The following is a 144,179-nucleotide window of genomic DNA, read 5'->3' as shown; positions in this document are numbered from 1 at the left end:
GCCAAATAAAAAGGCAAATTTAGCTTCCCCAAAAAAATTGGAATTCAGAATCTATTAAAAATAAAAATATTCAATAAATGATATCATCTAACCATCTCCTGCAGCAAAAAATAAAATTAAAAAGTAAGTACAAAGAGAAAAAACAAGTTAATAGATGATATAGGAGCACTGAGATCAAGAACTTGTAATTGACGAATCAATAAACCCAAACCCTGGAATTTAAACCTCTTAGATGCTCAAAATTGCAGGGTAGAAATTCAAAACCAGCAGAGGCAAGAAGTAAAATCAATTGATTCAAATACTAAAGCCATTTTCTCTGAGATCACAAATCAATGGGAGAAGGATAAGTGAAAGATAAAACTAAATGCAAATTAAAGAGCAAAAGGGAACCTCAGAAGCTTTAATGGCATGGAGGAGGCTCTGTAAATTGCTTCCACCTTCCTCCCCCTCCATTGTTGCCCTACTTTCCCGCTCTTTTCACCGGAGCCTCAACTTAAACCACGACCATGGTTAAGTGGACTCAAAATGCCCAATCATTTTCCTATTGACACGATAGTTCACTGGAAAAAGTTAAAAGTTTATATGAGGTTACAACTTTATTGGCACAAATAACGTTCAAGTAATCTAGACAGTCTAAGTAGACGGTATTTTTTTTAAAAGATGTGTCCAATCCATGTGGTCCAAATATGACCACAACAACAGTATATAAGTTGTATGTGACCCACTTCGTAGCCGTTCTCTTCGACTACAGTTCATACCACAATGTCATGTGAAAATTTATTTTTCGTTTTTTTTATAAAACATTGTTTGAATGAAATTTTGGGTATCCTATCATAGAATTAGGGCGAACATGGAAAAAATAAAAAACAAATATTTATTTTTAAAATAAATCATCAAAATTCTCCATGGATTCCCACTCATCGGCCCCTCGACCCAAAACTTGGAAATATTTGGTCGGTATTTCTACATGAAAATATTTTAATGTGAAAATTATGTTACACTAGTTTGATATTCGACAAAAACGAAAAACTATATCAAATTTTAGAAAAAGCAAAAAATTTAAAGAGAAAAACTATCTCATATGTTAAGTTTTAAGGAGAGAAAGTATATTAAAATTTAAGAGAAAAAACTAAATCTAAATTTTAAAGTGAGAAAGTACATAAATGTTTTTAGAGAGATAAACTATCTTAAAATTTATAGAGAGAAGTTTTAAAGAGTGGAACTATATTCAAGTTTTAGAGAGAGTAACTGCTCAAATTTTAGAGAAAGAAAGTACTTAAAACTTTTTAAAGAGAAAAAATATCTCAAATTTTTAGAGAAAAAAATTAACTCAAATTTAAAGTTTTAGAGAGAGCATCTTATAGAGAGAGAAACTATATCAAATTTTAGAAAAAGTCTTCAAAAGTTTTAGAGATAGAAACTATTTCAAAAATTTTAGAGAGAGAAATTATCTCAAATCGTAAGTTTTAGAGAGAGAAAGTATCTTAAAATTTTAGAAAGAGAAACTATATTAAATCTTAGAGAGAGAAACTATATTAAATTTTAAAGAGAGAAATAGACTAAAAATTTTTAGAGAGAGACTTTTAGGTATTTTAAGAGAGAAACTATATCAAATTTTAAGTTTTAGTGAAAGAAAGTATATTAACATTTTAGAGATAGAAACTATATCAAATTTTAGATAGAAAACCTAGAAAATTTTAGAGATAAATTATCACAAATTTTTTAGAGAGAAACTGTATAGATTTTAAGTTTTAGAAAAATAAAATATCTTAAAATTTTAGAGAAAGAAACTACATCAAATTTTAGATAGAAAAGGTACCTGAAATTTTTAGAGGGAGAAATTATCTCATATTTAAAGTTTTATAGAGAGAAAGTATATTAAAATTTTCGATAGAGAAACTATATCAAATTTTAGATCGAAAAATTAACTAAATTTTTTACAGAGAAACTTTCTCAAATTTTAAGTTTTAGAGAGAGAATATATATTAAAATTTTAGAGAGAGAAATTATATCTAAATCTTAAAAAGTGAAACTCTATCAAATTTTAACTTTTGGAGAGATAAAGCATCTTAAAATTTTAGAAAGAGTGACTATATCAAATTTTAGATAGAGAAAGTACTTGAAACTTTTTACAGAGAAGCAATCTCAAAACTTTTAGAGAAAAACTATATCAAATTTTAAGGTTTAGAGAGCGAAAGTATCTTAAAATTTTAGAGAGAAAAATTATATCAAATTTTAGAGAGATAAACTATTTGAAAATATTTAGAGGGAGAAACTATAAAAAAAAAAATTAGAAATAAAATCTATCTCAAAATTTAAGTTTGTGAGAGATAGTATCTTAAAATTTTAGAGAAAGAAACTATATCAAATTTTAAAGAGAGAAACTACTTGAAAAATTTTAGAGAGAGAAATTATCTCAAAATTTTTAAAGAGAGAAACTATCTCAAATTTTTAACTTTTAGAGAAAGTGTATTAAAATTATAGAGAGAAACTATATCAAATTTTAGATTGCCAAAGTACCAAAGAAATTGAGAGAGAGAAAGATCTCAAGTTTTAGAGAGAGAGTATATTAAGATTTTAGAGAGATAAACTATATCAAATTTTAAAGAGAGAGTAATTAAAATTTTTTAGAGAAAATTATATTAAATTTTGTTACCAATAGAAATGAAAATGCTTGTAAAGAATCAATCAATTTTATATTGTATATACAAGAGATTTGAAAAATCCACGACAATAATCCTTGATATTTGAAATCCATAGACTTTTTTGGATTTCAAATAACCAAACAATTTTGTTTTGTCACAATCATTTTCGAACAACTTTGGATAAAAACTCCAAAGTTTAAAGGCGTTATGATCAAATTTATGGATTTGATATTAAAACTTGAGAAAATCCCATGCTTCGTTCAAAGTCTTTCAGATTTCACCTTTTATTGGCTGCTATTTGGCGATTTGTCAGTATGAATTGTGGGAGTCATCCTTAAAGTATTTAGGAAGAAACCTGGGCAAAAAACTTTTAAGAATCGATGAGTTATGATCATTTTATTGGCCTTTTTTATAAAATTCAGCTCTCTCTATTTTTTGCGCAATTTCTCTCTACAATATAACCCCCAGTTAGGTTTTAAACCCCACAACAAACTCTATAAATGTTTAGAGGACAGAGTGAAGATCTTATCTGCCAAAATTTCAGCATGAAATGCTTCATGGATGTGAGATATGAATCATAAAGTGGATCAAGGTCACAGGGACTACTAAGCATAAATCCACTTTTGATCATACTTTTTGTTTTGATATACCTATTGATCTGTGTATTCGGAACACCATCAATATTTACACGGATGGACAACTCTTCGAATGAAGATCAACAAATCAAAATTTGAGCTTATTTGACCGTGAGGATTATGAGATCCTTAGGAGTACAAAAACTCACTAGTTGCTATAAATTGCACATGATCTGCTAAACCACAGCTACAGTGGTCCCTTGAGGTCTGCCAAGGAACACTTAAAAAATAGCACTTCTCTATGTTGTATTAAGCTCAAGTTTGCAATTTATGCTTTCCAAGAGAGTATCTTTCTTTCATAAAAATTGTAGTTCATTCGACCATAAATTTATAGGGGGTTTCTTTGTAAATTTGAGGTCATTTTGGTTCCAGACTGCGATCCCTCAATGGTATTTAATTTTTTGGGCTCATTTGATGTGGTTTGAACTGATTTTTGGATGACACCTTCAAAACTTATTAGATTGGAGTTTGGAACCCTTGATGCCTGTTCAGAGCATGTTTCACCAAACTTTTCAACCATCCATTCAGCAGTATGACCCTGCAGCTTGCTCTGATCATCTTAGATTTTTCTTATGAGTCATTTTGCATCATTTCATTTCAGGGGGTTGCAAGTTTAGACCGGATCCCAAATTAATTTCACTCATTGTATCCACTTTCAATGATTCATGCAATTTTTCGGCAGTTACTGTGCCGAAGGATTGTTTAGCCAGTCTACCTAATGCCTCACCTTGCGATTGCTGAGCCACTTTTTAGACTTATCATCATATTTTCTTCACTTATATGAAAAGATGGGTTTCCTTAAAGGTCTTAAATTCTTGGTTTCACCTGCTAGGGACCATATTCTAGTTCTGTCCTCCACACTCAAAGTGGCTGCCTCTTAGATGATTTTAAATGCAGCAAAACACCCCCAAGACAATAAGCTCGAGAAGCCTTGTTGCAACTGAAAAAATTTCAAAATACAATCTTTGTTATGTTCCTAGATATCAAAGAGATCAAAACCAGAAAATTGAAGTGCAAAATTAGAAGCACTCTAGAAAGATAGTCGCAGTTCGGACTCCCTCGCATCCATACACAAGGCATACAGGGTTTATATCAATTCTAGAGTCTCATATCTATACACATGGTTTCTAATTTGAGTTCTTTACTGCCTTTATAACCATCGGTCAAAGGTGGTGCTTTCTACAAAGATTGGGTGTAACTGAAACAAATTGCCCACAAGCTCTGGTCTGTGTGTTTGGAGTCATGATCTCTTCTCAAACTTTCTATCATATCTCTTCTCAAATTTTCATTAGTACATATTTTAGCAAATCAAAGAGAGAGAGAGAGTCAGGATTATATATATATATATATATATAAGTGTTGTGTTACTATCATCAATGACTGCCCCATTATGTGAAGTACTTCTTTTGACTTGAGTACTTCGCTTGTGATTAGCCTATTGATAATTGTTGTGACACTTCTTAGGTTCCAGGTCCTCATTGACCTGCCCATAGTAAACATGTCATTTCCCAATCATTTAGCCACATAAAAAAACTTTACTATTTTCAAAATGACCCAATATTACTCATGTCATTTTTCTTCATGTTCCTCAATTTCTTTTGATTAGCAAACCTATATTTCCAAAAGTCAAATCTAGTTCTCTATTTTCTCTCTTCATCTTCCTATGAATTATTCTTTTTCTAAGAACCTCTCTCTCTCTCTCAATGTTCTTCTGCCTTTGTCTCCTGGATGCCCGTTTTTTTTAGCCTTTTTGCCTTTTATATCTTCGCCTTCGCGGCTTTTCTTTTTCCAAAAAAAGAAAAAATAAAGATTTGTATGCCTTGTCAGTAATTATCCTCCTCACGGTAAAATAAATTCGGTGCCCTATGCATGCACCACTTAAAACTAACAATGGAATTGAAAATATATAGGGTTGCCCTATTCATCCCCTTCAGAACTATCGCCATCATACCTCTCCTCGAACCGTCCTGACCATCTCTGTCATGGTTATGATTCTATCTCCTACTCTATGGTTCTCTTGCTCCGCCGGATTCCAACATCTACCATACTAGGTAAGTGCTTTGTGTGTGTGTGTGTGTTTGAATTCTTTTTACATAAAAATTCCCCAAAAAAAGCCTATTTTCCACATTTGTTTATGTATGTGTGTTTGAGCTTGATACAATACTTTTGTTCATCGCACATGTACTATTCCTATAAAACTTTACTGTGGAAACCTCACTTAATCTTCTTATCAAAGAAATTGAACTTTATAATTCTTGTCTTCAATTCAAATAACCCTAGTTAGATTTCTTTGCAAGCGTGCATCATGTGGTATGCCTGGGGTTGAAGATTGAGATGCAAATGGTAGTAAAAATTTTGGATTTCCCTTTTGTCTGCAAGATATATGTTATCGAGGAGATGTTTAGAGTAGTATAAAAATTCATATATTTTAATTTTTTTAGAATTAATATTTGAAATATAATATATTTTAGCTTTTCTAGAATTAATATATGAAATATAATATATTTTAACTTTTCTAGAATTAGTAAATGAAATATACCATTTTCAAATTTGAATACGGTCTCCATTTTTAGAATGATGTGAGGCCTAAAAACGTGTTAATGCATTGTACCTCGGTTATTGGGGGTTTCAAATTTCAAATTTTTCATATAAAAATTACACGATTACTTTTCAACTAAATTACAGAGGTCAAAATGGTAAATAAAATACTAACCATTTTTGGCTAATTTTCTTATATCACCTCCATGGAAATCCTTACCAATAAAAGGGAGAGTATATACCATGGGGAAATTGGGTATAGTAAGCTATTTATCTCCATCGTCTACTTCAATGATGGACAGTAAAGATGAATTGTTCCTCCACATTCAATCCTTACTTGTGTCCATCAAGCGGAAGGCATGGTTCATGTCCACCATTTTAATGTGCCCTGTATGTACTGGTTACGTAGGGAAAAAGTTCACATAAGGTATCAATTTTATATGTACAAGTAAGATGCACCTAAAAAACCCATTAGAGAAAGGTTGTTTTTATGTTGGAAAACCCTCAAATTGATCATCTCAACCTCGATATTCATAGACATAGACTTTAAAAAAAAAAAAGAATTTTTAGTCCTAAAATTAATTCATTTTCTAACACATTATTTGGACCATCCATTCTCAATATTTTCAAGTGTTTATAGATATGCTTGATCGTCACTATTTCTAGATCTTTAAATTTGTTAATTGGGGGCAACAATAGATTTTCATGTCATCACAATACTTTGTGGTACCAAAACTCCATTTTTGGCATAGTTTTGAGGTACACCTTACTTCAATAGTATAAAGTTGTCACCTTATACAACCCTCACCTTTTACATAAAGTAGTTTGGCACTGTTTCCCATCAATAAATAGTAAATAAGGTACGTCAAATGGCTAACCAATTTCATTGATTTTTCTTTGGATGGTTCTGTAGGAAATCTATAGAACACAATTTCGAAAGAAGATTTAGCAGGGAAAATAACATTAAAGAGTGCAATTATTTCGCAAAATCATTAAATATCTTCTAAGATTTTATTTACTACAGTGTACATTTTTTAAGTTTCATTTCATAAGGGTACCTCATCAAAAAATTACAAAATCACCCCTCTTCAGGATTGAGAACTGAGCAACCAATGGCATTTTGTTATTCTGGCCTACTTAAGTTTCTAGTGCCAAATTACAAAAATATGCCTTGTTGTTTAGGTTTGGAAAAATAGACTAAGATACGCCTGGTTGTTTGCGTTCAGAATATGGGACTAACATAAATTTTTTTTTTTTTGGGGGGGTGGGGGGGGGGGGGGGAGTACTTCAATGGGGAAGACATGCTCCTACCCATTTTTTTAAGTAGATTAGAAGTTTAGATTTTTGAAGGTGTTAGTGGGGTGGTGTTAGTGGTCGGAATGGAACATACAATGTGGTGACTAGGTGAATGTGCTTTCCCTAACCTGTATTTCTGAACAATTTTTTGAGGAAACTTAAAAAACAAACATGGCAGTTGGATATGAGATCTTTGGGCTTTCTTAATGACTTTGTAAAATAATTTTAGTTTAACGATATTTTTGCTATTTCATAAAACATACATAATTTAATCAACAGAATAGCCTCATAGCAGATCAGAAAGCATGGGGTAGTTATGAGTCAGAAAAAATTATCCCAACATGTTCATTTTTTAAAATAATTTACTGCATTATAGTTTATTGTTTAAATAAACAAAAATTAAGAAACCTTTCACAGGTGATCCACTCAATGGAAATCTTGTTGGAAAATACCCATTATCAGAAGCATAGAACTCTTTAATCTTCTGTGTTGGCATCAAGGTTTCCAATTTGTGAAAAATGAAAATATATTATGATCCATATGATCATGATTACAATCCGATCATAATGACCACAATCGGAAGGTATGATTTTTGGCATGATTGTTCCAACTTCGCTCTTTCGACCATCATCGAAAGTTATTGATGGGTAGTGATAACCCCTACAACCATTTGCTTGAAATGAACAAATAAATTATTGTATATTTGGGAATAAACTATACATCCACACTTCTAACTTCATTTTCAAAAATGTTAAGGTGTACGGCCCTATGTAGTATTTAAAGAGAGAGGCATATCCCCCTCTCTATTATTATAATTGCAAATAAATATTCAAGTTTATGGAAAGCCTATGGACCCCTTCCAAGTTAAAAAGAAATAATCTCTAACTTCTTTATATTTTTCTACTGCTTAAATTATAATATTTGTCATTTTTTATTTTTCTAATGTATCCAAACTCTAGAAAAACTCCCCCTATTTTTTTCTCTTCCTCATCCAAATTCTATTTATATAATGTAATTATTTGGTGGAAAAAGAGAGTCAATATTGTAATATGGACAATAAATAGAATAAGAAGATTGTTAAATGTCAGTTTCTTATAACTTGGAGCAATTCACGAAGTATCTGTATTTTTCGGTTTTTTTTTCATCTCAACCAAAGCAATGGAGAACAATGTAGACCAAAATCAAACACAAAATAGCTTGTAATACCATGTATCAAACTATGTTTTCATATGGATTACTATAAATTTGAGGACAATAAATAGAATAAGAAGATGGTTAAATGTCAGTTTCTTATAACTTACAGCAGTTCACAAAGTATCTGTATTTTTCGATTTTTTTTTCATCCCAACCAAAGCAATGGAGAACAATGTAGACCAAAATCAAACACAAAATAGCTTGTAATACCATGTATCAAACTATGTTTTCATATGGATTACTATAAATTTGAATGTCAAAACTAGTCCCTTATAAAATTATAATATGAAAAGGAACCTCTTTTTTCTTGGTTTGGATTACTAGTGAAAGGAAGCATTTTTCTCCTTGATATGGAGGTCTAAATCCTGATACCCTTCAAATTTATTCCAACACTGAGTTTTTTCAACATTCTAAAATTAAATAAAAAAGCATGGTAGGGGTGAAAATGTATATTTCCATACCTTTATTTTGTAAACTTGCTATTTACAATTATAATGTCTCTTAGAATTGTCTTGGAATTTCTTGAAATTTGGATTTATTTATTTTCTTATCTTGTTTTCAAAACAAAGGAATTTACTTTCTTAGAAAGTGAGCATACTATTGTTTTACGAAATTCTGTCATATATATGGTGGAAGCATAACTTGATAACCTTTACTCTCTTTGTTTGGTAAATAGAGTCCTCATTGAAGTCCATCAAAGCAATTTAGCAGCTTGATGAACAGTTCATTTCAACCTTACTTTTTAATGATTAGTGGTTGAAGAAGCATTTAGCATATTGTTTGTGTGGTAAATGCTAATTATATTTTACAAAGTATAAAACCAAGATTTTAAAAACTTATTTATTTGTTTAAGTTATAGTGACCATGATAATGTAGTACCCTTTATATAAGATGACAATCTCCACCCACAGATGTCTACCATGACGGTGGAGATGATACATAGCTCTGTCTGATGGACACTATCTATAACTCTGCATGGCTGAAAATGGTAGGCTTTGTAACAAACTTCGCAATGTATTAAAGGTAATGGTGGATCAAGATCCAAAATAACTCAATCTTTTGAATCATAAGAAGTCCTCGTGTTCTCTTGAAGATTTGGATCATAGGATTTTTATTGAATCTATTATCAAAGTTCTCTTAAAAAAGGTACCCCTTCTCTATGTCTGATATATCACATGATATTTTTTGATGTTTTACTTTCCAACATCCAGAAATTATCTCTCAAGCCTAGTATCTTTTTCCTCTTTGTGCAATTCATCTCACTCTATCTCTCCAAGGCTTTACAAAGTCATATCTCGCCCCTTCATCACCATTCCTTCTGATTGAGGATTCTCTCTTTTAGTCTTCAGAGCCCATGAATTACCCATTGCCAGGTAAGCAAGAGTGTGCACACACGCACGTGTATTTGTATGCACACAAACACACGAGCGTGTGTGCACGTCTTCCTCTCTCTCTCTATCTAAGCTTTTACTTTCTTCAATTTTACTTGTTTTTGCTTGTTGATCTGCTCCATTTCTATCACTCTAAACTTGCAAATAGTACTAATTAGTCCACAAAACAATACAACTTGCGGTTCAAGTACATCGCCCGTTAAAAACTATTGAAAGTCGTCGCATTAACTAAGAGATCAAATATTTAGTATTTCATCCATATTTACAAGGGAATATACACTACAATATCATATATCTTTTGTTATAAGGAGGTCAATATTATTTTTAGACATTAGATGTCGCTTGGGGTATGTTACAAAGTTTGAATTTTTGTTAAAGTTTTGAAGCTAGTCAACAACACACTCACGACCACCATGGAGTGATTGTGACTTCCTCATACTAAAACCAAATGGTCTCTTTGTATACCTTTCTTTTGGAACAGTTGGCAAAGGTAAATTGTTAAATTCTTGAAAACTTAGATATATTTAGATAAATTTCCATAAAAGTTATGCGCAATCATAGAGTTTATTTAAACTGGAGTATTCAATTCAAGTGCTGCCTCATATTCAAATTTAAGTTTCATGCAATGAGGGAGAGCATCTTGAAAATGAAATGGTTTGATTACCTTGCTCAGAGCATGGAAAACAACTGAAATCATGAGTACAAAGGAATGTAGTAGATGATGACCATTTTGGTTATGGCCAAATAAAAGATATGCGTTGAGAGTATTCGAAAGCTCTAGGCAGAGGAGATTATTGGGATTTGAGCAATTGTTTCATGCGGGCTGGATCGTATTTCTACAATATACGGTCCACAGGTATAAAGCATCCATCTTAAAAAAGGATACAAATAGATGGTCCGTTTAAAACAATTGTAATTAACGGTCCAAATGTTTTTAATATAATTATTATTTCTATTTTTCAAATTTTATAATTTTTTTTTCATATCCATAATCTCCATTTTAAAAATTGTATATTCTCTAAAAATTATCTATTTATATTTTAAAAAATATATTTATTGTCAGCATTTTTACATGTGCTTTGGCCGCATACTAACCGTATCCTTTGAGATTTTGGGTCGATGTGGCCAAGAGGGGGTTAAAGAGATTTACCAAATAAAGTGTGTACGACATTGATGGCAGAGTTTCGATTGAAATGAAGCTTGTTCCTATGGAGCACATTGTAAACTTACGTCCTCGGGTAATAGACGTAAACTCTAGTTCTAATATTTTGGGTCTGCTTTCAAATCACCGTATGCGCATTTAAAAATAGAACGGATTTTTAAGTTTCCAAAAATTGGATGCTCTCAATTCAATCTTGGCACGTTCATTTATTTCTTCAAACAAGAGTATGATCCATTTTTTCACTTATAAGGTTGGTTGCCGGGTTAAAAAAATTAAATCCACAAAATTCAATATCATTAAAATATTCTTGGTAAGTGCTACATGTGTGTATTTTGTATGTAAGTTTGAACTCTTTTTACATAGGAAAATTGTTTAGTGTGTCCAATCCGGCACTTGTTAATATGTGGGCTTGGAGATCTACATCGTCCACCAAAACCGGGTCCCATAAATAATAGCCCTCCAAAGAAAAATTAAAATCAATGTCTCAAATATTTTCTCTAAAAAATATCATTTTCTAAATATTTAAAATTTACTTATTTTTACATATTAATAATCTCCAATTTGAAGATTATATATTCCCTAAAAATTAGGACCAAATTCTAAAAAGGAAAAATTATTAAGAGGCCTGTATTTCTACATGTGAGAGTCCGTAGGCTCATAGAAACCGTATCTTTTTACGTATAAGTTCCCAAAAAGAAATTATTTTCCATACTAGGTTTTCTCTCTCTAGTTTCTCTAAATAAAGTTCTAACCTTTTTGAAAATGAAAGTTTATGGGCTTACAAAACATCGGTGAAAATAAACACTAGGCCTCATTGATGGGTGGATTTATAAAAAATTAGCTAGAGTTACCTCAAAATGATTATTTTCGTAGGGCCAAGTCGGGAAATTTCTTTCATTTGCCCTTGACTATGTCCAAACCCCATTTATTTGATGCTCTTTTAATAGATTTTTGCTCGATTCTCTTCCACAATTTAATAGAGTATCTTGTGATAATTTTCGAATAACTTTGGACAAAAATACTTTTGAGGAAGTTATGATCAAATTTGTGGATTTGATATTCAAACTTGAGAAAATCCCATGCTTCTTTTAGAGTCTTTCAGAATTCACCCTTTATTGGCTGCTATTTAGCGATCTGTCACTATGAATTAGGTAGAAACCTGGGAAAAAAACCTTAAGAATCAAGGAGTTATGATCATTTTATTGGCCTTTTTTATAAAATTCAGTGGTATCTATATTTTGGCCAATTTCTCTCAACAATCTAACCCCTAGTCACCACAACAAACTCTATAAATGCTTAGAGAACAGAGTGAAGATCTTATCTGCAACAAGAAATGCTTCATGGATTGTGACATATGAGTCAAAAAGTAGATCAAGGTCACGGAAACTACTACGTATGAATCCACTTTTGATCTCATACTTTTTGCTTTGGTATACCTATGAATCATGTTAGGAACACCATCAATATTTACATGGATGGACAACTCTTTGGATGGATAACAACATGTCAAATTTTTAGCTTATTTGACCATGGGGATCATGAAATATGATCAAAGCTTTAGGAAAAAAAAAACCTCATTACTCGCTGCAAAATGCTTATGAACTGCTAAATCACAACTATAGTATATAGTTTTTGGCTTGAGTATGGTGATCCCTTGAGGTCTGCCAAAGAACACTTAAAAAAGTAGCACTTTTCTATGTTGGATTAGATTGAAGTTTACAATTTAAGCTTTTCAAGCGAGTGCCCTTCTTTCATAAAAATTATGGTTTATTGTGAAAGTTGAACAAGGTGATCTAGCACGGTGTATATAATTTTAAATTTTTCTTTTTCTTACCGATTAGAAGACTTACAATACTCCAAATACAATAAAATTGATTTTGAAATAAACAAATAAATGAAAGTGAATTCCTCTTGCTGCCACTAATTACAGCTTCTTTTATGGAATAAACAAAAAGTAATAGAATGTTATGGTAATAGGAAAGGTACAAGAAAGAAAATACTGCAAAGTACAAAGTAAAAGATGCCGGTGATTACCTCAACCAGGCTTAGTACACCCCTCATTGGGTCTCTTCCTTCAATAACGCACGGGATCAATGGTCTTTCTCGGATTTATAAAGTGTGTGAAAGCTTAAGGCTCAACTATTACTATATGAGAGTATAAGACATCTAGAGTTTAAGGCCCCAATGCTTTAACCAAATGAGTAGGATGTGCCCCCTCTTAATTGCCTACGTAGGGCATGGTCCCCTTTTTTACTACCAACCCTTTTAGAAATATCTTGAGATGAGAGGAGAGAAATGAACCTTAAGTGTGGCGCGTCACCCTTCTATAGACAGAGTTGAGAAGTGTAGAGAATTATGGGAAAAGATGCCTCTATTTATAGATTTTTCTTGGAATTAGTCATCTTTAGTGAGATAAGATCCAGACCATTGATCATAGGAGACCTGTGGGATGAGATATATAAGCCATATATTCTTTAGATCAGCCGTCATGATTAAAAAGAAGATGCTAGCACATTTTTCCTTTAGATTCCTAAACCTAATCCCATCAAATATTGAAATACAAAAAATAATGTCATATTTTCTTATCTTATGAATAATGTCTCTTTTTTATACCATCTTTGAATAGTCAAAGTTCTTAAAACTCAAAACATTACATTTCGAATATTCAAACAATCTTTCAATTTCAATTTTTCCATAAGATGATATTTAATTAAGGGTGCAGTTGGCATATGGATGTTAGAGATTGTCGGAACATAGAAAGGAGAGAGAATATGTATGTGATTCAGGCCGAACCCTTACTTCCATGGATTCAAAGCCCCAACCGGTTATATCTTCATTATATTGGATGAATGTTTACATTAATAAGTTCCTCTATATATAGAGGACAATCACACAATTACATGAGATAAATATGGTATGATAACTTCATAGCCACGGAGCTTTTCATCGATGAGAGGCACTACGGATTTATAGAGAGGATCATGGAGAGGTTGAGCATGGGCCACTCATGGTCAGGTCAGTTCCCCTTTAAGAAAAGGTGTTTACAGCCATAGTAACCAAAACCCCATTATACGAAGATGGTGAGATCATTGGAGTTATCACTGCTTCCACCGATGCTACCCCTTTTAATAGCTTAAACCCACAAAATTTAGGCGCAAATAACCAGAGCAAGGAACAAGTTGACCGTGTCCCTAGAATTCACTCATGAGCAATAAGCTAGAGAGGCCGTCGCTCATTAGAGGGAGAGGGTATTGAAATTTTCAGATAATGCAGATAGGCTGGGTAGAGAGGCTACGGCGACGTCAGATATGAAGTTGAAGAACATTGCTCTGATACCATGTTAGAGACTGTGGGAACATTGAAGGGAGAGAGAATATTTACGTGGTTCAGGCCGAACCCTTACTTCCACGGATCCAAAGCCCCAACCGGTTATATCTTCATTATATTGGATGAATGTTTACATCAATAAGTTCCTTTATATATAGAGGACAATCACGCAATTACATGAGATAAATATGGTATAATAACTTGATGACCAAATAACTTGGTCTTTATCTTCTAGATACCTAACCTTATCAAGAGGTATATACATATATATCCATAATGATATATATCAGTATGAACCCAAAATATCTATATCACAACACTCCTCCTCAAACTCAATATGCACACAAAGCAGCAGGAGTTTGAATAAGACTAAGTTGCCAAAAAAAATCACATGTTACCATGGTCTTCCAAGAAACAACCTTTTTTGGGCTCTCTATTTTCTTCTAAAGACTTTCTCTCTCTAGGGTCTTCCAAGAAACAACCTTTCTTGAGCTCTTTAGGGTCTTCCAAGAAACAACTTTTTTTAGGCTCTCTACTTTCTTCTCTGAAGATCTCTCTCTTCAGAGGCTTCTCTGAATATCTCTCTCTTCAGAGGCTCTCTGAAGATCTCTCTCTTCAGAGGCTTCTCTTCTTTCTTCTTTCTAGAGGTTTTCTCTCTCTAAAAGAAAAGGGTTTTTCTCTCTCTTTTCGAAACATCCCTCTGAAGATCTCTCTCTTCAAAGACTTCTCTTCTTTTTTCTTTCTAGAGGCTTTATCTCTCTAAAATAAAAGGATTTTTCTTTCTCTCTTTTCGAAAGATCTGAGATCAAGTAACGAAAAACTCGACGATCATCACATAGGATGGAGCAACAGACAACTCCATCATCAAACAAGATCAAGGAACGAAAAACTTTGATCATCAACCAGGATCGAGAAATTCGATCATCCTCATCTCCTCATCTGGAGACGGAACTCTTGATCAACAACCAGGACAGTGAAATTCTATCATCTTCATTTCCTCATCTCATCTCCATATCTCCTATTCTCCCCCTCAAGTTTGGTGTGGATGCGAAGAAACACCCAACTTGCAAAATATAATTTTTTTCTTTTGAGTCCAACCATATCAAAAAAAAAATAGCAATGAAATTGGGCTTTTAGACAATTAAAAAAAATACCACCTTTTTTTTTTTTTCTCTTCTCTACTTCTTTTTTTTTTTTTACAAGATCACAACTGATCAGCGGCGTGCAAGAGCATATTCTCTTGACGTCGTATTTGCTAAAACCCCCACCCGATGCCGCCTCTCACATGCAGCAATTCCAACCAAATGGCCGACTTGCCGCAGGAAAGCCGACAGTACCAAACAGAAAACCGCTTTCCGGCGAGAGGCAATGGTTTTCTGGCGTCGGCCCACTACCCGAGGCACTACTAGGAGCTTCTGAAGCGGTTGTGGGAGCTGGAGAGGAGCCACTCCGAGTTGAAGGAGTAGTTTCAGAGCTTAAAGACGGAGAGGGAGTCAGGAGAAGACGGGATTCCGGTGGACTGCGAAGCCATCGGGCAGAGGGCCACGGAGCTTCTCATCAATGGTAGGCACTACAGATTTGTAGTGAGGATCATGGAAAGGTTGAGCATGGACCACTCATGGTCAGGTCAGTTCCCCGTTAAGAAAAGGTGTTTACTACCATAGTAATCGAAACCCTATTTTACGAAGATGGTGAGATCACTGATGTTATCACTGTTTCCACCGATGCTGCTCCTTTTAATAGCTTAAACCCACAAAATTTGGGCCCAAATAACCAGAGCAGGGAACAAGTTGACCCTGTCCCTAGAATTCGCTCATGAGCAATAGGCTAGAGAGACTGTCGCTCATCAAGGGGAGAAGGTATTGAAATTTTCGGATAATGCAGATAGGCTGGGTAGAGAGGCTACGACGACGTCAGATATGAAGTTGAAAAACGTTGCTCTGATACCATGTTAGAGATTGTGGGAACATAGAAAGGAGAGAGAATATTTACGTGGTTCAGGCCGAACCGTTACTTCCACGGATCCAAAGCCCCAACCGGCTATATCTTCATTATATTGAATGAATGTTTATATTAATAAGTTCCTCTATATATAGAGGAAAATCACACATTTACATGAGATAAATATGATATGATAACTTGATAACCAAGTAACTTGGTCTCTATCTTCTAGATACCTAACCTTATCAAGAGGTATATACATATATATCCATAATGACATATATCAATATGAACCCAAGATATCCATATCCCAACAACGGATGCATCCGTAACTGTAAAGGTAAGGTGCATCTTCAAATTTTATCATGGTATATAATTTTGATGTAAAATATTATTAGGATTATCTCAAAATAATTGTAAAATTCAAATATGGTTAAAATTAAGTAGATCTATAAACATATGAAAATCTTGAAAATGAACAGTATAGATAATATGTTGTAAAATGCATTATTTCTGAGACTTAAAAATCTTTTTATTTTTCATGGTCATACATCTTGATGTCGAGATAATCAATCAAAGGGTTTTTCAACATTAAAACTGTATTTTCCAATGGATTTTTGAGGTGCATCCGTAATTCTATGTTATAAGGTTGCATCCTTATATAAACTTTTTCCTTTAATTAGATGCCTTGAACTCAAGGCTATTGACATATGAAAGTAAAGCCCCATTCGAGTGAGGCGTGCCACCATCTCCCTTATGGGCTTAACACGGTGGGGCCCTCATATGAAAGGTGTTTCATAAAAAAATTAATAATAAGTTTTAGCAAATAAAAATCTTTTTTTTAGAAATAAAGATTATTCTCTTGAATATTTAAACATTAAAACAATGAATATATTTGGATTTATACATCCAATTTCTAAAAATAAAATATCCAAATATTCACAAAAGCTCAAATAATCAATCCAAATATTATATATCATCAAAATAATTACAAATAAAATAATTTTGATAGAAATCAGATCTACATAGATCTAGAAATTATAAAATCGATGAAGAACTTCATATTCTACTGTAGATTATAATCCACACTTGTTTTCTCAAACTGACCCAGGAGTTCTTATGACCTACAGACCACTGTAGGGTTTTATGTAGGGTACCTAATCCCTGTCTATAGACTATAGGTTCTCCCCTAGAGATGAACTCGAGCTCACCTAGATCAAATGCAATTACTTCTCTATGATGTAAATGGGTAATCTCTCACACATGTACGCGCTTCACCTTTAAAGGTGGTTCGCTTTCCCGATACGTCTATCACATGTTCATGCCATGTGATGGTTCAGTGATGAAGCTTTGACTATCGTCTTTAAGACCAACCATCACACACAAAGGTCACATTGTCCTTCCGCTCACTCATCTAGACAACTCCGACTTCATCAACGGATGACCTACAAAACCCTCATTGGATTACTTCCATGCCGAGGTGCCATGGATTTTCCAACTTGACTAGTCTAGCACGTCAAAGTGTCGACAAATGGTAACATTTGCCTATAATGGTTCACAAAAGACGACACTCCCATTGAGTTTATGTCTCACTATACTAGGATGTTAGTTACAAGCTCTCATAAAGCCTTTAATGACGACAGAAACCCAACACATTTGACCATAGATTTATAGGGGGTTCTTTTGTAAATTTGGGGTCATTTTGGTTCTAGACTGCACTCCCTCAATGGTCTGTAATTTTGTAAGCTTATATATTGGTCATTTGATATCAGCTTGAACTGATTTTTGGAGGAGACCTATAAGACTTCTTATGTTGGAGTTTGGAATGCTTGATGCCTGTTTAGAGCAGGTTTCACCAAACTTTTAGACCATCCATTTAGTAGTACTGCCCTACAGCTTGCTTTGATCCTCTTAGATTTGCTTGAGAGTCATTTTTCCTTATTTTTTGGGGTTTGCAAGTTTAGACTGGATCCCAAACTAATTTCTCTTCAATGATTGATGCAATTTTTCAACTGTTACTGCACTAGGGGCCCATTCAGGCACTTGACCCTATGCCTCGCCTTGAGATTGCTGGGCCACTATTTGGACTTATCATCATATTTCCCTGCTTATATGGAAAGATGGGGCTCCTTATAAAGGTCTTAAATTTATGGTTTCACTTGCCAGGGACTGTAGTCTAGTTCTGTGCTACACATTCACAGTGGCTACCTCTTGGGTGATTTTATATGCATCAAAACACATCCAAAACAATAAGCCTTGGAAGTCTTGCTCCAACTAATACAAAATTTGGAAATACAAACTTTTTGATATTCCTAGATATCAAAGAGAGAAAAACCAAAAAATTGCAGAGCAAAGTTAGAAGCATTCTAGAAAGATAGTCACAGTTTTGACTCCCTCACATCCAAACACAAGGCATATTGGTTTATATCAATCCAAGTGTCTCATATCTATACATTTTTTTCAATTTGAGTTTTTTAAGGTGATGCTTTCTACAAAGATTGGGTGTAACTGAAACAAATTGCTCACAAGCTCTGGTCTGTGTTTAGAGTCATACCTGTTCTCGAACTATCTTTCATATCTCTTCTCAAATTTTTATTAGTACACATTTTAGCAAAACAGAGACAGAGAAAGCAGGAGAGTTGTGCTGAGAGAGAGAGAACTTGTCTATTCGGGCGTCAAACTTTTTGGGTCTGGATAAAATTTCTGGTGGGTCCGAATGAGGGATTAATTACCCAACATAGACCAGAATCCATCTTTACCATTTTGGATAGAAGTTGGATTTCACAATTTTGGGGATGTTTAAGTAGATTATTACAGTGATCTACATAAAAATGTGAATTTCTGTTGGCTTTGTACTTGCTTAAGTTGTTGAAGACGGCAACAACACATCCTAATTCGACATCCAAGAAAGCCCAAAACAAAAAATCCTTTAAACGTCATAAGATAGATAATATATCACTAAGTATTATGTTACTATCATCAAAGATTGCCCTACTAAGTAAAGTACTTTCCTATTTGATTTGAATACTTCGCTTGGTAATTAGTCTATTGATAATTGTAGTAGCACTTATTAGGTTCCAACTCCTCATTGACCTGCCCATAGTCAACGTCTCATTTCCCAATCAATTTCCCACATAAAAAGATTTTCCTATTTCTAAAATAACCCCAATATTACTCACGTTATTTTTCCTCATGTTGCTCAATTTCTCTTGATTTGCAAACCTATATTTCCAAAAATCAAACTCTATTTTCTCTCTTCATCTTCCTCAACATTTTTCTTTATGTAAGAACCTCTCTTTACCTCTCTTTCTCTCTTTCGCGATGAAATAAATTCAGTGCCCTATGCATGCACCACCTAAAAATAACAATGGCATTGAAAATATATAGGGTTGCCCTCTTCATCCCCTTCACAACTATCACCATCATACTTCTCCTTGGACCGCCCCGCCCCACCTCTCTCTGTCATGGTTATGATTCTATCTCTTAATCTGTGGCTCTCTCACTCCGCTTGATTCCAACATCTACCATACAAGGTAAGTGTTATGTGTGTATCCGTGTGTGTTTAAACTCTTTTTACATAGAAGTTCCCAAAAAAAAAAAGCCCATTTCCACATTTGTTTGTGTGTATGTATGTACGTGCTTGATACAATACTTTGCTCATCCCATATGTACTATTGCTATGAAACCTTACTATAGAAACCTTACTTGATCTTCTTATCAAAGAAATGGAACTTTCTAATTGTTGTCCTCAATTGAAATGACCCGTTAGATTTGCATGGGCTTGAAGAGTGAGATACATATGATAATAACATTTTGTAATTCTCTTTTTGTAGATGTTTAGAGTAGTATAAAAATTAGTATGGAGGGAGCTTTTTATGGGACCCCACCCACATATATAATATATGTGACCCCTGGTCTTAGCCGTCAGATCTGAGTAGATGGCTAAGATGGCAAGAGCCACAACATCGCAAGTTAGATGTTGATCAAACGGCTCATAGTTTTTTATTTTTTATTTTTTTCTAAATAAATTTTCCATGATAAAAGCAATAAAAAAATATTTCTCTTGGTAAAAAATTACCAAAATACCCTTGAAAATTGCAATGGCATTTCAATCATTTATTTTTATAGAAAATACTTGTTTCTTATTTTTCCCAAATCGCCCTAATTTTATGATTCGAAGCCCAAAATTTCATCTAAAAATATTTTGCAGAAAAAGAAAAGAAAAAGAAAATAATGTTAGACGTCACATTGTGGTATGAACAATCATAGCCGTTAGATTCAGATCAAACGGCTAAGAAGTGGGGCCACATATAAAGTATATGTTGTTGGGGTCACATAGAGACATTTCCCATATATATGCAAGATAATATATTTTAAATTTTCTAGGATTAATATATGAAATATAATTTCTTCAAATTTGAATACATTTTCTATTTTCAGAACGATGTGAGGCTTAGAAATGGGTTAATACATTGTACCTCGGTTATTGGGGGTTTCAAAATTCAATTTTAATAGAAAAATTACATGATTACTAGTCAACTACTTAATTACTGAGGGCAAAATGATGAATAAAACATTTTCCATTTTCAGACTAATTTTCTTATATCAACTCCATGGAAATCCTTATCGATAGAAGGGAGAGTATATACCATAGGGAAAATGGGTACAGTAAGATATTTATCTCCATCGTCTACCTCAATAATGGATGGTAGAGATAAAGTGTTCCTCCAAATTCAGTCCTTTCTTGTCCCATCAAGTGAAAGGCATGGTTCCTATTCACCATGCTTACTGTGCCATGTATATACTATTTACATAAAGTAGTTCGGCTCTTTTTCCCACCTAAATAAAGTAGGTCAAATGGCTAACCAATTTCATTGATTTTTCCTTGGATTGGTTTCTGGCAAAATCTACACTACAAGATTTCGAAAGAAGATTTAGTGGAGAAAATAACAGTGAAGAATTCAATTTTTTACAAAATCATTGCAGAGTTCAGAGGATTTTATTTACTACTGTAATGCTCATTTTTGAAGTTTTTGTAATATAGATCACAAATTAAATCTGCTTTCCCTCACCTGAAGAGTAATTTCTGAACAACTTTTTGAAGAAACATAAGAAACAAATATCGCAAAGATCTTTGAACCTCTTAACGACTTTGTAAAATAATTTTGAGTTTAATGATATGGTTTTGTTATTTTATAAAACATAAATACTTCAACCAACAAAATAGCCACACATCTGATCAGACAATATGGGTTGTATGAGTTAGAATAATTTATCCCAACATGTTCATTTTTTAAAAGAATTTATTGCACTATAGCTTATTATTCAAATAAACAAAAGTTAAGAAGCCTTTCATAGGCGATCCACTCAACGTATGTTGCTGGAAAACACCCACTATCTGAAGCATATAGCTCTTTAATCTTCTATATGAACATTGGGACTTCAAGTTTACCAATTTGTGAAAAATGAAATTATATTATGATCCATATGAACAGAGTTACAATACGATCCTAAGGACCGCTATAGGAAGATATGATCACAAAGGTTGAACGGTGATGGAGGGAAAAAGTGTGACAAGTAGCTGAAGTTTTGGCCTGATTGTTCTGATTCTCACTCTTTCGATCATCATCGAAATTTATTGATGGATAGTAATATCCCCTATAACTATTTGCTTGGAACGAACAAATGAATTATAATATATTTGGGAATAAACTATTACATACACATTTCTAACTTCATTTTCAAAAAAGTTAAGGTGTAAGGCCACCTATGTATTATTTAGAGAAAAAGGGATATATCCCTCTTTATTACTATAATCCTAAATAAGTATTCAAGTTTATAAAAAGCTCATGGACCCCTTCCAAGTTAGAAGAAAAAGATGTTCAATTCCCTCCACAACATTTTCTATTATCCAAATCATAATATTTATGTTTTTTATTTTTCTAATAACCCAATAATCCAAACCCTAGAAAAATTCCCCCTCTTTCTCTCTCTTCCTCATCCAAATTCCATTCATATAATGGGATTATTGGAAGAAAAAAGAAGAAGTCAATGTTATAATCTGGACAGTAAAAAGAGTAAGAATACAATTAAATGTCATTTTCTTCTAACTTAAGAGGGGCCCATGGGCTATCTGTATTTTTTGAATTCTTTTTTTCCATCCCAAACCAAACCATACCATAGGCCAAAATAAAAAACACCGTGGCTTGTAATACCATGTGTTGAACTATGTTTTCATATGGATCACTACTACTTTGAGTGTCGAAAGTAGTCCCCTATAAAATTATCCTGTGAAAAGGAACCTCTTTTTTCTTGGTTTGGATTACTTGTGAAAGGAAGCCTTTTTCTCCTTGGTATGGAGGTCTGAAACCCAATACCTTTCAAATTTATTCCAACATTGAGCTTTTTCAACATTCTAAAATCAAATAAAAAAGCATGATAGGGGTGAAAACGCATTTTGCCATGCCTTTATCATGTAAACTTGCTATATACAATTATCTCTTAGAAGGAAAAAGTTTAAACAAGGTTGCAACCTTACAATATAGAAAAAGTTGAACTTTAATAATCCATCATAAGAGGTTGTTTGGATGTTGAAAAATTCTCTAATTGATCATTTCAGCATCGAGATGTATGAATATGAAAAGAAAAAAAAAAAGATTTTGAATCCCAAAATAGTGTATCTTGCAACACATTATCTAGATCGTCTATTTCCAGGATTTTCATGTATTTATAGATCTACTTGATTTAAACTATTTTTGGAATTTAAAATTTTATAATTAGAGATAAACATAGATTCTCGAGTCATCCTAAAAAAAATTGACTCCAAAATACTATTTATAATAAAATTTAGATGTGCCTTAATTTGATTGTTTAAGGTTGCCCCTCTTAGAATTATCTTGAACTTTTTTGAAACTTGGATTTATTTATTTATATTATATTTATTTGAAAACAAAGGAATTTGTTTTCTTAGAAAATGAGCATACTATTGTTTTACCAAAATTATGTCATTATAATATATGGTGTAAGCATAACTTGATAACGTTTACACTCTTTGTTCGGTAAATAGACGTCCTCATTGAAGTCCATCAAAGCAATTTAGCAGTTCGATAAACAATTCATTTCAACCTTGCTTTTTAATGATGGTGGTTGAGAAAGCATTTGGCATATATTGTTTTGGTGGTAAATGCTAATTATATTTTACCAAGTATAAAACCATGATTTGAAAACTTATTTATTTATTAAAATGTGTTGGCCATGATAATGTAGTACCCTTTATATAAGACGAGAACCTCCACCCTAGGATGTCTACCATGTACGGTGGAGATGATACATAGCTCTGTTTGATGGGCACTATCTATAACTCTACATGGCTGAAAATGGTAGGCTTTGTACCAAACTGCAAATGAACTTCATCATATGTTAAAGGCTTTGAACGGTGGATCAGAATCGAAAATAAGTCGATCACTTGAATCATGAGAAGCCCTTATGTTCTCTTGAAAATGTTAGATCATAGGATTTTTATTGCATCTATTCACAAAGTTATTTTAAAAAAGGTAACCCCTTCTCTATGTCTGATATCTCACATGATTTTCTTTTGATGTTTTGCTTTCCAACATCCAGAATTTCTCCCTCAAGCCTTGTATCTTTATCCTCTTTGCGTAATTCATCTCTCTATCCCTTCCTAGGCTTCACAAAGCCATATCTCGCCCTTTCATCACCATTCCTTCTGATTGAAGACTTTATCTTTTAGTCATGGGAGCCCATGAATTCACCATTACTAAGTAAGCAATAGTGTGCAGACATGAACGCGTGTTTGTGTGTGCGTGTGTGTGAGGTAGGTTTGCGCTCTCAAATGAAAAAATTATGCATTAGTTTTATATTTGGTCACCAGAATGCAATTGGAGTTGGATGGAGTTCTTCTATTGTTTATTTATGACCTATGTTTTGAGGCACTGTAATGTTTTGAATTCCTACTAACTCTTATGTTGCAGGTCATTCCTCATATGTTACATGGATGAGGCTCCATTCTCCTCCGCCCTGTTCTTATATTTTTAACACATTTATGTGAATAGTCCAAAGACGTACTGAGACATTATCACATCACTTCGTTTCTCACACAAAAGTAGCATGCAAAATGCGTAGAGCAAAGAAGAAGCAAAAGATATCCTCAAAGGAAGAAGAAAGCGTATCAACAATAATAGAGGGGTGTAATTCTGATCGCTTAAGTGGATTACCACAACCAGTAATTCATTTAATTCTCTCATTCTTACCCATTAAGGATGCGGCAAGAACAACAATTTTATCAACAAAATGGAAGCATGTTTGGTGTTCGATGCCTTATTTAGATGTCGATTTGAAATCCACGTTGCCAAAAAACTTCCCTTATGGTAAACCTTCTAAGAAACATGACAGATTCATCAATGGCATAAGTCACATTGTTTCTCATCGTTGCGAACCAATTCAAAGGTTTAGGATAGAGGGCAACTTGTTTCACTGCCAAGCCCTAGTAGATTTATGGATAAAAGGGGGTATAACTGAAGTTATTCTTTCCAACAATCAGTACCAGGGCAACCTTAACAAACTTTACGATGTTCCTTTTTGCTTACTTTCTTGTAATTCATTGAGATTGTTGGAATTAGTTAATTGCAAACTTTTACCTCCCTCCAATTTTAAAGGTTTCAGCAACATTACGACGCTCAAGCTCAAAGGGTGCATATGTGATGATAAGTTGCTTCTAGATATTGCTTCGAACTCTCCATTTCTTGAGACCTTGGAAATCTGTGATAGAGTGTTACCACCCTTTTCTACATTTGCTGAATTTTGTAGAGTCAAATATCTTTATCTTAGAAATTGTGAACTACCAAAGACCTTCATTCAAAGTATAGCCACAAAGTCTATTCTCCTTGAGCATTTATCAGTCGATGGTTGCTACGGTTTCCAGCATCTTGAGGTTTGTCTTCCGAATCTTGTAGTGTTACATGTTACCTCTAAGGTCACAATTCACATTATGAACACTCCACGCCTTGAAGAGATTAAGCTTTCACCTAATTTTAGCGGACTACAACATCAAGCGAATTACAATTGGCAACTTTTTAAGTATGATATCTTTCGGGGTGATGCGGTGCGCGTTAAAACCCTTTCCCTCGGATCTCGCGTTCTGATGGTAAGTGCTTGTTTCTTGAGATTCTTATCTTAGTTTCTTATTGATCATAAAATTACACTGGTACTGACTTGATATTTTGATTTCTTGGTTTTAGGGCTTGAGTTCAGTTGGTCTTTTCCAGTTTTATAATTTGAGCAAGTTGGTGGTGGGTGTTTACCCAAGTGGGGGAATGGAGAGAAACATAGTTTCTAAATTGCTTAGCAGATCTCCACATCTAAAGATACTCATAATTGATGTTAGTTTTCTTGCTCTCTAAATGCCCCAATTTGTATCTTTAATTGTCTAAACTTGGTGGTCTTCTATGATTAGTCATTGTATTTGTAATGTGATTGTCACATATAAAAGAGAAAGAGAGAGAGAGAGAGAGAAGAAATGATGGCAATCCACAGGGATTTTCCATATTCATTAAGGGTTTAGGTTGCTCAAGTTCTGAAAACTTTGCTCTAAGATGTTTATTTCTCACTTACTTTATTTTTTTGATTTGTGTAGGATGACCCTATCAAGTATTCATATTGTTACTATGAATCAGACAGCTTTTGGGAGACCGAAGGACCTTTCGATTGCCTCAACGGTCATCTCGAGACCATACATATATCGCTACCAAGAATCTACCCCCTACATGAAGCATCGACAAGGCATTTTTATGATACAGACTTTGTAAAATTTTTGCTCGTCAATTCACTTGTGTTAAAGAAAATGAAAATCAGTTTGGCTCCAATAAAATATATGAAGGAAGAAAAGAATGTCATCAAGAGGGATCTGAGGCAAGTCGAATGGGCATCTTCTCAACTAAAGTTAGTTATTTCTTGAAGTTGTGGATGATTTTGTTTATTGATATGCTTGGGCATGCTTATTTTTCCCGTGTCACATTACATCACTCTAGTTGTATAGTTTTCTTTTGCATGACAAACAGAGAACAAAGTCATCAATCTTTATGTAATGATATGCCTTGACGAGGTGATTCCTTTTTTGCTATCTTTATGAAACCGTCTTAAGTCCTTTATACTGTTTTTTTGGCCATTAGTCCTTCATTGAACTTAGAATTATCTCTATAGGCCTCCAACCCATTCATTGGGATCATGATATTATGATGTGAAGTTTGTAAGACCATGTGAATGCATAACGTGTTGGCTTTCTTTTAAGGGTTTAAGTGGGCCGGGCCTTAGCAGAATCTGGCCTAGCCTATGAAGTTATTTGGCCCTAATTATGAAGAACCGATCCAACCTGGTAGGCTGATAAAGGGGCCCAGACCAGCAATGGGCATTTAAGGTCCACAACCCCAATTACAAACTAAACTCATTATATAACTAGTGCCCATTGATATATGTACTAAGGCCTGGGCCTGACCTGTTAAGCTGACGGGCCTTAATTGAAGACCCGACCGGACACAATGGGCCCTATAAAGGGACCAAGACCCAGCACATGATGAGTAGAACGGGCTCGCTGGCACCTCTACTTTCTTTAAAGGAAAGTGTTTATAAGCAACCAAGATATATTGCAATATTTATGGGTAGTTTTAGAAAAAAATCCCAAGTATGCTATTAAAGAATTTTGGTCTGATTTTAACTACTGAGAACTAGAGAGTAATGTTCAAATATAAAATACATTTTCTCATTTATGTTTATAGAACAAAAGGGAGAGGTTTTGTAGAATGCTGGACAGAAAAACCCTTCTCTCTCTCATCAAGCTAAAAGAAAAAGAAATATTTTTTAGTGTAAAGTGCATCTCAAATGCCCTTGCATTAGTCCTTGACTTTGATAATCCATTTGATAGATATTTCTTTAATGTCTTGTTCATTAATATCTCGTCTCCAACTAAGTAGGGATGCCCTAGACATTTGGCATCGTTGCGGACTCAAAAATGGTAGTTAGATTTCTATTTAGGCATCGGCCTCTTCATCATGGAGCCTTAGGGATGGGGGCTTTGTGCTCTCAAATAAAAAATGCCCAAATGAGCTTTATATGCCTTGATTGATGTGAAGGTTCCTTCGTTCTCTAAAATACTTGTTAAATCTAGTAGACAACCCAATCCCGACTAAAAGAAATGTAGGAAACCGAAGAACTCCAGGACAACCATCGCGAGCCTTAAACCAAAAAACCTAGGAATCAGTATCCCTAAACCCCAACCCTTACTTCAAAATTCAATACGAACCCTTAAACGGTCAGAAACTACCGTACAGAAGTTCGGAATTTAAATGGAACTCCCCATGATGGTTCATGGGGCCGCTAAGGTCCAACAAACCACCGAGCAGCACTAACAACAGAGGTGGAATCGCTGTCTGCACAATCTACCAACATCACCTATAATGTGAAAGAGGGCAGAGGCATTGTTGAGAAAATGGTGGCTCAAGTTATGAGCTTACAACCGAATCATGCTTTGGAATGCTACGGCAGAAGCTCATAAGCACTTCAACAATGCGGGTGACGTTGCCAACGACCACCAGCAACATTGTATTTTCATTGGCCCAAACCACCGCCAACCGACTGGTCTCAGAAAGCACAAGTCGTGGCTAAAAGGTAATATTACGTAGAAGGTCATTTTTTTTTTGTGGTTTTTTTATTTTTTCTAGTTTGCCTTTCGCTTCAATGTTACCAATAACATATTGGTTCTCTTTATTTTGTATTTATTTATTACTAAAATAGGGCTGTGTTCTAGGTCACTTCGGGCCCAATAATGTTTGAAATATTAGAAAACCCTAAAATTGGCAATCCTATGTTGAGAACATGTCACCACTCACTGCTACGGGCAAATTCAAATCCACTGAGCTGTCCGAGGTCCATAACGTCGGGCAGCTAGTTTTGTGGCCTAATGCCACAGATGTGGCGATCCAAGGTTGCTCATTGGACTTGGAAAATGAAAGTTCCAGCCCAGTCCAAGGTCCATGACATCAGATTGTCATTTTAGTGCTGTTTAATGTTTCAAGCATCGGACTGGCCCAAAATGATATCAATTGTAAGGCAAATCCCAATGTTTGTGAAAATTTAGGAAATTCTACGTAAAAAATCGGTTTGATGTTATCGAGGAGCAAACTGAGAAAAATAAAGAAACATGGGTTCCACATAATTGTTGCCAAACAAAAAAAGAAAAGAAAATTAGTTTTTTGTATTCTACTATTTATGTACGTAATTTTTCCAAAGTAAAATCCTGCATTTGAATACATGTTGGTGTAAAACCACGTTTTTATTTCTCTCTCCATTTTCTGTTCCGACATTTTTGTGTTCTTTCTCTCTACGTTTTATGGTGGTCTCACTCAACCTCGTTTCTTGTAGTCTCTATCTAGAACTCTGACTTCTCTGGAGCTCCCTTGTTTGAATAAAATCACCAAACAACGTGCCTCATTTGTATGGGACTGTATAGAATGAGAGTATTTTACCTTTGGTATAAGAATATCACAATTATGTATAATCATCCGATGTAAAATCTAATAGTTTTGGTGTATCATAAAGTTCAAAAAAAATTCTTTTGAACTTTAAGCTTGGTCAATGAAATAAATGCAGCCACCAAATTTCATATACAATAGTCAAGTTTAAATATGACCATCTTGTACCAAAGGTAAAATGGTCTCATATATATATATATATATATATATTTTATATATTTTATCGCTTTTTCCCTTTCTATGGATAGGTGATTTTCTTAAGAGATTGGCAAAAGCTCTTATCAAGTAATTAGGATTGTATATAATGAGATCATTTATGTTTGATACAAGGTGGTCACAATTCTTTACAATCATTTGATGTGAAATTTGATAGCTTGGATGTGTCACAAAATTCAAAAAAATTCTTTTGAAGTTTGAACTTGGTCAATGGAATAATTGCAACCACTCAATTTCACATCCAATGGTCATGATTATTGTGACCAACTTGTATCAAAGGTAAACAGTCTCATTCTATACTTTCAAAAAAAATAAGGGAATAGGGTTAGGGCCGGGTCCATGTAACCTGTAAATTGGTCTAATCGGATAGGTCCCAACCTGTTTAAAAAGTATTAAATAACTAAAAAATATAAAGCAATTTTAAAAAATACGAAACGTATATTTAAAGCATGATCAAACAAGTCACATCCTAACCAAGTTGAAAAGTAGTGTGAAAAAAAATGAATTTAAAAAAAAATCGACTTGTGCCAAAGGTATTTTTGAAGTTTTCTAAAAAGACAACAATGTATAAAGAAGTATTCATTGCCAAAGTACTTCTCAATCTTTATAAAAATGATAAAAAAGAAAATTAAAAAATAACTCATTTTTTGGATTTTTATATTTATAGGTATTAAATTTTTTAAAAATACTCGGCGAGACCATCAAAATCAGCCAGAATCAAATCGGCCGGTGCCCGGTTCCAATTAACTAGCCGGTTCCAAGTTGGAACAATTCCCATATTCATCAAAAAACATAATTTTACCAAAAAAAAATTATTAAGCAAAAAACAAAACTTTCCATATTTATCAAAAAATATCATTTTATTAATAATTATAATTTTATGAAAAATAATTTTATTAAGAAAAATAGAAAACCACTTCCCATATTTATCAAAAAACATAATTTTACTGAGCAAAATAAATTTTTTTTAGAAAAATCGATTTCTCAAAACCTCTGAAATCGAGCAACATTTTGAGTAAGAAACAACCATCAATGTTTGGATAATTGAACAAATAAACACACATGCATTGTAAAAGCTTCGATCATCTTTGAAACACACCAAATCTCATTAAAAAATATTCGGTATTTTGGATTTAATTGCTAAAATGGCGGAAATTTCATATCTATGCAATTTTCATGACATCGTGCAACAAAAAAATTCGTATAAAAAAATTTACTCAATCATAAATAAACATACTATTTTATTTGAAATGAAGCCTTGATGATCGAAATCCACAGCTTAATCTGATAAAAAACGACTAATAAGTAGATAAAAAATATGCTTTTTTGGATTGACACAGGTTCTCTAAGCACTTGCTTTTCGGGCCCAAATCAACCCATGATGGTGTTTTGAACAATTTAAAACATGAATCCAGTACATACTTCGAATAGCCATAAAAACCCTCAAATTATTTCAAAAACTATTAGGTATTGAAGATATTATTGAAAGCATGGCGGAAATTTTCAAAAACCTAAAAAATCTGCCATTTCAATTCAAGAAACTCTTCTTTCTTTCTTTTTTATGTTTAAATCCAAATTCATTGTTATTCATTAGATAGGGATTTAAAGCATTAAAGAATGAAAAAAAAGCCAAAATTGGCTGGAAAACCAATAAAAAAAGTGAAATTTTGGATTCATGGTTTTCCTGCTACATATAACGGCCCCTGTTTTAAAATAACTCACGTTATTAATATTGTACTGTTATATCCTAAAAAACACCGTTATATCAGCCAACAGGTTTGGTTAAGAGAAAACCAGCCATTTATGCAAAAACACAGTCACTTCAACCCCTAATCGTCCAGTTTTGGGCCGGAAAATTTAGAGGGGCTAGACACACAAATTGGCCTTAACCGGTCTCGAAACCCTAGCGGTTCCAAGCTAACCGACTGGTTTTTCGAACAATGCTTTGCGAACTCTGCTTAAACAGATTGTAATGCGAAAGATGTTTCTCTCTCCTCTTATCGCAACCCACACTAAACTCGAGAAGTTCATTGCTCTTCTCTCTTATGCAACAATTCGCCATCCAAAGCAGCCTAAGGAAAATTACAAATAACCCTCCTCCAGATGAATTTTTTTTTTATGCAAGTTATGCCCAACCGAACTTTTTTCTCTAAAATACACCATTTTAGCAAATAACCTCGAGTAAAAATAAAAGTACATTTTTTTTTTATTTATGAAAATACCCTTTTTTGTATGCAAAAATTTAATTTTGGCCGGACATTCACCTGGACTTACATGGGTTGTCGGACTGCTCTTTGATATTGCTGGACCCCGTTAAACTAAAAAAAGTGACGGCCTGCATTTTGGGTATGTTGCTGGACCGCATGGGCCTATTACTGGATCGTTCGTTATCAGTGTCGGACTTCCACTTATACTGCCAGACCGCCACTGTTAATTACTGGACCGACATTACACTGCCGGACCGCCCTAAAAATATGCCGGAAGGCCTTTTTATAAGAAAGAGGAGAGAGACGTAGGTATAAGTAAGACAGGGTAGTTCAGAATATTTTTTTATTTATTTATAGTTGGGGGTTATTTGTTAAGACATTCTATTTTGAGGTAAAAAGTGAAAAAAATAAATTGTTGGGCTAGTCTTGAGGGTTATTTGTAATTTTCCTCGAGATCCTGAGGGAGCCTCCCCCTTTTCCCATCTTCATTGTCTCCAGTTTGATGCTCTCCATTTTCCTCAGCTTCTGCTTGCTCCGCTACTATGAGCTCAGATCTCATCGCTTCCTGTTTTTTTTTGTTTTTTTTTGTTGTTATGGGATGATGAATTGAGAAAGGAAGATAGCCCCTTCATACATGTGTTTTGTAATATGAACATTCCAACTTCAGTCATGGGTATCCTCATTTCTATCTTCTTCTCATCTTTTCCTTTCTTCAATTTTACTTGTTTTTGCTTATTCATGCTGTGTTTCTATCACTCAAGTCCTGCAAACGACACTAATTAGTCCACTAGAAAGTACAACTTGTGGTCCAAGTACCTCGCCTATTTAAAACTATTGAAATCTATTGAATTAATATAAGAGATCAAATATTCAGTATTTCATCTATATTTTTGAAGAAGGAAGTGTATGCAATGAGACCATTTATCATTGTTATGAAGATGCGACATTTACTCTTGGCCATTCTATCTCAAATTGCATGGCTTGGAGTGTATCACAAAGTTTGAGATTTTTTTTTTTTTCAAATTTTTAAGCTAATCAACAATACACACAACCACTCGATTTGAAATCTTACAAACAAGAGTGATTATCACTTCTTTGTACTGAAACTAGATGGTTTGTTTGCATACCTTTGTCTTTTTAAAAATATGCATGACCATGAGGAGGAGGAGGTGTTGACAAAGACAAATTGTTAAATCGTTGAAAAATGTATTTTGATGAATTTCCCTAAAAATTATTATTTCAAATAGTGGGAATATTCAATTCAAGTGCTGCCTCGTCTTCAAATCTAAGAGCAATTGAGGGAGAGCATCTTGAAAACAAAAACAACTCAAATTACGAGTAGAAAGAGTTAATACATGTTACCAAATAAACGATGTGCCTTGAGAGTAGTAGGAGGGTTTAGGGTGAGGCGATTATGGGGATTTTGGTTACCGTATGATAAAGAGGTGTTGAAGAGATACCAAATAAAGGGTGTACTGCATTTATGGCAGATGATCACTATCTAGTTTGGAAGTGACGAATTTTGAGTGCATGAAGCTTGTTCCTATGGTAAAAGACTTAAAAACTCCACGTCTAATATTTTGGGTCTACCTTCAAATCACCATATGAGCATTTAAAAATACAAGGGATTTTGAGTTTCCAAAAAATAGAATGTTATCAATTCAATCTGAGCACATTTATTTATTTCTTCAAACAAATATATGATCATTTTTTTTTTGCTTGTAACGTTGGTTGCCGGGTTAAGGAAATTATATCCCCAAAATTTAGGATCATTAAAATACTCTTAAGTGCATGTGCGTATTTTGTGTGTAAGTTTGACCTTTTTTTTACATAGAAGTTCCCAAAAAAAAAAAAACTATTTTCATACTATAATTTCACTAACTAAAGTTTCTAACCTTTTGAAAATGAAAGTTTATAGTTTTAAGTAAGCTTGAGAACATAAGTGAAAATTAATAATACACGTTGTTGATGGGTAGTTGTATAAAAAATTGGTTGGACCTATCCCAAAATGTGTTGGATTTCGTGATATCCAAAATCCCCCGCATAAGGAAATCCCATATCAGGTGGGATTGAGATTGATATTGATAAGCTTTGTAAAAGAAATAAAAATCCGATAATATTAGGACTCTTGGGTATATTTCTTGGTTTTTTAGATATATGTAATATCTATTGGAAGTTTCTTATTTAGTGTGGATTCATAACCTTATAGATATGAGATGAAAGTGGGGAGAATTCGTGTGCCCTATTTGGGCCACTGTATGGGAAAAGTAGCTTCCTCTAGAGAGAGAAGGGCAGAAGGGCCTCTTGTAAATAAGATGCAAGGCCTCTTTTTAGAGTGAAGAAACCTTCTTATGGAGAGAAACATTGTGATGGTGCGTCATGTTGACTCCTAAATATTGATATGCTTGTTTCTTATAGAGAAGCAGTTCTCATAGATATTTTGGGTGACTTTCTTTTTTGTCAGAGAGAAAGTCGACTTCTCGTTGCTTCTCTATCTGGTATTGTCGGTAATGGTTGCTAGAAGTAAAGAGAATATCTGGTATTGTCGATAATGGTTGCTAGAAGTAAAGAGAAAATAATGGTTATTTCTCTATCTGGTATTGTCGAGTGGGTTTTGTCGAGGATTGGAAAGGTAACTCTATGTCCCATAAGCTTTGTAACTTTCATTGGTATAAGTGGACATTTGGTGTCAATCGGGAGAGTAGTTTAAAAGAGTTTGCTTGACTCCATTTTGTCGAGGGTTAGAGAGATAACTGTATGTCTCAAATTCTATTGTGTTATTTTCATTGATATTGTGGATTTCAGTTTGCTATGCCCGTGGATGTAGTTACATATGTGGTGAACCAGGTAAATTCTAATATTCTTTTTTACGTTATTTCATTCCTTCTTTATTTTTTTGTTTTTGTCGATTCTTTTTTTTCATGCTTTATTTGCTAAAATTCAACCCACCGGGTTTAAAGCTTCCACGCACAACAAATGATGATTCTGGAAGGGCCAACTTGGGAAATTTCTTTCATTTGCCCTTGAATAGCTTATCTCTCATGATTCTACTCAATCCTCATTTATTTGATGCTCTTTTATTTGATTTTTGCTTGATTCTATTCCATTAATTTGTAGAGCGTCTTGTCATGATCATTTTTGAATAATTTTGGATAAAAATACTCCAAAGTTTGAAGAAGTTATGATCACATTTGTGAATTTGAAATTAAAAGTTGAGGAAATCGCGTGCTTCTTGTAGAGTCTCAAATTTCACCCTTTATTGGTTGTTATTGGGTGATCCATCACGGTGAATTGTGGGATTCATCCTTCAAGTATCTAGGAAGAAATCTTTATAAAAAACATTAACAATCAAGGAGTTATGATCATTTTATTGGCAAGTTTTATAAAATTAGGCCGTCTCTATTTTTTAGGCAATTTATCTATGCAATCAAACTCCTAGTATGGTTTAAACCCCACAACAAATTATATAAATGTTTAGGGGGATGAGTGAAGATCTTATCTGCAAAATTTAACTGAAAATACTTCATGGATTGTGATGGGTTGATATACAAGGCAATGTTTTTTGTAGATTGAGATGGATTGATCTTCGCTATCGTGCCTCTTCCTTGTACCGATTGATGTTGCAGCAATGCCTAATATGAATTTTCTCCTGCTCCAGACAGCTTCGAGGTCCCCATCGATTATGGAAGTTTCAACCATTGAACTTGTTTATGCTTCCTGTTGATCGAGTGCTATTTCTATAAAAAAGATTAGTAGGTACTCTTGCTTGAATTGGATTCAATCGAGATTACCTCGACTTCTTAGGCACATGAGGAAACGGCCTAACATCTTTTCAATCGAAATCCCAATCAAAGACAAGTTCTACGAAGGCTAAGATATGAAAGAGAATATTCACTTTCCGGAATTCCAAGTGACATGATTCCTTCAGAAGCTAAAGTTGAATGATCAAAGTCTCCTTCAAGTTCAGTTGAATAGATCGAAGCTTTCTCATCAATTCAACCATTCGCATGGTCTCCCCTAAGACTAACCGCTTTTCCAAATAAAACGAACCTCGATGCCACATTCATCACAGAGATACAACTATCTATCTAGGGTGCATACCTCGATTAGATCGTTCTATTGGTGCTTGAAAAACGACCCCGTCGGTCCTCTCCTTTTAATCTACAGTCAAACTCCTGGAATGGTTTAAAGCCCACAACAAACTATATAAATCTTTAGAGGGAAGAGTGAAGATCTTATCTGCAAAATTTTAACTCAAAATACCTCATGGATTACGAGAAATGAGTCATAAAGTGGATTAAAGTCATTGGGACAAATACGATTAATTCACTTTTGTTCTCATCCATTTTTCTTCGATATACCTATGATCCGTATTAGGAACCCCATCAATATTTACATGGATGGATAGCTCTTTAGATGAAGAACAACATATGAAAATTTTGGCTTATTTGACCATTGGGAACATGAATAGGATCGAAGCTTTAGGAGTAAAAAAACTCATTACTTACTGTAAATTGCTCATGAACTTGTAAACCACAGCTATAGTGTGCAGTTTTTGCTTGAGTATGATGGTCCCTTGAGGTCTACCAAAGAAGGCTTAAAAAATAGCATTTCTCTATGTTGGATTAGGCTCAAGTTTGCAATCTAAGTTTTTCAAGAGAATGCCTTTCTAGTTCATTTGACGATAGATTTATAGGGGTTTCCTTTGTAATTTTGGGGTCATTTTGGTTCCAGACTGCGCTCCCACAATGGTCTTTAATTTTGTGAGCTTATATTTTGGTCATTCAAAATCAGCTTGAACTGATTTTTGGAGGACACCTTCAAGACTTCTTATATTGGAGTTTTGATCCCTTGATGCCTGTTCAGAGCAGGTTGCACCATATTTTTAGATCATCCATTCAGCAGTATGACGCTGCAGCTTGCTCTGATCCTCTTAGAATTTTCTTGAGAGTCATTTTTCCTCATTACATGGGATTTCCACGTTTAGGCCAAATCCCAAACTAATTTGACCAACTGTTTCCAGTTTCAATGATGGAGGCAATTTTTCGACTGTTACTGTTACGGAGTCTTTTTCAGCCAGTCAACCCTATGCCTTGCCTTGTGATTGCTGGGCCACTATTTGGACTTTTCATCATATTTCCCCCACATATATGGCAAGATGGGGCTCCTTAATGGTCTTAAATTCATGGTTTCACTTTCCAGGGATTGTAGTCTAGTTCTGTGCTCCACACTTGCAGTGGCAACCTCTCGGTTGCTTCTATATGCATCAAAACACACCCAAAGCTAAGCTTTGGAAGTCTTGCTGCAACTGATAAAAAATACATATTTTGTGATATTCCGAGATACCAAAGAGAGCAAAAACCACAAAATTGCTCAGCAAAGTTAGAAAAACTCTAGAAAGATACTCACAGTTTTGACTCCCTTGCATCTATACACAAGGCATACGAAATTTATATCAACCATAGACTCTTATATCTATACAATTTTTTCTAATTTCAGTTCTTTACTGCCTTTATAACCACTGGTCAAAGGCAATGCTTTCTATAAAGATCAGGTGTAAATGAAACATATTGCTCACAAGTTTATGTGCTTGGAGTCATATCTCTTCTCAAACATTTTGTCATATCTCTTCTCAAATTTTCATTAAGTACACATCTAAGCCAAAGTGAGAGAGAGAGAGAGAAAGAGTTTTTTTTATGTAGGACAGATGAGCTTGGAAGAGAGAGAGAAAGGGAAAGTCCAAATGAAGTCTTACAGTAGGGAGAGAAGATGTCTATTCGGGAATCAAATTTATTGAGTCTCAATAAAACTTTCTGGTGGGTCCGAAAGAGGGATGTATTACCCATCATACACCAAAATCCATCTTTACTATTTTGGATAAAAGATGGATTTCGCAATTTTGGATCTTTTTTTAGGTAAATTATGGTAGTGATCTACATACAATGTGAATTTTACCGGATTGTACTCTCTTAAGTTGTTGAAGATTGCAACAGTACATCGTATTTCGACATACAAGAAAGCCAAAAAAAAAAGAAAACATTTTAAATGCCACAAACAATATAATATATCACTAAATGTTGCGTTAATATCATCAAAGATTGCTCTATTAAGTAAAGTACATCTTTCCAATTTGATTTGGGTACTTCGCTTGGTGATTAGTCTATTGATAATTGTAGCAACACTTCTTAGTTTCCAAGTCCGCATTGACCTGCCCATTGTAAACATATCATTTCCCAATCAATTAGCCACTTAAAAAGACTTTCCTATTTCCAAAATGACCCCAATGTTATTGTCATTTTTCTTTTACGTTCATCAATTTCTCTTTAGTAGCAAACCTATATTTCCAAAAATAAAATCCGGTCACTTTTCCTTCATCGTCTTCCCCAGCATTTTTCTTTTTTTAAGAATATCTGTCTCTCTCTCTCAAAATTTTCTTCCATTTTTGTCTCCTGGATGCCCGTTTTTTGTAGCCTTTTCACCATAAATATATTTGCCTTCTCGGCTTTTCTCTTTTCATAAAAAGGAAAAAAAAAGCTTGTCCGTCTTTTCAGTAATTATCGTCCACGCGACGAAATAAATTTGATGCCCTATGCTTGCACCACCCAAAAATAACAATGGCATTGAAAATATATAGGGTTTCTCTCTTCAGAACTATCACCATCAAACATCTCCTTGGACCGCCCCGCGGACCGCCCCGCCCCTCTCCGTCATGGTTATGATTCCATCTCCTAATCTGTGGCTCTCTCGCTCTGCAAGATTCCAAAATCTACCATACTAGGTAAGTGCTTTTGGTGTGTTTGTGTGTTTTTTTGAGTGTGTTTGAACTCTTTTTACATATAGTTCCCGAAAAAAACCCTATTTTCCACATTTGTTTGTGTGAATATATGTGAGCGCTTAGTACAATATTTTGATTCATCACACATGTTCTATTGCTATGAAATCTTACTATGGATACCTTACATGATCTTCTTATCAAAGAAATGGAACTTTCTTATTGTTTTCTTCAATTCAAATAACTCTGGTTACATTTATTTACCAGCAAACATCATGTGTCGTGCATGCGCTTGAAGAGTGAGATATATATACTACTAAAATTTTGGAGTTCTCTTTTGTTTGCAACATAAAAGTTCTCGAGTCGATGTTTAGAGTAGTATAAACATTCATATATTTTAACTTTTTCTAGAATTAATATATGAAATATAATATATTTTAACTTTTTTAGAATTAATATATGACATAATATATTTTAACTTTTTTGGAATTAATATATGAAATATAACATTTTCAAATTTGAATACAATTTCCATTTTTAGAATGATGTGAGGCCTAAAAATGGGTCATTGCATTGTACCTCGGTTATTGGGGTTCAAATTTCAATTTTCATAGAAAAATTACAATATTACCTTTCAACAAAATTACGGATGACAAAATTATAAATAAAACACTATTCATTTTCAGGCAAAATCATTAACGTGCTAAGAAAATTTTTTTACCACTACAACACTCACATTTTAAGTTTCATTTCATATGGGTACTTCATCAAAAAATATTTAAAAGCACCCCCTTTCAGGATTAGGAATTGAATAACCAATGGCGTTTTGTTATTATGGCCTACATAAGTGTCTAGTGCCAAATTCCAAAAATACGTCTGGTTGTTTAGGTTTGGGAAAGTATACAAAGATAACCCTGGTTGTTTGGGTTTAGAATATGGAACCAAGAGTAACTTTATAACATAGCTCACAAGTTAATGTGCTTTCCCTAACCTGTATTTCTGAACAATTTTTTGAGGAAACGTAAAAGACAAACATTGTAGTTGGATATAAGATATTTGGGCTTCTTAACGACTTCGCAAAATAATTTGATTTTAATAATATTTTTTCTATTTCATAAAACATACAAAATTTAATCAACAGAATAGCCACGCATCTGATCAAAAAGCATGGGGTAGGTATGAGTTAGAATAATTTATCCCAACATGTTCTTTTTTTAAAACAATTTACTACATTATCGTTTATTGTTTAAATAAACAAAAATGAAAAAACCAGTCAAAGGTGTTCCACTCGATCGAAATCTTGAGGGAAAATACCCATTATTAGAAGTATCGAGCTCTTTAATCCTATGTGTCGGCTTCAAGGTTTCCAATTTGTGAAAAATGACAATATATTATGATCTATCTGATCATGGTTACAATGCGATCATAAGGACAACAATAGGAAGGTATGATCACTGAGGTTGAACGGTGATGGGGAAAAAGTGCGACAAGCATGTGAACTTTTGACATGATTGTTCCAACCATCACTCGATGGATAGTGATAACCCCTACAACCATTTGCTTGGAATGAACAAATGAATTATTGTATATTTAGGAATAAATTATACATCCGCACTGCTAATTTAATATTAAAAAAGTTAAAGTGTATGGCCCATGTGTAATATCTAGAAAAAAAGGAACATACCCCCCCCCCCCCCCCCCCCCCCCCCCCCGCTTTATATCTCAAATAAATATTCAAGTTAGAAAGCCCACGAACCCCTCCAAGTTAGAAGGAATGGCTGTTTAACTCCTTCTATATTTTTTTTGTCTAAATTACAATAATTATTTTATTTTTTCTAATCATCGCATCATTCGAGAAAAACTCCCCCTCTTTCTCTCTCTTTCTCATCCAAATTTCATTATATAAGGATTATTTAGGAAAAAAGAAAGCTTCAATATTGTAATCTGGACTATAAATAGATTAGACGATGGCTAACTTAGAGAGGTTATGGGAGAGAGAGAGGTGTGTGGAGGTGGGAGGAGAGCACCTCTATTTATAGTAAAATTTAGATTTAGGGTTTCTTATAGTTTGCCTCTTTCTTGATATTGATGGGCCATCAACATTATGGAAGTTGCATGAACCATTATCCTCCTTTCCTTAAACCATTTTCTCATCAATATATTTAAATAAATTAAATTCATTAAAGATATCATGCATTCCATAAAATTACATTATCCATCTCATATATTTCATAAGAATATATCAAGTTAGCATTTACTATCTTAAATAGATAAGATATGGACAATATTTACTATATTACAAATTGACCATATGTCACAAGATACACTTTCTATATTTAAATAACTTGAACACAAAGCTGTCAAAAAGGAATCCAAAGGGGTGGGGCATGCCACCCCTATGTGGCACATGTGGGCCCCCAGCCACATGCCACATGGTGGGCCCATGTGCACTATAGCCATAGAATTTTTTTTAAAAAAATTAATATATATTTGAATTTTTTATAACTTTGTAAAATCAATAACTGCATTTTTGTAAGTAAAAAAATCATAAATAAAATACTGAGAGATTCATAAAAATTCAAATAAAAACTAAAATCATTTTAATAATAAAATAAACACAATTAAATTACTATAATGGGACAATGATCTATATGGTTTTAGGAATTCAATCTGTAATTATGGGGTACTCCACCTTCAACTACGGACCACACTTGTTTTATCGAGCCGACCTAGTGTTTTCCATGACCTACAGTCCAAGCAAGAGCTCATTAGCGGGTCACCAAAGTCTGCTCGATGAGTCAAAGGGTTGCAATCCCAGTCTATGGATTACAGGTCCTTCCCTAGAGATGAGTCAAGGTCACCACGACCTGATGCCACCACAGCTCTATGGTGCATAGGGGTATCTCTTGCACATGCATACATTTCACCCAAAAGGTGGATAATTGGCTTTCCCGAACAATCTATCGATATGCATGCCATGTGATGGATCATGGATGAGGTTTTGGTTCTTGTCTCTGTAGGCCACCATCACACACAAGGGTCACACAGTCCCTCGGCGCACTCATCTAGGCATAAGCTCCGACCTCATCAAAGGCTAACCTAAAAACCCTTCTCGGTTTATTCTTTATGCTCAGGAAAACCCTTCTCGGTTTATTCTTTATGCTCAGGTATCTTGCGTTTTCCAATCAACTGGCCTAGATTGTCAAGCTCAGTCCGGTATCAGCAAACATCATTTGCTTAGTATGGTCCTCGAGGGACCACACTCCTACTGAGTTTTATGTTCCATTATAATAAATGTTTTTCATTACACACTCGTAAGGCCTTTAATGGCCACATATACCCAACATTTCCCATTGGGCCTTTAAAAACCTTACATTATCTCTTCCTCAAAAAACATTAGGGACAACTCCCTTAGTCAGAGGGTCTGCTATCATCAAATCTGTAGATATGTAGCTGATCTCGATCTTTTTCAATCTCAGATCATTCTTCAAGTGATAGAAGTATGGCTTGATATGCTTAGAATTCTTGTGAAATCAAGGCTCCTTAGAGACACAAATAGCCGCCGTGTTGTCGCAGAAAATTCGCACTGCTTCACAATGTTCAGGATGGAAATTAAGTTGATTAAGAAACTTCTTAATCCACACGGCCTCTTTGGCTGCTAGATGGCATGCCACATACTCGGATTCCATGGTGGACAAAGCCACAATATCTTGTTTCTTTAACTTCTAAGAAATCGCACCCCCTCCTAGCATAAACACATACCCAGATGTAGATTTCGCATCATCTGGATCCGCAAGATAGCTTGCATCTGAATATCCCTCTATTGTTATTTCAGTTCTCCCCTTATATGTGAGCGCATAGTTCATGGTCCTCTTTAAATATCTGAGAATTCTGTTTACAGCATTTCAATGCTCCTCTCCTTGATTACTTTAGAAACGGCTCACCAGACTCATGACGAATGACCAGTCAGGCCTTGTTCCCGTCATGACATACATAAGGGACCCAATTGCGCTGTTGTATGACACTCACTTCATAGCTCTTATATCCATATCTTCGATAGGACACATCTTATTACTAAGCTTCGTCTTTTTGTCAATTGGGGTAGACATGGGTTTACACATACTCATATCAAACTTTTCCAGAATCCTCTTACAGTATGTTGCTTGAAAAACTTGGATAGTCTTCTCTCTCATGTTTCTTATTATCTTGATGCCCAACACATATGAAGCTTTTTCAAAATCCTTCATATCGAAGTGTTGTGCAAGAAATTTTTTTGTCTCTACTATTAGGACAATTGAGTTACTAACAATTAGCATATCATCCACATATAACGATATAAAGACCACATCACTCCCACTGACCTTTTGAATTTTGTAGAAAACATTGCAAGTGCAAAGGTCTCTTAGAATTTTATGTATCATTGTCGCGATGCTTGTTTCAGGTCATAAAGGGATTTATTAAGTTTGCATACTAGGTTCTCTTTTCCTTTCTCCTCAAATCCCTCAGGTTAAGTCATGTAAATTTTTTCTTCTAAATCTCATTTAAAAAGGCTGTTTTGACATCCATTTGATAAACCTCAAAGTCAAATTGGGCTTCTATAGCTATAAGCAGTGTTTAAAAAAACGTCTCGAATCGGCGAAAAAAACGGGAATCGTCCGGTTCTAGAGAGAACCGGACGATTCTGTACAGTGACTCGCCGATTCACTGTACAAATCGGCGAGTCCATACAGTGAATCAGCGAGTCCCGTACGAAATTTTTTTTTTGTAATCCATGATAGATTTTTTTGTAATGCTTGATCGATTTTTTTGTCATACTTTATCGATTTTTTTGTAATCCATGATCAAATTGTTTTTTTTTTTTTGTAATCCATGATCGAATTTTTTGTTTTTTGTTTTTGTGTAACCCATGATAGAATTTTTTGTAATCCATGATCGAATTTTTTGTAATCCATGATCGAAATGTTTGTTTTTTTTTCTTGTAATCCATGATCGAAATTTTTTTTTTTTTTTTTGTAACCCATGATAGAATTTTTTGTAATCCATGATCGAATGTTTTGTAATCATGATCGAAATATTTGTTTTTTTTTTGTAATCCATGATCGAAATGTTTGTTTTTTTTTTTGTAATCCATGATCGAATTTTTTGTTTTTTGCTTTTTTTGTAACCCATGATAGAGTTTTTTGTAATCCATGATTGAATTTTTTGTAATCCATGATCGAATTGTTTTTTTTTTTTTATGTAATCCACGATTGAATTTTTTGTTTTTTTTTGTTTGTTTTTTTTTGTAATCTATGATCGAATTTTATGTAATCCATGATCGAATTTTTTGTAATCCATGATTGAATTTTTTGAAAATTTGTGATTTTTCTTTTTAATCCATGATCGAATTTTTTTTTGTAATCCATGATAGAATTTTTTGAAAATTTGTGATTTTTTTTTTTTAATCAATGATCGAATTTTTTTTTGTAAATCCATGATAGAATTTTTTGAAAATTTGTGATTTTTTTTTTTTAATCCATGATCGATTTTTTTGAAAATTTGTTATTTTTGTTTTTTAATCCATATTATTCAAAGAGAAAATGAGAGAGATGATGATTCTGAGGCCACCCTATCCCAGCCATATTATTCATATATCGAGTCCCAACAGCGACAGTGTAGGGATGAGCACGACAGTGCAGGTGAGCATGAAGGATGGACAATCTTCGGGGATTTTAGATTGGGAACACAACAAAACACTAACACTCAAAGATTTGGGAATAGTCAGACGCCTGTTAATATCGATGATTCGTTTTTAGATCGAATCAATGAATTGTTAAATGAATTCAATCAATGGCACCAGCGTGACCAAGAAGAACAATAACGTCGTCTATCATTTTATTTTTAGATCATATGTTACTAATTTTATGCTTTATTGTAGTCCATGTATGTTGATATACTTATTCCATGATAATTATATGTTTATCCTTTTGTGTGATGTAAATTAAACGCTGAATGGCGGTTCATGCAGGGAAAGAACATATCAATATTCGCATATTCATTCAAAAACATGAAATTATTAATGGAGTACCCTCATTTCTTATTGAATTCCTAAAAAAATATATTTATAATGAATTTTTTTGGATTTTTTTTAAGCTTTATTCTGACCGATTCACCCGATTCCCGATCCGAATCGTCGATTCGCCAATCCGGATCGGTTTTTTGGAAGCCCGATCCGGGACACCGATCCGTTTTTTAAACCATTGGCTATAAGGATTCGGATGGATGGAAATTTGACAATAGGAAAAAGTTTCATCATAATCTATCCCTTCTTTCTGGGTGAAACCCCTTTGCAACCAACCTAGCTTTGTAGTTTTCTATTTTCCCTTCAGAGTTCAACTTTTTCTTGAAAATCTACTTACAACCAATGGCGTTATGTTTTTCAGGTAAGGATACTAATTTTCATACATGGTTTTAGTTAATGGAAGCATACTTATCTTTCATAGCTTCTACCCAGTATTCCCTTTCAGGACAGGTCAAGGTTTCACGGTTAGTTTTAGGTTCTGAATCTGAATCTTCCCCAACCTTATCAAAATGTTCTCCTAGGTAGACAAAATGTGCTAAGTAAAGAGGTGGTCTACTGACTCGGTTACTTCGTCTTGGTTAGGGTAAAGGTTCACTTTTTTTAGGGAGTTCAGAAACAGGTTGGGTTGATTTAGAAGTTTCAAGTTCAAGATCTCGAACTACATCCTTGTTTTTGGCCTCCTCATAAAAGTCAACTTGTTTTCTACTCACCGTTGCTAACTCTCCTCGAAGAAGTGAGAATCGTGGCTTTCAATAACCTCACATGTTTCAAGGTTGTAGAATCGATAGCCCTTACCATTATATGGGTAACCAATGAAAATGGTTTTGACTATTTTGAGTTGCAATTTGGTTCTATTTTGATGTGGGATAAAGACATGGGTTGAGCAACCCCAAACTCTCAAGTGTTCAAGGAAAAGAGTACGACCTGTGAAAATTTCGTGAGGAGTAAGTGGGACAGTTTTTGTGGGAGTCAGGTTAAGGATGTAACATGTTGTTAATACAGCTTCTCCCCAAAACTCCAAAGAGAGATTTGCATGCTCCATCATACGCCTTCCTATTTTTACCAAGGTCATATTCTTTCTCTCAGCTACACCATTTTGCTCAGGAGTATAAGGCATGACGTATTGATGGATGATCTCATTTTCAATGCACAATTCTTTGAAAATGTCAGATGAATATTTTCCCCCTCTATTAGTTCTAAGGACTTTAATTTTCATGTTGGTTTGATTCTCTACCTAGGCCTTATATTCTTTGAATTTTTCTAGAGCTTCTGATTTTGCATGAATAAAGTACACATGGCCATATCGTGAGTAATCATCTAAAAAAGAGATAAAATATCTTTTTCTACTTTTAATGGTCACATTCATAGATCCATTATGAATGATTTCCAATACGCTAGTAGTTCTTTTTGCCCTGGTGATATTTTTCCTTACTAATTTTTCTTGCACACAAGACTCGCATACTTTCAATAAATCTCCCTTATAATTTTGAAGAATCCCATCCTTTTTTAATCTTTCCATTCGTTTGATATTAATGTGTCCTAATCTCATATGTCATAGGGTAGCATCCAATTCATTAGGGGACGCGACATAAACAACATTCTCTTTTATTTCAATAATAAATAGCCCATCTACAAGTCGTCCAGTCATGATTACATCTTTCCCCTTTTTTACCATCACTTTCTCCGCAATAAAAGTGGTTATGAATCCAGTCATGGACATCTTAGAAACCAAAACCAAACACTTCATCATATCAGGAGCATAAAGTGTTTGTTTTAGGATCAAGGTGCTCCCACTCTTCAATTTCAGCTCAAAATCTCCAACTCCAAGAATATCGGTCTTCTGATTTCCTCCCATGTAAATATGTTGTTGTCCTGGCTTCATGGGAGTGAAAGAACGGAAACCATCCTGGGTGTTCGTGACATGGGTCGTAACACCCTAGTCAATACACCAAGAGACTCCCTTTGGGTCAGCCAGCATAGACTCAAAAACCATACATGCCAATTTCTTGTTGGTCCCTCCAGATTTATTGAACCGACAACTATTGGCTATGTGGCCCATCTTCTTGCAAATAAAGCAAGTTCGAGTCTCTCTCCTTGCTCTCTTATTTCTAAAACCCCTCCCTTTGAAATTTCTTTTTTTTCCAAAATAATATCTTCCATTTCCTTTCTTAAATTTAAAAGCGGGAGGAGATTTTACCATATGTGCAACATCTCTTGGAGTTTGCTTTGAATTCCTCATCTCTTCTTCAGATTTAATTGTCGTGATGAGCTCCTCCACTTTTAGTGTCTTTCTTCTAGCAAAGAGAGAAGATATAAAAGTCTCCCATGAATTAGGAAGTGAATTCATAAGATGAATCACTTGCATAGATTCATTATGTTTCATGTCTGTGTCTTATAGCTCTCTGACTAACGTGCCAAAGACGTGCATATGATCTGCAAATTTGGTACCTTATGTCATCTTTAACTCATTATACCTCCTTACCATATAGATTGACTCATACTCGGAAGCATATGAGTCACTCATGGCAAACAAAAGAATGTGTTTGCATCTCAAATTCGTACTCATTTTTGATTTCTTGATATGAGTTGTCAGTTGGACGATAAGGTCGGTCATCAAAGAGTACCTCGTGCAAGTTTTCCGCATAAAGCACAAATTTGATTTTTCTTTTCTATAAAGCAAAGTTAGTCTCATCAAACTTTTCAGCTTTCGGAATCTCTGAGATGAAAGTACGAGCGGCCATACCTTTCTATTCTCAAGCAAAGAAAAATAAGAAAAGACTGCTAATGGCAATCAAGTAAAACCATCTCTAATACCAATGAAAGAAAGACCTATGTGATATTTTGCCAGGGAATACAAATTTTTTTTTTAATGATAATAATTACCCATTTTTTATTTTGGCAAAAAGATCACTTACAGATGGTCTTATTACAATCAATAAATATTTCAAAATAAAACAGCACAACAATAAAATAAAATTCAACCACTTGATGTCATTTATTCAACCTAAAACTATGCTTGAGAATATAAAATAAAAGAGCAAGAAAGTAAAAGAGAAGATGTTGGAGATTACCTCACCCGGGCTTATTACACCCCACACCGAGTCACCACATCTAATGGCACAAGATCAGCAGTCTAGCTTCAATCTCGAACCGAAAACGCTAATTTCAGCCAAACTAGGTAATCACTCTTAAATATCTACAAAACCCTCCAAAATAATTAGGCTCAAATTCTAATTTTCTAAAGCCTGAGAGGAGAGAGAGGGGTGTGGCCCCAAGGGAGAGAGAGAGAGAGGTTATGGGGGAGAGAGAAGTGTGTGGAGATGGGGGAGAGCATTCCTATTTATAGTGAAATTTAGGTTTAGGGTTTCTTTAAGGTTTCCCATAGTTTGCTTCTTTCTTGATATTGAATATTGACCGTTGATCAAGGTGACTTGTGGAGTGAGAGATCTAAGTCATCCATTTCATAGATAGGTCATTAACATTATGGAATGTGCATGAACCATTATCTCCATTTCCTTAAACTATTTTCCCATCAATATATTTAAATAAATTAAATCTATTAAATATATCATGCATTCTATAAAATTGCATTATCCATCTCATATATTTCATAAGAATATATCAAGAAATATCAAGTTAATATTTACTATCTTAAATGGATAAGATATGGACAATATTTACTATATTACAAATTAACCATATGTCATAAGATACACTTTCCATATTTAAATAACTTGAACACAAAGCTATCAAAAAGGAATCCAAAGGGGTGTGGCGTGCCACCCTTATGTGGCACATGTGGGCCCCCACCCACATGCCACATGGTAGGCCTATATGCATTATGGGCCCTCATGGAATTTTTTTAAAAAAATTTAATATATATTTGAATTTTTTATAACTTTTTAAAATCAATAACTGCATTTTTATAAGTAAAAAAATCATAAATAAAATATTGAGAGATTCATAAAAATTCAAATAATAAAATTAAAATCATTTTAATAATAAAATGACTACAATTAAATTAATATGCTGAGAAAATGATCCATATGGTTTTAGAAATTCAATATGGAATTATGTGGTACTCCACCTTCAACTGCGGACTACAGACCACACTTATTTTATCGAACCGACCCAGTGTTTCCCATGACCCACAGTCCAAGAAGGGGCTCATTAGCGGGTCACCAAAGTCTACCCGATGAGTCAAGGGGTTGCAATCCCAGTCTGTGGATTACAGGTCTTCCTCTAGAGACGAGTCACGGTCACCACGACCTGATGCGACCACAGCTTTATGGTTCACAGGGGTATCTCTCGCACATGCATACGCTTCACCCAAAAGGTGGATAACTGGCTTTCCTGAACAATCTATCGATATGCACACCATGTGATGGCTCATGGATGAGGTTTGGGTTCTTGTCTCTGTAGGCCTACCATCACACACAAGGGTCATACAGTCCCTCGGTTCACTCATCTAGGCATAAGGTCCGACCTCATCAAGGGCTAACCCAGAGACCCTTCTCGGTTTATTCTTTATGCCCAGGTACCTTAAGTTTTTCAACCGACTGGATTAGATCGTCAAGCACAGTCCGGTATCAACAAACATCATTTGCTTAGTATGGTCATCGAGGGACCACACTCCTACTGAATTTTTATATGCCACTATAATAAATGTTTTTCATTAGACACTTATAAAGCCTTTAATGGCTAAACAAAAGTGTATTGCCCCTGTGTAGTATCTAGAGAAAAAGGAACATACCCCCGCTCTATATCTCAAATAAATATTCAAGTTAGAAAGTCCACGAACCCTCTCCAAGTTAGAAGGAATGGATGTTTAACTCCCTCTAAATATTTTTTTATTGTCTAAATTACAATATTTATTTTATTTTTTCTAATAAGCGCATCATCCCAGCAAAACGCCCCCTCTTTCTCTCTCTTTCTCATCCAAATTTCATTATATAATAGGATTATTTAGGAAAAAAGAGAGAGTCAATATTGTAATCTAGACTATAAATAGATTAGACGATAGCTAAATGTCATTTTTTTATAACTTAGAGCGGTTATGGAGTATCTGTATTTTTCGACATTTTTTTAGCCCAACCAAAGCAATTGAAAATAGTGTAGACCAACATCAAACACAACTTAGCTTGTAATACCAGGTATCAAAGTATGTTTTTATATGGATTACTACAAATTTAAGTGTCAAAACTGGTCCCTTTTAAAATTATAACATGAAGAGGAACCTCTTTTTTCTCGGATTGGATTACCTGTGAAAGGAAGCATTTTTCTCCTTGGTATGGAGATCTGAATCCCGATACCCTTCAAATTTATTCCAACACTGAGTCTTTTCAATATTCTAAGATTAAATAAAAATAATAGGGGTGAAAATGTATTTTGCCATACCTTTATTTTGTAAACTTGCTATATACAATTATCATGTCTCTTAGAATTGTCTTGGACTTTCTCGAAATTTGGATTTATTGATTTTTTTCTTATATTGTTTTCAAAACAAAAGAATTTACTTTCTTAGAAAATGAGCATACAATTGTTTTACCAAATTATGCCATCAAAATATATGGTGGAAGCATAAATTGATAACATTTACACTCTTTGTTTGGTAAATAGACGTCCTCATTGAAGTCCATCAAAGCCATTTAGCAGCTGATGAACAGTTGGTTTCATCTTGGCTTTTTAATGATTAGTGGTTGAGAAAACATTTAGCATATTGTTTGTGTGGTAAATGCTAACTATATTTTACAAAATATAAAGCCATAATTTAAAAAATATTTATTTATTTAAGTTATGTTGGCCACGATAATGTGATACCCTCTATATAAGACGACAATCTCCAACCACAGAAGTCTACCATATACGGTGGAGATGATATATAGCTCTGTTTGATTGACACTATCTGACTCTGCATGGCTGAAAATGATAGGCTTTGTACCAAACTACAAATGAACTTCACCAATATGTTAAAGGCAAGGCCTTGAATGGTGAATCAGGATCCAAAATAACTCAATCCTTTGAATCTTGAGAAGCCCCTATCTTCCTTTGAATATCTTGGATCATAGGATTTCTATTGAATTTATTCTCAAATTTCTCTTAAAAAAGGAACCCCTTCTCTATGTTTGATATCTCACATGATTTTATTATGACGTTTTACTTTCCAACATCCAAAATTTCTCTTTCAGTCCTAGCATCTTTCTGCTCTTTTCGTAATTCATCTCACTATATCTCTCCCCAGGCTTTATAAGTCGTATCTCGCCCCTTCGTCACCATTCTTTCTGATTGAGGAATTTCTCTTTTAATCTTGGGAGCCCATGAATTGCCCGTTACTAGGTAAGAAAGAGTGTGCACACGGGCACGCATGTAAGTGTGCACATCTGTGTGTGTATGTTGCATGTATGTGTGTGTGAATGTGTGCGTCTGTATCTGTGTGTGAGGTAGGTTTGGGCTCTCAAATGAGAAAATTACGCATAAGTTCTATATTTTTCTCCAGAGTTCGATTGGATTGGATGGAGTTCTTTTATTATTTATTTGTGACCTATTTTTTGAGGCATCGTAATGCTGAATTCCTACTAACTCTTATTTTGCAGGTCATTCCACACATTCATATTTATGTGAATAGTACAAGACATACAGAGACATTCTTACGTCACTTCCTTACTCGCACAAAAGTAGTATGCAAAATGCCTAGAGCAATGATAAAGCCGAAGAGATCCTCAAAGAAAGGAAAAAGCACATCAGCTATAATAGAGAGGTGTAATTCTGATCGTTTAAGTGGATTACCACAACCAATAATTCATTTAATTCTCTCATTCTTACCCATTAAGGAGGCGGTAAGAACAACAATTTTATCAACAAAATGGAAACATGTTTGGTGTTCGATGCCTTATTTAGATGTCAATTTGAAATCCATGTAACCAAAAAACTTCCCTTATCGTAAACCTTCTGAGAAACATGACAGATTCATCAATGGCATAGATCATATTGTTTCTCATCGTTGCGAAACAATCCAAAGGTTTAGGATAGAGGGCGACTTGTACCACTGCAAAGACTTTGTAGATTTATGGATAAACGGGGGTATAGCTGAAGTTATTCTTTCCAACAATCAGTCTCAAGACGACCTTAACCAACTTTATGATGTGCCTTTTTGCTTACTTTCTTGTAATTCATTGAGATTGTTGGAATTAGTTAATTGCAATCTTACTCCTCCATCCAATTTTAAGGGTTTCAGCAACATTCGGACTCTCAAGCTCAAAGGTTGCATAGGTGATATCAAGTTGCTTCAAGATATTGCTTCAAACTCTCCATTTCTTGAGACCTTGGAAATCTGTGATAGTGTGTTACCACCCTTTTCCACATTTGGTGAATTTTGTAGAGTCAAATATCTTTACCTTAGAAATTGTAAACTACCAAAGACCTTCATTCAGAGTATAGCCACAAAGTCTACTCTCCTTGAGCATTTATTGATTGATGGTTGCTACGGTTTCGAGCATCTTGAGGTTTGTCTTCCGAATCTTGTAGTATTACATGTTACCTCTAAGGTCACAATTCATCTTATGAATACTCCACGCCCTGAGGAGATTACGCTTTCACCTTATTTTAGTGGACTACAATATCAAACGAATTACAATTGGCAACTTTTTAAGCATGATGTCTTTCGGGGTGATGTGGTGCGCGTTAAAACCCTTTCCCTCGGATCTCGCGTTATGTTGGTACGTGCTTGTTTCTTGATATTCTTATCTTAGTTTCTTATTGATTATATAACTATACCATTACTGACTAAATATTTTGATTTCTTGATTCTAGGGCTTGAGTTCAGTTGGTCTTTTCCAGTTTTATAATTTGAGCAAGTTGGTGGTTGGTGTTTACCCAAGTGGGGGAATGGAGAGAAACATAGTTTCTAAATTGCTCAGCAGATCTCCACATCTAAAGATACTCATAATTGCTGTTAGTTTTCTTGCTCTCTAAATGCCCACTTTGTATTTTTAATTGTCTTTACTTTGGTCTTCTATGATTAGTCATTGTATTTGCAATGTGATTATCACATAAAAGAGAGAGAGAGAGAGAGAGAACAAATGAGGGCAATCCATAGGGATTTTCGATATTGATCAAGGGTTTAGGACTTTAGGCTATTCAAGTTCTGAAAACTTTGGTCTATAGTGTTTATTTCTCACTTACTTTATTTTCATGATTTGTGTAGGATGACCCTATCAAGTATTCATATTGTTACTATGAATCAGACAGCTTTTGGGAGACTGAAGGACCTTTCGATTGCCTCAACGATCATCTTGAGACCATACATATATCGCTACCAAGAATCTACCCCTTAGATGAAGCATCTACAAGGCATTTTTATGATACAGACTTTGTGAAATTTTTGCTCGTCAATTCACTTGTGTTAAAGAAAATGAAAATCAGTGTGACTCCAACAAAATATATGAAGGAAGAAAGGAAAGTGATCATGAGGGATCTGAGGCAAGTCGAATGGGCATCTTCCCAAGTAGAGTTAATTATTTCTTGAAGTTATGGATGATTTTGATTTATTGAAATGCTTGGACATTATTATTTTTCTAGTGTCACATTACATCACTCAGTGTTAGTAGTTTTCTTTTGGATGACAAACAGTGAAGAAAGTCATCAATCTTTATGTAAGGAAAAGCCTCGACAAGGTGACTCCTTTTTTCTATCTTTATGAAACCGTCTTAAGTCCTTTATACTGTTTTCGTTTTTGCCATTAGTCCTTCATTTAACCCACTGAATTTAGAATTATATCCATAGGCCTCCAACCCATTCATTGGGATGATGATATTCTAATATGAAGTTCGTAAAACTTACATGTGAATGCATAATGTGTAGACTATCTTTTAAGGGTTTAAGTCGGCTGGGCTTAGGCAGAATTAGCCCTAGTTCCCGAAGTTATTTGGCCCTAATTATGAAGAACCGATCCAACCTGGTGGGCCATAAAGGGGACCAGACCAGCAATGGGAATTTAAGGTCCACAACTAGCCGACCTTATTACAAATTAAATAGTTGAATATTGTAACAAAATCATTGAAAGGAATCAAATGATCATAATTAACATTAGAGGAGTTACCTTTATTTTTTTTTATTTTTTTTCACTTTTCTTAAGAGGCTGCTCAAAAAATGAGAAAAATACCCTGTTCAGGATGGGGAAGGATGAACACATGTCAATAATTTTACCCCCCTAAGATGCCCCAACTAGAGTGTTGTGCAAGCAAAATCTTCATGGGAGAAAACCTGGTTTGGACATTCCCAAACATTTGATTAGAGATTAATGTTGCTTGCTTTTGGGGTTGCATAGGCACCGGAAGGTCTTGTCGAAAGGCAGGCAATGCTCAAGACCTTATTGGTTAGTCCCTTCAAAAGTGGCTTCATAAGGATAAAATGAACCCCACTTTTAAATTCTGTAATCCATTTAAACCACAATACAATGTTTTCAACGGCTTCCCTCAATCAGTTGCAAAAATTGCAATATCCTTTGAAAAGTTTCCAAGGCACGTACTAAATCACATCCTGCCAAAGATCACAAGTCCGTGATTGCTGAACGTTTTTCACACCAAAGGGTATGGCCCCAAGCCATAAAATGGTTGCAGAGGTCCCATGTCATAAGCAACAATACATATTCTCAAATTGCAGAGGCATATCCTCTGTCTAAAAGGTGTGAGCAAGAAGCATAAAATGCCATTCAAATAATTGATGTTTATGAAAAGTTACAACCACATGAGGCTTCTCAATATACAACTGAAAAAGAAATAAGCATGTCATTGTTATTGATTATTATGACGAATCTGGGAAGACCATCCACAAATTAATTAAGAAAGAGAAGAAAGGAATGTATAACATACCGTCTGCTACCATGAACAGATGGTGAGGATGAACCATATTCTGATTTGATAAACAAGGTCAATATTTAACAAGCCTACTGTTCGTATCCACCAATAGTTGACAAGGACTGATGATATAAGTATTATTTTCCCAAAAAAGAATACTACAAGTCCGATATCCTAACATGTGATAAAAAAGTGGAGCGATCCAGCACATGCAATGAATCAATCAAGTGATTGCGCAGAGAGGAGGGTCCATTTGCCTTGCTCATCCCAAGCTCCCCTGCCACCCCAAAAACAGCAAGGGCAGAGGCTGTGGCCTCAAATGGATGCTCTACGTTTGATGCAATGAATGCTGAGATGAGAGCTGTGACTGCACAACCAGTTGCAGTGATACGCTGCATCATAGGCACACCATTGTGCACACCTACCACTTGCGTACCATTGGTGATGATGTCTATGGCTCCAGAGACAGCCACGATGGTTCCTTTGGTTTGAGCTAAGGATTTAGCTGCTTCTACTGCATCCATTGATGAGTGGTTGCTGTCCACTCCCTATGGATCCAAGAAAAAGATGAAGAATGGCATCACTCAGGTCTAAGTAGGCTAAATAAAATGCATGTAAATTTACATTTAATGGACCTAGATGGCATCTAGATGACCAGACTAACCTACAAAATGGCCATTCAGTATCAAATGAGTAAAACAGGAGTAAATTTCTGTTGAACTGATCCAAATGATTTAAAACAATCAAATAGGCTGCCACCCCGGCATTGACCAACCAAAGTTATGACGTCCAGTTAAAGGTTTAACGTTTGCGAATTATTTAATTTGGGAGACCTATTTCCTGTTTTCCTTATATAATATAGGAACTTCACAAAGCAATTACATGCATAATTAGAAAAACTAAATATGAAAAAAATACATATATATGTGTTTTTTTAATGAAAAATACATATGCATGCGTTCAACATTGACTCATAAAAATAACAAAACCGAGAAACGACTACATGAATTTAGAGCTAAATTGATACTTTCTTAACTCCAAATTTACTGATTTTATCACTACAAGGTGGAATGCAAAACATGGCGAAGAACTTATTGCCAACCTGATAAATCTTTTCTGTTGGTAACTGTATTTCATGTTTTCCTCATAAGAAGGCTGAACCATTCAAGTGTACCTCTACATTCTACCCTAGTAAAAAAGAATAAGCCAAGATATCCCCAATTTCTAGTAAAATCCATTGACAAAAAAATGTACAGATTATCAAAATCATATTAGATTAGCCACATGTACTTTGTGGTTGGGACCCACAATTGTGAATATCTATCTGCTAACAGGTTATTTCAACACATGACCTGACTACTTGACATTTCCTTTATCTTTAATTCTTTTGTCCATCTGGTTGGAATGGAAGTAAACCAGATTGGACCTAATCAGCCTGTCAAGGTTTTAAAGGCTGTGTTCGTTACGAGTTAAGGAGGCTGCTCAAATAAATTTTGAGATCCTACACATTTGGCCATCTATAGGACATCATACAACCATAGTTTTAAAGATCATAAAGGCCCTAATCCTTTCTATTGGCGCTTTCCCATTTTTTACAATGGGAAAATAGAGAAGTTGCAGATCTATTGCATAAATTACCTCGAACAAATGCAGCCTAAAACATCAGTTCCTCACCTGGATTTTAATGAAGCATGTCAATGGGAGACCATAGGCATTTGAGATAGGTACATACATATGAATATTGAATAGTAAATTTCTGAAGTTCATTTCGTTGGTTTCTGTAGAAAAATTTCACTCCTCCTACAACTCCTTAATATCCTTTTGTTGTACACTTAAAACCCTTAATAAGGCTAAGATATGTTGCAATTTTTTTTTTTTAAAGAAAAAAGGACTAAGATATGTCGCAAGGATTCGTAGTCCACTAATCATTTCCAACATCCAAGTAAAAACTTAGGGGACGTTCCCCACTTAATATGCAGAAATCCTTAAGTATCCTCTGCCATATCATCCATAATTGAGAAAGAATCCATTGAGATTAATACATGAATCCATTGAATGCCAAAACAAAGATGGGGAGAGGAATGTGGCAGAAATCCATTGAATCCAGACATCCCTAAGTATCCTCTGCCATATCATCAATAATGGAGAAAGACTCCATTGAGATTAATACATGAATCCATTGAATGCCAACCAAAAGATGGGGAGAGGAATGTGGGGCAGTTGATGCTCTAAGGAAGCAAGATTCTTACTAAAGACCAAAGTTGGCTGCCCTTGACCAGAATCATTTTGAAAATATGGACATCACTTGGTTGCCAGGAAACAAAGTTGCTTTTCTATGGTTTCATTTAGGTCTTTCGGTTTCCTAAACATACCTGTATGTACAAAAATAATGAGAGAAATAGGATTGCATATGGAAAAGTTAAGAAAATTGAGAAATATAGTAACATCTTAAACTTTTAAAATTTTTGTATTGGTAACGTCATAAAACATTCTAGTAATATATAAGTGCAATTTAACCACTTAATTCTTCATATTTATCTACAGATTAGTGGATGTCATTTAAACACCAGTTAACAATTTGACATAATTCACAAACTTAACAATTATAAAGAAAATAGAAACCACATAACCAAAACAGCATATATTTTAGTTTGAAATGCCTGTCTAAAATTTAAAAAGTTCCACTCCTAATAGAGAGGTACCATAAATATTAAAGGTATCAGCTATGTATGCTGATAGGTTATCGTAACAAAGACTGACACAACCATCTCATGGTTACTTATCAGGAAAAGAAAATATGTCTCTAAATTCTTATTATAAGGAATTTGAACTAAGACAACCATCAAAGCTCCTGAATAGGCTTTAGTTCTTTCAATTCTCAAAGTAAATCTTAAAGTTATAGCTAGCCAGGTAATACTCCTTGCTTATTTCCATAAAGAAATATCAACCATTCCAAAGCTATCAACAAGTTTTGAAAAGCATCGGTATCCTAGAGGAATTGTACTTTCACCTTCCTTGCTTACGGGAACCATGTATAATGTTTGAAACTTCATAAGCACAAAGTATCCTCACCCATACTGCCCACGATCTACAACAATTCATGATGGTTCAGATCATATTTTGGAAGGACAATAGGATCAAGGAATAGTCACCCAAATAATCCTTCCCCAACCATTTTGTCACATTATGAAGAAAAGCCTCATTCTTGAGAGCAATGCCTAAGAAACTGGTGACATGGGCTCGGATTCACCCAAGTCACTCAGATCATGCAGGGTACCAAGTATAGATGGAAAAGGTCAATAGGCAGGTGAGTCTCACCTAGAGTCCCAGCCAGCATTTGTAGTTTTATAAAGACTCAGCCTAGTCGGACAGCTGACTCCGCCAAGTTGGTCGACAATTCGGGCTTGGGACCATGGCGAGTCTGAGCCCAAGTCCTTTTCTTAAACACTGCTTCAGAGTCACTTAAATTCAGGATAAGGCATTTTGTAGTAGCATCCATGGAGAAGTAATGACAAGTAATAGATTCGAAACTTAACATGGTACAACGATTCTAGAAAAGGTAATTTCTGAGCACATCAGTGGCCAGTCACAAAAGGTCACCAAAAAAGATAGAATAGAAATAAGCAAGAGGCTAATAGCATGAAGCTCCAATTAAGCTCAGCATGTAGTTAGAGCCTAATATAACTCAAAGTCTCAAACCAGTTTTCTAAACTCGCTCAGCTTACTCAACCCAAATTCTTCTAAACATCTGTTAAGCTTTATTAATCGACAATCATCAATCCATCATCGATTATTATATGAATCCCTTAATTTATGAGCTCTAAAAAGAATTATTCCCCACTAAAAGCATGTAAGGCATGCAGGTTTCAAACGAGAGAGAGAGAGAGAGAGAAATACATAAAAATCAAGACAGAAAGAGTCCAAATTACCTTGTTGGGGCCTGAAAAACCGTTAGAAAGAGCAAGAATTTCTGAAGCATTGCCTCGAATAACAGTGGGTTTGAGGTCCACAAGTTCATTACAGGCTTGCAATCGAAAAGGAGAAGCGGAAACAGCAACAGGGTCCAAAACCCATGGCTTGGCCGATCGAGAAGCTTCAATGGCAGCCGCCTTCATGGAAGGCAACCACTGAGGAGTGAGAGTACCAATGTTTATGCAGAGGCCATGGACATGTGGGGTGAAGTCGGGTATCTCTTCAAGGGCATGAATCATTGCAGGAGAAGCACCTGCGGCCAAAAGGGTGTTGGCCATCAGGTCCATGGACACAAAGTTGGTTATGCACTGAATTAGAGGAGACCCACTTCTTAAATTGCAGAGAAAATCCCATGCCTTTGCACCCCATTCTTCTTTTTCACAAGGAGAACTCGGCATCGGCTTCTTCCTCTCCCACTGCTTCCTTTCTTTTGCAGTCTGAGGAAAAGAAGAAGATTCCAAATGATAGAGAGAGGAATACGGCTCAAGAATATGGAAGAGAGAGAGGAATACGGCTCAAGAATATGGAAGAGAGAGAGGAATTCGGTTGAAGAATAAGGAGCAGAAAGAGAGGAAAAAGGTTGACGAATATGGATTGTTTCAAAAACACAAGATTTTTACAGGGCAAAAAATCTCATCAAAGGGGTAAAAGGAGATATTAAATAAGGGTGCAGTTGGCATATGGATGCATCCGCAGGTGTAAAGGTCAGGTGCACCTTCAAATTTTATGATGGTATATAATTTTGATGTAAAATGTTAAATTTTATTTTTATATTTAATTATAAAATTTAAAATTTAAAAAATGGTTAAAATCAAGTACAACTATAAACATAATAAAATCTTGAAAATGGATAGTATAGATAATATGTTGTAAAATGTACTATTTTTTAGACTTAAAATCTTTTTATTTTTCATGGTCATATATTTCGACCCCGAGATGATCAATCAAGGGGCTTTTCAATATTAAAACTACTTTTTCCGTTAGATTTTTGAGGTGCATCGTAGTTCTACATTATAAGGTTGCATCCTTCTATAAACTTTTTCCTTAAATAAAAGGCTGAAGTTTGTATAAGGTGCACACCTGTATAAATAAGGTTTGGGTCTAAAATTGGAAAATGGTGCCGTTGGTATATAGCTGAGCCTCTAAACAATCAAATTAGAGCCCACCTTGAAATAATGCAGAGAAATGTGGTTTCAATACTGGAAATCTTTTACTAACCTTAAAATATGTTGTCATATTTAATTATAAAATTTAAAGTTTAAAAAATGGTGTAGATTTAGCAATCTATACAAACTTGAATAACTTAAAAATTGACGGTCCAAAAATGCGTTACAAGATACACTATTTCCAAAACTTGAATCCATTTTTTTCTTAAGTCCATGCATGTTGATGTCGAGATGATCAATTTGATGATATTTGGGCATCAAAACAACCAGTTCTAGTGAAATTTTTGAAGTAGCATTTAATTTGATTATTTAAAGCCTAGGCTCTATATAAATTTTTCCCCTTTGGGAAATGGTTTGATAGGGGAAAATATATATTCAGTTTCAATTATGAAATTTAAAATTAAAAAATAGTACACATCGAGTAGATCTTTTGATACTTGAAAATTTAAAAAATAACATGTTCACATAACTTGTTGTGAGATGCATTAATTTAGAGTTTGAAATTATGTTTTTTCCTTATATCTATACATCTCAACTTCATCTCAAAGTCGAGATGATCAATTGGAAAGTTTTACTAGATTTTTGAAGTGCACCTTAACTCTACAATATAAGGTAGCAACCTTATATAAACTTTTTTCCAAATAAAAAGGATTAAAACGACGTACACTGGGGGCTATGATTTGATCCACGTGGTTGTATAGATATCCATCATCATGGGCAGTGATCGAAAGGAAGTGGGTACTGCCACTTGACAGTCACTGTTGGATTATTTTCTGTCTCTCATAAGACGCCATCATCGTTCGATTGAATGGTGATGCGAGTTGCATCCATCAATTTTTCTATGATAATAGGGACCATGGTGTTTCGCTTGGATGCTTCTTGATAAATTTTTTATAAATTAAAAAGAAAAAATTTGCAAATAATTCCAAGATTATACTTTTTATGCAAGTTACCCCAATTAAAATTTTTGTCTCATTTTTTTCACCAATATATATTTTTCTAGCAAATAAAAAAAGGCACTTTTTATTAGGGAAAATTGTAAACTCCCCCAATAATAGACTTTTACGCACTTTACCCCATCCAACTTTTCTTAGCAAATACCCCATACAAATGTTTATTATTATTATTATTTTTTGACGAAAATACCATTCCCTCATATAACAAATTATTTTTGTTGGAAAGGGCCGTCTGGCATTTTGAACCGGCGATACGACGATTATTTTTGCATGTCAGGTCGCGAGTTTTATGGTGGCGGTTCGACAATTATTATTTTTTGCTGGAATGGGGGTTAGGCATTTCAAAATTGCGGTCCGCATTTTGAAGGGGCAGTCCGACGTTTGATATGGCGATCTGGCATTTTGAAGGGGCAATCAGTGTTTTGAAGTAGTTGTCCAGCATTTTGAAGTGAGAAGTTTCATGTTGTTCAAGTATTATTGGTATCTGAAAATGATTGGTTACATGAAGGAAGGGTATTTTTGTTAAAAAAAAATTAACTTTAGACATAAGGGGTATTTGCTAGGAAACATGATTTTTTTTTTGTAGGAAGTTGGTACGAAAAGTTGGGTGGGTAAAGTGCGTAAAAAATCCATTTTTTGAGGGGTTCTGCAATTTTTCCTTTTTTTTTTACCAAAACTACTCTTTTTCATACATGAAAATTTAATTTGGGCTAGACATTCATGTGGGCTTACATGGGCGGCTGGAACGCTATTTGAAATTGCCAAACCTTATTAAACTAAAAAAAGTGTTCGACTACTAATTGACATTACCGGATTGCACTTTGGGCTTGTTGTTGGACCGCATGGGCATATTGTCATAATGCTCTTTGGTGATGCTCGACCGCATAGGCCTATTGCCAAACTATTCTTTGTTAGTGCCGGGCCGCCACTTGTACTGCTGGACCGCCACTGTTATTTACCAAATGGACATTACACTGTCAAATCGCCTTAAGAATACACTAGACTGCCTTTTCGTGGAAAAGATGAGAGAGAGACTATAAAAATAAGAGAGGGTAGTTTAGACTTTTTTTTTTTTAATTGTTTTTTGGGCCGAGGGTATTTATTAAAAAGTATGGTTTCTATAAGGTTGAAACCTTAAACAATCTAATTAAAGTGCACCTTAAAATTTTATTATAACATGGAATTTTGTTGTAAAAAATACTTAGTATTATCTTAAAATCTATTTTCATACTTAATTAAAAAATTTTAAATTCCAAAAATGGTTAAAATCAAATAGATCTATAAATATATGAAAATCTAAAAAATGAAAGGTCTAGATAATGTGTTGCAAGATGCACTATTTTCTAGACTTAAAAATATTTTTTTTTCGTACTCATGCATCTCGATATCAAGATGATGGATTAGAGAGTTTTTTCAAGATTAAAACTAACATTTCCGATATATCTTTGAGCATCTCGATATCAAGATGATGGATTAGAGAGTTTTTTCAAGATTAAAACTAACATTTCCGATATATCTTTGAGGTGCATCTGTGATTCACCTTATATAAACTTTTCCTGTTATTAAAAAAGAATTTATTGGGATGAAAAGTGATGCGGTTACCTGTAATGTTTCCATTCACGGACCAAATTCAAATACTTTGTTGTTGGTATCATATAATACACAAAAATACAGCGAGTACGAGTACCAGAACCAGAGCCAACCACCCAGTCTTAGAGCGAGAGAGCGAGGCGTCACCATTTCTTGGGGGAAAGAAGAGAGAGAGAGAAAGAGAGAGAGGAGTCACCATTTCTGGGGAAAAGGAGAGAGAGAGAAAGGAATCACCATTTCTATTTCCCAGAGGGAAAGAGGAATCACCATTTCCATTTCCCGCTTCACATCCATATCCAGAGAGAGACCCAATTTCCCACTTTACACCACCAATCGACACCCACGGCAGAGAGAGAGAGAGAGAGAGAGAGAGAGAGAGAGAGAGAGAGAGAGAGAGAGAGAGAGAGAGAGAGAGAGAGATGCAGGGAGTGGGTACCACCAAGGAGGGAAAATGGCTCTACCCTCTATTGGGGGCATCCATTTTCACTCTCCTCCTCATGCTCGTCTCATCTTCTCGATCTTCTTCTTCCCTCAAAACCTTCCGTGGCCTCCCAAACCATTTGGGCCCCAAGCTCTTAGTTGCAGGTCCAAGCCCCCCTTCTCCCCCTTCCCTTGCTTACTTCATTACAGGCTCTAATGGTGAAGCTCAGAAAATCTTTCGACTCCTTTTGGCTCTGTATCACCCCAATAACCATTACCTTCTTCACCTGGACCTCTCTGCGACTGCACAAGAGCGAAGAGATCTTGCTATCATGGTTCGGAATGTTCCTGCTTTCGTGACTGCCCAAAACATCAATGTGGTTGGAAAAGCTGATTTTGCTAACCATAAGGGATCATCTGCCGTTGCCTCGACGCTTCATGGCGCTGCTCTCTTGCTTCGATATGGTGGCGACTGGGACTGGTTTATCAATCTGTCGGCTTCTGAATACCCTCTTGTAACTCAAGATGGTACTTATATTGCTTTCTTTCTCATTGATACCTTGTTGATACCGTTAAGTTTTTGGGTGCATTCGTTTGTTTTCGTTTTTTTATACTCCTCTCCTGGGTCACCTGTAGATTCTGATGGTTTTGGTTTCATTTGTTCTAGGCTTTCAGATTAGTGGGTTATTTGATGGATGCATCATTGAGTGCTGTTCTTCATATTTAATTGGTTCTTTACATTGTTCAACATTGGGTCTATATTTGATTGGTTACATTATGCAAAACAGAAGTATTTGATTGCATATTTGTCACATTGAATATCAGGAAGACTTGCTTGAATTGGAGGGTTGTTTTGGTGATATACCAGATCTCATGTTTGTGTCTTATAGTTGTGCATTAGACGAATTGGGATTTATAACTGGCTGGGATTCCAATTTTATTTGTGATTGTGAAGATTCATAGAGGATGTTGCTGCTTTTACTTTTGCAAAATGGGTGTTAAAGTGTTTGATTGGCATTCAATGATTCAACAGAATAATTCATTCAACATCTCTATATCCATTGAAATGTTGAAGTCTAACTACCAAAAAATTTGAAAATGTTGAAGCTCAGATGTATCTGATGTTGGCCCAAATACAGTGGATCTTTAAGATTTTTAGAAGTAAACAGAAATATTTCAACATTCAAGTTGGGTTTTGAACTCAATCAAAAATATCCCCAAACATATGGCATGCAATTCTTATCAAAATACCCACAAAAATTGTTGTAAATTCTTTGGAACTCAAGATGTACAAATATCACTAACTTTGTAATCCACTTAAGAATCTCAACCAAAAATCAATTGCAACTATTGATAAGCTCTTCTAAGCAATCCCAATAGAATTTCCAGCAAGCATGCACTCATAAAAAACCCATCATAAACCATTCCAACAATATAAGATGATGCCGAATACCTTTTTCCTTGCTCATACAATATTTTCCAACCTTCTTGTAGTATTTCTAGATGCAAAAGATGAAAAAAAAAGTTGGAATAAACTCACCAAATTCGTATGAATTTGTAGGCACATTTTGATACCTTTTCTAGATACAGAAGCTTGATAGCTTTTCAAGAGAGAGAATGTGGCTGAAAATGAGTTTCCAGCAATATATATAACACAAGTTTCCTACAAAACAGTTGTTACCAAATAATCTAGAGAGATAAAGCTTCTTCAAGATGCAACACGGTGCTAAAACTGATCATGAGACACTGGAGGGCTCTCACATAGATGAAAGGCACGTCCCTTACACCCAGCTCACAAGGAAGCATAAGAGAGAGAAAGAGGTTTTAGGGAGAGAAAGATAAGCTAGTGCTTTGTGTAGAGAATAAGAAAGACCCATGTGAAGAGAGGGACAAGTGGCTATTGAAAGGCAACACTTGTCATTTATCTCTCTACATGTGTCTCTCTATTTTTCCCCCTTTTGTAGCTATATTTATGGAAATAGATTTTGGGAGGATTGAGTACAAAGCACAAGTTCTCTTTCTCTCCCTAAAACCTCTTTCTCTCTCTTGTACTTCTTTGTGAGCTGGGTGCAAGGGACGTGCCTCTCATCTTTGTAAGAGCACTCCAGTGTCATAGGATCAATTTCAGCACCGTGTTGCATCTTGAAGAAGCTTTATCTCTCAAGATTATTTTCTAACAACTGTTTTGTAGGACACTTGTGTTCTATTTTGTGTTATATATATTGTTAGAAAACTCATTTTCAACCACATTCTCTCTCTAGAAAAGCTATCAAAATGTACCTGCAAATTCATATGAATTTGGTGAGTTTGTTCCAACTTTCTTCTTCATCTTTTTGCATCTAGAAATACTACAAGAAGGTTGAGAAATATTGTATGAGCAAGGGAAAAGAAATTGGGCATTATCTTATATTGTTTGAATGGTTTATGATGGATTTTTGATGAGTGCATGCTTGCTGGAAATTCTATTGGGATTGCTTAGAAGAGCTTATCAATAGTTGTAATTGATTTTGGCTAAGATTCTTTAGTGGATTACAAAGTTAGTGATATTTGTACATCCTCTTGAGTTCCAAAGAATTTACAGCAACTTTTTTGTGGGTATTTTGATAAGAATTGCATGCCATATGTTTGTGGATATTTATGATTGAGTTCAAAACCCAACTTGCATGTTGAGATAGCTCTATTTACTTTTGAAAATCTTAAAGATCCTGATTTAGTGAAGATTGATAAGCTTGATGGCTATAATTTCTCACTTTGGAAAAGTAAAGTGCCTTATTTGCTGCATACTATGGGTTTGTTGTATGTAATTGAAAAAGAAATCATAACTGAACCTGATGATGACTCTACACTTAGAGAGAGACAAATAAACTTGAAATGAAAAAATGATAATTTTACATGTAAAGGTGCCATTTTGAATTGCCTTAGTGATAGATTGCATAAGGTCTTTGAACCCTACACTAATGCTAAAGACTTATGGGAGGCTATTGAGAAAAGGCACAATGAGGACAATTATATGGCAAAACATAAACTTTATGAAAGATATAATCAACATAAAATGAGAGAGAACCAATCAGTGCTGGAATTTTTTGATGACATGAATGTAATGGCTAACCAACTTGCTGGTTATGGAGAACCATATCTGAGCGTCATCAAATCATGAAGATAATTGAAAATCTCCCTAATTCATGGAAATACCTTAAGAAAAACTTGCACCACAATAGTACCATCCACACCCTTGATGATTTAAGAGGACATCTTAGGATGAAAGAGAATGATAGGGCTAAAGAGAAAAATGAAAGAGCCCATCAGCAGGCTTATTTGGCTACTCAAAAAGGGTATCCAAGACCCAATCATAAGAAGAGAAAAGAGACTAAAGAAAACAATGAGGAAATAAAGAAGAAGACAAGAAAAAGGGAAAATTCTTTAAAAGGTTAAGAAGATGTTTAATTGCAACAAACTTCGTCATATTGCCAAATTTTGTAGGGCCCCACCAAAGAAGATGGAGAGAGGAGAACCCAATCACCCAAAGGATATTGCATTCTTAGTAGAAGAGACTCTCTCGATTACCCCATCTGATGATTGGTGGATTGATTTGGGTGCAACAAGGCATATCACCACGAGCAAGGAGCACGTGATGGACTTCAGAGAGAAGAAGGTTGGTGATTGGAAGCTCTATATGGGAAACTCCTCTTGGGTCCACATTTTTGGCGAGGCGACCGTGAAGCTTCCTCTTCCTAGTGGGAGTACTCTTACCCTTAATGATGTCTTCTATGCCCCCGACATGAAGCGTAACCTCATAAAAATGGGGTCCAAGTGAATGTCAAAGGGGGGAATATGACTTTTCTTAAGGATGGTGTAGAAGTGGCTTGGGCTTCTCCTTATGGCCGTTTGTATAAACTTGAAATTAATAAAATGAAATCATCTTCCTCTTATATTGTTGATTCTTCTTTCCAAGAAAGCTTCAAGGTATGGCATAGAAGATTAGGACACATTGGCTGAAAAATTGTTTAGAATGATAAAAGAAAAATTAATTCCTTATGAAGAAAAAGATAAATTTAAATGTGAGAACTGTTTAAAATGAAAGATGCATAGAAAACCATTCCCAAAGGGATTAAAGGCTGAAAATGTTCAACATATAGTTCATACTGATATTGGTGAAAAATGGAATGCTAAAACCTTTAAAGGACATGAATATTTTATCACTTTCATGGATGCTTATTGACGATATACATATACATATTTGATTTCTCATAAAAGTGAAGCCTTAGGAAAATTTAAAGAGTGTAAGATGGAAGTAGAAAATCAACTAGATAAAAATATTAAAATTTTGAGAAGTGATAGAAGAGGAGAATATACTTCACTTGAGTTTGAAATTTTTTGTAAGGAACATGGGATCATTAGACAATGCACACTCCCTTATACACCCCAACATAATGGTATGGCTGAAAGAAAAATAGAACCTTATTAGAGATGGTTAATTGTATGATACAAGAAGCTAATATATCTTATCAATTTTTGGGAGAAGCTTTGTTAGCCTCAACTTATATATTAAATAGAGTTCTTAACAAATCTACAAATAGAACCCCTTTTGAATTATGGTCTAATAGAAAGCCTAATTTAGATCACATTAGAGTTTGGTGTTGTGTAGCTCATGTCCTTAACCAAATAGAGAAAAACTAGGGCCTAAAACCATTAAATGCACTTTTGTTGGGTACTCTAGTCACTCTAAGGGTTATAAATTCTATGATCATGAGACTAAGACTATCATAGAAAGATGCTCATTTCTTTGAGGATGAAGAAATGCCAAAGGGAAAACAACCTAAAATTATAGAATTAGAAGAAGAAATGGGGCAACTTAGTGATTCCTGTGAGAACCCTGGTAATGTTAATCGTATTCCTATTATGGTAGAGGCTAGGAAAAGTACTAGGGAAACTAAAAGACCTAGTTACTTGGATGACTATTATGGGTATAATATAAAACTTGATGATGAATCCATAAGCTTTAAAGAGGCTATAAGTTCATCTGAGATATCCAATTGGATGGAGGCAATGCAAGATGAATGTAACTCATTAATGAAGAGTGAGACATGGACCTTAGTAGACCTACCAGAAGGCCGTAGAGCTATTAGTTGTAAATGGAACTATACTAAAAAACTGAATCCAGATGGAACAATTGATAGGTATAATGCTAGAATTGTTAATAAGGGTTTTACCCCAAGTAGAAGGGGTTGATTATAAAGAAACTTTCTTCCCTGTTGCTAGAAAGTCGTCCATTAGGATTGTACTAGCAATAGCAAACAATTATAACTTTGACATACATCAAATGGATGTAAAGATAACGTTCCTCAATAGTGAATTAGAGGAAGAGATATTTATGAGGCAACCGAGGGATTCGAGTCTAAATAACAAGAAGGCAAAGTGTGCAAGTTAAAGAAATCTCTTTATGGACTTAAACAGTCCTCAAGACAATGGTATTTAAAGTTCGATGAGGCACTAAAGAACTATGGCTTTGTTAATACTAGTGCTGACTATTGTGTATACATCTGAAGTAGTGGGGTAGTCATCTCATTTTAGTGTTATATGTAGATGAAAATATCATTATAGGAAGTGATCCTAAGGTTATTAAAGATACCAAAGAGTGGTTATCTTTACAATTTGAGATGACAGACTTAGGAGAACTAGAGCAGGTTCTTGGCATGCAAATTTCAAGAGATAAGAAGAGAAGATTACTTTACTTAAGCCAAGAATTATATACTGTGACGATATTGAAAAAGTTTAGAATGGATGAATCTAAACTAATGGGAACCCCATATGAGAAAGGGTATAAACTGTCCAAGGACATGTGTCCTAAGACTGATAAGGAGAAAGAGATTATGGAAAAGATCCCTTATGCACAATCAGTACGATCATTAAACTATTTGATGAACTGTACTCGCCTTGACATAGCATATGCAGTGGGGGTTGTAGCCGTTATATGAGTAACCCAGGCATAGAACATTGGAAACTTGTAAAGAGAATATTTAGATATCTCAAAAAGATCACCAATTATAGCATATGCTATGGAAATGGTAAATTAGAATTGCAAAGCTACAGTGATGCTAACTGAGCTGGCAGAGAGGATGAATTCAGATCTACATCTGGATGGCTTTTCACTTATGGAGGAGCAAGTATATCATGGGGCAGCCAAATATAAAAGAGTATGTCACAATCAACAATGGAGGCAGAGTATGTAGCCTTATATGAGGCGGCCAATGAAGCACTATATTTAAGAAAATTGCTCAATGAGATACCATTGGCTACGTTTGAGAGCACTCCAACAGTTATTCATTATGACAACCAAGCTGCCATAGCTATTTCTAAATATCCTATGTACCACAATATAGCAAAACATATTGATAGAAAGTATCATTCCGTGAGAGAGTTTGTAGGACGAACGGATATAGTAGTAGTGTATCTCCACATAGATTTAATGATAGCTGACCCATTGACTAAAGGTGTCAACATAAATGCACATGAAAGGTGTGTAAGGGGTATGGGATTGAGATCCATAGGTTTCTTATGATACGCCTGTGATGAGCCGTAGTGGTGCAGCTATTAAACATATGGAATGTTATGTGATTTCCCTTTTGCCTGTGTGGCATATCTGCCTTTGTGGCGATGACGCCTGTGTGATATGTGTAAGCGCCTTCCGAGGGTGGTTAGGTTATGTCTTCAGACATTTAATGGTTCGTATGTGGCGAAATCCCTTGGAGGGGTGTCATGAACTACCGTCAGCTAGCAGTCTTTTGACTCTGTTTTCCACATTGTGAGACTAGACTGGACAATTATGCTTGGCATGACTTATTGAGCATGACCTGCAGCTAGTAGTAGTCTTTTGAGTCCGTATTTCCTCATTGTGATGGCTAGCTTGGATATCTGGACAGTTGAACATGACTTCCGACTAGCAGTCTTTTGACTCTGTTATCCGCAGTGTGATGGCCAAATTGGACAGTTGTATTTGGCATGACTAACTGAGCATGACCTCCAGTTGGCATGTCTTATAAACACTATTTTCCACTTTGCAATGACTAGTTTGGGCAGTTTGAGGATCCTTATAGGATCATGACATGATTCACTGTATTGATGGTCATGACAAAGATTCCTTTTGATGATGTATGTATTATGGTGCAAGTGTCCGATGCTTTTCGGAGGACACTAGCGAGAGAGAGAAAGTCCACTAATCTAAAAGCATGTAGGTGAAGTTCATGATATGGTTGATGATCACGCAATACGTCACGACAATTGATGAGCATGGGAATGTGTGCGGTTGATGGCATTGAGTGGATGGATCATATGTGTGGATGGCTTTGTTGTTTGAGGATGTACAACTCAAGCAACTTCTATATAGCTACTAAAAGTTTGTATCATAGTTTTATAAATATTTTGAAACAAGTGGGGGAATATTAGAGAAAATTGTGTTTTCAAATATTTACAAAATAAGGGCCCAAAAATTTTAATTTATTTATTTTCTTTTCTACCTACTTAAAATATATTTTAAGATCAGCTAGTACTTTGTGTAGAGGATAAGAAAGACCCATGTGAAGAGAGGGACAAGTGGTAGACACATGTAGAGAGAGAAATGACAAGTGTTGCCTTTCAATAACCATTTGTCCCTCTCTTCACATGGGCCTCTCTTCACATGGGCCTTTCTTATTCTCTACACAAAGCACTAGCTTATCTTAAAATATATTTTAAGTGGGGTAGAAAAGAAAATAACTAAATTAAAATTTTTAGGCCCTTATTTTGTAAATATTTGGAAACACAATTTTCTCTAACATCTGATGGGCTTTTGCTAGGATTAATCACTGAAATCTATGTGAAAGTGCATAGCATGGTGATGAATAATTAGATTTTGTAAGATGGTGGAGTAAGGTGATGCATATTTTCTTTTTTTCTTTTTCTATTATTGAATTTCTGATTGGGTATGATCCTATATAAATTTTCTCTTTCTTCCTTTAGATAGAGAAGAACATTGTAAATGCATCTTACAGATGAAGAAAGGTGAATTATAATCTGCAATATTAAGTATATAATAAATACCAGTTATTGCTCCATGGTTGTTTCAAACAGTGGGGTCCATTTAATTGTAGTGCACATGGTGGCCCTATGTATTCTAAATTCCGAACTTTATGAGGTTCTTCAACTCTAAAACATGCTTTAATTACTTGGCTCGAGCTCTGGACTTGGGCCCTGCCTGAGCTGAATAACTCAGGAGAGTCCGAGTGGACTTGCCTTGTAGAAGCACAAGAAAGGGCTAAAAAGTTCAAAATTTTGTTAAAAGTAAAAGTTAAGTGAATAGCAAACTAATCTATGCACAACATTAAAAAGATGTCCAAAATTGATGGATAAAATATATAAAACATGGAATTTGGAAATTTTTTTTTAAAGAATATGACAATAGGAACTCACAAATCATCATCCAAAAAATCAAAATTATACATAAAACATTTATACATTGATTTAGTTAAAGAAAATATAATTTTCATGAAGTTTTTATACTTGTTTATGTCACCGAGTAGATATCTTGGAATGGCTCGACAAGGTGCTTGGTCCAAATAACTCACCCGTGTCCGAGTTGACTTGGCCGAGTTTTAAAGCCATGCTCTAAATTCTTTACCTTAGGAATTTTCACCGCCTCCAAATGTCCTGGATAAAAGGAAATCTTTTAGCCCTTGGTTTAAAATAGAAAGATTAATCATTTGACAGAAGTAAACATTAAAATTTCTTCAGGGAAGCTAGGAGTTTCGTCTTAAAGGCTTAAACTAATGCCTTGAGGAAAAATTTATTTTAAAAAGGTTTGAATTAGTTATTATTTTCTTATGGTATGAACTGTCCCCTGCACTTTACGCTCTTGTGCCTCCTTGTTCTTTTTGTTCCTGCTTCTTACCTTCTGTTGAGGCATATGCGTTAATGTATACCTTGTAAACAACCTTAACCATTATGGTGGCCAGTGTAGTAAGGGGTGCATACACCCCCCCTCAACAGCAAAAAGAAAAAGTTAAACAGTGAAGATGAATGAAATAGAAATAAAAGCTTTATAGTATTTGAATTTTTATAATTATTGTACTAATCAAATTTATCTAAAATTTGGGACGTATGTACATATGACCAAGTTGTGCCAAAATAAGCTATTAAAAAAATAATAGTCATAAAATAAAATGATGAAATTACCCCTGAAACTTTATAGAGGTATTTTGCGTAATTTTTATCATTCAATTTTGTTATATATATTTTATTCATGTGCATCTCACTAAGGCACACACACCTACAAAATTTCAGATCATTATGATTTGTAAAAAACATATTAAAATTCAAATACTATCAAACATCTGTGACCATGTGATAAACTTTGAACGGAGATAAAGCCGTAGGTGAAGTACTGTAGAACTTCACCTATAGGCATTTTGTAGTGTTTTTCATATATATATATATATATATATATTGTATTTTAACCAACAAGCACATGTGCGCACACGCACACATATATATGAAAAACCTTCTAGAGTCACTGCCTCACCTGGGCTATTTTCTGACCCTCTTCTCCACCATCTGGTCAAACCTGGATGGTGGGGATCGCTGCATTAGGAAATCAGCACATCCAGCAAGCCGGTTTTATCGACAGAATGGTGAGAGAAAGGGATTTGTTTTTTTTTTTTTTTTTTTTTGAGAGAGAGAGAGCTGAAGGAAAGAATGGGCTTGTAGAGAGAAAAGGGGATTTCAGCAAGAGAAGGTTTTAGAGACAGGGAGGTTGCAAAGACAGTTGAACACTTGAGAGAGAGGGATGATGTCTTCGTACAAAGGGGCAAAATTTCAATGGGTTTTGCAGAGTTTTAAAATTTTAGTAAGTTTCAGCAAGGGGTTACTGTTAAGTCAACATGGTAGTCAAACTGCCCTTAACTATGGATTAACATTACCTTGTCAAAAAACAAACTATGGATTAACATTAGGACAGTTTTTGACAATTTAGGAGATTGCTATCTACATTGTAAAAGAAAATGTATGTTCAAATTCATTTGTAGCGAAACAATACCTAATATAGTGAGTAAAGATGTTGAGAAAAGTTGTAGATGCAGGTCCATTGAAACAAGACCGCTATGGAAACAATCCCATTTCAGCTAGCTTTATCAGGTGTTCGAGCCAATCAAAGGGGTCAGGAAATTTGAGTGTTGACATGGTAAATAGGGCTTTAGCGTCTGAGCGGATTTCAACGTAAGCTCCAAAACAAGGCATGGCTTACTCAAAGTATATAATGGAAGACACATAAGATTGGATAGAAATTGGAAGAAGCTAGCGGATGTCTGGGGCATTGGAGATAACTAAGAAGCATGGTTGCTTAAGTTAAAGGAAGTGAGGGTAGTAATCAGTCATGAGGGTTGTCAATGCCTATTACAAAGATTGTTTAAAGAAACTTTGAAGAGCTGCTACCCTAGAATTACGACTTCAAGGTGGTTGATTATTTCTTTTAGATTCAGCAAGGGATTAGGTGGATTTGAAGATGTTATAATGTAAGTATACTTTATACTGCCAAGATGCTAAGGTTTTAGGCATATATGCTGGAATGCTATTCATCATTTATTAGAACTGGAAACATGAGTAACATCTTGGTTGACTATGGTAGAGTATTTCTCCCTACATAGATGATGCGAGCATACAGAAACAGGTTCTCTTTTGCCTAGGTCTTGGTTGTAATGTCTATGTATTTCGCTTCAAACATAAGAAGTCTCATGCTTTTTAGTGAATGATGATTGCTGCCATTAGGTTATGTATTGTTTCTAGAAACCAGCAATATAAGGCTTGCTATGCTTATATCGGTGATACAAACAAATATGTAGATTGAGTCTTGAGCACGTCATATTTCCACTTGGAAGAGAGGTTACTTAGTGGGACCTGCATTTTAAAATAATGCTAGTACAAAGTTTAAACAGAGCATACTTTGAAAAGATATATTCGAGTGGGGACTCAATGTAGTTCCGAACTCCCAATCCAATTCAAATTGTTAAGATTCACTAGAGAATCTGCTGAGCCTTACAACTTGTTTGACTCAGCCCTTTACCATGGTGAGTCTCGAGTTGACTCACCATATTTCTAAACTGTGGGCTTAGAAGTATGAACAGCATTCTGTAGTTACAATGAGTTTACTTCCCTAAGGCTTTAGAGAAGACTACATATAAATGAGAAAGGAAGAACTCCAGAACACTTCCATCATTTTCACATGTACTAGTCATGACAGAGTGAAAAAGTGATTCTGCAATAGATCCATTGCTCACCAAGGAAAAATCTATATACCTAGACATGGATTTTGAGGTTACCCCCACAATCTGGAGTGCCCTCATATAGATCTAGCTTAATGGTCATTCTGTGGACTCATTATAGCCATAGGCTTGCCTACACAAAGTTTAAAAAAAGAAAGGGATGAAACATTCTATTGGAAGTGTTTATTTAGCGTCTATTAATAGGAGAATTTGTGTTGTGAAAGACAATGTGGTACCTGCCAATTGCAGCTGGGGCCGGGACAGTGCATTGGGAGATTAACCAAACCAAGTGAATCTTCAACAGTGTCATAGGTTTGGATTTAAATAGATTATAGAATTTGACAACTGGTTCCAAATTTATAAATGAATGTACAAGTTTTAAATAAAACTCTCTAATTGAAAAAGATTACCTTAAACTTTGAAAAATGACTTGGCAACTGTTTACCCTTCTAAACTCTATTCGGAGTATGCAGAGGTTGAACTAATTGTTTAGTGTGTTCTAGAATTGTTTTCCTTTCTTTCCAATTTACTTTTTGATGTATTTTCTATTCATTATTCTAATTGGATTACTAGAATTCATTTAACCAAATTGGCAGAATTTATAACCAGTTATTATAAACATTTGTTTGACTTGCTTGCAGATCTTCTCCATATATTGTCTTTTCTACCAAGGAATCTCAACTTCATTCAGCTTAGTAGTCAAATTGGAAAGACAGAGTACTTATATTCTGATCCCATTTCATTTGCACATGTTTGACGTGTTTATGGAAATCTATTCTTTGGACCTCAATTGGTTTTTTCAGTTTATTTAACTTAGTGATGTATGGAAATGGATGTTTCAGGTATAAAATGATAAGGCCCGTTATTGTTGATCCAGGTCTTTACCTTTCATCCGGAAGCGACATATTTTATGCAACACAAAAGCGTCCCATGCCAAATGCTTACAAGATTTTTACTGGTAAATTTTCTTTGCACGTTGTTTTAACTAGAAGCCATTTTCCTTTGTGTTTTCATGCCCCTAAAATCAACAATCAGTTGAGTTTTGTTCTAGCTCTTACCTGTCAAGTCAGTTTGAAGGATTTAATAAAATTTTTTGTAAGTTAATGATCTATATTTGGTGATATGGCAGATTTATTATAAAATTTGTTATCAATATCACACTCAAAATGTATATGGAACTTTTGATTCTCTCCAAGCTGAACTATCATTGACAACTTTGTTCTTGCATCTGGACCAAGATACTAGTCTGCACCATAGTTACCGGGATTGCCTACTTTGGTCGGCGATCCATTCTAGGAACTCGATTATGGCGCTCCTAGAATGGATCTCTCAGAGATCTCGTATTTTTGGCCTTCAGGATCTTGCTCCTTTTTTCAAGATAACGAGTTTCCTTTAAGTATGTGTTTGTGTTCCCGGCTACTATAGGATCTAATTCTTGAGTGATATGTTTCTCGATCATAAGAGTCGTCAAATCTAGATTCTATTACTTTGGAAAACAAGCATCACCTTGTATTACATTTAGATTCCACCAACATGGGTCGTAGTGGTTGTAAAAGCTTGATATTCAAAAGTGGATTGCGATTCTATACTTTTGGACATTGCGCCCTCTCTATATACATATGTGTATTAACAAATTCGGTCGCTCGACGGCCTAGGCGGCCGGAAAGCCAAAACACCTAGGTGGGCTTCCTTGGTGTTCTGTCTAGTCTCCCCTAGGCAGCACCTCGAAATTGGCCGAGAGAGGAAAAAAGCCCTCGGGCAGGGGTATTTTGGGGTTCCCCACCCCCTTGGAAAGGGGGGGAAGGGGTTTTGAGGTGCATTCTAGTCCCCCAAAACCCCTTTTGTGTATTTTAGAGAGAGAAAAACTCTCAAAAAACTTAGATTTTGAGATCCTTTTTTCTCAAGATCAATAAAAATTTTAACATTTTTTTATTTCTTCCTAATTCAAAAGATATACTTCTTGATAACTTTTGGGGCTTGGAGTGGTTGCATAAGAGAACTTTTGGTGACCAAAGATCACTGGTTTGGGCCCATATCGGTTTCATTTTGAAAAGGTTAGTGCATTATAATATTTGAAATAGGGTTTGGTATTTTTTTTTGTATAATGTGTTATGATTTGATATTCTTTTACTCTCTTTTTTCCTTTGTGATATTTTTACATGTTTATACTTGAAAACTTCAAATATTTGGTGAATATTTCTTGGTTTGGATCTGTATCGAATTCATTTTGAAAATCTTAGTGCAATACAATATTTAAATTAGGGTTTTGATATTTGTTTTTTGTATAATATGTTATGATTTGATATTTTTTATTTTTTTCTTTTTTTTTGATATTTTTACTTGTTTGTGTTGGAATATTTTGTGTTCTGTTATCAGTTTGGGCTTATATTTTGTGAATAGTTTAATACTTCAAATTAAATTGATATTTTGTGAATATTTAGATTACAAGACCAAATTTTAGGGATATTGCATTATGTGATTATTATATTTTTTAATTTTTAGGGGTTTTGGGGCCCTAAAACTGCCCAAGAACTCCCTTGGGAGGCTTAAACCCCTGCCCTTAGAATTCCTTTGGGGCCTGGCCTGTCCTTGCCCCTCCTTGCCCCTGGGCGCCTGCCTAGGCAGCCAGGCCCCCAAACTGCCTAGTTTATTTAGTAAGCAAAAATCAAAAGCAAATTATTTCATGTATATATGGCTTTGGGTTATATTTTCTTACACAGTTATTCAAACAAAAAATGGCAACATTGAAGGATAAGTTTTGTACTTAAAAGTTAAAACTAAAACTATAAATGTCATAATTTATTTAATGAATTGATGTATCTACTATGTTAATATAATGAACTATGGATTAATTTAATGTTCCTTATTTATTTAATAGAAGTTTAGGATTACATATTATTAATTAACAACACTGGGAACCGCCCTGTAAAGCCAGGGAGTCCAATTTAAACTTACATGAGGATTTCATTTTTCAATTAAATGGAGCTCACTCCTATAAAATTTATCCCTCGCTCCATACTATTTTGGATTATTTTTCTTAATGCGCTCCCTAGGTTAAGAAACTCAAAACTTGTACTTGGGAACTTCATTTCCAAATTAGAGGATGTCGCTCCCCAGTATTATAATAATCAAAGCCATCTAATAGAGGAACTCGGTCGCCAACACATGTGTACAGTGTTCCCTAAGTTTGAGGCTGTATGGACGTCGATCCCAAACATTGGGATCTTCGGGGTGGCTTCGATCTGTCAATCCCACCCCTGATCCTAGAACTGTTACCAATCCCGTTCCCAATAACTATGGGCTGAACTTTTGAATCTTATGATCCATTTTTATTGACAAAATCATGAATATTTTGGCATAATTTAGTTTTTTTTTTGTGTTGTCTGTTTGGATAAATTTCATTTAAGCATAAGCACTCTCTTGCTTTTATTGATGAATTTCCTGACGAGGGATAACTAGATACAAATAATTTGCTTAAGTGTCATGTCAATACACCACTATCATTTTCAGTTCTCATAATTTGAACTTTCAGCATAATCCAAGATTTTCTTGATTAGCAACTCAATTTATTGGGACTTCTGGAGTTCTACACAACCTTGGGCAATTTTTTTTTTGTCTCAATAAACCTGCTTCGCTTTCTTCCTTGCCTACTCTCTCTTACTCCTCATTTTCTCTTGTCTCACCGGTATTCTCCCTTCCCCTGGCCAGCTTCCTTTTATTGACTTCTCCATACTAGCTTCTTTCAGAATCTTCAATCCCCAACTAACCTCTGAAACCAGGTTAAAATTTGAAATTAGATAAAACTCTCCAGCACTTCTCCCTTCAATATCTTACCATAGCCAAAGTTTAAAATCACATTTTTATCACCCCTCTTACAGCTGTCATAATGGTAGTGGCGCTTGACCATTATGATGGAATACCACCATTATTTGATTCTCCCTCAGAGCCTGGTTCTTGATGATGGCTTTGATCACTGTTATATCATTTTATTGGTAATTTCCATTGGCAGTTATAACTGAAAATAATGTTAATCTGAACCATGATCTTAGGCCAACAGCTCCCCAAGGTTTTTAATGTCCACACATATCTGGCCATACATCTTTATTGCCCTGGATTTCACGAATGTGTTCTAGACCAAAACAACTTCCTGTCCTTTTTATGGTGAACCTTTTGTAGGTTAATTCACTATTATACAAGGGCTTTTGAAGTTGGACTATGTACTAGTCACTGGCTTTTCTAATATAAGAGCAGGGGCTTCTCCTAGAACTTTCCTGGGGATTTTGTCATCGTCATCATCATTTTAGCTTTTTCCCAATTAATTGGGGTTGGCTACATGAATCTTGGTTCTCCATTTTACTCTATTAAAGGCCATATCCTCAGAGAGGCCATAATTCCCCATATATTTTTCGAACTACTTCCAACCACATCTTTTTGGGCCTACCCCTTGCCCTTTTCAGTCCTTCCAGTTGAACTAATTCTAATTTGAATTAGGAGGCAAGAGCCTAGAAGCTGAGTTATCTCAATAAAACCCACCCCTGTCCATCTGAATCTCAACCTATTTGATGAGATTTACTGCAAGTTTCAGCTTTCCAAAATCCAGACTCTGGAATCTTAAGTTTCAGTTGTTATCTTAAGGTGTTGCTATTTCCTAGTTGCCCTTAGCAACTTGGAGCTGAAGCCTTCCTGAGAAGTTTTATATTCTTTCTAAAAGACAATAAGCACGTTGCAAAAATTACTGCCAAAGTATCGATGTGTTTAATACAAATAAAAGCAGTAGCTTTTTATGATTATTTGCTAGCACGTGACTGGAGTACTATATATATTTATATTTTTTATCAAGAGAAATGAGAAACCTATTGAGTCATTACAATGGGAGGCCATTTCTGCTTCAGAGAGGGATGTGCCTATAATGTGAGCTCTTCCAGGCTTGACAAATGATGGGAAGGAGGTTGCAAACCTAATAGCGCTGATTCCAGATGATCCCTTCTCTTGATATGGTGTCTCTTTAAGTTCACGTATAAAAATTTGGTACTAGCGAGAATATCTGCTGCTTTCCTCATCTTTCATCTGTATACCAAAGTAGAATCAATACCTATGCTGTAACGGGACATACCCATGTGTTTAGGAGAGTGTACATGCAAACACACTAGACATGTGTTGACGCGCATGACACACATACAAATGAGAGAAATCTGAGTTATCATTTTTGGAAATTTTTATTTTTTGGTTTCGCAGAGGCTATGTGTCTGCCATGTGGACACGCAAATCTGCAGATTTGATGACAAGATATGCCTTCGTTTTTGCAAGGCAAGCATGTCTGTCCCCTTGTAAGCGGTGTGCATGTCTGTCCCCTTGTAAGCGGTGTGCATGTCTGTTTGATAAGACACATGTGGTGCGCAAGTGTCCTTATGATTTGGACACACATCTTTGATTTGGACCTACATGTTCTCCTTTTTGAGTTAATTTTAATGTTAAAGACTTACATTAATTTGATATTTAGAATATATTTAACATATGCATTGTACGGACTTTCCAAAGATGTCATATTGGTCCCTTTATGAGTTACTTTTAATCTTAAAAACTTACATTAATTTGATATTTAGAATATATATAAACATATGCATTGTACGGACTTTCCAAAGATGTCATATTGGTCTTGGCATACATAGTTATTAGAATCAGATTCTTCGAAACTGAGCTAAACACATTCTTGTATATGTGTCCTTGTAACGTCGTTCAGACATTGCTCCCATGTAGTCGAAAGAACAGGAATAACAAAAGTACAATTTTCCCTTGTGAGAGGTCCATGGGATAAGTCCCTCTGGTTTAAATTCTGCTCTTCCTGGTCCTATAAAAAGAGGTTTTGTGCTTTTTAGAGCTGATCTCTAGCTTTTTAGGAGTTTTGAAGTTTTTCCAAACTTGCATTGTGATGGGTGTCTTATTCATAGACAACCATGTGAGTTCTGCTCTTAGCAAATTCAGAATGGATTTATTTTTTTGATGATCAGAAATTACCAGGATAATAATGTTGAACTCATCGTCTTGCAGGTTCAGCATCTATTATGTTGAGTCGTAAGTTCATAGAGTTTTGCATCATGGGCATAGATAACTCTCCTAGGACCCTTCTCATGTACTTCTCAAACAGCGTGGCAGCACAAGAGGCTTACTTCCAAACTGTGATATGCAATGTCCGTAAATTCAACACAACCATTGTTAATGATGACATGCACTATGCTGCATGGGACAAACCTAAAAAGTTGGATCCCCGAACCTTAAGTTCCAATGATTTTGATGAAATGATAAAAGATGGTGCCCCCTTTGCTCGAAACTTTAACGAAAATGATCCAGTCCTGGATCACATTGATAGAGAAGTCTTGCACCGAGGAGAGGGAAAAATCGTGCCTGGTGGGTGGTGCATAGGTGAAGGCAAAGAGGATCCATGCTCAGTTTGGGGTGATGTCCAAATTCTGAAGCCAGGTCCAGGTGCGAAAAGGTTAGAAGGTCATCTGGTGAAAATGTTCTCAAACTCGACTTTCAGGTCGAATCGATGTATATTTGAATAATGTGTTATATTTGTTTTTTTGTGCTGATTGCAAAGGTTTTCCAGTTGGGTCTCAATTGATTTTTTTTCACCATGAGATTGAGCTTGTATCATTGTACAGAATGCCTTGGTAATGTATATTACCGACTCAAACTTGAGAGTTTGAGTCTGAGCCCTTCTCTATCTATTAAAAACGAAAATAGATGGAGTTTTGTTTGTATTATTGGTATTCAAATCCTTGGGGTTCATTTTCTATTAACCATCAACCCACTATTTGATATGTTGGTGTTGTTCTTTCTTTTGTTGCATCTGCTCTGAACATGCACATGACTCCTATTCTTTTATATTTTGGGACCCTTTCTTAATGGGTTGGCTGTTGGCTTGAACTCAAGAATACTAGCAGTGTCAAAATTAAATAGTATATTGAAGAAGCAAAAACTATATGTCCAAATTGAGAACCGAGTTCAGAGGTAGTCCCTCATAATATAACAATTGTGTTTGCAGGCCCGTGTGTGTTTGTGTGTGTGTGTGTGAGAGAGAGAGAGAGAGAGAGAGAGAGAGAGAGAGAGCATGTTGACAACTGTTCTTTCTCCCTCCCACTGGCTCGCAGAGTGTAGTTTCACATGTGAAATGTGTCATGGTTTCCTTGGTCACGACCCGTGATTGCTGGGTTATTAGAGGGTATTGTGTTATTAGAGCCTTTCTTATGGTGCTTTACAAAAGTTATTTTCTATATTCAAAGTTGAAACAGAAAATGTTACAGGAGCTATGTAAGTTGAAATTGAAGATCCCTAATTTTCTATTGAAGATTTTTTAAAAAGGTGATTGCTATTACTGTTAAAAAGGTGAGATATATCCATTCCGAAAATGGATTTCTGAAGTTACAGCAATTTGAAGCAAGGAGATGGACATAAGCAAGTAACCATTAACCATTTACTCAGACCTTGTTCATGTACAATGTGTTCTTTTACTTGCCAATAACTCCCAAACAGCGAGAGAAATATGAATATTGAGAATTAGTGGGATTCTCGTACCTTTGAAAGAGAAATACGCATATTGAGAAATATGCATATTGAGAATTAGTGCGATTCTCGTACCTTTGAGAATTAGAGGGTTTTCGCAAGGACATCTGTGATAGTTGGTATCAAGTCAACTGAGTTATGCACAGATTATTAGAGAGAGGTGTGAGATTAAGTTAGATGATGAATCTAAAGATGTAAACACAGGACAGCAAGCAGAGTTGCCAGTGATGATGGTTTGCAAGGAGATCTGTGATCATCGGTGTAAAGCCCTTCATACATAATGCAAGGTTCCTTTTTTGCCGCCATTGGAAAGCTTGGAAGGCTTTGATATATAGGCACAGAATGTATGGAATTTTGTGACTAAACCGGTATGTAAGCGGTTTCTAAAACATTGTATTAATAATGTTCACTAAACCAGTATGTAAGAGGTTACTAAAACATTGTATTAATAATGTTGACAAATAAGGATTGAGTTGATACAATTCTTAAGCAGCAGTTTTGGAGATTTTTTGGTAAGAAAGTAACAGTGCAGGAATAGTGATGGAGGGCAAAATTCTTTTTATTTTGTATTTTTATTCAATTTCAATAATGCATATTGTAGTTTTAGTTTTAAGGTTTATTTCTAGGGTTTTTTAGGTTTTGAGGATTTTTATAGTTTCTTTTATTTGTTTCATTGTTTGGCTAGTTAGGGAGTTTTTTAGATATTTTAATTAAAGTTAGGGAGTTTAGTTTCAAGTTATACTTAAGTTAGGACTTTTTGGTTAAAAGTTGATTTCATGGACAAATATTGTCCAAAACATTAGTTTTTCAATATAAATAAAGGCATTGATGGGTTGGAGAATCATTCATGTATTCCTCTTTAAGAAAATAAAGATTTTGTCTTGTAAAAGAAGCCTAAGGGTCGAGCTTTAGGAGGGAGAAAGCCTTAGAGTTCCTCCAAAATTGCTTATGTTTGGCTTGTTTTTTGCTAATTTTATTATTGCTTCAATTTCTCCTACATCAAGTAGTATCAGAGCCCGCGATCCACATGGAAGTTACTGTAGCAAGTATGAAAAGTTACTATAGTAGTACATAAGTTACCTGTAACATGTACGGAGTTACTGCAGCACCACTTTTTTTTTTGGTGCCCTAGGTCAACAAGAAAGAGGTGAAGTTATAGTGGGGTATAGGGTTCGTTGATTTTGGCAAATTTATGTTTATTTTTAATTTCTATTCAATTTTAAAGGATGTATATTTTGATTTTAGGTTTATGATTTATTTTTAGGATTTTTAGTTTTTAGGAATTCTAGAGTTTTTATAATTTCTTTTATTTATTTCATTGTTGGACCAATTGGGGAGGTTTTGAAATATTTTAATTAAAGTTAGAGAGTTTAGTTCAATTTATACTTAAGTTAGGACCTTTTGGTCAAAAGTTAATTGTATGGACAAATATTGTATGAAACAATAGTTTTTCAATTTAAATAAGGGCATGGATAAGCAGGAGAATCATTCATGTATTCTTCTTTAAGAAAAGAAAGACTTTGTCTTGTAACAGAAGCATAAGGCTTAGGATTTCTCCAAAATTGCTTTTGTCTAGCTTGTTTCTTGCTAATTGTATTGTTCCTTCAATTTCTCCTACATCAAATGGTCTGAAACATTGAACCTCTCCTTGATGAAGCCGAAGAAGGTATGGATACAGATAGGAGTACCTTTGCATGCCTGGAATTTTGAGGTGTTTAAAGCAATGGCATCAAAATGTGGTGAGTTCTTGGAAATGAATTGAAATTCAGTAATTGGGAATGAGATATGTATAATTAGGGTTTAAGTGGAAAGGAAGAGAGGGAAACCACTTCTGAAGAAAATTATGCTTGAAATGCATGATCAAGAGTTTCCTCTTGTTGTTAGGGATGAAAGTATGTATACGGCGCGGAACATGTTGAAATACAAGGTGGGAAAAGTTTGTTTTAAGACCAGGAGAGGAAAGTGGCTTGATAGAAGTGAAGGGGAAGAGACGGGAAATGGTATGGTGCCGGGAATGAAAGAAAGTTGGTACAAGGGAGAAGTGTCTCAGGAACGATTAGGTTTACAAACAAGGTTTGCAGAGGGGGTCAGGAGAATAAGTTAGTTACTTGGCAATACAGCTGCTAGGTCAGCTAGCTGAGGACCAAATGTAATAGGGCAACAAGGGTGAAGACAAGACATCATGGATTTGAAAAAGGACAGAGTAATTTTTAAAGAATTTTGGGCATCCAATTCGAAATTCAAAAGACCGGTGCTGATTGATGGGGAGAAATCAACAAATGGAAGCGGGGTGGGTAAACACTCGAGTGAAGGGTGAGAATCTTAGGTTACAGGTATCACCAAGAGGAGCAATGGTGAAGTTATGGAAGATAGCGAAGTGGATTTAGGTCATAATGAGAGAGATAGAGAAGGGGAGTAAATTAAGGAAAGTGATGTATTCGAGGAGAGAGATGTAGTAACGGGAGAATGCGAGAAGGGAAGTAGGATTACAGATGGGATTCAGCACGGACTTTCAAGAGGCGAGTGAGGGAAGGTTGGTGGCATGTAATGATAAGAAAGGTGAGGAAGTGCAAGAAGGGGAGAAGGAATATAAGGAGTGGGAGGTCACTGAGTCTATGTATTGAACAATTTCTAGATTTAGTAGGCACAATGAGAACTCAATCTCTTCTAATTCCTTATCGCAGGCCTGCAGTTGCTTGCAGAGAGAAATGGCCTAGAGAACCAGATAGCAAAGACCGGCCTAGTGAAAAGATCGTATATATAGAATCAGAGGACTGGGCCATTGTGCTAGTTGATAGTAAAGAGGTGTCATAGAAACCCCCATAGGAGTTGGTGTATGACAGTGGGAATCTCCAAAGGCACTGCTGGACATAGGGGGCAAGAAATCTGTGTTGTGGAACGCATTTGTACGATACTGGGGTGCCCATGGAAGGAGCTAGTGAGAAGGTGGGGACGAAAAAACAAGTCAAAACGAAGGTGAGTGGTAAGTGGGTGAAGATGAATGGCGACAGAGAGATGGTAGTTACTGCAATGCCGAAGAAGGTTAGCCCTAAAAAAAAAATTTGGGGAAGAAGGCAGTTGTGAAAATGGCAAGGGGTGCTAGTCACAGAACTGAGAAAGGAGCATCCAAAGGCCAATGCGGGGAGAAAGTCAAAGAGAAAGCTGGTGAATCTTCATTAAGTACATCGACAGGGAACTCTGTTGTTTGCAGTACGCTACTAGACACTGACCTACTTGCAAGAAAGGATGATGATTCTAACTCGGAAAGTAAGGTGGCTAGGAGATAAAAGGAGATCAGAGGTTCAATTGCTAGTGAAGAAACAAAGTCCAGATGTTTTGTTGCTACAAGAAACCGAGGTCTAGGTCTTTAGTGTTATGTCTATAAGCTCAGTATGGGGTAGCAGGCCTTGCTAGTGAAGAAAGAAAGTCCAAATGTTTTGTTCCTACAAGAAACCAAGGTCTAGGTCTTTAGTGTTATATCTGTAAGCTCAATATGGGGTAGTAGGCCGTAAAGTGTCAGATGGACAAACGGGGGCTATTTTGACAGTATGGGACCCTTTGATTTTGAAAAAAGTCTGGTCTGGGGTGGGTCGGTGGTATGTGTCATAACTGTTTGAATGTTGTAATAGTGTTTGGAAATGGATGATGACTAATGTATATGGACTTAATGGTCCGGCATTTAGAAACAAATTTTGGGATGAATTTTCTAAGGTTTTTGATGAAATTCAAAACTAATGGTGTACTGTTGGTGATTTTAATATTGTTAGATGGTCTATGGAATTTAGTTCTCTAAAAAGAATTAATCAGTGTCTGAGAGGTTTCTCTAATTTTATGCTTTCTCATGAGCTTTTTGATATTCCTATAGTGGGTGCTCTATTTGCATGGTCAAATAATTGTCCTAGCAACCCCATTTTCACAATATTGAATTGCTTTCTTATATCAGTACGCTAGAATGAGATGTTCCCAATGGTTAATCATGTTTCATTAGTTTTGGAGAATGAAATGGGTTTAGTTGGGCAAGTGACATTTCAAGTTTCACCATGATGAGGTCTCCGAGTCCATTCTCACCAAAAGGGCAGGGTCCAAATCCCCACCAACTTACCCTTATTAGGAAAAGAGCCTGGGTTTCATTGGTTATCGCTTGACAATATGCAATGCTACATCCTAGGCTCAATTCCTACCAAGGATAGGGGCCCTCTACCCATTGACTCACAAAAAAAAAAAAATTGAAGTTTCCATTATTTTAACTATAATCCTAAAATGAAGTTGCCCTTTTCTTTTATTTTTATTTGCTAACAATCTTATAAATCAGGTTGTTGTTTTGATTATTTGTTATGTAAGCGTTGTGTCTTGTATAATTTTGTTATTTCATTTTATGCTCCCAATGTGTTTGTTGTATGTTTTGCGCCATACATCGAAGGAAGCATTTTATGTTGTTCTCTATAATTAAAATTTAGATAAAGTAATTTGTCGAGTAGCATTCTAAATGTTACCAACTCATGATATAGAATTATTGTTCAATGACTTTATTGTATGCTACTCTCTATACAATAAAATCGTTGTATGCTACTCTCTGTACAAACTGTAACTTTGTTTATGTTTTCTACATTTATCAAATTTCTCCACTATTGTTTTAAGCCAAAATCCGATATATTTATGATTTTTTAGCTTGCCAAATTTTTGATATCTGGTATTTGCTTTTTCCGATGTTTCGTTTTCTGCAAAAGTCCACTTAATATTAATATCTTTAGTTTTCGGATTTATTGTCATTGCTTGATTTGGTAATCTGGGGCATCGCCACAAAGAAAAGATGTGTGATCCGCCCCCGCAGTCACATGTCACATTCCATACACAAAATTGCGAGACATATATGCAAAGGATTTTAAAACTGTAATTAAACAAATTGCGATTGGCCGCTTCCAATAAGCTATCTAGAGCATTTGATTTTTTAGGGTCCAGGTCCAAAACCTTGATCTGAACACTATTCGGGTCCGGGTTTGGGTCCAGCTGAACCCAACCTATACACGTAAACTGTTGGAGATAAACTAATTTACTTTAAGCTTTATTCGTTTGGGCGTATTAAGGAACACATACAATAAGAACTCATAGCCATCTTTAGCTATTGAATGACAAATTAGAAAGCTTGAAATTTAATGGCGGGTGATTGTAATCTTCTTGCCAACAATATGGATATATGATGAAAAAAAAGAAGTCATAGTCTCAATACGGGCAAGGGCTAATTTTTGGACCCGTCAGGTCGAGTCCGAGTCCAACAGAACCCAATCCGTGCCCCATATGTTGCCACCCCTAAGTTGCCCTTTATTATTGCATGGTGCAATGGTGGTGCATAATAACTTTGAAATGTTGTCTAGAGCATTTAAAATTGGGTGCGGTTTGTATAGATCCAAGGCTCTAAACAATCAAAGGAAAGCGCATTTCAATACTAGAAGTCTTTGTGATAGCCTTAAATATATTTTTATTTTCAATTATTAAATTTAAAGCTTCCAAAATAGTGGAGATCAAGCAGATCTATGACAATTTGAAAATCCTGAAAATTGACAATCTAAAAATGTGTTACAAGATGCATTATTTCTAATCCTTGAAATCCTTTTTTTTTTCTTTCTCATGTCCATGCATCTTGATGTCGAGATGATCGATTTGAGAATATTTGAGCATCAAAACAACCTCTTATAGTGAAATATTTAATGTTGGCTCTAATTTGATTGTTTAGAGCCTCGGCTTTGTATAAACTTTTCCCTTAGAAAATTTGGAGGAACGTTGCAAAATGGCGGGATTGAAGACCCAATTATTATTGGAAAATCAATGAAGTTATGAAAGTCAAACGCTACTTCAAATCTAATCGCAGGTGACGGCACGTAAACTATGACTTCTACTTCGTCAGATGCGGTTAGCATGCGGGCCAAGCCCGCACATATAGAAATGTGGCCTCTTAATAAATCTATCTTTAATATAGATTTTTAGACTTAATTTTTAAGGACATGTAATATCTAACATGGAGATCATGAATATGATGAAATAAATAAATTTTAAAAATTAAAAATAATAATTTCATTAAAAAAACTTTTGGACCGTTAGCTTTAATTATTTTTAGATGGACCACATATTTGCATCCATCTTTAAGATAGATGCTTTATACTTCTAGATCACATATATAGAAATGTGGTCCAACCCGCATGAAATAATTTTCCTTTTTTCAATATAAAATTTTGAGAACCACCTACTAATTAAAAAAAGAAAAAATTTGAAATTGGAGTTTCTTAATACTTGGATATGACCATCTGAAAATTGGATTGTCTCTTTTCATCTTGAGACATTATTCTTTTCAAGTGCTTAGAGGGTACAATTAGGAATTTTTATTTTTATTTTGGTTGAATTCGTTAAATCCTCAAAATTTTGGGTCCTAAAATTCTCTCAAAGACAAGGAGCTTAGGAGCCTACATTTAAATTCATGATACATTCCAACACCAATACGGACCACTCAATTATGAACTAGAAAAACTGGTTGGCATTGAAATAACAAGGTGACAAACAAAATAACCATGATTCAATGCAATTGAAATTACAATGTATTGGGATTCTATGGAATAGAGTTTCGAATCTTTAGACGACTATGATCTTTAATTTTTATGGTTTAATTAAAATCCTTTCTTCTTTCCTTTTTACCTTTGGGAAAATGTCATAAGGGGTTGAAACCTCTTAGAAAATTGAAAATTTCAAATGATCTTAATTAATATTTAAGAGGTTGGTTTCTCCTTTTCATTCAACTTAGATAACTTTTTACAAAAATTTAAAATATTCCTAAATTACCATTGTTCGGGATTGAGAATAAAAAAAAGAAAGGGCATTTCCATAATTTGACCCTCACGTTTTCCCAATTGAATGACTAAAATAACTTTACTTGTTTAGGGGAGCAAATAAGGAATACATAGTTTAAAATTAGTTATGAAGAACAATTAAAAATAAATTATGTCATTTGATACATGCAAGGCCTCTGTGTATCAAATAATAAAAATACCCCTAGTTGCTTCTCATTACTATCTTGAACAATGTATTCCTTTTTGCAACCTCTAAATAAGAAAGGGCATTTTTGTCATTTAGTTGGGACCTCTTGGGTGGTCAAATTATTGAAATGTCTTTGTTCCTCCTCTTTGATCTTGAAGAAGGCAATCTAGATTTTTTTTTTTTGTTTCTTCATATAAGGTAACTAAGTCACATTAAAAAAAAATATAACTCTTTAAATATTAATTGGGATTTGACCCTTTGTAAAAGGCGATTTTTTCCCTTTTTATGTTTTCTCTCCCTCTGTATATCACTTGAGATTCGGTACTATCCCCGTATCTCTCTCATACTAATCATATAGTGGTAAACTTTATGTGTACATCTTCTGTTTTCTTTCCTATGACCCAATAAAGATTCCCTTACACCAATAAAAAATAATGTGTACAGAGTTTTTTTAAATTTTTTTTATCAAAATACCTATGAAAGATGCACTATTGAGCATTTTATACTTTTGGCACTATTTAGCATTTTATGCCTATGAAAGATGCACTCATGTGTATTTTTATGGGTATTATACAATACAATGTTAAATTGTTCATTTCACATTGGTATTTTGATAATCTTCCCACTTAATTACACCCCTTTTTCCCTTTGTTCTCCTTTTGCAAACAAAAATAAATTTTTCCATTCAAAATTTAGTGCCTTTACTTCCATCTTCTCTCTTTCCGGTTTGTTTCACTCAAATGGACATTTAATCCCTTTAGCACTGAGTCATTGGAGCTCCTTATAGAGTGCTTGTTTTACTAGATGTTGCAGATGTGATTTAAGACAATATATGAGAGAATTTACCTTTGGTACAAGGTGGTCACAATTAATCTAGACCATTGGATGTGAAATTGGGTAGCTACATTTATTTTATTGAACAAGCTCAAAATTCAAAAGAAATTTTTTTGAACTTTATGACATACACAAGCTATCATATTTCATATCGGATGGTTATAAATAATTCTGACCTCTCTATACCATGGTCTCATTGTATACAATCTCTATAAATAATTATAACCTCTTTATACCTGGTCTCTATTGTAATGCTCCCCCACCTTAAATATCAGTTTCAAAGACAGAAAGTGACCCAAATTTTCATATGCTCACCCATTAGATATCAACTATATAACGTTTGCACCCATCCAACGATTTCTAACAATTTGTGACCCATAATGATTTTGTCTTTCTGTTTTAATTAGTGTTGTAATTGGGGATCTGATGAAAATGGAATTTTAGATGTGTAGTGTGAACCTAGCCACCTAGGCCACCTCTACCTGGAACACGTTCTCTATGATGATTGGTTTTTCGATGGGCTATTTGAAATTATATCAAAAGAACTTAGTGAGGTATCGAATGTTGACGTGATTTGATAGATTTTCCTTCTTCATAATTGCTCCTAATAAGCATTAAATCGCCATCATTATTTTCATGATTTTGAAGCATGGAAACCACTCTCATTTAGTTGATTTAAATAAAAAGAAAGTATATAATGGGATCATTTACTTTTCGTACAAAGTAATCAAAATTCATTTTTACCTTTGGATGTAATAGTGGGTAGCTGCAGTTATTTTATTAACTAAACTCAAATTTCAAAAAGAAATTTTTTTTAACTTTGTGACATATCCAAGCTATCAAATCTCACATCGGATAATTATAAATAATTGTGACGTCTATGTACGAAAAGTAAATGGTCTCATTATATACAATCCCTTAAATTAAAAGGACTTGCTTCATATATAGATCATCAGAATATTAAGGGCACTTATCCTATAGGGTTTGATCTGGTGGTAGATATATCGACTTGGGTAGGAGACAATGAACCCCAAAAATTGGGCTTGGGCTTAAGTGGCTAGCCTGTTGATGTGACGCAATGCTACATCCCAAATTCAATTCCCATCACTTAATTACCAAAAAAAAAAAAAGACATTGAACCCATGAAGTCTGCCCCAAAAATACTAAATAAAGTACCTGCCCATTTGAATTATCAATGATAGTAGGTAGTAGTCTTTTTATTTGGAGAAATTTCCGTTTTATTGCCTTTTATTTGGAGAAATTTCAGTTTTACTTGTTAACACAGTAAAAACATATAAAGGTTCGCAGGATCCACTTTCGTTCAACTCCCTCATCCTTGGTTCACTCGATTCAATCCGAATTTTTGTTCTCAAACTAACATCTATCGCCTCGACCATGTTTAGAAGATTCAAATCATTATGAACATGTGTTTTCAAATCATTAGTGTTATCTTTTTTACATATGGTATCTTTTGTGGTCAAAGAAATTGAAATACTTAGGAGGGTTCATTCGATTCAATGCATTTTTTTTTTTTTTTCAAACTAACATCTCTAGCCTCGAGTATGTTTAGAAGATTCAAATCATTATGAACATGAGTTTTCAAATCATAATATAAATGTTATCACTTTTACATATGCCTACTCTTGTTCAATGAAATTGAAACACTTATTAGGAATTTATTTGGGGTACATTCGATGGAAGAGGAAGTACCATTTGGTGTTGGGAACCGAAGCTATCTTAATTATTCTCTTGTTACGATGAACCCCCACTACAACAAATCTAACACCTCGAAACCAACTCTTTTTTCACCGGTAAATTGAATCCAAGAATTCCAACACCCAATAATTGAATATATGATGTAATAAATTTAGTAAAAATATAATGAAATTAGGAGAAAGTAAAATAGGGACTCTAATGGAACAACAACACACTGTAAATCATAAACAAAGCACTATAAACATACAATATATGTGGTTCACTTAAAACCGACTACATACAAAGGCAACCAACAAGGAAATGATTCAGTATCAATAGAAAATATTTATAAATTTGTGGGTTTTGTAGAGATCACCTCATACAATGATAAATAAATCTCATATTGATTTTCCTACCATAATAACACCATCATTCGACTTTTTGTTTTGTCTCTATTGATTAACACCATCAATACAAGGGCACAATGGTGATAGGATTTGTGCAAGAATCTCCCAATATCTGCCTCTCAAAATTTCTGTACACTTTTTTTATGTTTTTCTCTCTAAAATTTACGTTTATAGGCCTCCATAAAATGCTATTATTCTATTATGAAAATACTCCTTATGAAAGAGAGAATGTCATATGGGAGTGATTTTGTCAGCACATCCCAATAATCCCAACCTTGATGTAAAATCATATATTGACTTGCCAACAATATATGGTTATTCTGTGTTTGAAGAACCTAGAGAACTTAGCCACTGCCATAAGCTCTTTAGCCCAATATCTGTTATGAGCATGCTTGAAAATCTTCTTTCGTGCTTCTTCTTCTTATGCAAACTTTACCTTCTTCAATGCTCTCATCATTGAGTTCTTAAAGCTATCTTACCTTCACCCATGCCCTTGGTGAATCATTTTCTACACACCTATAAGCACAACTGGTTATTGATCTCATATCACCGAGATCACTTTCATAAGTCTCTCCCACGAAGCCTTCTCCATATTCATTGCCTTGACAATGCTTGCACATACTTTCTAAATTTTAAAGTATCCATTTCACTCCATTCCAAAATTTTCTTCATAGCTAAACACAAGCCAATCAAGAAAATCACAAACAAGTGAAATAACAAATCTTACACAAACCATGGTAATTACCAAAATCAATACTAGAGTAATATATAACACTCTAGTCACATCAGTCCTTCCTTCACCAAACTTTGAACATTGCCTTGAAAAAAATTCATGAGGTATTTCCAGGTTCACATCTTCTTGTGAAAGTTCTAAATCTTCAATTTTTCAACCTTGTCAAATATCATCATCAAGATCTTGCTTTGTGCTACCAAGATCTTCCATTGCCAAAGCATGTGTCATTTGCCAAACTTCTTATTCTACAACCAAATTAACCTTTTTATTTATAATTGTGATCTCCAATAATTTATACAAGTTTTCTACCCGGTCCCCCTTCATCATAACTAGAGCCTCTTTTGAAAATTTAAACATTCCACCTTGCTCGGGAAATTTGTAACCTTCCTTATCTAGAGAAGAAAGTGAAATCATACTCTTCTTTAATTTGATACATGTCCCACATTTTCAAGTGTGTAAACCATGCCATCATACATTTTTATGCGAATCAAACTCATTCTGATTGTTTTACTCATTGAATTATATCCCACTGATGTCAAACCACCATGACATGGCTCATGTGCATCAAACCACAATATATGTGGGTGCATATGATGTGTGGCTCAACTATCAAGAACCGAACTTTGATAATACATGGGATTGCATTCCACCATCAACACCCCATCTTCAATATAACCGAATATTGATTATTCACCTTGGTTGAGCCTCATTCTTAGCATCACCTTTATCTTCTTTTCCTGAATTGAAACCCTTTGAGGAATTTAAATTGTTTTCCAACAATTTTTCTTTATGTAGCTGGGCCTGACACAATAATAACAACCTCTTTTATCATAAGACCCTCTCGACTTTGACCGCCTACTTGAAGAATCTCTTGACGAACTAACTCATTCATCCTACCGGCATCTTGCCATAAGTACATCTATTCTTGAGCCCATTGAATCATCCATCATTAACTTCTTTCGAAGTTCATTGGCAAGTAGAGCACTACAAACCAAATCCAACTTTGAGGGATTATTCATTGTTACAACTCAAGGTAGTAACAGGATTATCATAAGATGCAGATAACGAACAAAGTAATATCACCACTTACCTTCCTCATCCATGTTTACCCCAACACTCTTAAGTTGAATTCATAAAAGCGTTTTGAGACTTTCGTACCATCTCTCATCCTCAAATAATACAATTTTCTTTTTAAGAAAATTGATTGGTGAGGGACTTTGTTTGGTACAAGCTTTTTATCTTTACCTTTAAATCCGCCACATACTTCATTTGCTAGCTACAAGTGACTTGTGGCGAGTGCCTTCTTAATAATTTATTCCCAATCATCATCCTTCATACTTTTCAGTTTCTTGAATTTTCCTTGTCATGTTTTTAAAGGCTTTAATATGTCAATATATCATGAACTTTTATTTTTCAAAGTTCAAAATCATTCCTTCCATCAAACCTCCATACTTCAAATTTGTTAGTCATTTTTTTAAAATTACTGCATACTTCCCTTGAGTTGTGATTCCACTTGTTGGGAACCAAGGCTATTTAACACTTAGAAACCAACTTGACTTTTACTGGCTTATTGATTCTTTGAAACCCAACACCCAGGAATCAAATGTATGCTGTAGGAAATTTGGCAAAAATATGATGAAATCAAGATAAAGTAAAATAAGAACTCTAATGACACGACTACACATTACAAACCAGAATCAAAGTACCATAAACACAATATAGATGGTTCACTCAAAATCGGGCTACATCCACGGGCCAACCGGTACCGAAACGATTCACCATCAATGGAAGAAATTTTCACCTTTGTGATTTGTAGAGATGTTTCATATAATGGTAAAGAAAGCTCAAGTTTATTTTCCTACCATAATAATACCATCAATCGATTATTTGCTTTGTCGCCCTTGACTAATACCGCCGCAAGGAAATCCTGATGAAATATGGCTTAATACAATAGCACAATAGTGCTAAGGTTTGTGCAAAAATCCACTAATTTCTATCTCCCAAAACTTCTCTATACTTTTTTTATTTTTTCTCTCTCTAAAATTAACTTTTATATGCCTCCATAAAAGGCCATTCTTCTAAGATGTAAATACCCCTCATGAAAGAGAGAATGTCATATGGGAGTGATTTTTGCATGACATACCAACAGTTAGTTAGTTGGAATAAAGTGTACCCAAAAGATGGAAGGTGGCTGGAAATTAAGAGATTGGAGCTGGTGAATCAGGCACTATTGCCAAACTGGAGGTGGAGATCTTTGAATAAGGGTGAGCAGCATTGGAAAGTGGCCTTAGTTTCTGAGTATGGGACTTATAATAATAGCTATATTAGCAGGGGTAGAGGAGGATATTTTCAATCTCATATATGGAATGGTATTTTTCCCTCAAAGACATTTGGTATTGAAGAATATTAAATGGGTACTTGGACAAAGGAATATAGATTAATTTTTTGTCCCATAAATGGATCGATGATAGGCCTCTTAAGAGAGTTGTTTGATAAAGTTACAAACTAGGTATTGAAGGTGATGAGGCATTTGTTAATGATGATCATCGTATGAATTGGTGTTTGCCGTTTGCTTATAACATAATTTCATATATGCTTATCTCTTAATGTCCTAATCTGTTGATTGATTTGGAAGGGGTATATATTCCATCTTTTGAAAAGGATAAGGTGATTTAGGAGTTGTCCAATGATGGAATGTTCTCCATTAAATTTGTTTATTAATTGTATTCTTTTTCATGATCGACACATATGGATGCATCCAGGTTTGAAAGACTCTTATCTCAAGACAAAGTCCTAATTGTTGATAATGTGAGGGAAGTCGATTGTCAATATCTATGTTACATGTATGGAGGATGAAGAGACTGATGATCATTTATTTTTGCATTGCCTTTTTACTTATCGGCTTTAGATGTGGGCTTTGAATTTGATGGGTTGTTCTCTCTTCTGCCTTTTAGGCGTATAAATATAGTTGATCAATTAAGTTTGCCATGCTTGCCTAAGAAAGGTATGGTTATTTGGGAGATATTTCATGGGGCGTTGCTATGGGAGGTGTCGTTGGAGAGGAGTAGACACACTTTTCAAGGGATGAGTTTATGTTTTTACTAAATTGAAAGATAGGATCCTTCACAGTATATGGTTTTGATAATCCAATATGAAAGAAGGTGATGGGGTATCTGCGGTTCTAAATCTCAAAGACATTATTCCGCAGTTGTTTTTGAAAGCAAGACCAAAAGGAAGACGGATGCCTCTACTGAATGGGTGTGTGAAACTCAATTTTAATAAGAGTTCTTTTGGGAATCCAAGACCGGCTGGGGTAAGAGGTGCCACTTGTAATTTTGTACGCAATGTGGCATTTACTTATTATGGCCTTGTGGTATTGTTACAATTAATAATGTTGAATTGGTAGCAATGTTACAAGGATTTAAGCTATTAAGAGAGTTGTGTTGGCTTTTGCTGGATGGTGGAAGGGGATTCTTTAAATGTAATTAATTGGTGCAATAAAAATGGTAGACCACCATGGAATTTGAGGGGATTGTGGATGGAGGTTTTGGATTTAAGTAGACCACATATATTTGTGTTTAATCATGTTTATAGGGAGGCGAATGAGATGGCGGATACGTTGGCAAAAGCAGGAGTGCATTTGGCTCAGTTGGTAGTCTTTTCTTATGTACCTTTGGTAATTCATTGTAATTTGTCTTCCATTAATAAAAGGAATTGTATATCGTCAATTAATTTTGACATTCATGATCAAAAGTAAATGGTCTCATTGTATTTATTTTATTAATAAAATTATGCACTATTGTAAAAAAAAAAAATCAACAGAAAAACTAGAATGATTCAAAACATAATTGGTCCCATGATCTCTCACCAACAAGACTTTGACAACATTTCACGACTTGAATTGAAGAAAAAAAACTCCTGATAAAAGCAAAAGTTTAGAAGGAAAAGTATACCGATGTAAAATAAAGGAAATTCTAGAAACTGAAAGGGGCTTTCTTGGGAAGCAAGAAATTGATTTCTATATAAAGGAGTGAAGGAAGACATAATATTCATCCTTTTAAGGGTCACCGCTTTGAGGATTATGAGAAGGGATCTCCAAGATAGAAATCGGTCTTTAAGAGAAAAATATATTCTCAAAGAGAGATGCATTATTCTTATGAGTTTTGGGTTGGTAAGGTTTACACGTCTAGAGGGAGAAAGTCTTTCAGCTGCTCTCAAGGTGCTCTTTTCGGTAGGGGCACGGTAAAGAGAAATAAGATGTTGATCGATGGTGTTGCTTGGTCAAGAGAGCGACTTTAGAAGGGAAGATCAATGATGATTTTCTTGCCGATGTTTAGAACACTGTATTATCTCTTGTAACCCAAAATTGTAATATTCATTGAGATAATATATTTCTACTTATCGAAGCCATAGATGGAACCTTACGGGGTGAACCACGTAAATCTTATGTTATTATAATGTGATTATGTTTGTTATTTTATTTTTTGCACTCGATTTATGGTTGTATTCACCTATTTCACATTTAACGAACTTTGTACATAACGTTGGGTGGGATCCCGATACTTGGCATTCCTAGTTTCGTAAGATAAGGGTTCTTAAAATCCAATAATTGGTATCATAGTACACGGTGTGTATAGAGCTAAGTTTAAATTTTCAATAAAGAAAATAATAACTAGTGAAATTGGATGGATACAAAATTTAATATGGAGAAATATGAAGGCAAAATGTTGTAAAAATTCTATAAAAGAGGCAATTGAGAAGAAATCAATTTAATGAAGGTCCTAATACAATTATGGTGATTTTGCTACAACGGTAGAGATTGTTGGGTTTGGTGATAGCCAAATCACCATACCTATATTTTCTTCTAACGATTAAGAGTGTTCTGCTAAATATGAAAAGGACTTTCTTGGGAAGCAAGAATGTGATATTTATATAAGGGTGTCAAAGAAGACAGAATATTCATCCCTTTGAAGGTCACTACTTTGGGGATTATGGGAAGGGATCTCCAAGATGGAGATAGGTCTCCAAGAGAAAGAGAGACATGACCTCCAAGAGAGAGGCAGTATTTCCATGGTTTTTTGGTTGGTAACGTTCCAACTTCTAAAGAGAAAAAGTCTCACAGTTGCTCTTTTCGGTAGCAGTACATCAGTGGGAAAGATGATGTTGATCAACAAAGTTGCATGGTTGGGATAGTGACTTTAGAAGGGAAGATTGATGAGAGATTTTTACTGATGTTCAGAGAGAGATATTATCCCTTCTAGTCTAAAATTGTAATATACATTGAGATAGTGGATTTCTACTTACCGAAGCTGTGGATATAACCCTACGGGATGAACTACATAAGTCGTGTGTTATTGTGGTGTGATTATGTTTATTACTTTAATTTTTGTACTCAATTTATTAATGTATTCACCTATTTTACATTTAGCCAGCGATCTACACGATCTTGGGTAGGATCCTTGCATTTGAGATTTCTAGTTCTGCAAGCTAGGATTTTTGAGAACCAAACAATTGGTATCAGAGCACAAAGTGCGTACGTGGTAAGGTTTGAATTTTCACTAATGAAAATGATGAATAGCGAAGTTAGATGGATACAAGGTTTGAGGTGGAGAAATATGAAGGGAAAGAGTATGTGAAAATTCCACAATGGAGGCAAGAAAGAAACAATCAATTCAATGTAGGTCGACAATGCAATTTTGGTGATTTTACTTTCAAGGGTGGAGATTGTTGGGTTTGGTAATAGCTAAATTGTTATACCTATATTTTCTTCTGAAGATTAAAAGTATTATGATAAAAAGGAAATGGGCTTTCTTAGGAAGCAAGAAAGTATCACTATATAAGGGAGTCAAGGAAGACATATTATTTATCTTTTTTAGAGTCACCCCTTTGGGCATTACGAGAAGGGATCTTCAAGAGAGAGATATGACGTCCAAGAGAGGAGGTATTATCATGGGTTTTCAGTGGGTAAGATTTCTATTTTTAGAGAGAAAAAGTCTCTCGATTGCTCTCAAATTGTTCTTTTCGATAGCAGTATAGTTGTGGGAAAGAAGATGTTAATCGATAGTATTGTTCGGTTGGCGGAGTAAGTTTAGAAGGGAAGTTTGGTGAGGGATTTTTACCAATGTTTAGATAGAGGTATTATCACTTGTAACCCAAAATTATAATATTCATTGAGATAGTGGATTTTAACTTGTCGAAGTCGTGGATGTAGCCCTACGGGGTGAACTACGTAAATGTTGCATTATTGTTGTGTAATTATGTTTGTTGAATTACTTCTTACACTCGATTTATGATTGTATTCACCTATTTCGTAATAATATCCAACTATATACAAGATCTTGGGTGGGATCCCAATATTTGGGATTCCTATTTCCACAAGCTTGGGTTTCTTGAGAACCTAATAATTGATATCATAACACAATGTGTGAACGAGGCTAAGATTTAAATTTTAAATAAAGAATATGATAAATAACGAAGTTGGATGGATACAAGGGTTGAGGTGGAGAAATACAAAGGCAATGTATTTGTGAAAATTCTTCAACATAGGAAAGTGAGAAGAAATCAATTCAATGCAGGTCAGTAATGTAATTATGGTGATGCTTTTTATCACGGTGGAGATTTTTGGGCTTGGTGATAGCCAAATCACCATACCCATATTTTTTTTTTAAAGATTAAGGGTATTATGGTAAACAGGAAAGGGGCCTTCTTGAGAAGCAAAAATGTGATATTTATACAAGGAAGTCAAGGAAGACATAATACTCGTCCTTTTGAGGGTCACCCTTTGGAGATTATGATCAAGATGGAGATGGGTCTCCAAGAGAGAGAAAAAATGACATCCAAGAAAGAGGTGATATTCCTAAAGGTTTTGGGTTGATAAGGTTTTCGCTTCTAGAGAGAGTCTATCAACTGCTCTCAAATTGCTCTTTCTGATTGCAGTATAGTGGTGGGGAAAGAAGATGTTGATTGATAGTGTTGTTCAGTTGGGAGAGCAAGTTTGAAAGGTAAGATCGAAGAGGTCTTTTTACTGATACTTGGATAGAGGTATTTGGTCAGCTCTAGATTTTCAAGCAGTCCCTCGATCGCCTGGGAAAACCCTTTCTTAGAAACTGTTGTACCTTTCTGGAATAGAGAGAAGAAAAAATGTGTGTGCTGCCCCCTCCCCCCCATTTTGGGTTCACGCGAGTGAGGGTGACCCTAGTGCCCACAAGGATAAGGGTCGAACGATGCAACGGTTTGAACCAACAAAAGAAAAGAAACACGAACTAAGGTTTATCTCGTTTGTTTGGGGTCAGGATACACATGAGTGCCGAGCCCTCTTAGATCACTTTCGAAAAGTCGCCCTGGCCTCTCGGCTCGGTTTGGTTCTGGCTCCCTTGTGTCTACTCTTTACTTTCATGGGCCCACTTGCAGAATGACTTGAGGTGACGACTCTTGACTTGTCCAGATGAGGATTTGAGAGTTTGAGATTTGAGGGTTAAGGAATCAAGAAGAGGAGGAGGAGATAGAATAAAAAAGTAGAAGGGAGAATATGAAAAAGGAAGATAGAGAGAGAGAAAAGTTACTCTAAAGTCGGACAACCTTCCGACTTCACCTCCCCTAGGAGGTATTACTAGAGGCAATAGAAAGGGTACTAAGCATGAAGCCTAAATACCCAAGAAGGTTCATAAGGTTGCTAAATAGCTGGGTTTTAAACCGGACAAAATATGCATCGGAAAAGCCCCCTAAAAAGCAATTTTGAGTTTGAGAAGAAAAATGAGAAGTGAAGATAGGAGTGAGATAGAAAGAGAGAGAAAAGGGGAGGTACTCCTGAATAATCACAAAATTGCTAACAACTGGGTTTTAAATCGAACGGAATACGTCTCGGAACCTCATATAGAGTAATCAAAGTAGGAAAAGAAAAGTGAGAAGGAAGGGAGGTAGAAAGAGAGAAGAAAGAGGAGGTGCTCCCAAGGAATTGCAAAGTCTCTAGACAGCTGGATTTTAAGCTGGATAGAATACGCCTTGGAATCTCGCAAGGAGTTATCAAAGTGGAGGAAGAGAAGAGAGAAGTGAAGAAGGAAGAAGGAAGAAGGAAGAGAGACCACTCAATGATCGGACAACCTTTAGGCGTTACCTCCCTTAGGAGGTATTGTCGAAGGCAACAAAAAAGGTATTCGGCACGAGGCCTAGATACCCCAGAGGATTCACAAGGTCGCTAGACAACCGGATTTTAAGTTGGATGGAATACGCTTCGGAAGAGCCCCCTAAGATTGGTTTGAATGGATGAAGAGAGATAAGGGGTGGAAAGAGAGGAGGAACGGAAGGGAGAGATAGAGAGAAAAAAAGAGGGAGGGAGAAAGAGAGACATGAGAAGAGGTAACGAGAGAGAGAGAGAGAGAGAGAGAGAGGGGGGGGGGGGGGGGATGGGGGGGAGGGTGGGGGGGACGGCCTAGCCGTTGTCTTGAGAAAACGAGAGGAAGGGAGATATAAAGTGAGGGAGGGAGAGTGAGAGCAGCGGCCTAGCCGCTGTCCCAAGAGAGCGATAGAGAGAGGTTGGGGACTAGCCTAGCTGTTGTACCGAGATAGTGAGAGAGAGAGAGAGAGAGAGAAGAAGTGGGCTAGCAGACTAACCGTTGTCCCAAAAGAGAAAGAGAGAACAAAGGAGAAGAAGGTGGAGAGAGAGACATAAAGAGAGGGTGAGCCGATGGCTTGAGGCCGAGGAGCTAGGTTCGGTCCCTGTGCTTCTTGAGAGCTCCTTGAGAGGGAAGGGGGTTAATGTTTTGGAATAGAGGGTCAAGGTGATCTAGGGGTATGAGCTCAAGGTGTATGGATAAGGTAAATTAAGGTACACAGGTAGGATGGCCTAAGGTGTATCGATAGGATGGTCTAAAGGTGTATGATTATAATCGTCTAGGGTATATAGTTAAGGTAGTTTATAGTCTATGGTGAATTGTGGGGTGGGGGGGGGGGGGGGGGGGGGTGCTGTAGCCTAGGGTGTAGATATTTTTTAGGTCCAAGGGCATGCTCTCATAAACAAAATATTGCTCTCTTCTCTTTGTTGGGCACAATTGAATTGATTTCACTCTAATACAACCAACTTTTTATAAATGAATCCCTTAGGGTTATATAGAAGACTCCATAAATATGAGTGGATGCCCAAAAAGTAACCTAATTGATTGAAAATACAATTAGAACTTAAATCCCGTTTTTAGGGGAAAATGGCCATTTTGCCCCTCAATAGAAATGTGAAAATGACAAACTAGTCCCCCAAAATGAGCTTTTTGCCTTCCATATGAGTCGGGGCCATTTTCGGTGTTTGGGCGATGTTTTGGGTGATCTAACGTTATAGAAATGTAGATTGTCGTGAGGCAATCGTTTTGATATAAAATTTGAGGTTTGAATCAGCCTTTGTTTATGGTTTCGAAAATCCGGCCAAACCCACAAACTTGAGATTTTTTATCTTCTATAAAGCTTGCATTATTGCATTTTTGGTCTTCTTTTTCTTCACAAATCAAAGGAGAAGTCGTTGTGATCGTTTTGCATTGAAAATCCCTCGATTTGGATCCTGTTTGGTCACTTTTCCATTTATGGAGGTCGCCCCCATTTTTCGACGACCAGGACACTATGACTTATTGATCGTCTTAACATGATGTCTTCCCATCCTTCATCTTGAGCAAATCTTATCTCAAATCAAAGCCCTTCGAGTCACGATCGCAAAACAACGGCTTTACCAGATTTTCTTCGCAACCATTTTTCCACTTTTATTATTCTAACTATCTTTGTTTGGGCTGAACTACTATTAGGTTAATTAGTGATAGATTTTACTGGAGGATTTTAACTAAACAATAGGCAATACAGGAGGAAGAAAAGATGAGGAGGATTCTATACCATGGAACGGTTTTTGAGGAACTAATATCAAATTTCTAAGGTTTTCTTGATTAAAATATGTATTTCATTTTTTTAAAAAGTTGGATTCTAAATATTTAGAGATAGCAAGAAAACCTATAATAAAACCATCATTATTTACAAATGTTCCTATTTCATTTACATAATTTGGATATTGGGGAAAATGAACTCCATAATCCAATTTAGAACATGAGACCACACTATCTGCACAGAGAGAAAAATTAGGTTGTACATAACTCATTTCGTCTTTAGCTAAAAAACTTCTAAATCGACAAAGTGAAGCTTTTTTTTCCAAAAAACATGCTTAACATCTAGTAAAGATATCAAATATTCTGCTTTATATTATAGTTAAATTGTGGATGAACTGAACTATCAATTTGCCCAATATAAGCTTATTGACATTTTTTTGCTAATTTATCTTTTAACTTTATCTTTTTCAAAATTAATAAAAATACTTGACAAATCCCCTGACCCTTTGCATAGATATTTACCTCTATTTGTCTTATTGATTTTAATAATCTTGACTCTAAATAAGGGACTTTATACAAATCTTCCTTCATTACTTTTGAACATCTAATATTACCATGTTTGTGTACAAATCCTTCTTGTTCCATAATAAAAGAAAGAAGAGACGAAGTTTTAGAAAATTGAGAAAGAGTATTTGGAATTTGGGAAGAGTCAAAATTCTCTGGGTCTTATCAGATCCCTGTTATACGAGTGATTTCTATAAAGATATTTTCTCCAATATTGTATGCATCTTCAACTTTCAGGTTGAGAAATTCACACCATCAAATTTGGGGATTTTATAGTTGGTTGAACTTCCTCCAACCATCTTCAAAGATCTGCAAGCTGCCACAAACCTTGTTGATCTCAAACCCTAAGGGGTCCCTTAGGGTCGTTTGGGTACCTGAAAATATATTATAGGAAAATAGATTACTAGGAAATACGAGATTTATAATATTTGGGTATATTTATTAATAAGGAAAGAAAAATAGATTACACAACATTTTCCCAAATATCGTGAAATCTATTAGACGCGGGGAGGGCTGGGAAATCTTTTAAGCATGTGACGGGTAAACTACTGAGCCCGTTTAAAAAACCATTTTCCTTCTCTCATGCGCACATCACTTCTCCCCATCTTCTACCTCTCAACCTGTTAAGCATACCACTTCCCTCTCTTTCAAGCTCCCATTTTCCATATTCAAGGTCATTTTTAAATCATGGTATCAATTTCTCTCCTCCCACCATTTTGCTCGAATCTACTATCTCTCCTCTTCGTTGCTTCCTCAACCTTTCGCTCTCTTTATTAGGCACTGCGTTCATGAAACCTAATGTTCTATGTTTGCCCTTCTGAAATCGCCAGTCCTCTTTACTCAGCCTCTTTTCTCTATCCCTCTTCGCGTCTCCCTTTTCTGTACTCTCTCTCTAAATTATAATGATTACTAAATCTTTTGAAAAAAAAAAAAAAGATTTTTTTGGGATTAGGGTTTAGATCGAGACAAAAAAAAGTGATAAATTATATTTTTATTTAAATTATAAAATCTTTTGGAAAAAAAAAAAACAGGATTTTTTGGGATTAGAGATTAGATACAAATAAAAAAGTGATAAATTATTTATGCATAGGCCTCTTTCAATATCTCAATCTAATTTTTAAAATACTTTACTATTTTCGCAATATATATTTTTTAAAATACATCACCATTTACTGTTTAAACTACAAATTAACAATATTTAAAGGTTGTGACTAAAATAGTTCACTCAATATTTATGACCAATATTAATTCACACTATTAAGTTATTATTCTTTGAAGCATGACAAGCATGGTATAGTCATCCTATCTATAAAGACACCATTTATCTTTTGTGAATGGAGGTCACAATCATTTTCAAATATTATATGTCAAATTGGATGGGTTGAAGTGAGTCATGAAATGATATTTTTTTTTTTTTTTGAAATTTTGTATTTTTCAATGACACTAGTACAACCACCTATTTTGAAATTTAAATGACAAGGATGATTGTGTGTACAAAAGATAAATGAATTTAAGGTGTAATATAGACAATTCCATATTAAATCGTGTCAAGTAAGAGCAATGTATTTCCCAGGTTGCATCTAAATAGTACCCAAACAGTAACAATCCATTTGCATGTAATATATTACACAGTAATGTATTACGCCAGTAGTATATTTCACAAACAATATATTTCAAGATATCCAAATGACCTCTAAGGCTCTGATACAAATTATAGAAGGCAAAACTGAGATTAAGGCAAAATAAGAGGAAAACAATAATGCAAAAAATAAAGGAAGTAAAGTATCAAGATTTATATAGTTCAACAAATCGCATACTTGTACATGGCGGGAAATTTCTCTTCCCCTAATCAGAAAACATTATATAAGCAAGAAAAATACAAAGGTTTACAATCTCTCATGCACAAGTCCTAAAAGAAGGGTGTTTTCTTTCTAAAACACCAACCTAAGAACTAAAGAAAACTCACATTTTTTCTTTTCATCAATTTTCTCTTTCTACAAAATATTTTATGTATAAGAATACCTCCAATGCGTACATACTCTATATATCCTTTCATATAACTATTTTGACGTAGTTTCCTATAAAATAGGATCTCCTATATTTTCCTTAAACTAAAGGGTGAGGTTTTATAAGGTACCCACCTTCTACTATTCAAGTAAGGTGCATCTCTAAATTTTACCAGAAGATATAGTTTTGGCATCAAAAACATTATGATGGCTTGAAAATCCACATTCAACCGCAATTATGAAATTTCAAACACAAAAAAAAGTGCAGATCGAACAAATCTATAAACACTTGAAATATAGCTCTTTCCTTTTGAGAACATTGCTTTATTGTTTTAACATTATATTTTTTATTTATTTTTAGATATAGGATGGCGAGAAATATGTGTATCCCAAAATTGAACTTAATATTATATATAGAATAAACAAATTTAAAACACGCTATGCTTTCAAAATTAGAAAATATAAAATATATAGGATTGCCTTTAAGAATTAGAAAATAAAATAAGTCACTGCCTTTGTTTTTTGGGTGAGTTAGTGGGGGAGAGGGCCCCTACCCTGGGTAGGAAATGAGCCTAGGACATAACGATGTAAATCATCAAGCGCTAGGCTCTAATTTGATTGTTTAGAGCCTAGGCTCTATACAAACCGCACCCATTATATAATAATACCATTTATCTTTGTTGCAAGGTGGTCATAATTAATCTTGACCATTGGATGTGAAATTGGATGGTCGCATTTATTTCATTGACTTAACACAAAGTTCAAAAGAAATTTTCTCGAACTTTGTGACACACCTAAGCTATTAGATTTCATATCGGATGTGTGTAAATAATTGCGACCTCCCTGTACTAAAGGTGAATGGTCTCATTGTATACAATCCCAATAAGTAAAAGAAACCAAAATCTCTCGAGACATGAGAACAATTGTTTGAGATAGATAAGTATTTCAATTTTACGCCTTTTACTTTTGTGTTGCATCCAAACTGGGCTAAACTTTACAGGGAAAGGTTTCTATACTTCATCTACTACCTAGAAGATATATACTTTCCCCCTCATCCAACAGTCCAATTTAGATCAAGTGAGCCATTAACCATTTGATATAGATCTAACATCTCAGAGTATTTCATTTTTAATTTTTGTTCCACATATTGTATGAATGTGAAATTTGGTATGTGTCATCATATCAATGGGGTGCACCTAAAAAAAAATTAATTTTTCGATAAAATATAATGAGCAAAATAACCATTGAACATTTTAGGGGTATTTTGATCTTTTTATTTTATTAAAAATATTTTTTAATACTTTTTATAGGTGCAAGTTTAAGAGATGAGTGGACGTTCAAAATTTGGTGTCAAAATAGTTTGTATTAAAAATATTAAAAATAAAATAATATAGGGACATGACATTGTGATCGGGACCATCTCAACCATACATTCAAATGGACGGTTGGATATAGGGAAGCATATAAGTTTTATGTTGTAGGGGAAGCATAGAAAGCTTGCCCAACTTTATAACCAATTGAGTTTTAAGTGAACCTACGTCGAAAGTGGGCTCCTTAGAGAATTGGACGGTTCATCGTCATCATCGTCACCATTATTATCATTAAAACTTGAGTAATGATCCTATGAGACCCTCCCACACCCATGTGTGTAAGACCCCAAAAGATCACTATTAAATTTGATACAGATCTTTAGAAAAGTTATCACATGAGTATGGGAATGTCTCATAGGATCATTACTCTTAAAACTTTATCCCAATTATTTGATGACAATTGGATTGTTCATATATGAGGAAATCACATGAGGACACTATTTCCACCCTTTATTATCGTATGACACCATTTTTTGCCAAAATTATGACGAGCAGCCCACCCTAGTCGCCCCCTTTTTTTTTACCGCAATTGCCCACCTATCCAGCAATTTCAACACCAAATAGGAGGAAGGGGGGCTAGGAGAACATGAGGAGAGAGAGAGAGAATAACTATTTAGTCCCATGGGAGTATACTATGTATTTATTCCCTCAGGTAAATTATATGCTTAGGAGATATAATCCATAAAATAATCTCAACAAAAAAATGAAAAATAAAATCTTTATATAGAAGAAAACAAATAATGCTTCAAGATTAAATAAAGACCATCCAATTTTGGAAGGGCTAAATCTAAGTGTCACAACACAAAAAATTCAAAATTTTTTATTTAAAAAATGATCATCTAGTAATTTCTGTATGGTTCTCAAAATTTTAAGTTAAAAAATCAATGAAGTTAGGTATTTTGTCCAAGGGAGTAGATGCATAGAGTGCTTCTGCGGGAGCACAATGTATGCACAAAGAAGAACACTACATCGGCTTTATAAAAAAAGGTGATTGTGTACAATGAGACTATTTTCTTTTGATACAAAGTGGTCACAATTCCTCACAACCATTTGATGTGAAATTTGATAGCTTGGATGTAACACGAAATTCAAAAGAATTTCTTTTAAAGTTTTAGCTTGGTCAATAGAATAATTGTAGATATCCAATTTCACATCCAATAGTCAATATTAATGTGACCACCTTGTATTAAAGATATGTGATATCATTTTATACTTTTCCACTAAAAAAATTTGAAAATATATGTGAATTTTTTCCACTCTCTTATTGTCGTTACCATGTAGAGGGTAGTTGTGAAGGAAAAGGACCTATTGTCTCATCTTTAAAAAAAAAAAAAAAAAAAAAAAAATATTATTATTATTATATATATATATGTATATTTTTTTTTTTTTTTTTGAGTGAAACAATATCCTAATTTGTCTTAAAGCATGGTACCGAACAAGAGAAATGTATTATCAAACTTGCACTCGCCTAGAAGTTTGCGTTTTGGATTTTGACCCTATTTCAAATTTACACGTTTTGGCCCAATAAGTAAGGTTCGTGTATCACGTGCTGCATCCAAGTGGTAGGGTTAATCTTTGGTCCGGCCGCGGCTGCATTCAGTCTCTTTCTCGTGTATCATCACACTAGCGACAATCCCATCACATCTCAAGTTGTTACTTAGTACGGGGGCACCTTGACCTGTGGCTTTATGAAAACCCCACCATTACATATAACATATGGACCCCTGTCAAATAAAATAAACACATAACATATATTTTTCATATTATAAATTATAATTATCTTATAGGAAAAATATACAAAGCGATAATTTATTATTAGATTTTAGAGAAAGTACGTGAAAAGTTTTTGAGATAAATTATTTCAATATTTTAGAGAGGGAAACCAACCATCTCTTATTTTTAAGTTTTAGAGAGAGAAAACAACTTAAATTTTTAGAAAGAGAAAAACTATATTGAATTTTAGATAGAAAAATTATTTAAAATATTTTTAAAGAGCAGAAATCTCAAATTTTTTAAGGAGAAAAATTATCTCAAATTTTAAGTTTTAGAGAGAGATAATATATTAAACTTATAGAGATAGAAACTATATCTAATTTTAGAGTGAAAAATTACCTGGAATTTTTTAGAGAAAAACTATTTCAAAATTGTTAGAGAGAATCTAATTTGACATCTAAATGATAGGAGTAATTTAGACCTAGGATAAATAGTCTCGTAATATTCAATCTAATTCATATATGGGGGCAGTTTGTATAAGGCTAAAGCTCTAAGCAAGCAAAGTAAGACACACCTTCAAATAGTACTGAAATATATTGTTTCTGTATCAAAATTATTTATGGGGGCATGAAACTTTAATTTTATCTCTAATTATAAAATTTAAAGATGCAAAAATAGTATAGATCAGCAGATCTATATACACTTAAAAATCTTAAAAATTGACAGTTTAAAAAATATATTACAAAATACATTGTTTTCAAGACTTGAAGGCTATTTTTTCTCATGTCCATAGGTCGAGATGATTGAATTGACGGTTGTTTAGTATCGAACGAATTCTTTCAGGTGAATTTCTGAAGTGCGCTTTAATTTGATTGTTTAGGGCCTTACCTTTGTATAAACCTTTTCCTTCATATATTATTTATTTATTTTATTAGCTTAACCCTTCGTAAAGACAGCGATAAGCTTCTTGTAAGTAAGATATTTATGAATTAATAATATATTTTATTTTGACATTTTGTGTTTGATAGGGTTACAACTTGAGAGTAGCGCTAAGAACGTCCAGCTGCTACCACCGTCTTGACCCAAGCCCGAGCTATAATATTTTCATATAAACAATTGGGAAATATTAGATTTAAACGTACAATGCTATGTCTCATAAATGGTTACGTAACGTGCTCAACTAAATGCATACCCATCCTTGATTCACATATTTTATTTAGTTTTTGTCCCGCCTACACATCACTATTGGTGGTAATTGGTACAATGGTCATGCAACAAAAAGATCCCATCAACCAAGTTAACTAATTAATTTGATTTGAAAATCACTGATCCCACACAGAATCACTCGAATCAAATGGAAAGATGACTGATCACTCTCAAAAAAATCTTGAAATTACCCCAACTCTCCTTATTTATTATTATTTTTTTGAGCTTCTTTGTTAACCGTAACGCGATCAGACTGGAGAATCGGCCCCAATTCTCCTGTTTTTATTTATCAGAATTGGAATTGGATGAATGGTGTTTCAAGGCCCGCTTCCTACTCTCAAATAACTGATTTTGCTGGTAGGCGGTTACCAGCAAAATTAGTTTAATTTTGACTCAATTTGCACATCAATAAAATATTTGATCTTCTTAAATTCCACGAAAAAAGTCTCGACCACCTAAAAGTAGTGACATTTGAATATATGAATGCTAAAGAGCACTCATTGTTCAAGAATAACATTCTTATTTAGACAACCTCAAATACAAATTCATAACAAAAGAGAGATTCTGGGCCCATAGAGAGCTCCCACCCCGAGAGAAACCTTGACAATGCACCAGCCCTGAAATAGCACAACTTTCACTGCTTCAAACGGCAAGCGTATAAGAAGATCCTAAGAGAGACAGATAATGTTCATGATGATGATGATGGTGGTGGTGGTGGTGGTGAATTGGGATCTGCGGTGGCGCTTATGCAGTGGCGATGCCGCGGAGGGCAACAGTCTCAACAGTGAGCCCTGGGCCAAAGCCGAAGAGAACACCCCACTCAAGGCCCTCCCCAGTTGTCTTGCACCCGTCCTGGGCTGACTTGCGGCGCATCTCGTCGAGGATGAAGAGCACACAGGCGCTTGACATGTTTCCGAATTCGGACAGCACATGGCGGGTGGCCCTCAGCTTCTCCTCCTTGAGCCCAAGCTTTGCCTCTACCTGGTCCAGGATCGCAGGGCCCCCGGGGTGCGCAATCCAGAACAGGGAGTTCCAGTCACTGATCCCCAGAGGCTCAAATGCCTCGACCAGGGCCTTGTCTATGTTCTTCGAGATGATCCCGGGGACGTCCTTCAGAAGGTGGAATGTCAATCCTACCTCCCTCAAGTGCCCATCGATTGCGCCATTACTGTCTGGCAAAATTGTTTGCCCCGTCCATATGAGCTCGAAAATGGGGCGCTCGACAGGCAAAGGATCGGAACCGACAATGAGAGCGCCGGCCCCATCACCAAACAGCGCCTGTCCCACAAGACTGTCGAGGTGGGTGTCTGATGGGCCTCGGAACGTGACAGCAGTGATCTCAGAGCAAACGGCGAGGACTCGCGCCCCACGGTTGTTCTCGGCGAGGTCCTTGGCGACACGAAGTACAGTGCCACCAGCATAGCATCCCATTTGGTACATCATGACACGCTTTACAGAGGGGCGGAGGCCAAGGAGCTTGGTGAGCTGGTAGTCGGCGCCAGGCATGTCAACGCCACTGGTGGTGCAGAAGACCAGGTGGGTGATTTTCGACTTCGGCTGCCCCCACTCCTTTATGGCGCGGGTCGCCGCCTCCTTTGCGAGTTTCGGAACCTCCACCACAACCATGTCCTGCCGTGCGTCGAGCGACGGAGCCATGTACTCGCAGACAGTGGGGTTCTCCTTCAGGATCTCCTCAGTCAGGTACATGTAGCGCTTCTTGATCATGGATTTCTCGCCTGAAATTCAACACTGTGAGGATGAGAGAAGAGGTAACAAAAATTCAATGAAAATACCTTCTTCTTTTTTTTTTTTTTGACAAATTCATTGAAAAATACCTTCAAATGGAAAAAGACCTTTGTGTATCTTTGAATGCGGTTTGCATAATGTTGCAACATCAAACAACAAAAAACATTTCTAATTTGTTTATAAGATGTAATTTTGATGTCAAAATTTTTGGATTTGAGAATATATTTTCATCTTTGGTTATCAAATTTAGAATTTTAAAATAGGTTCAAATCAAGTAGATCTATAAAAACTCGAAAATCTTGAAAATGGAAGATAGTCTTAGATAATATGCTGCAAGATACACTATTTTTTAGACTCTGAAATTTTTGTCTTCTTTTTTTCTTTTTTTTATATCCATATGTTGACATGATCAATTATAAGAAGTCTTGAAATTTTTATTTTTTTATTTTTTTCTTTTTATATCCATAGGTTGACATAATCAATTAGAGGGGTTTTTAATACCAAAAACAACTTTTTCTGATGAATTTTTTAAATATACAACATTTTAATATTGTAATCTTAATATCTTTTAGGGTAAGAATGTCTAAGAGTCATCCATAGGAGTTCCGACCAAAGAAGGAAAATGTATGTATAAGGCATAGGCCTCACTATACAAAGTAAAGCTGCACTTCAAAATCCCCACTATGAATACATTTTTAATGCCAAAAGATTCTCAAAACATATCATCCCAACCTCCTTCAAAATTATGAATCTAAAAAAAAAATAAAAAAGGAAGTTTTGATGCCCTAAATAAAATTTATCCTATTATTATTGAAGTGTCTATTATTGAACTGTCCATTTTCTAAATGTTAACTAATTTACTATATCTTATCTATTTTTGGACCTTCAAACTTTTTGAGGGATGACATAAACGGACATAATTTCGAGTTCAAATTTTGCAGTGGAAGGCACGATCAAACATAACTTTGAAGGCATTGGAAGCCGTTTTCTAGCAGCTTTTTGAGATTCGGTTCCACTTTTTAAATAGAGCCTAAGCCTTACCCTTTAAAGAACGGGTTTCGTGAGATAATGTTTCTCGAAGGCATAAGTACCCCACAATCTCATCCGTTGATTACTTTCTTTGAATGTTGTCTCATTCGTTGATTCTACCTACTTCGTAAACATTATACACTGTTGTCTCAAAAGGCCCGATCATGGATAGTGTACTTTTTTAACAGGCGACACCTTTTAGGTCACCCAAAAACTCCTTAATTTTCAATACCTCCGTGTTTCTCAGATATACAATATCTCTAATTTGCTCGAATGGACCGGAATACACACCTCAATCTCAACCGTTGATTCATCTTTTCAAATGTTGTCTCATTCGTTGATGGTACCAACCTCGTTATCATTTATGCCTTGTTGTCTCACTGTACTCCCAATTCATGAGCCTTAAAAAGGCCAAATAGCATGGATATGGTACCTTTTTAAAAAGGGTAAAGTTTATATAGAGTCGAAATAATTGAATTAAAGCCTACTCCAAAACTTTCATTAGAAGAGGTCATTTTGACTTCTAAATATCATCTCGACATCAAGATGCATGAACATTACAAAAAAATAGATTTCAAGTTTTAGAAATAGTACATTTTGTAATGCAATTTTGGACCGTCAATTTTCAAGATTTTTACATATCTACATGATCTACAGTAGATCTACACTATTTTTGAAACTTTAAATTTTATATTTAGACATAAAAATATATTTTAAAGCTATCACAAATATTTTCAATCTTGAAAATACAATTCTCGACAATATTTAAAGGTAGGCTCTACTTTGATCGTTTAGAGCCTCGGCTCTATGCATACTGCACCCTACAATATCATAAACAAACAAGATACTATACCTATCCTTTCTATAATAACCTTGTAGATAATATACACTTTCTTTAAGAATTGGCTCCTAATTCGAAGGAATTATATGTAACAATATATGCAAATGAATATACGGCTTGGTAGCCGTGGGAGTACCACTTAAGCCTCAATTAAGTTAATGGTCATAGCCTCAATTATCACTAACACTTACAAAAAATTGACTCTTTCAAAAAATGGGTACAGGGCAATAATCTTAGCAGATCCACCCATATCCATATATATATATATATATATATATATATATATATATATATATATATATATATATATATATATATATATATTTGGGTATGGTTTCCATAAGGTTGCAACCTTCAACAATCTATTTAAGATGCACCTTCAAATTTTATCATAACATATAATTTTGATGTAAAATATTCTTAAGATTATCTCAAAATCTATTTTCATATCTAATTATAAAATTTGAAACTGTAAAAATGATTAAAATCTAGTAGATCTATAAATACATGAAAATCTTGAAAATGGACAGTCTAGATAATGTGTTGTAAGATGCACCCTTTATGGGTCTCAAAATCTTTTTTTTTTTTTTTCATAGTCATTCATCTCGATGTTGAGATGATCAATTAGAGGGTTTTTCAATATTAAAACAACTTTTTTTAATAGATTTTTGAGGTACATCCATACTTCTACATTTTAAGGTTTCAACCTTTTTATATATATATATATATATATATATATATATATATATATATGGGTGTGCATGTCTGCGGGCGCACGTGCAAATGCCTAGTTATAATGAAGTAATAATATTCATGGTGACGTAGAAGAGTTACACATGAGAGGCCTAAGGCATAATTTATATAAAGATCGCTTACACATGCGCTTGAACTTCTCCTTGAGCTGAGTCTTGTGCTCACTTTTGGTGATCCTGAAATAGTAGTCAGGGTAGGTGCTCTGATCCACAGAGTTTGGGGGAGTCGCAGTTCCGATGGCCATGATGGTAGCCGGACCCTCAGCCCTCTGCGCCTTGCGAATAGCCTCGACGTTCACCATTTTTTCTCTTTAGAAGTGGAGTATTTAGGGTGCTGTGGAAGAGAGAGAAAGAGGTGGAAGAGGAGAGAGAACGTGCTCAAAGCTCTGTGGTGAAGAGTGAAAAGGGAGGAGGAGATTGTGGGTGCATATATAGGGGGTGCCTGGTAGTTGGGCAGAGGAACGTGCCAAGCTAACATACATTCAAACAACTTGTGCTCTCACACGTGACAACGGGGTTAGTTGTAGCTGCTCATGTTAGTGAGAGGGGACACGTCTTTGAGATATTTTGTGTGGCTAAAAACCACTTTCAATGAACTCGACGGCTGTGATTTGGTCTCCTGATGGGTGCTTTATCGAGACCGTTGATTCACCCTTGAGTTGGTTGAAACCTAAAACTCTCTCCATGTGCACCGCACTTCTTCGCTTTGTTTTGAACTTGGTTTTTCGTGCGGGCCCTTCCGTTTTCTATTATACCATTGTACTTCTACGGGACCATACTACTCATTTACTCCCTCGATTAAAAAGCCTAATCAAGGGAAAGGGGCTCGGTGGTGGTGATTGCACCCCCACATCCTAGTCACCGCCTTAAAAATTCCATTCCCACTTGCACCACCTCATTAACAACTTGAACCTTTTAAATTATTTGAAAAAAATAAGTAGGGACCTATCTTTCCCATTGAATTACCCAGAAAAGAAACTAATCAAAATTTTTTTTTTTTGTTTTATATTTGCCAAAAACATTCTACTCACACAAAAGTAGAATGTCCATTTACTCTCTCGAGTTAAACCCTACTTAGAATTAATTTTAAGTCCCTGGTGTAACCTTTTCCGCCCATAGATTATCCTCAATAAATTTTTTTTCTAATTGTACTTACTATGGACTTAAAAAAATAATGTTGCAAGATTCAAAAGAGACCATCCAATTTTTAGATGGTGTGATCTAAGTGTTAGAAAACTCAAATTTCAGGTTTCGCTTGAGAATAATCATCCGGTAATTATTAAGGAATTCCCAAAATTTCAGATTGAAAAAATCCTTCCGAGTAGATATTCTAACCAAGGGAGTAGAAATATACTAGCTCCCAAGGGAGTATAGCATAGACGCCGCTCAAATTTTTGGATCCAGTTTGGAATCATCGATTAAAATTTTACAAAACATAATTTAAATTCTTAAAACAGTCCATCAGAAAAATTGAACGGGCTTTTTTATTGTTAGCACAATATTTTTTGAGGCATTCATGGTGAATATAGAAGGGGTGCGGTTTATATAAGGCACTATCTTAAACAATCGAAGTAAGGTACACCTCTAAATCCTGTCGAGAGATGTGATTTTGGTGTCGTAAACTCTTGCAGTGGCTGAAAATTAGTTTTCATCTCTAACTATGAACTTTAAAGCTCAAAAAATTGAACAATACAACTATAAACATTTGAAAATCCTGAAAATAAAAGGTTCAAATAACGTGTTATAAAATGTATTATTTTTAATATTTGAAATCCTTTACTTTTAGGTATACATATCTTGAAGTTGAGATGATCAATCTGAGGATTTTCAAACACCAGAAGAACTTATACTTATAGATTTTCGCGGTGTGCCTCATGAGATTGACACCTTACATATTACATAAGGATTGACACCTCATGAGATTGACACCTTATATAAGGTTTGACGTGCGCTTCATGACATTGACACCTTATATAAGGTGTGCGTATGATACAACTATTGCATGAATCACGGCTCTCTTCTATATAGAAACTTCTTACTTGTTTAGGAAGTAATCTGGGTCGCTGGATTGAAAAGGTTACGGTAAAAAATTAGAAGTAATGAGAGTAAAATAAGGTTTTACCAATGAAGCGTGTCCCCATGAGTGAAGTTATTATTCCTTATACAGCTAGGAGCACACTATTTAAACCAATGTTTAAAAAAGCAGATAAGTGACACGAATTGATCACAGCATACCCGTGTTGAATCGATGGATCGAATCAGAGAATCCACAGTTTTTCTCTCAATTATTTTTCAAAAAAGCACTATAAATCTCTAAAAATAGTGCTATTTTAGTTTACAAAATAAATTAGGACTGGTGCATTAATGTAAAAATAGGTGAATACTGAGATGTTGTTTTCTTGTCTGGATATCTGTATAATTATTTAATCGTAATATAGTATTATAATATTATATTAAAATAATTTAAAAATATTAAAAAACACTTCCATATTATAAGATTAAAAATAATAAGTTTATATAAAGTGAAATTAATACCACATCAAAGCATCAAACATTTATTAATTCGCTTCACAACTTAATTAACTATAATCTTATATACTGAAATTAAAATTTTTGGTTTATATTTTTAAGAAAAATCTAAAATATCTGATAATATCATAGAATTTTTTTAAAAATTATTTACAACTATAAGAAAAAATAATATATTATATAATTTATAATGAAAATAAATTAATAAATAAAATCTAATATTTGGTTATCAATGTATAATCATTAATTATGATATTATAATAAAATTTTTTTGTTATCACTAAAGATTTCATAATTAGTATTTGTTGTACATTGAAATTGAAATTTTTAGTTTATATTTTATATTTATTTTACTATAAAAATTAGAAAAATTTAAATTTTGTTTTATAATATCATCTAATTAAAAAATATTATTTACAACTCTAGCAAAAAATAATATATTGAATAATATATAATACAAATAAATTAATAAATAGGATACAAGAGAGAGATTGTTAATGGAGTGAAGTTTAGAAAGAGAGTGAGAGAGGGAGAGAGACCCAAAGTTTTATTTGGTATAAACCAAGAAAGAGGGAGAGAGGGAGAGAGCAAGACCTGGGCAAAGTTTGCAAAGGTGAATGGATTAGTCCCATATCGAAAGGGTTTAGCCTCTATAAATCTTTTTAACCTAGTGGGCCATGTGGCCAATTGAGTAAGAAATACTTTTTAACGGATTATTACCTTGGGTTTAAAAAAATATATAGTTTCACAGACTCGGTGATTCGGTGATGTCATACACCCGATTAGATCATGTTTTGGTAGATCCGAGACTGTCTAGGCAATTTTCAATTTGGATTGCTTGATTCCATTGGTAGATCTAAGATGTGGTCTGGGTGATTTTCAATCCGGATCGTTTGATTCCATATCGGAATTTTTTAAACACTGCTATAAATTTAGTCCCATGTATTACGTTCCGATCCTGTTTTACTAGTAGATCCGAGACACATTGGGCGATTCTCAATCCCGATCACTTGATTCCAAATCGGGATTTTTTAAACACTGCTATAAATTTAGTCCCCAAACGCCTACTTAGCAATTTTACATTGACATACAAGATTTTCCCCCTACTGTAATATTTTTTTCCCTTCATTTTTTGGACACGATTTCTATGAGTTCACCGACTGAAAATTAGCTTTCGTCTCTAATTATACACTTCAAAGCTCAAAAAATTGTGTATACAACTATAAACACTTGAAAATCCTATCAATAGATGCTTCAAATAACGTGTTACAAGGTTTACCATTTGTAAAACTTGAAATCTTTTACTCTTAGGTTCACATATATTGAGGTTGTGATGATCAATTTGAAGGTTTTGAAACACCGCAAGAACCTATTCATATGGATTTTTAAGCTACGCCTCACTTGGGGGTGGCAATGGACCCTGATCTGACCCATACCCCCCGGATATATCCGACACGGGTCCAAGTTTTGGACGCACGCGTAGGGTCTGGGTCCAATAAAGGATAAGCAGATAGTCCAAGGTCCGAGTACCCAAACCTGAATTTTAAGTTTACCCAAAGGCCAAAGCCCCAACCCTAAAATCGTTTCAATACTTTTCGTCTTCCCTTAGTTCCCCAAACGGCCAAACCACATCACCATCCTCCCTCTCTGCAATTTTCCCTCTCTTAGTTTCTTGGAGATATAGCTCTCTCTCTGGATCTCGAATGTCTCTCTCTCTCTCTCTCTCTCTCTCTCTCTCTAATCGCCTATCCCTCAAAAATTAGTACTATGTTGTTCACCAGTGTAGGCTACAAAAAAGGAAGCTCATAGTGAGGGTGGCAATAGACCTGACCTGTTACGACTCCGCCCCCTGACCCCTGCCGTCTCAAACCGAAGGGCGACAAAGAGCGAGATCGCGATCGGAGGTCGTGTACGTCATTCAGGTGGGATTGGCATCAATACGTGTTATAAATGCAAGAATCAGAGTAAACCACGATAAATAAACAAAACTCAGTCAACTAGCACAAAAGACTGAATAATTAAAAGCCATTAACTACACATTCCATCTCCAAAATTCTTTACAATATTGTTCCAGGCCTACAAGCCTGATATTTCAATACATCAAACAGAATACATGTGGCTATGCCACCAAACACCCATTAGGCCAAAAAGAAATCCTAAATAGGTCTGAAACTTCAAAATCCTGCTACCACCCCCTACTGCACGACTCCCCCAGTCAAGTGCTATCATTCTACATAGATGAAAATAAACGTAGTGAGATATAAGCCCAATACGTAGATCACTACCCTTGCATTCATGCCTACACGCATATAAATAATAACATGGCCTATAATTCATCAGAAAGCGCACTGGTCTCACAGAGTACGGCCACACATCAGAGTACATTTAATTGTTGTATAATGAGTATAATATTCAGTTAACAGGGCATCACTTGTTTTCAAGATGGCATTCACATTTATGCATATCACAGTTATAGTGAGATGTTCATACAGAATGCTAAATTCAGACAAGTAGAACAGATTTAGTTACTCTCGAAATAGAAGCCACATCGAACAGGCTAAGCCAATCCTGTTTCTTGCGACTGCTACCCTCATTCAGGAGAGAGGATAATGACAAGTGGAGGCCCCACTTCGTAATATCCTCACTCACGCACACATCCTAGGGGCGCTTTAGGGTTTTTGATAGACTGCGGCCTTGCAAGACACGACCCTCTCCTTACACCCACAGGCGAGAGGGCGTTACACTACCATTGGATGACCCAATGCATAGTGCCCATGACAATTTAGGGGGGGCGACCCTCCCTGTTATTTACAGTCGCCTCTCGACTCCACTCATATCATAGGAGTCGAGGTACAATATACCCAACTACCAATGGAGGACCCGTTGTACAATGGTCATATCACATATATCAGTCTTAACAGAGTCAAACATCCAACTACCAATGGAGGACCCATTGCGTAGCGGTCATGGCGCATATAACAGAATCGCATATAGCGGAATCACAGTATCCACTACCAATGGAGGACCCATTGCGTAGCGATCATGACACATATAACATAATCACATAATGACAATGTCAATGTTACAGAGTGACATTATCAACATCACGTAATGACAGTATCAGTATCACATAATGACAATATCAATATCACATAATAACAGTATCAGTATCAAATAATGGCAGTATTAATATCACATAATGACAGTATTAGTATCAAATAATGACAGTATTAGTATCACATAGTGACAGTATCAGTATCACATAATGACAGTATCAGTTTCACATAATGACAATATCAATATCACATAATGGCAGTATCAGTATTACATAATGACAGTATCAGTATCACATAATGGCAGCTCCTGCAATTCCAGGCAGTGATGTTCGCTCACAACTAGGGTCATAACTTTCGACTTGTTTAGAATTTGAAGACGGTTCCAAAACCAATTTTGTACTAGACACACCTATCTTTCAAATAAGAGTGGCTTGAAAATAATTGGACCTCTTTTGGCCCCTCAAAAGTTCAAGAGAATGGAGGCATTCCATCTGAAATCTGCTATATAATAAAGGCAGTGACATGTCTTCAAAATTAATTCCATATCTCCCAAACAAGAGGGAATTTCGAAATGTGCTTAACATGTGATTTCAATCTTACTCATAAATATTTCAAATGGCAGTGGTTTGGAAGAAAACGAACTTCGCTTGGTTAGTTAAAAACCCATGATAACAGAGACATCAGTTCTCCATTTTTACTGAAACTGTCCACAGTGAACTACTGGTATATTTTGAAGCATAACTCTACATGCATAAAGAATTTGAGCAAGATTTGAACATAAGGATTTTAATAGGCACATATATCTTTCCATTGGTAGTGATTTGAGGTCAATTGAGCCTCATTGGATAGATCAAAAGTGGATTGCAAGAACATGAAACCTTCTTGAAAATTTACAGCACAACACATTACTACTTAATATGATACCCAAATGGCCTCTAATTTTGCTAATTCTTAACTTAAACCTTCCACTTTCCAATAGATACACAAGGACACAAAATTTCAGACTTTTTGTGAACGAACAAGGAGGATTGATGCTCATTGTGGTCATGCAAATGCAAATCACGTGGCTGGAAAATCTACAGCATAAAAGTGGGCATATCATCACTCACACTTCTATTAACATGCTTAATTCATGGCGAACTCACACTTAGAGACCTACAAGGTAGTAATCCACTTACCATAAATGTGTTGTGCCTCCACATCCTTCTTCCACAACCTTCTTCAACTCCAACAATGGTTGTCCTAACAGTGAGCTAAAGGGCTTCTCCAAGTTCTCCAAATTTGTCTTAGAGAGAGAGATGAGGAGGGAGTGAAATGGCCTGAGACTGAGAGAAGAGGGCTTAAGTACTTAGTGGCTGGGGTAGCAGTCCAAGTGGTGACAGATGACGTGCAACTAGACAGGTAGCATGCAAGACAACATGCACTCAACAAGTGGCATTCACTGTTCATACACGTCAGTGATACACACGGCGTAGCACAGTCTGTGCTGGCTCTTTCTCTCTCTTCACAGCCGGTGCTGCCTCTCTCTCTCGTCACTACCGGCGGTGCCTTTTTCTCTCGTCTCAGTCGGTGCTGGCTCTCTCTCTCGCTTCACAGCTGGCATTGGCTCTTTCTCTCTCTTCACAGTCGGCGCTTGCTCTTTCATTCACCCCCTCTTACTTCACACACTGCGTTACCCCTTCTTATCAGACTCCTACTGTCGTGCGTGTCTCTATGGCCTGGAAAACCTTGGTCCTTACACGACCAAACCTGAGACCCAACGGGATAGACATAGGACCTAATGGGTACAGGTATGGGTCCAACCTTTGGACCTGACGGGTCGGGTTTGGGTCAAGTCCAAAACCTGGACTCGAATACATTTGGGTCTGGGTCTAGGTCTAGTCGAACCTTACCCATTGCCACCCCTAGCCTCACTGCTATAATATGAGATTGACACCTTATATAAGGTTTTTTTTATATAAAAACGGGCAGTGATTTCATGCAACGGTTGTATCATAGTATAATGCAACGACACTTCTAGAAAACCATGTTTGTGGTATTTGTATGATCGAAAATTTTACACACACTCTCTCTTCATCTCAATAATCAATCCCAAAAAAAAAAATCATTCAATTTGAACCCTAAATGAGTCCCCTCCAAAAACGAATCTAGACCATGCATTTGGTGAATTTCAAGATCTTAGCTTTTAGAAGCTCAAAATCATTTTTTTCTTTTTTAACATTATTTATCTAATGATAAGAAAGCCATCCAAAAAAATTCGAAATGAAAAAATCGTTCTAAGGCCTAGATCTAAGCATATCACCAAAATGAACAATCTATGTTAATTGGGCTAAAAAAAATACTTTTTAAGTTGTGTTTTCAAATTTTTTACATTTTTGTGAATGTTCAGTAGAATGAAAAGAGTGTATATTTCAAATTTTGAATCAAGCAAATGGCCGTAACATAGGTTTTGAAGGTTGGTCCATCATATTACTATACAACAGTTGCATGAAATGATTGCTCTATAAAAACTTCTTACTTCTATAGGAAGTAATGTGGTCCTAGGGTTGAAAAAGTTACATAAAAAAAAAAAAAAAGGAGAGTAGAATAAGGTTTTACCAATGAAAAGCGACCACATGAGCGAAGTTATTATTCCTTATACAATAGCAAGTGCATTATAAACCAATGTTTAAAAAGGTGGATCGGTGACACGAATCTGTTAGACCCACACCTGTTTCAAATCAGTGGATTGGATTGGAGAATCGGGCTAATCGGTAATTTCTGCCCCAATTTTTTTAAAAAAAGTCACTATAGATCTCTAAAAATAGTGTATTTTTAATTTCTATAATAAATTAGGAGTGGTGTATTATGTATTTTCATTACTTTGTAAAAATAGGTGAATACTGAGGCGTTGTTTTCTTATCTGGATATCTATAAAATTATTAATTATAATATAGTATTATAATATTGATTTAAAAATATTAAAAAACACTTCTATATTATAAGATAAGAAAAATAAATTTTCATATAAAGTGAAATTAGTACCACATCAAAGCATCAAACATTTAATAATTCGTTTTACTAATCCAAAATTATCACAACCTAACTAACTATAATATTATATACTGAAATTAAAATTTTTGGTTTGTATTTTAAGAACAAATCTAAAATGTCTTATAATATGATCTAATTTTAAAAAATATATTTACAATTATAAGAAAAAATAGTACACTACATACTTTATAATGAAAATAAATTGATAAATAAATTATAAGATTTGGTTATCAATGTATAATTATTAGAAAAAATTACATAAATATCCGTTTTAGTGTCAGTTATTACCAAAATACTGAATATTTTCTATTATTACTTATATCTCGGTTTTTTGGACTTTATAACAACTTTTTAAAAAAAAAGACGAAACTACTAATTTTCGGTTTTTTAAAAACCGAAATCAAACCAATTTCGGTTTTTGAAAAACCAAAAATTTTAAAACTTTAATTTTTCAAGAACCAAAAACTTTAAAATTTCGGTTTTTCAAAAACCGAATTTTTCTTGAACTTTTCTATAATCCACTGTTTCTTTCCCCTTCTATCCATGTTGATAACTTCTATCCACACACGAATTGCTTATAAAACCTCCCCATTTTCATTCTCTTCACATTTGTAGTTTGTTGAACCATCAAATCAAAGAAAGCATGGCATTCTTTATCGTTACACTCGTACTTTCTCTCTCTTATGCGATGGCCTGTGATGGATGCGTCCATCGATTAAAGGTTGCCTACTAATCCTCCCCTTCTGCAATTCCAGGAACAATTTCACGATTCCATTGTTTTTCTTCCTTTAATCGTCATTTTTTGTAAATTTTTTAATGGTTTTTCTTGTGTTGTTGATTGGAGATTGTGATTTTCAGCTGGGCCATGTCGTTATGGCTCCATGGCATTGCTTTCAATTGTGGGGTACGTTGCTGCTGCTTTGTGCCGGAAGGAATTGATTGTTTTCAGGTGCTTGCTCTACTATTTTCTCTCTCTAAGACTTCCTTGTTCTTTTTCCTATCTCTCTAGATTTTTGAATTGGGTTTGGGAGTGAGCAGATTGGTCTGTATGTAGCAAAGGGGATCACATGTTATCGCGACAGATTTGGTTTTTCAAAAACTAGAAAATAAAGAAATTTGGTTTTTGAAAAAACGGAAATTTAAAAAAAAAATTGTTTTTCAATAACCGAAATTGACCTGTTTGGTCTTTTAAAAAAAAATTTGTTATAAAGTCTAGACATACGAGTAATAAGGGAAAGTATTCCGTATTTTGATAAGGGTGAAGTTTCTACAAGGTTACAACCTTAAACAATCCAATTAAGGCGCATCTAAAATTTTATCATAACATTTAATTTTGTTGTAAAAAATTCTTAGTATTATCTTAAAATCTATTTTCATACCTAAATAGAAATTTTTAAATTTTAAAAATCTTGAAAATGGACAGTCTAGATAATGTGTTGCAAGATGCACAATTTCTGAGACTCAAACTTTTTTTTTTCATATTCATATATCTCGATGTCGAGATGATCGATTAGAGTGTTTTTTCAACAATAAAACAATATTTTCGATAGATTTTTTAGGTGCATATGTGATTCTACATTTTAAGGTTGCAACTTTATATAAACTTTTCCCTTTTGATAATAACGGATACTAGAATGGATTTTTTTTCATAATTTTCCCTAATTATTAATTATAATATTATAGTAAACATTTTTTGTTATCACTAAAAATTTCTATAATTAGCATTTTTTACGTTTCTATAGTTTTTGTTATATATTGAAATTGAAAATTTTAATTTATATTTTAAAATTATTTAATTACACAAATTAGAATAAATTTAAGTTTTTTTATAATATCATCTAATTAAAAAAAATTATTTACAACTCTAATAAAAAATAATATATTACATAATGTATAATACAAATAAATTAATAAATACGATACAAGAGAGGGAATGTTAATGGAGTGGAGTTTAGAGAGAGAGAGAAACCCAAAGTTTTTTTTGGACCAATTAAAGTTTTTTTTTTTGGCCTACTTAGCAAAATTTTAAATCGACATACAAGTTAAGATGAAAAAGGATGCTTACTATGAATCTCCCTTTACTGTAATATTTTTCTCCCTTTATTTTTTGGACAGGGTTTATGAGTTCACAGACTCAAATCTAGAAATGCGTGCCCCTTAATAATTTATTTTTAAAATAGAATTTGATCTTAAGTTTTTAAAAAATATATAATCTTTAACATGGAGATTATTAATATATAAAAACAAATAAATTTTAAAACTAAAAATAATAGTTTTTTGTTAAAATATTTGAACTGTTGATTTTACTTTTTTTTTTGAATAATTATTATTTAAGAGACCCGGTGTTGGTAGACGGTGTAGATTTCCAAAACTCTTATAATAAGATATGCAGATTTGGACGCACCAAACAACTTTTTTTTATTATTTTTTTAAATTTTTACACATCGCAGGGCATTAAGACATCATATGATAGCGAGTATCTCCCATCATGAATGCACATCGAGGGGTGGAGTTGGCATACGGATGCATCCGTAGCAATAAAGGTAAGGTTCACCTTCAAATTTTATCATGGTATATAATTTTGATGTAAAATGTTCTTAAGATTATCTCAAAATCTATTTTTATATCTAATTATAAAATTTTAAGTTTTAAAAATAGTTAAAATCATGTAAATCTATAAACATATGAAAATCTTGAATATGGATGGTGTAGATAATATGTTGTAAAAAGCACTATTTTTTAGACTTAAAAATCTTTTTATTTTTCATGATTATATATCTCGGAGATGATCAATCAAAAGGCTTTTCATCATTAAAACTACATTGTCCCATAGATATTTGAGGTGCATCCGTAGTTCTACATTATAAGGTTGCATCCTTATATAAATTTTTTCCCACATCGAGGGCCAAAATGTGGGCACTTTTTAGAAATGGACAGAGTACCAAAAACTACACGAAAATGCTGCAACCCTCTCTCTCTCTCCACCACTCTTCCTACCAACAACGCGCTTTTTGTCTCTGTTTAGTACTATACCCACGTTGTTTTTTTGAACGGTTAGTATATTCCCACGTATATGGCATGGCGCCAGTGTCATTTGGGATGGTTACTGTCATGTACGATAGGAAACAGTACGTGTCAAAGAGCGGGGTTACTGACTTTTGCATTGGGGTTTCTTTGGATCCACGGAAAAAGATTATGGAAAAAATTATTTGTATTTTTTATAAAATAGATTTTTGTTGTTTAGATGGTATATGGATGCATAATATTTTCATGCATTGTTTTTTTGTTTTATTATTATTTACTTTTTGCCGTTAAATGCTTTTGATTGTATTCTTCATCATAATGTCTTTTTTTTTTTATTAAATTTGATATATTTCTCTTTAAAAATTTTCAAGTAGTTTCTTTTTATAAAGTTCTAAAAATTTCATGTACTTTCTCTCTCAAAAATTTGATAGTGTTTCACTATCTAAAATTTGATAGAGTTTCACTCTCTAAAACTTTAATATATTGCTCTCTAAAACTTAAAATATGACGTAGTTTCTCTCTCTAAATTTTTTGAGATAGTTTCTATCTCTAAAAAAATTTAGGTAGTTTTATAGAAATAAGCTATAGACTTACAGATTTAAAAAACTAAAAAATATATATAAATCTATATCAGATGGTAATTCATGATTATCGAAAAACAAGAATGCAAATTAACAGATTTGAACGTACCTGCTATAAAGAAACGGATTTGATCTCTAAAAGGGTGAACCGGTCTTCACATCTTTTCTCCTCCAAACTTGATGGGAACTTTCTTATTGAGAATAAGCAAGAGATGAGACCATCACATTATTTTTCTTTTGTTATTCTTAACCCATCATAAAGAGTTTATCTTTAAGAGAGAGTGGAGGGAGGTGGGTATCAATGATCCTTATATTTATATGTGATAATCATGACATTTAAATTGTGGACATGTTACCCTTCTATAATTATTCTTAGGCCATAAATTAGGAATATTTCTTAGCATTCTTCCACTTGGTTAATAATAATTATAACTGATAATACATCATCGATTCAAGCAAATGAAAAATACACTATCAAAATCAGTACTTTGACAAGTAAAATTACTAATACCAAATCATAAAGGCTAATTATACTTATAAATAACACAATGTCATAGTTATAGTATTAGCACCATCACTCTCTATAGTCTCCAACATGTAACCTTTATGGTGGATGTCTTTGTAGTGGATAACAACCTTATGATATGGTAAAATCCACATCCCACCTAAAAGCGGTCCAAAACTTTATATCATATTAGCTTTATATATATACATGCCAAAATAGGAACTTTGATGCATCACATATACATAAATCAAACTAAGTGAGTGTCATATGCTATATGCTAGCATTATAACTCCCACAAACCAAGTGTGTTCCGTATGTCTCTTAAACACATACAAGCAATAAGCTCTGCAAACAATTTGGGACTTAAACCCTTGGTCAACGGATCAACGGATCAACGATCATCAATTTTATAATGATATGTTCTATGGAAACTACAAGTTTCTTTACATTCTCCCTTACAACAGGATATTTTAATTCCTATACGTTTGGAATCAACAATTGTTTTATGCGGACTGGACCGCATGACTAAATATGCGGTTTAAAAAGCATAAAGCATTCATCTTAAAGATAAATACAAGTAGGCGTTCATTCTAAAAACAATGAAAACTAACGATCCAAATTTTTTCTTACTAGAATTATTATTTTTAAATTTTAAAATGTACTTTTTTTTTCGTATTCATGATCTCCATGTTAGAGATTCCATGTTTTCAAAACTAAATCCAAAAATCCATCTCAAAATAGATTTATTAATAGGCCTGCATTTTTACATATGCGAGCTTGGTTGCATAGAAATCGGGTCCTCTTGGAATTGTCTGAGCTCTTGTTGATTTTAGATAAGAAAACAATAACAGAATCATCATAGAAAATTATTAGCAGCTTGAAAATAGAATCCACAACCCAAAACCTCGAAATAAAATTCCACAACCATAGGGCTTGCTTGGTAGCCTTATAGCAATATGTAAATTGCAACCATAGGGCGTGCTTAGTAGCCTTATAACAAGCTGTAAATTCTGCTTCCATAGTCAACTAAGTGATGACCACCTGCTTCTTACTTTGCCATGAAACAGTTACACCAGCCATCATAGAGATATAACCTGATATCGACTTCCTATTATCAAGATAGACAGTAAAATCTGTAACTGAATATCCAATTACATCAAGATGATCCGATTTACTTTATGTGAGCATAATGTTCTTTGTCTCTTGCAGATATCTCATTATTTTCTAAGCCACTTTCCAATGTTTTAGCCCTAGATTACTTTGATAACTACCCAATATACTAACAACAAAAGCAATATTTGGATGGGTGCAAACCTAAGCATAGATTAAACTTCCCAAAACTGACGCATGAAGAATATTATTCATATTGTTCATTTCCAAGTTATTTTTGGGACATTTTAATTTGTTGAATTTATCACCCTTAATAGTAGGAGCTATAACTGGAGAACAATTATGTATATTATATTATTTTTTGGACATTTTAATTTGTTGAATTTATCACCCTTAATAGTAGGAGCTATAACTGGAAAACAATTATGCATATTATACTTCTTGAGCACCCTCTCAATGACCATCCAAAAATACCTTGTGATCTGTCTCGATTAATTTTGATGCCAATTACACATTAAGCTTCATCCAACTCCTTCATATCAAAAATCTTAGACAAAAATAATTTTGTGTCATGCAACATATGAATGTCATTGCTGGGCAGTAGAATGTCATCTACATATAGAACCAAAATAGTAAATTTGTTCCCCACTAAATTTGAGGTAAATGGATTCATCCACAAGATTCTCTACAAACCCAAAAGTAACAATTAATAAATCATAAATCTAGTTTCTTTTAAAAAAGGTTATAAAATCTGGCTTCTGTAAGGCATCCCAATACATACAACTGTTTTAACCTAGGCTTCCTACTACTCTATAACTTTAAATAGGGACTTTAGCACAACTTTACCAAGAACATGATTTAATATGTAAACAATAGTCTTTTGAACACCCCTTAGAGAACACAAGGAAATTTGAGTTATAAACTATACTCCTTACTTGACTTGTGTCTGAAGCCTTTCTCTTGGGATGTGTCATAGCATTCTATGTTGCAATAAAGAAGAATTCATTTATATTTTCATGTTTCACATTACACTCAAGCAGGGATAAAAGATACCGTCCCATAATTTTCTAGAACCCATAATATAGTTATTATGAAATAAGAAGAAATTTCCATTGCTAAAATTAAAATTAAAATTATAAATATCTGCTTTTCATACTAATGTGAGATTAAAGAATATTTTTTATATTTAATACAAAACTACTGTCTAGAATTAATCTAACTACTTCTATCACCTTTATTTCTTCTTCAACTCCATTTACCATCATAAACCTCCGCTCTCGATCAATGAGTCTCTGACTGCAGACGTATATCTTTATTTTCTATCCACTTCTTATATTTGAGGTAATCTCTCTTCAAATGTGCTTTCTTCCTACGAAAAAAACACTTTTTTTTCTTGCTAATCATTTTGTTTATGAATCTAAGTAGTAGTCCATTTTTATTGATAATTTGTATGCATCCTAGAACTTTTATTTTTTGACGCTTTAAATGGTCATTTTCTGCCTGATCTAGTCTCTGTTAAATGTGCAACTTCAAGTTTATTTTAATTTAATCTTTCTTCTTCTTGAACACACGTAATTTGAATCTCATTCAAACTTCACTTTTCTTTCTGTGTATTATAAGCAAGCTTGAACTGATCATATTGCACAGACAAAGAGTTGAAAATGAACCCTATAAGATTTTCATGTCCATAGACTTCAATTGAATTGTGATATCAATTATTTTCATAATATGACCCCTAACAAAGCTATGGTCACCCTCATGGTCAGCAACTTTGTCATAATGGTGTTTGTTAGGACTTTAGTAGGACCTACAAATTCTTCTTGTACTTTGCTCATGAAATTCTTAACATCAGTTCCGTCAAAAATAACACCTTGTTGAATCTTACTAATAGACCCCTTCATAATCATGATGCTCATCCTATTATACCTTTTACATTTTCCATATTTAGTTTTTTGTTTGGTTGTGCTCTCTTTGTTGGGTTTGGGAGATTCATCTTCACGTAAGGCTAAATCAATATCCAAAATGCCTAGAGTGATCTCAATCTTTTACTTCCAATCAGAGAAGTTAGATCCATTCAGAGTTTCAATTCCAGCTAAGTATCCAACAAGTTCATAGGGATTTAGGGCTACCATGATTTTCAAATATTAATACTCACAAAACCGTATTTACCTATAAAAGTGCGCAATTAACATTCCGTAAAATATTAAAATCAAGTGCCTTTAGTGAACTGGTGCATCATCACAACTCCTCCTTTAAGCCGAGATTATAATATGCAAATATCCTCCTATTAGTGAACAACAAGTCCTTATATCCACCATTGGGTTGGTTAATCATAAACATCATAGATGTCGAAGAAGTTACTCATTTGGATTTAAAACCCTCTTGGTCTACAATGCTTACACCTACCTTTGGGTTTTATTTATATCTTTAACGGCTCAACGCCAATTTGTGGGCTCCTTGATGATTCATACAATTTTTTATTTAACAAAATAAAGAAAAACAAAAACAAAAACTATTATTGGGGAATCATCAAATATTTTAGTACCATCCAAGTTCTCATGATTGCACCACTTTGGCAGTTACACAACAATTCCTACCGGGTTGGTTTAAACAAGGATCACCCAGCTTTCATAGACCAAACCAATTTAACCTAGCATATTTTTTTTAATATACAATAAGCAAATTTTAGAATGCTAGAAGATAAAAAATTGCAAAATAAAAAATGGATGAAGTAAATTTGCAGTCCATTAAAAAAAAATCTAAATATTAAGACATGACAGCCCACATAAGGCACCTTATATCAATATTGCCCAAATACAAACTGATATCTTATGAGGAAACCATATTTTACATATGAATCTTTTAAAATGAAAAATCCCGCGATAGTGTAGGAAACGATATTTTACACATGAATCTTTTAAAATGAAAAATCCCGCGATAGTGTAGGAAACCATATTTTACACATGAATCTTTTAAAATGAAAAATCTCGCGATAGAATTAAAAGAGATCAAATGGCTAATATGTGAGTGTAAAATAAACACCATAACAGAAGCATAAACCATAGAAGATGCTTATTGTCACATGTTCTCAACCATGGGACTAGTTTTTTCTCAACATAACATTGAACAATAGCATACAATAATTGGGCCGCGGAACCGAAAATTGGAGCTCAAAACCAGCGCCACGCGCATAATCGAAAACACATAAATAAAATCATGCACACACCAAAGATCACGTGCACATGCACACTCCAAATTTAGAGAAAAGGCAATTTTTTAATTAAAAAAATTAAAGTAAACAAAATTTATTATTAATCTCTACTACTCTGTCTCTTCAATTAGTGCATGTCCTTTCTCTTTAGGGTGCGATTTCTATAAGGTTGCAACGTTAAACAATCCAATTAAGGCGCACTTTCAAATTTTATCATAATATGTAATTTTGTTGTAAAAACATTTTTAGAATTATTTTAAAATCTATTTTCATATCTAATTAGAAAATTTAAAATTTCAAAAATGGTTAAAATCATGTAGGTCTATAGACATGAAAATCTTGAAAATAGACTGTCTAGAAAATATATTGCAAGATGCACTATTTCTGGGACCCAAAAACTTTTTTTTTTTTTCACACATCTTGACATCGAGATGATCAATTAAAGCGTTTGTCAACATTAAAACAACATTTCCGATAGATTTTTGAGGTGCATCTGTAATTCCATATTTTAAGGTTGCGCTAATGTCAAAGACCTTTCATTAAAACCCTTTCCAATATTTCTAGATACCATTGCATTTGTTTTGCTTACATTTATTTTAGAAAATTGTTTCACGTGGGCTGGACTGCATGACTATATATGTGGTCCAAACAATGTAAAGCATCCTTCTTAAAGATGGATGTAAGTAGGTGTTTCATATGTTTAAAAAACGTAAGTAGGTGTCTTATCTAAAAACAATAGAAACTAACAATCCAAATGTTTCTTACTAGAATTATTATTTCCAATTTTTAAAAATCACTTATTCTTTTATATTCATGATCTCCATGTTAGAGATTCATTTCCTTAAAAATTAAGTCAAAAAATCCATCTCAAAACTAAATTTATTAATAGGCTTAAATTTTTATACATGCAGGCTTGGCCGCATAGAAACCGGGTCCTAATTAACTAATCATAAGAAAACGTGGTCTGATTTGAATCCGATCAAGTTTCATGAAACCACGTTCCCCTTTAAGGTGTTTGGGACCATGTCATAATGGTGCATGTGCAATGAACACAAGTTGCTTTTTCAAAAGGTACATAAAAAAGCCACAATAAAGAAAGAGACGTACATGTTTAGAGAAAGAGAGAGAGGGAGAAGTGGGTTTGTTTTCACACTCAGATCACAGTAAATTGGGGAAGGTAAGAGGGAGGCATACAATAAAAAAACGAAGAAGGTATGATCTATGTCAGATCGTAGTTCATGATTATTGAAAAACAAGAATGTAAATTAACAGATCTGAACATATTTACCCTGAAGAAACACGTTTGATCAATGAATAGGTAAACCGGTCTTCACCTTTTTTTTCCTCAAAGCTTTATGGGGACCTTTCATATGGAGAATGACATGCACCAGTGATTGTGCTTTAAAGCCCAAATGGATTGTAATTTAAGGCCCAAGAGTTTGGTTTCGGGCTCTGTAGAGAGAAATGACACTTACATATGCATGTTGCTTGGGTAAAACTCAATTTAGAAGTATTATTAGGACTCTAAATCTTGGTTAAACAAACTCTTCAATATAGTCACCTCCCTCATAACAAAATTTTTCAAATGGCACTAATACATGCCCGAAGAAATAATGTTCCTAAATTGAACAAAGACAATCTAGTTTTTGGGAAGATGAGATCTAAGTGTTGAAGAACTCAAAGTCCCAATTATTTTTTGGGAAAGGGGTGAGATCGTAGTGGTAGCACTCCCCATATCTCAGTTGGACGCTGTAGCTTCCATTCCTATTCTCACTGACAACTTCAAAAACTACTAACTATTTCAAAAGATGGGTAGAGGATTGTATTCCCTACTGAATTATCCAAAAAAAGAAACAGTGTGGTTGGGGTGAGGGGTGGCTGCAGTGTGGGCTCTAGAGCATAGAGAAGAATGCAATCCATTAAGTTCCCATCACGATTCTTACTAAGGTGGAGTTCTCAAGTGATTAATTACTGAAGGGTGAGGTTTTGCGCAAGGTTACAACCTTCAACAATCAATCAAAGTAAGTCACACCTCTAAACTTTGTCATAAGATGTAATTTTAGTGTCAAAAACTTTTAGGATGGCTCGAGAATCTATTTTTATATCTAATTATAAAATTTTAAACTCCAAAAATAGTTCAAATCAAGTTGATATCTAACTCATGAAAATCTTGAAAATAGATGGTCCAAATATTGTGTTGCAAGATGCACTATTTTTTAGACTTGAAATCCTTTTTTTGTATATTTCCATATCCATATATCTAGATGTTGAGATGATCAATTAGATGGTTTTTTAATATCAAAATAGCATTCTCCGATATTTTTTGAGGTGCATCTTAAATGTACAGCTTAAAGTGTCAACCTTATATGAACATTTTCCATTAACGAAAGCTAAACTTATTGCTAACAAAGGTCACATTTATTAAGTCACAATCTCAATTACAAATGTCAAAAGATTTCATATTCCTGTGGGAGTATACTATCTATTTACTCCCTTGGGCAAAACTTACTCTAGGAACATCTTTGTTATCTCAAATTTTGGGGATCCGATCCTTAGAATAAATAAAATGACCTCAAGGAAAATTAAAAAAAAAAAAAAAATCCACACTCACTCTCTACGTACTTAAAAAAAACCATCCCAATTAGAATCGTCGAATTTTTTAAGAGAATGATCTAGATGTTTATGAACTCGAAATATTTTTTTTTTTCTTTGAAATAATCATCTAATTATCATTAGATAGATCCCGAAACTTCAAATAAAAAAAACTCTAAAGTTGGTATTTTACCCGAGGGAGTAAATATATAGTATGATCCTAAAGGAGCATAGTATAAGAGCTCCAAACATATTCACGGGAAATAAGGTTGGGAAATTCATTGGCTCCTCTACTCGAACCTCAAATACAAACTCAAGCCAAGTCCCACACTTAGCACAACTAGAAAGTCACCATTTTAAATGGGACATTGCAAAAATTCCCTGTTTATTTATAGGAAAAGGTTAAAAACAAGAAACTTTCAAAGCGCCCATAGAAAACCAATTTTAAAAGAGATGAGAAAGGTTCATTTTTATGTTTTTATCAAAGAAAATTTCTCATAATTATTTTCACTATTTTCATGTCCTTCAAAGTCAAAAAATATTTAAACTTATTTATCGTTGTTGATTTAAAATCTTTGAAATTGGGCAATGTGCTATGCTAATAAATGTGGGATTAAATAAAGAATATAGCTGTAACCAAAAAATTTATCAAAAGTTTATTTACCCAAAAAAATGTATACCTTCAATGGATTCTTTTTTTTGGGTAATTCAGTAGGGAAGACAAGCCCCTACCTATTTTTTTCAATAGATTGGGGAGTTACATTTTGAAAATATTAATTGAAGATGTCAGCGGTAGGAATGGACATCACGATGTGGTAACTAGGTGTGGGGATGCTACCACACGACCCCAGCCCTTTTCCTAATAAAACATAATTCACTATAGGAAAAACGTTATGTAAATAGCATTGTTATTTACCATTATTACGAAAACCCCCGTTACAAACATAACATTCATACCCATTTTCTCTATGTTTGATTTTTCCCCCCAAAATAACCTATCTTTGGATTTTGATAGTCCGAAGCAGTGTTTCAAAAATCGTCGATCTGATCCTGAGGAGATCCAGATTGGGTATCGTTGATAACCGATCCAAATGCAGTATCGATAAAACCGGCGTTCCTTACTTTTTCAATTTTGAATCCGGTTTTCTTTTTATGCACCCACCCTAGTTTGGTTTTTTTGAAATGTGACACATTTTTATGCCAACTGGCACTCCACCTTTCTCCCGCCACGTGAATTGCTGGTGCTCCACCCTACGTGGCCTTACTCCCCCCACGTGAATGCCAAATGAACTTGGCCTTACTCCCCCCACGTGAATGCCAAATGAACTCGGCTTTACTCCCCCCATGTGAATGCCAAATGAACTCCCCCCACGTGTCACTCGGCCTTACTCCCCCCACGAGAATGCCCCACAGCCTTACTCCCCCTACGAGAATGCCCCACAGCCTTACTCCCCCCACATGAATGCCAAATGTCACTCAGCCTTACTCCCCCCACGTGAATGCCAAATGAACTCCCGCTATAGCCCTACTCCCCCACGTGAATGCCAAATGTCACTTGATTGCCAGCTTAAAAAGTCTCAACATGCAATACACTGCCAAGACAACATTCAATGCAACCACATCATTGGGTTTTTTTATAGTATTCATTCTTCTCACTTCGCTTCGATGTGGGATATATATGTGAGTTGAAAAAACGCTGGCAAATATTATTAGCTTGGGATAAATTCCATTGAGATGATGTACGCGCGATGGTGTACGCACGACGGTGTACGCCCGTCATGAATAAGAAAGTTGTATCTCCGATTGTGGCAATGAAATTTGATGATAAAAAAAGAAAAAAATTATTAAATATAATAATTAGGTGCCCATCACCCCTATCTTTCACCAAAAAAATTTAAATTTACTTACCAAAAAAACATAAAACTCTATTAAGATTTTATATCATGGTATTATTTTATTATATGAGTAACAATTAATTAATTAGTTAATTAGGATTAAAAAATTAGTACTACCTCATAGGATAAAAAAAATAAAAAGTAATACAACAAGCAAAAAAAAATGTAGTACAACATCTTCTTCTTTTGTCAAAAAAAAAAAAAAATCAACAAGTATCATATTTTTCTTGTTAAAAAAAAATAAAAGATAACAAAATAAGTATTTCTTGTCAAAAAAATAAAAGGTATTTCTTAATACAACCTAGGAATAAATGGTCTAATTATATTTTTTATTTTTATAACATGATGGTCTTTAACATAAATTTAGTAATATTAATTTAAAGATAGGATTCATACAATGAGGCCATTTGAAATCTCTCTCTTTCTACTAACAATCTCTTCCCCTAATTTATTCTAGAAACCTAAAAAATTAAAAAAAATTGGTACGCATTCTAATAATTTCTACATTGATAACCAAATCTTTTTTTTTATTTATTAATTTTTATATTATAGATCATGTAGTGTACTATTTTTCTTACAGTTGTCAATAATACATTCTAAATTAGATGATATTATAAAATATTTTGGATTTGTTATTATTTATATAATAAAATAATTATAAAATATTGTTGGTATATAATATTATAGTTAGTTAGGTTGTAATAATTTGGGTTTTTTTAGCAGATTAGGGTTTTCCGCCAATTCGAGATTTTAGTGGCCAATTTTTCATTGATTTAGTCAACTCTTTATTGTAGTTCATATATGATTATATACTTAATCCATGATAATTTTATGATTTATTTTATGTGATGTAAATTTAATGGTCAACATAAGTTCATACATAGAAAGAACATCTCAATATTCATAAATTGATGAAAACAATGAAAGTTAATAATGTAGTACCTACATTTCTTATTGGATTCCTAAAAAACAACATTTATAAGGAATTTTAATAATTTTTTCGGATTTTTTTGAAGCTCTAATCGGACCGATTCAGCCGATTCCCGATCTGGATCACCTATTTACCGATCCGGATCGGTTTTTTAGGTGCCCGATCCGGGTCACCGATCGGCTTTTTAAACCATTGGTCCAAAGTATTGGAAGTGTCTTCCTTCGAAAGAAAAACTTTGAATTTTTAAAATCTGAAGTTCTTTATGTATTATAAACCTCGAATTTTGAAAATCTAACATTGTTTCGTTCTTGTCAAACTTATTTTTTGTATAGTCTTTCAACAAAAGCTTACAAATTTGAAAATCTGAGGTCGTTCCTTCATCAGAAAAACCTCAGATTTTTAAAATCTAAAGTTTTTGTTGTCAATGTTTCCTATTTTTTTTGGCCCTTGAAGACACTTAAGGAGCTTGATACACTTAGACCTTCGAAATCCTAATAATGGGCATTTGTGTTAGTTTTAAAAATCGTGAATAGATTGGGTATAAGTGTAATAACATGAAAAAGAAAATGACTTTTGAAATAACGGTACTTTAGTGGGACATGCACATTAAGAGGTAATAGGAGCTCAATACAGTTGCTTAGTGTTAGGTTTGGTGATACTCAAAATCACTGCTTCTATGTTTTGTTTTTTCAAATAATTGAAGGTATTATAGTAAAAAGAGAAAGGGATTCTAAATCTTGTGTCTTTGTGGTCTGCTTTATTGTTTTGTTTTATTTCTTACACTCACTATATGTTTATTAATCTATTCGTGTTTAGGCAACTATGTACTCGATCTTGGGAAAGATCCGATATTTGGGATTCCTAGTTTCGTAAGCAAAGGGTTCTTAAGGACCATAGAACTGGCATTAGAGCACAAGGTATATACGGCACTATGTTTTAAATTTTCAGATAACGAAAAAGTGAATGTTAAAGTTAGATAGATACATAGTTTAAGGCAAAAAAATATGGAGGCAACGTATTTGTCAAAATTTCAATATGATGGCAAGATAGAAGAAATCAAGAAATCCATTTAATAAATGTCGACATTGTTAGGTTTGGTGATAGTTAAAATCACCACTCCTATGTTTTCTCAAATGATTGAGATTATTAAGGTAGAAAGAAAGAATGGTTTTTGGGAAGCAAGAAGGTCAAGGAAGACATAAAACTCACCCCTTTGGGGGTTATGGGAATGGATATCTAAGAAGGAGATAGGTCTTTTAGAGAGAGAAACATGGCCTCCTAGAGAGAGGCGGAATTCCTATGGGACTTGCGTTGGTTCAACTTCTACTTCTAAAGAGAGAATGTCTCTTTGTTGCTCTCAACGTTTTTTTCTGGAGGTGATGTAGCGGTAGAAAAGATGAGGTTGATCAACAGCGTTGCTCAATCAGGATAACGGGTTTAGAAGGGAAGCTCGGTGAGGCTTTTGCTGATGTTTAGAGAGAGGAATATCTCTTGTATCCCAAAACTATAATCTTAATTGTGATAGTGGATTTCTACTTGTTGAGGCGGTATACGCAAACCTACGGAATGAACCACATAAATCATGTATATTTGTGGTGTGCCTTTTGTTTTTGCTTTATTTATTGCACTTGTTTTGTGGTTGTATTTTTTTTGTATTTCATATTTATTGAACTATGTACATGATCTTGGATGGAATCTCGATGTTTGGAATTCCTAATTCCACAACCAAAGAGTTCCCAAAGCCCCTATATTTGGATGCTTTCTGATTATTATTTATTGCTTTTTATTTTTAGAATTCTTGGAGCTTGGTACGTGAATTAGGTTAGTCACATGCATGGTTAAAAAGTTTCCTAATTTTTCTTTTAATAAGGTATGAATTTCATTATCCAATAGAGGATTTATTTTTTTTTTTTTTTGAGGAAGATAAAGGCTCTTCCCCTGCCTATCTTACTCCTCCTTGGTTGTTATTTATTTATTTATTTATTTGAGGAAGATACAGGCTCATGCTTCACCTGGCCTATCATACTCCTCCTTGGTTGTGTTCAGGGTTCATATGAGTTGTATACTTGTTCTACTTAAACGTTGGATTTGGAGATTAGTTCAATCATTTCTTCAATCTTGTATTAATGAACTGTATGAACTACAAACTATTTAATTGCCGATAAGTATGCGTCGACAAATTGGGAATCTATTCGATTTCTCGAGGACAAGGCTTAAGTAACGCCCAATTTTATGCTGCACTTAATGCGTTCTTCTTTGCTTTTATGTGTATAAATTCCCCACTCCAACTTAACAAGGATGAACAACTAATAAAGGAAATGATTTATATAAGGTTGGAACTTTAAAATGTAGAATTAGGGTGCACTTAAGAAATCCATTGTAAAATGTTGTTTTGAAATTGGAAAACCCTCTAATTGATCATCTCAACATTGAGATGTATGAATATAGGGAAAAAAAGAAAGATTTTGAGTACCAGAAACCACGCATCATGCAACACATTATCTGGATTGTCCAAAGTTTTATAATTAGAGATGAAAATGAATTATCAAGCTATTATAAGAATTTTGTGTTGGGTTTATGTTGCCTTGAAAGGCCTTATGAGAGCTTGTATGAGCATTTTATATAGTGGAACATAAACTCAATGGGAGTGTGGTCCTTTTGTGGACTATACTAGGTAAATGTTATTTGCTAATACTCGGACTAGGCTCGACCAGTTAGGCCAGCCAAGGTTTGAATACCTGGACATAGGGATCTATCGAGAAGGGTTTAGTGGGTTATCCTTTGATGAGGTTGGAGAATATTTAGATGAGAGCCAATGGACTGTGTAGCCCTTGCATGTGATGAATAGCATTTAGAGACAGGGCTAAAACCTCATCGTTATATCATCACACAGTATGTACATAGCTAGCCGTTTTGATAGTCACCAATGAGAGTGAAGCGTGTACATGTGCGAGAGATTACCCCTATGCACTATAGAGTCATAGTTGCATCATGGTCAGAAGGACCATGATTTTTGTCTCTAGGAGAGAACTCGAAATCCATAAACTGGGATTGCGTCCCTTAATCTATTGGCTGACTTTGGTGGTCCAATCATGAACCCCTACAGTGGACTGTGGGTCATGGGAGTTGTTGGGTCAATTTGAGAAAGCTAGGCGGATCGTGATTCACAGTTGAAGGTGGAGTGCTCCCATGTATCGATAATTTCTTAGATCTAACGGATTTGATTCCTATCAAAATTAATTAATTTTAATTAATTTTATGTTATGTGATTTTTAGAATGTTTATTTGAATATTTGTGAATCTTCTAATATTTTATTTTTGTCATTTGAATTTATAAATTAAGAGAAATTATTTTTTCAATGTTTTAAATAAAATATAAGATTTAAAAAAAAAATTAAATACGAAATAAAATATTTTCTAAAAATATATGGGACCTTCATAAACTATGGGGCCCAAAATTTAAAGGATGTGGATTAGGTGGGCCCCACACGTGGCCACCAAAAGGGTGGCACGCCTCTACCCATTCACATAACATTCTTGTGAAGAATGTTTATCTTCTTAGTTGGCTTATTTTTTTAGGTGTAGCCTACTTATGTGATAAGGTTGAATATTTGAGATATTTACTAATTCGTTAAATCTGATTGATAAAATAATTAAGAATTTGGTATATTAAAATATAAGCTTTCTTTATTTGATGGGAATAGATTTAGAAAATAGAGGATAAGGCTCTAGCTCATCTCTTTAAATCTTGATGGTGGATCAAAGAGATTGATGGCTCAAATTTCTCACCCCACAAGTCTCCTTAGATCGATGATTGAGATTTGACCCTATGAATTGAAGCAAAATCTATGACATATAAAGTCTATAAAAAGAGGTGTTCCCTCATAATATAAGATACATATTCTCTTCTCTCTCTTTAACAATTCTCTCTCCCTACCCAAAATTACTCTCTCTTCCAAAGGGGAGGTATGCCCCAATTTTATCTCTCTCTAAGTTACACTATATTTTGGTGGTATGCATCACCTTTGTTTTTTTTGGGTGGCAAAGGAGTGGAACCCCTTGCTAGTAGATATCTCTCTTTATATTCTTCTCTCATCTCTCTAAAATCAAGCTAAGATGCTTGATGAAGATTAAGTCATTGAGTAGATTTTTGCCATAGTAGGAAAATCAACATACTGATCATAGATCTCGAGTACCATCGGAAGGAGGAGACTCGGCATGGGGTGTATTAAGTCCGGTTGAGGTAATCTCCGACAATTTTACCTTTTTAAAATATTTACTTCTCTTCTCATAAAGCAATAAATTCTAGTTTTGTTTCTTGAATAAAGAATTGTATTTGAAGAGATAGCAATTGAGAACCGATTTTATTTATTTCAAAAGTGGTTTGATTATGATTGGACATTGTAAGTGATCTTGCCGGTGTAGGGGTAAAGAATTTTTTAAATATATATACATCGTGCTTTATCATAAATTCATTTCATTTTGGACGTCAAAATTATATCTTATAATACACTTTCGTGGTGCACCTTGTTTTGATTGTTTACGGTTGCAACTTTATACAAACCAAACCATTAATAAATCCATGTCTTCCCAAGAAGTTAAGAAGCAAATAAGATTGGCCTTCTTCATTATATGATGGGATCTTATACCAAACCAAGAATTATATGAATTATTTGTCAAAGGCCCCACCTCTAGATGGAACCCTTTTCAAGCACTCCCATTTGAGTTCCTTGTCTAACCAACACCCTTGACCAATCTGAATCAATATTTGAATCAATATAAAGACATGTCTAAATAACCTAATTCAACAGCAACAACAACTTACATCTTTTAAAAAAAGTTAACTCCCTAATTTATCTGTACAAAAAAATAGGTGAAGGCCTATCTTCTCCACTAAATTACCTAAAACAACAACAACAACGGCACCATGTTCTTCATTCTTTTCAAGCAACCAAAGAAGTCAATCATCAATAGTTCTTTGAACGAAAGGTGCTCATTATTGGGAAAAGGGCTGGGGCCGTAGTGGTAGCATCCCACAATCTAGTCACCACATTGTAGTTTACATCCTCACCACTAACAACACACCCACCCCACTAACACCTTCAAAAAGATAAGTCATCACTAACACCTTCAAAAAGAAAAGTCATAATCAAAATGAAAAGAAAAAACGTCTCCCAGAAAAAAAAAAAAAAAAAAGAAGCTGCTCATTAATTGGAAGGGGCTAGTGCTGGAGTTGTTTTCCATCCTCAACACCCATCTTCTATTTCTGGTTCCCTTCAACACCATTGTACCATCTGCAATCAAACACGAATTGATCTAGATTGTGTAATACTTATGTGAGCATTTGTTGTAGTGGCAAGACTGCATATGGATGCTCTCTCGCGTAGGATTTGTTGCAGTTATATTGTATACTATAAAACGATTCCCTTTTGGTACAAGGGGTAACAAACACTAAGACATGAAATTCGACATATTGAAATGTGTTACAATATTCAAGAAATTTTGCATTAAACTCTATGACAATCAATGACACGTTTTCAACCACTCAATTTTCACATTTAATTGTCAATAATAATTGTGGCCTTCTAGTTTTATTATATGCATTTCCTTTACGTTTTAATTTTGAGAACTTATCCAACATGCAAAGAATCAAACTAACAAACACACACAAATTCGCACAATAGATAAATGAGGAATAAACAACTATTAAGGAAGCGTGCAAAAAGCCCCCAAATTTCATATAAATATTTCAAAAGTCTGAAAGTCCCCTTTCTCTCTTTAAAACAACTACATCAACCACGTCAAACCTTTCAAACCTCTAAAAAATCATAGCTATCCGTTTTCTGATTTCTATAGTTGATTCGAACCCGATTATGTGTGCGTGTGTGATTAACCACCCCTCGAAATGCAAAGTTTATTGTAAGAATAAGTTATGATGGGTGTATTTACTAAAACATATTATTTATTGGTAAAAATTATTTTTGTAAAAAAATTAATTATTAATTAAGAGACATTATCTATTTTCACAAAAGTAAAATGACATTTTAAAATCAAGTTTCCTAAGACTCTTCTTAGTACACATACCCTTGTTATTCATTAGAACTTTCAATTATACACCTATAAATACGAGAAGTTTTTTTTTTTTTTTTTTTTTTGGATTTTTGGTGTATCAATGGGGATTTGGGCACCTACCTTTCTGTGAGAATGAAGTCCAAGACTTTATTCATTACTTATTGGTAAAAAGTATTTTTGTAATTAATTTAGTTATTTAGTAAGAGACATTATCTATTTTCACAAAAGTAGAATGACATTTTAAAAACAAGTATCCTAAGGCTCTTCTTAGTACACGTACCCTTTTATTCAATAGAATTTTCAATTATATACCTATAAATATGACAAAAGTATTTATTTTATTTTATTTTTTACTTTTTTTGGTGGATCAGTTTTGGGCTCCTACCTTTTTGGTGAGAATAGAGTTCGAGACTTTATTCATGGCGTTCAGTGGTAGTACCACCAAGGCCCCAATCCATTCTCACAAAGGTATTTCTTGTCTTTCAATGACAACTATACAAACACTATCATGAACGACCAAGTGATCCATAAAAAGTAGTTTTTTAGTAAAAAGCGGCTACATGTTATTAAATTCACTTTGCACAACCATAGTTAGCAAATTCGCAACTAATAGTACATTGGTCAACCAAAACATAATAAATCCATTTTATTTCAAAAAGTTGGAGGAAAAAATTGGGTTAAAAGTTCGGATCGCCAAAAAATAAGGTAAATCATAGAATTGTGAAGATTTTAGATTTGGCTAAAAAAAACGGAGTGGAGTGACAAAATCAGATATCTAAAGATGATATAATATAGGATTATGATTTGCAGTTACTGTATAAATACATTAAAACCATTAAACAATAATTTTATGGTCGTACTCAGTATCATTAGAATAATACTTTACAATTTATAGCCAAAACTTTCAATGAATTCAACAATAACATCCAAAATGCTATACACCAATAAATTAAAAATAAAAATATGAGATTAATCAAACTTCTTTATGCTTAAAAAACCAAATTTTTTTTAAGCAAATTCGAATGTCACACTAAATTCCTAGCTGCATAAATCTCTAGTATCATTGAATCTCTCGCTTGCTCTTCATTAGGATGCTCTGAGTTTAAAAGAAAAAAAGATTTTGTATTGGGTTACTCTGCTTGTATTTTTTCATACATTTTTTAAGGGAACTTAAAGGTGAAGTTTTTGATAGAATTTTTTGTTAAATCAAGATTCTTGGTTTACTTCCACAATTAATTTGTCTGTCTGTAAACAAAAATTCAATAATTTTAAGTTAATGAAGAGATAAAGTTATATGGAAGAAGTCTTTTCGAAAAGTTTTCTTGAAAAAAGATAAAATGTGGATTTAATCGGTTCCATTAAAAGTAAGCGATTTTTTTGAGATCTTTTGAAAAATTCGGAGTTTCTAACGGATTTCAAAAAATTGGAGATTTTTTTGAAAGAATCATGTTTTAAATAGAAACTTGCTAACTACGTGCACAACATCATCCAACCTTAATATTTGATTTTGATTGGTTATGAAATTTACATTATCCAATGTATCCCAAAATACCAATCACCTCGATATCTACCCTAATAAAAATCTAAAAATAAAAATTAGAAAAAATTACAAATAACCCTTACTTAAAAGATCCTACACATGGAACCACCCGCTAGTTTTCTCCAAAAAAAATATCTTGTAACTGTTTTTCTTTATATCTACCCCCAGACTAAAAAATTTCGGCAATCTAGGATAAAAAATACCCTCTATGGTCAAACATGGCAAAAAAAAAAAAAATTCTTTCCTTTTATATTTTTTTACTTGAGGCTAGTTTTGCGCTTCACATGCCTAAACAACTTTTAGTTATTTTATTCTTCTTCTTTTTTTGAAAAATTACATAAACCCTCCAACTCCTCCCCCCCCCCCCCCCCCCCCACCCAAAAAAAAGCAACAAATTATGTACAGACCATATTGGGGGGTCTATTAACATTTTGTATCAAATATGATCAATATTATGAGCACCACCCCTCATCTCGGGAGCCTCTTTTTTTCTAAGTTGCCCCATGGAGCAGAGGGCTATTCTTTCCTTCCCTAGTTGTTTGTTGTCCGGTATTTGATATACTAGACAGCTATCTAGTATCCTAAAACCACCCCTCATCTGCTCTTGCTAAAAACCCCAAGCTTACATACCTCGCCATACCTCTTTCTCTCTTGTGTCCTCTCTCTCACTCCCCCACACACACACTCTCTCTCTGCAAATCCCTATACCTCCAAATCCCTCTCTCTCCTTCCAACACACACTCTCTCTCTCTCTCTCAAATCCCTCTCCCCATATCTCTTGCACTCTTTTACTCTCTCTCAAATCCCTGTCCCCATATCTCTTGCACTCTTTTACTCTCTCTCTAACTACCACCTCCTCCCTCTTTCTCCTCTCGCTCTCTCTCTCTAACTTCTTGTTCCGTATGAAAGATGCATGTGTGATTACCTGATTAGGATTTTGAGGAACCTAATTGTTGCGGTAACTGGACAATGAAAGTTTCTAGTTGTTTCTACGTGCAAAGAGAAATCGTATCTAGTTATTTTATTCATGTAAAACTTCATTGGTTTGAGAGCCTATCGCATGTCTGTGAATTCATTCTTTGATACGCTCTGTGATTCATGTGTTTCTCCACATGATTGTCTAAGATTTGAGCCATTCTATATGCCACTTAAACATGCAGATTTTCAGGTTGATTACAAGTTCACAAGATGAAATTAGACATATTTGATGGTAATAGACCCTTCCAATATGGTATATACGTAATTTTCTCAAAAAAAAAAAAAAATTGATATCATATAACTAACCCCAGAGAATCCGTCCCAATTAAAAAAGTAACTTTTTTTTGATGAAAATACCCCTCTCTTAACGGATGTATTCCTTTATTCCTTTTCCCTATTGAAGCTAGTTCGGCACACATGCTAATGAAGCCCGTTTGGCATAATGTGTACTAGATTGGCCCCTATTAAAATTTATTAGCCATACACTACGTCGGACTGGCTTTATCGTTTATAATGAAGCTAGTCTAGCGAAACATGTACTTGTGCTGGATTCGCTTCAAGAGGGACAAACCAGTCCGGCACACATTGTACCGAACTGACTTCAATAGTGACA

The 144,179-nt window shown here is 34.6% G+C and overlaps 4 protein-coding genes and 2 long non-coding RNA genes across 12 annotated transcripts in view; 3 read left to right on the top strand and 3 right to left on the bottom strand.

Annotated features, from left to right (window-relative positions):
• LOC18444030 (holliday junction resolvase) overlaps nt 1-598 on the bottom strand; it is a 9,286-nt gene extending 8,688 nt beyond the window's left edge. For all 3 annotated transcript variants that reach the window (XR_002282624.2, XM_020673607.2, XM_006854208.3), the window contains exon 1: nt 391-598. Coding sequence is in view for 2 of the 3 variants with exons in the window: in XM_020673607.2 (XP_020529266.1) it covers nt 391-453 (63 nt within the window). In the remaining variant the exon portion in view is untranslated. The remainder of the gene's footprint in view (nt 1-390) is intronic.
• A 53,091-nt stretch (nt 599-53,689) lies between these two features.
• LOC18444034 (hydroxyethylthiazole kinase family protein) lies at nt 53,690-58,386 on the bottom strand. The gene is made up of 2 exons (XM_006854212.4): nt 57,711-58,386; nt 53,690-54,329 (listed from the first exon to the last, which is right to left on the bottom strand). The coding sequence occupies exons 1-2, from the start codon at nt 58,149-58,151 to the stop codon at nt 53,940-53,942; spliced, it is 831 nt and encodes a 276-aa protein (XP_006854274.1). The 5' UTR covers nt 58,152-58,386; the 3' UTR covers nt 53,690-53,939.
• A 3,098-nt stretch (nt 58,387-61,484) lies between these two features.
• Nucleotides 61,485-79,994, top strand: LOC18444035 (beta-glucuronosyltransferase GlcAT14B). Of its 2 annotated transcripts, none has more exons than XM_011628723.3 (4): nt 61,485-62,413; nt 73,815-73,890; nt 74,016-74,131; nt 79,222-79,994. In XM_011628723.3, the coding sequence occupies exons 1-4, from the start codon at nt 61,885-61,887 to the stop codon at nt 79,734-79,736; spliced, it is 1,236 nt and encodes a 411-aa protein (XP_011627025.1). In that variant the 5' UTR covers nt 61,485-61,884; the 3' UTR covers nt 79,737-79,994. The 2 variants fall into 2 exon arrangements, with proteins under 2 accessions (XP_011627025.1, XP_088727386.1); XM_088871260.1 differs by having other exon boundaries at nt 61,561-62,413; nt 74,051-74,131.
• A 2,399-nt stretch (nt 79,995-82,393) lies between these two features.
• On the top strand, nt 82,394-84,460 carry LOC148781251 (uncharacterized). Its single transcript, XR_016058923.1, has 2 exons — nt 82,394-82,475; nt 82,621-84,460. It is a non-coding gene; the product is annotated as an uncharacterized LOC148781251 (long non-coding RNA).
• A 24,130-nt stretch (nt 84,461-108,590) lies between these two features.
• LOC18444038 (chalcone synthase 1) lies at nt 108,591-112,909 on the bottom strand. Of its 2 annotated transcripts, none has more exons than XM_088871257.1 (2): nt 112,634-112,909; nt 108,591-109,877 (listed from the first exon to the last, which is right to left on the bottom strand). In XM_088871257.1, exons 1-2 carry the CDS (start codon nt 112,809-112,811, stop codon nt 108,886-108,888), a joined length of 1,170 nt encoding a protein of 389 aa, XP_088727383.1. In that variant the 5' UTR covers nt 112,812-112,909; the 3' UTR covers nt 108,591-108,885. The 2 variants fall into 2 exon arrangements, with proteins under 2 accessions (XP_088727383.1, XP_020529151.1); XM_020673492.2 differs by lacking the exon at nt 112,634-112,909 and adding an exon at nt 111,208-111,245.
• Nucleotides 112,910-121,640: 8,731 nt separating this feature from the next.
• LOC110008103 (uncharacterized) lies at nt 121,641-140,095 on the top strand. Of its 3 annotated transcripts, none has more exons than XR_016058921.1 (4): nt 121,641-121,848; nt 121,986-122,076; nt 123,578-123,670; nt 139,136-139,219. It is a non-coding gene; the product is annotated as an uncharacterized LOC110008103 (long non-coding RNA). The 3 variants fall into 3 exon arrangements; XR_002282618.2 differs by having other exon boundaries at nt 121,739-121,848; nt 139,139-140,095; XR_016058922.1 differs by lacking the exon at nt 139,136-139,219 and having other exon boundaries at nt 121,739-121,848; nt 121,972-122,076.
• The last annotated feature ends 4,084 nt before the right edge of the window (nt 140,096-144,179 follow it).

Source organism: Amborella trichopoda, chromosome 7 (genome assembly GCF_054954075.1).
Source record: "Amborella trichopoda isolate Santa Cruz 75 chromosome 7, AtrichopodaSantaCruz75HAP2 v2.0, whole genome shotgun sequence".
Taxonomy (NCBI): domain Eukaryota; kingdom Viridiplantae; phylum Streptophyta; class Magnoliopsida; order Amborellales; family Amborellaceae; genus Amborella; species Amborella trichopoda.
The sequence above is the reverse complement of the archived record's forward strand: the minus strand, read 5'-3'. Positions and strand labels throughout refer to the sequence as shown.

Bases quoted from the DNA above. Each gene is read 5' to 3' on its own strand.
- LOC18444034 (XM_006854212.4), bottom strand. From the start codon at position 58,151: ATGCCGAGTTCTCCTTGTGAAAAAGAAGAATGGGGTGCAAAGGCATGG. The intron at 54,330-57,710 runs GTAATTTGGACT...TTGGATCCATAG, and splicing joins GTTTTTCAGGCCCCAACAAG to GGAGTGGACAGCAACCACTC.
- LOC18444035 (XM_011628723.3), top strand. From the start codon at position 61,885: ATGCAGGGAGTGGGTACCACCAAGGAGGGAAAATGGCTCTACCCTCTA. The intron at 62,414-73,814 runs GTACTTATATTG...ACTTGCTTGCAG, and splicing joins CCCTCTTGTAACTCAAGATG to ATCTTCTCCATATATTGTCT. The intron at 73,891-74,015 runs GTACTTATATTC...TGGATGTTTCAG, and splicing joins AGTCAAATTGGAAAGACAGA to GTATAAAATGATAAGGCCCG.
- LOC18444038 (XM_088871257.1), bottom strand. From the start codon at position 112,811: ATGGTGAACGTCGAGGCTATTCGCAAGGCGCAGAGGGCTGAGGGTCCG. The intron at 109,878-112,633 runs GTAAGCGATCTT...GTTGAATTTCAG, and splicing joins GGAGAAGTTCAAGCGCATGT to GCGAGAAATCCATGATCAAG.